The following is a 116,578-nucleotide window of genomic DNA, read 5'->3' as shown; positions in this document are numbered from 1 at the left end:
AACACAGCTGACACTTGCTTTACGTCTTCTCATTGTTCAAGGTTAGATAGGCTCAAATTTTAAGGACAATTCTATACGTGCTGATAGCCAAGCTCCCTAACCTGTGCACAGTACGAACTCAATGGCATCATTATCATTTTATTGTTCACTGTTCTGCACCAGTGGCCTTACTCTCATCTTGAAACAGAAAGGAGAGAATAGTGATAATGTTTGGAGACTGCCCATGAGATAGTAACAGCACTCCGTTAAGCATGTCCCCTCACACCATGATATCGCGGTCTACACAAAAGGCCAACATGCACCCTAGGGAAGCTATTCATGGAATAGGTTCAAACGGTATTTTATTTTTTATGTATTGTTTGTTGGTTTATTGTCTCTCTCCTCCCCCAAGAATGTAGCCCAACAGGAGCAGAAAATTAGTCTGCATCCCCAGTGCCTAGGGAAGCACCATCTCATGGGTCGTGGTCTCTAAATGTATGTTAAATGAATGAGTTAACAAATGAACACTAACATAATTGAGGCTCTGTTCTATTCTTAGAACTGACTATTTTCCTCAGGTATGGAGTCTTTCTTCCAACTGAACAAATTTGATTGCCCACTCTGTGCTTGGCTTCGTTTTTCTCACTTTTATGCTTATAAATCTTATTCCTCTTCATTCACAAAGCCCTTCGACCTGGTCCACACCCATGGCCCACACTGCCTCAAGCCTGGCTCAAGATGTTCTTCCTATGGAAGCCCGTGCTGAAATTCTCCAATTCCTCTCTGGCCTTTATCTGTGAATATCTCCTCTTACATAATATTTTCTCAACATCTCGATTTACACTCATTTTGTATTTGCTTTGTAAGTTCTTCACACATTTGTGTTTTGTATACTCACTTGGACTATTTTCTAAAGGGAAAAGAATCTTTCTTTTTTCTTTTCATCTTTTCTCTCTACTTTCACTTCTAGTCAACAATAGCAAAAGCCGTTCTCAGTGGTCACTGGAAACAAGTCATTGACTAGCCGACAAGCACCGAGTCCTTCAGACAGCACAGCTAGGTGGTGAAGTTAAACCTGTGGCATTGCCCGGAGCCCTTCTCGCTGACATCACTGTGGTGATGGGGGGATTGCACGGCTCTGGGACTAGTAGTGAGATACAGGGACTTTCACCTATTTAAATCACTGCTTTAACTCTAACCCTGTTTGAAATTTGGGCTTCAGTACGTGAGATATCACAGACTCCTTAGAGAACTGAGTTCATCTATGGAAAGTCGGGTTTTTTTGGTTTTGGGGTTTGTTTTTTTAATGTCCTTTTAACTATTATCCAGAAGAAAGTTATCTAGGACTCTTAACTGTTTAGTATCCCTAATGACAGCAGGGCAGAAATGGTGGGGAAACTCTTACAACATGGAACAACCCCCAACTACAACAAGCTGTCTCCAACCTTTTACTGAAGGCTTGGGATGAAGTGATCAGTGTACAGCTGCACTAAGGTGTCAGACAGACAATCAAAGGAGCACCATTGGAACGGACCTAGAGACATCAAGATGCAATGAGAAGGGCAAGGGGAGAGCTATTTATCTGTATCTCAAATTTAAAATGACCAGGGCTGAATCCCAACCAAAGGTTGGCAACAGTCTGTTGCTGGCTTTTATTTAAAATTATTTAAATAAAGCACAACCAGGAATCTGAGGGAAGGTCAAATAATATTTGACATTCTTTAAAACCTATTCACAGGGGCCTCACTTCGTCTAGAGAAATTAATTGACCCTTTCTAAATAATAGTTTGCCAATCTTGTTCTGGGGAAGCTCACTAGTGAGATTTATGTATTCTCCATAAGTAGCTGATTTACAAAATAATTGGGGCAATAATATTAGCTTTTCATTTAAAGCACTGATTAGCCTTGCTTAGGGTCAGGAACACATTTGCCAAAGGGATGGATTCTCTCTCCAGAGGAATGCATGCCCACTCAAAATTTTGCATGAAATTTTAGGATTCTCTGAAAATTCTTGAACCCTCTGAAGCCCTTGCATGTACTCCAGGTAAAGAACAACTAAATTAAGGATTTCTAAATGCTAAATGGATTATTCAGATATCAATAATTACTAGTTTACTTTACAGATGGGCTGAGTAAAATCCTAGGTTTAGATAGTGGAAAAAGGGAAAGTTTGTGATCAGATAAGTTTTAGAATATCTTTGGTAATAATAAAAATGGTAATAATAATAATGGCTATAAATTATCAAGTGCTTGCTTTGTTTCAAGCACCCTGCAAAGCATTTTGCACACACTGCCTTGCTTTAAATCCTCACTGCAATTATAGATTCATTGTGCAGAAGTGGAAACTTGGGCTTTGAGAGGTTAAAAGACCCACCCAATGTCACAGAACTCATAAGTAGCATCTGGACAGAGCATGGAGCACCTTCACTTTTAAGGTCTTTCTGAGGCTGCAGGAAAACAATCCACAGTCTGTTGCCCTGAAAAGAAAACGCTCTGATCTTGCTCTTAACAGCCAGCTCTTGACGACAATAACTGCCAAAAATAAAAAATAGCTTCCAGCTATTTTTTTAAAGATTCAAGCACCTCAATCTTTATCTTTGGCTCCCTGCAATAAGGCTTTGTGTTGCTTAGGGTGGTCTGAGGTATTCCAAGCTTGCCTTCATTGTGTGCTTTTTGTCTTGGAGTCTAAACATTACAGTCTAAAATATAGGATCAATGTGCCAGCTGGCGCCTGACTGAAATGGTCGGGAGGTTGGGATGATTTTGCAAGGTATGATGCAGGGTTGAACACGAGTAGGTGACACCTCTCTGCCTCGGATCCTCTAAACTACCACGATCCATGCTCATACCATACTGTTGATAAGTTTGTGAGCCCCTCAGAGCTTTCCTTGAAACATGGGAGCTCCCACAGCACGGGACCAAGGTCCTCCTTTTCCCGCAACAAGGGTGAATATAACTTTGGTCTCTATGAATTGTTTGGTTGGCTTACTTCCAATTACATCCAAGTCCGTTTACCCCACTCACCCTCACATTCTGTCTTGGGCATAACAAACCTGAAACCATCTCCATGTGTCCTAACCAGGGCTGGCCTTAAGAGTCCCGGAGTGGACAGTTACTTCCATGGTGCAAGAAAGGGTTGTGTGTCCATAAATATCGCACGGCCCTCAGCACCTGTCACATCAGTGTAATTCTGTTATATCAGTGAGAGATTCTGTCCTTTAGGGCATATTGCTCCATCCTCCAGTGTCACTTTTAAAATGCCATTAGCACCATACTGGCCCCAAGTGTAGAACCAAGACCTCTTGGAATAGTTACTAGGGGTGGCATGGGGCAGGGAAGATGGCAGAGGATCTAGAACTGAGTCAAATGGGAGGTGATAAGAAAGGATAAGAAAAGGGCAAAACAGTAAAATTTGGTTTCCTTCATAGTTTATATAAGGCCAGCCCAAATCCAAACCCTGAGGTTCTGAAGGAGGTGCTGGTTCTGCTGTGTAGAATGGGGGACCCCGACACGCTGAGGAAGTTTTATTTTACCTTAAAACTGCTACAGTTCTTGAATGATGAGCTCAACTACGGGAGGTCCCAGAGAGAATCATCAGGATTTGTGCTGTCAGAGGAATTGCAATTGTTAAAGGGCATTTTCATTTTTCTGTTGTTTTGAGAAAATATAGTTATTAGATACAAAACAATGCTTTTTCTAATTTTTCTGCACTTTGTAATGTATAATGTTAAAGATATATTGAAATCAATATAAAGTTTATATTGTTTTAACTTTGGTTTTAGTTGGCGCCTATACACTTTTATTTTTTCAAAATGTTGTAGCACAAAGTGGCAAATCAGATAAATGGCTCCATTAGGCTGATTTCAGCAACAGAGCAAGTAATCCCCAAGAGATTTCAAAGAGAGAGAATACTCTCTGTCAGATTTGGGTTCCATTCTGCAGACATGGTAGCTTTTACTTATAAGTAATAAGTTACAGCAATTCCCTTTTCATGGTATTTGCCTTTTCTATTAGACAGAAATCCTATGGATGATGGGGAGAACTACATCAATTCAAACAGCATCTTTCTTAACAGCACAACTTATTCCACCGATGAGTTTAAAATACATACACACACATGCAAAATCCTAGTCCAGAAAATGAATACTACTTTTATGTTGCCTCAAAGAGATGCAACTTGATATTTTAGAAAATATATTAAAAACAAAATGGACATATTGGTCTCTAGACACCAAGTGTGATATCTGGTGTGTGATAAGAATTCACTAAGTATTTGCTGAATGAAGGAATAAATCAATGATCAAATATACACTACTCTTAAAATTAGTAAAAGAGTAGATTAACCTTGTGTTTTCTATCTAGGTCATATAAATGTTTTTGTCAAGTTCACTTCCAATTTTGGGGCTTCACTAACTAAGTCTTAATTTCTATGTAAATACACTAATGATAAAACCTGTCATACTAATTTTGCTTATCTCTAGTTTCATATCACAAAATTAGACATTTTTATTCTCTACTATTGATGTCCAAGTCAAAATCAATTATGACAGAGATGAGGGAAGATTCATGTTAGCTTTGGAAATGACTCTCACACAGTGTAGGAAGGAGCTTTAGGTTCATAAGTATGTGGATTTCTAGGGGAATATAAACTTATAGAATAGAAAAGAATAGAGCAAGCATGGCCCATGAAAAGGCAACTTATTAATAGATGTATCCTTATCATAAGCTAGTATGATCATATGATCTTCAAAAAGCCCTACCCTCTGTCTATAATTCTACATCTAGGAATCTATCTCATAGAAATAATCAGAGATGTGGAAAAAGATTGGTATGTGAAAATGTTCATCTCAGCCATATTTAAACTGCCAGAATATTAGAAACAATATAAGCTGTCCAACAAAAGGGAATTTTTATAAAACATTATTGCATAACTGAGCAATGGAACACTATACAGTTATTAAAATTCATATCATCGAAGATTATTTAATGTCAAGGATAATGTGTCATGTGTGAGAATTATGTTCATTTAATCAGATATGACCAGCCACTTTAAAGGAACTAAAGTTGACTTTATGGAGCCAAAGCTTACAAGGCCTTCTAAAAAACTGGCCTGGCACTTGGTTCACTGGCTGAGTCTTATAGGTGGTGAGATAGGTCACTTTCTTGCACAAGGCCAGGGACCATGGCAACACTGAGAAGACAGGAAATTGCCCAAATTTATACCAAAGCAGATGAAATCTGGTGGAGAGAGTTCCTTGGCTTAAAGAGAAGCAGAGATCTGAAAGACTGATCTATTTACCTGAGTCATGCATGCAAAGGCTTCATTACCTAAGTTATTGTATCTGCATAAGACCAAAAGTTTATTTTTCACTAATTAATGAGCGGCAGCTCCTGAGAATGTGAGGCCAGTTACAGACAATACAATAGCTACATTTGGTTTACGCAACTGAGTTGTAGGGTGAGTAAAAATGTTTTGACTACATTAATTTGCTACAATAACAATAAAAATTGAATATCTTTAGAACGTAATAAAAATATTGTTCAGATACATACATACACACATACACAAACACATACATACATATACATATATTCTCTCTCTAAAAATATTTGTTCCTGGGCATGGTATATTTCTTTCGACATGGCAAAATTTCCTATCTGATACTCAAGTCAAATATTTTTTCATCTGAAATTCGCTCAAACAATAATGAGCCATTGCGTTTCTCATATCTTATTTTGAAATCATATACAGGTCATTGGTTTCCTTCTTCTGGAGACAGCTGAGTGTAGTAGTTGAACCTTCATTCAAAATCCTGCCCTCCTGGATTAGCTGCCTCATTGGCTGTGTCTGACGTGTTGCTAGCAGTCAATAAACATTACCTGTTATTATTCTGTGATTGAACTCCTCTGGAATGGGGAAGTAGAATTCTAGGGCTTGTCTGGCAGTTTTAGCTCTATTCCTCACCCTTGAATAGGCCCTCTGACACCTTCATTGTTTCTTTCTCCTTCCTTTTCTCCAGAATCACCAGATTTCAGAGTTAAAGACCATCAGGTAGCCCCACCTGTAAATTCCATTTACAATATGCCCAGCAAGTAATCGCCCAGCCTCAGCTTGAATACCAAAGTGACAGGGAGCTTCCTATATCCCCAAACGACCCTTCATCTTTGGCCAGCTTTACCAATTAGAAAAAACATTTAAGTGGAATCCATCTCCTCAAACCGTTATTCCATGATCCCAGTTCTATTCCTCAGAGCTACACTGAGAAAACGTTCCTCTGCCACATGAGAGCCCTTTAAACATCTCCCAGGAAGGCTGTCAGGTCTCCACTGAGCCTTCTTCTCCCAAGGCTGGACAACTGTTCTTTCTCTGATGTGGGTTTACCTCCCTGCACCATCTTGATTGCTTTCCTGTAAACACACTCATTTATCCATCTCTTTTAAAAATGGCTCTGAATCGTAGGTTCTGAAGACAGCACAATAGCTGCAGTCAAACCAACACAACATTAAGTAGGCGTGACCACCTCCCTTTTTCTAGACACTATAGTTCTGTTAATTTAACCCAAGCTCAGATGAATTTTGGGGCTATCAAGTTACACATGTGATTAGGACCCCTGTTGCCCCAAATTCTACAAGTCATATTTTTTCCCACATTATTGCTGTGCAATTCTGTGCAGGACTCTTTATTTAATCCTATTACATTTCTCTTTTCCTTTTTTTTTTTTTAGATTTGACCTTTATTTCAGTCTGCTAAGATCTAATGCACTTTCTATCCTTCCAAGTATTGCTCTATTTGCAGATCTATTTGCGTGTCTTCTTTACATCCATCTGCTCCACTGCTAATGATAAATGTTGGACAGAAATTGGCACAGGACAGAGGCCTTAAGGTTGACACTGATCTATTGTTTAGCACCCTTCAAGAAAAGCTGTTTATCCAGGGACAAATCCTCCCAAAGGCATCACCATCTAGTATTAATGTCTCCTTTTTGATAACAAGACCATCATCAAGAGGTACTGTTGAATACCTTGTGGAAATACAGACTCGTAGTATCTACTACATCCCCGTTCTCTACTAATCGAAAAAACAACAGAGGAGAGTTGACTCACCAATTCTCAGGGATTTTTTTTTTTTTCCCAAGGATTTTCTGGCCATCCTATTGGTTCATTCAAAAATATGTATTTAGTGTCTGCTATATGCTAGACACAAGACATTAGGATTCATGCCCTTAGGGCATTTGTGGCCTTTAAATAATGTATTCTAGACTTTTGCCCAGAAGCAACATCAATTTCTCTCCTCCCTTCCAAGGTTTAGTACAGAGTCAAGCACATAGCAGGTCCTCAGTAAATATTTGTTATATTGAATTTAATAATTATTGTAATACCTATTGAGTGCATACCTGTGACATACATTAAGCTAAATACATGAAATAGATTATGCCATTTAATTTCTACAACATACTTTCTCCCCATTTTATAGATGAGGAAACTGAGGCACAGAGTGGTTAGGTAATTTGCCCCAACCCCACACATCTAGTGAGTGGTGGAGATGTGGATATAGACCTAGTCGTCTGATATGGAGACCACACAGGCTTAACCACTGTACCAATGACCCAGCTACTCTGATGGAGTCAATGAAAAGAAGATCTCATTTTGTAACCTGAAAATTCATAAGCCTCAGAAAATGTTTTCTGAAAGAGTTTAAGCAAGCAACTAGCAAACCTATCTAACAACTCTAGTGGAAATATAAAGATTTTAGACAAATTTTCATTCAAATAAAAGCTATTCCCATAAAAACAATGGAAGCGTAAAATTACAATATTTTATGACAATAATTTAATGCTCTCAGCACAAAGCAGTGTTAGGGCTTTCTTATCACATCACCAGTATTTTATAGTAATCAAATCATTTTAGATGTAGAAGGTTCCTTAGAAGTTATCTATTCATTGAAGAAGCAGATGGTGATAGCATCAGATAAATTTTAAGGACCTTCTAACCTCAAGATTCTATGATTCCACTTGCAGAAGCAAATTTCCTGTTCTATTGAGTTCCTTTTTCCATCTGACTGGTTCAAGGGAATTTTTCCGTCTAAACATAAAGCATCCATCTATTGCAACTAAGTGATGGAAATCTTTGATAGAGATTTGTTTTAATTATTCACAAAAATCATTTAATTTTTTTCTCAGAAACCAGGATGAGCTAAGACCTTTCTGGGATTCCATAGTATATATAAGGATACTTTCTATAAGCATATTCATTCTTGATCTATTTTTCTCATGATATTATTTTTTATTATGCTTAATAACTATGCAATTGAGTTAATAATCTATAAACAAACAAAACAACCCTGGCTTTATTTTGTAACTAAAAGGGCCCTAGATAGGCAAACCCACAGGTGATCAATCAGTAAGAAAGTAATAAGAAGCTACCACAATATGTATTTCCATCTGTTTAAAATATTCTCAATACTAAACTACTCAATAAGCTAGCTGGTGAGGTATTTCATAATCTCAGATCAAATATTTCATAATCTCACCTTTTGGAATGATTGTCTTGTCATTCTTATCCAGGGCCTTGCCTTCCTAAACCAGAGGAAGTGACTTGGAGCCAATGTGTTCCTCTGTGTATCTAAAATTAAGTACTCAGTTGGTGGTTAAATTAAGATCTGACCTTGTACAACTGAAACATAAGCGGTTCCTGGCACACAGTCAAGTATTACCCATGACTTCTCTAGACTTTCATCAAAAGAAACACAAGGCCACAGAGGTATAAGATTATCTGTGTCCTGATTGTCCTGATTTCATGAAAGACCTTTCATGAAAATAAATGATCTGCCAACCCAGCTGTGATGAGTGTTCCTGCTGAAGGAACAAAGCAAAACCACTTAAATAGAATTAAAAAATATTTTTAAATGAATTGTTCAAGAGACAAATCTGAGCCTCTGCACCTGCAGATCCAAATCCACTTGTAATAAATTTTAACACACACTATTTCTCATTCTTCTTCTTTCAGACTCATGTCAAATCTCATTCAATACAGTCTTCTTCTTGTACGAATTGACTGTCTTTTGTTTGATTTGCATTTCATAGCTGCCAGTCTGATACATAGATGGGGTACGACATTCAGTGACACCTAATCTGATCAAGAATTTTTAGGTCAAGTTGCAGAATATATACAGTGTAAAAAAAGTGAGCAGCTGATGTAAAGCAAGCAGAAAATCAGGATTTTAATTGGGGAGGGTTGTTTGTTTTCTATTAAAAAAACCCAATAAAGTTCGGTGTCTTACTGATTTTCTAATTAAAATAACCTGTCGAGTTTGTTTTGACATGGTTATCCCTGGATTAACTTGGGCCGCTGTCAGCATTCACAAAGCCATCTGGCTTTTATCCCTACCGCTGCACTAAAACAACTCTTCTTAAGGGTCTCAGTGACCTCCTAGTGCCTGAGGTTGATTGACACTTTTCGTTTCCTATTTCACAGGCCCTGGGTTGGATTTACTGTCATTGACACCCCCCTTTTCCTGAACTCTCCACTCCCTGGGCTTCATGGAGCACTATATGCTTTTGTTTTTCTTCTCATCTCTCTGATCCATTGTTTGTACTCGGTGTTAATGAATAAACATATGGATTGCAGCGAATTTACCAGTTTTATTTTAAAATTTGGAAAACCATAAATGTGAGATCAGAGGTTCTAACTCTTGTTTGTGATAAAAGAGGCTATGTTTCAGTCATCCTTGGAGCAAACTCTGAGAAATATTTTGTATTTATTCCACTATTAACCACGTCTTGAAATAGTCAAGGTTGAGGGTTAGAACATTGTCTGTGTTCTATAATTATTAATCTAATTTGGAATTTTTCAATAAAGAATTCTTATAAAAAGCAACTAACATTGTGAAACTTTAATTTTTACACAATACTTTTTTTAACTTACAATATTAAAAATTCATATGATAGGTTATAGTATAATGCAATTTATGGGTAAATCTATACCTGACATTTTAACATGGGGTTTGGCATGTTTCAGGGACATTTCTGCTCTTATATAAATCAGTTTATGCCTGTTTTATCCATTTATATAACAGTTATTATAGATTTACCTGTATCATACAATATTTAAAATAATAGAAAGGACAAAAAAGAGAGACTGTGTGGTAAATAAATGAAAACATGTTAGAAGACATAGACCTATGAACAAGTCTTGCCTTACCACTTACTGTAACTGTCACCTTAGCTTTCCTATTTGAATTTTCTGAGACTCAATTTATTCATCTGTAATATGGGAGTGATAATAATAACAACAATAATGAAAATAATACTAACACAATGACCATGGCACCTACCATTTTTATGAGGTCTATTCCTCAAGTAGTTCATCTTGTATACACACCCAATAAAGTGTGCCTTGAATAGTTCAAATATTTAAAAGAATTATCTGATCATAATGCTAATAATCGCTTCCACATTTACCTGTTTGGGAAGTTGTCTTTTCCTGCTGAAAATGGAAACAATGTGAATCAGGTTTTTGAACAGTGTACCTCTGGTTTTTCTGGTGAGGGTGAGTTTCGGGGGGGTGATCAAGCCGTGAAGGACTATTGAAACTCCCGTCGTTCTGAGGAAGGTACATGTTATGATACATGTCCTTCATCTATATATAGCAAGAAATGCATGTCCTGTTTCAAGATGATAATTATAGCAACTGATATGAAGAGTCTTAGGTAGAAATGGTTAGAACACAGTGTTAGAGAAACTTCCCTGGAGCCACTCATTTTTATTTTGGGAACAAGGGATTTGGGTAGCATTGTACGTGAACTTTCAGGGAGCAATGTGGTCTCCTGGCCTTATGGCACCTGCTGCTACTATACTCCTCACTTACCCACAGGTACTCTGCGTTTCTGAAAATGCGTGTGGGGCTGGCAGGCCTTTGTGAATTAAATATACAGCTCTTGCTATGATTAGCCATGCAATCACATCCACACACCCCCCAAAGCCGTTGACCATATTTCCTTCCCATCCAGCCCATTCTTTATAAAAGCCTTATCAGAATTACAGCTTTCTCTTCGCCTTCTGGGCAAAATGGTGTTGTTCAAACACCTTGAAGCATCCTTCTTTTTTTTGTCCCACTGTTTTATAGTTTGGTAAGCAATACCCATGTACACCTCACTTAGCTTCATTTTTACTTTGATATATTTCAGATTTTCTCCTCCTCCTTCCTCCCTTTCTGCACTCGTTCATTATTTTGGCCTTGGGGGCTGTGATTAAAAAAATGGACATTTTATTTGCATTGTGTATAAAAGAGAGTAGAAAAATGTGAGAAAAGAAAAGAAATCCTTTATTTTAGTATGCTGCCAGTGCTTTGATAATTGCTTGCTTGCTTTTGCTGTGCCTTGCACTGTTTTTTCAGCCTGAGAGTCAAATAAGTGAACGTGTGAGTCAAATGTGTTAGCACCGCACTCCATCAGGAGAGCTGAGGTTACCGGCCCCTGGAAGAATCTGCCTTGTTGACATCACTCTGGTCATTTTGTTTCCATGCAGCAGCACAAAGGAGGGTCGTTTTTAGTAAAGTAGCGCTGTACTCACATTACACCCATGATGAGCAAAACGGAGTATTCTGCGCTGGACTCAGTTACACTTACCACTTTATCACCAGCGTCTGGGAAAGTGCTTGCCACGTTGGAAGCACGCATAGAATATGTGCTAAGTCTTTTGCTGAACACTGGTGACTTGCTCACATGGGGTAGCAGTTACTTCCTGTCTAATTTAACTAAAGGTTAATTCAATTAAAACTGAGTCATAGTGAATTTTAAGAAAGCAGGTTGATCTTTCTTTTTTTTTCTTTTTTAGAGCAAAGCTCTCAATTTTCACTACTGTGAGAGACATTTTAAGTGCATCTAAGAGAAAGAACTCTGGATTAAAAGAAGGCAGGGAATCTGTATTTTAGTCTTAAATCTGTCCATATCTTTGTGAATTAAGGCAAATCATTTAAATGTCTGTGCCTCGGTTTCTGCCTGTGTAAAAATACTGTTCTTGTTATTTCACATCTTTATGAGAATAAAATAAGAGCATAATTATGGACTGCTTTGAAAAAAATAGTAATCACTATACAGACACACGATTTATTAATAGTATCATGCTTCTGGGACATAAAATGGACATTAAGGAAACTATCCCATTTGGTCGTCAAGTCTATCCATGCACATATTTTAGTTTATGCAGAATGTGGTGCTAGCCCACTTCAAGGTGTGCATGTCAACACGGGTGGGACACACAGCTCTAGTCCTTAAGAAGTTTACCATTGTGTAGAGAACAAATAAGTAGAAAAGGAGTCAGAATTTGATAAGAAAGATAAGAGCCTAAGTAGGCTGTGGAGGAGAGAGTCGGAGAACAAAGACACACACACACACACACACACACACACACCTGAGTTTTAAAAAGAAAAAATGGTTTTACATTAATGGATCATCAAAGTACTTTGACAGTTTTTCTTTTTCTTCTGGTCTTTTATAATTCTGACCTCTTACATATCCCGAATTGATAGTGCTGAGGCAAGAAGACTTTCACTATTCTTAGTACCTTATTTAATATAAACTAAACATAATCATAATCAAGACTCTATAATAGAGCTTTATATTGGCAACCAAAGTAAAATTTGAATTATTGAAAATTCAGTATTGTATTCTGTTCTTTTTGAAAAAGTTGATCTTTTCATGTGTACCTGTTATGTTTCAAGTTTTTAAGTTGCTAATGCATGACAGTCCATCAATCAATGTTTGATTTTGAAAAAGATAATTTTAACATTGTTATAGAAAAATTATATGAATTTAATGAGAAAACTTATGCTAAAATTCAAATTTCCATGTAAATCTAACTTTTCTACCATTAAAAAATCCTGCTCATGGGCCGGCCTCGTGGCTTAGCGGTTAAGTGCTCGCGCTCCACTGCTGGCGGCCCGGGTTCAGATCCTGAGTGCACACCAAGGCACCGCTTCTCCGGCCATGCTGAGGCCGCATCCCACATACAGCAACTAGAAGGATCTGCAGCTATGACATACAACTGGGGCTTTGGGGGAAAAAATAAAAAAATCCTGCTCTTGCCCCTCTTGCATTTAGATCTTTATTTTCTACATTTCAAATTTGACCCACCACCTTGTGTATGTTAGAACAATTTCAATATAAAAGGTAAAATTAGTGATTCTTTCAGGAAACTAGAAAAATGTGATTATTCCTGTTGGACTTAGATTTATCTCTAGTAAATAGTGTCAGTACTGAGCCAAAATACTCTGGATTTTCCAAATGATATTTCTACTAAATATTTGGCTTCGTTGTGGCCTGACTTGAGGATATATTATGTAATTACCATACAAATAAGGCAAATTTTTCACATTTCTTTCACGTGTGCCATAATATCTAAAGTACTAAAATCAAGTTGAGTTTTGAGATTTTGTTAAGGTGTTTTTATACAGCTTGGAATGTCTGGGTAATAACTCAGTTTTGAATCTCTGGACCATCCAGTCTCAGTGTAAGTGAATAATTTCAAGGGGACTCTGAGTGGGATACAATAGTGAACCCAATCACTGGCTATAGAGCATCTTACAAAGTCCAAAATGGTAGGACCCAGAGAAGTAGACGAATGTGGGATTCTCGCCAATGTGATATTTGACAAATATTTATCGAGCATGTACCATTTCAAGTATTGCCCTAGGCCAATGACCTACCAGGTCCCTTTCCTGGAGGAATTTACATTTAAATTAGTGAAGGGAATGTTAAATAAAATAAATTGCGGGAAATTCTACAAAGAAAGAAAATAAGCATGACAATAGTTGGTAGCAGTTATATCACACATGAATCGCCACCAGTAATGGCTCAATTGGGACTCAATCCTAGTGCTTCCTAAAATAGGATTTAGGGAATAGGGAGAAGGAGTTTCCTTTCTTGTTTGAATAAATTTGTATCTGTAACCATTTAACAAGGTTAAACAGTTTATTTTTCAGAATGTTTAATCTGTAAAAGTGAATTTCTAAGAGGGGGAATTGGTACACAATTCAAATGCAAGATTATTTGAGTTTTTTGTATAGATAATTAAATCTCATAACTAAAAAATGCAGTCAGAGAAGTGCTAACACATTCATATATCTGTCCATTCCTTCCCTAGTACCATACTATTTTATTATTACAGTTTCATAGAACGATGTGATATTTAAGAGTGCAAATTCTCCCTCATAATTTTTCTTTTAAAAATATTTTTGTTATTTCACACATAATCTCTTTCAGATGACTTCTAGACTCATCTAGTCAAAATGGAATTGTGATTGGGAATACACTAAGACTAGATTCTTTTGGGAAGAATTGAAGTCTTAAATATTTAGTTTCCCCACCCGGGAAAATGGTATGTTTCAATTTATTCAAAATTTTTCTTTTGAATTTACATAAAGTATCATAATTTTTTATTTGTCTCGAATATTTCTTAAGTATTTGTTCCTCAATATTTGTGATTTTTATTTCTTTGTGAATAGAATTGTTTTTCCTTAGTATATTTGAATTGGTTGTTTTTGGCGTATAAAAAGTTTACCCTCTTTGTATATTTATTTTGATTCAGCTGCCATTCAGAACTCTCATTTGTTCTAATGATTTTAGGTTGATTGTCTTGCATTCTCTACTTTTTGTACACAGTGCCAGCATGCTGAGTGGTTGAAAACATGAGAAATATATTAGACTAGCTTGTTAGGAGGAAAAAAAGAGATTCTACTAGGAAACATTTGGAACAAATAATTAGTGTGTAGACACTAACTCTAAGAATGATTTCTATAGAGTAGTGGTTCTCAGGCTTGGCTCCCATTGGTATCACCTGGACAGCCTGAGCAAACACTGATGCCGAGGCGCCTCCCCAGATATTCTGATCTAATTCCTGGGCATTGGGACACTCAAAACTCTGCAGGTGATTCTAATGTGTTGCCAGGCTCAGGAACCATATCTACAGAGTGATCTAAAATAATGAATTCGCTGTCATGCAAAAATCTCTTTTATTCTTAATTGTTAATTTTGCTCTTTGACTTATCTAATTCTTGATTTTAAAGCAAATTTTTTTTTCAATATGTACTCATTCTTACTTAGTTTCAAAATCATTCACTTATTCAACAAGTATTTTCTAAGCACTGTTCCAGACATGCTGTTCTGGGTATTCAGGATATAGCAATGAATACGACATATCACCATCTGACATGCAGGGATTTTTCTCTGTTTGAAGGTAAAATCTACAGCAGTTGTCTTGGATTTGATGTTGGGTTTGTAAGAAGGGAGACCAGAATGGAGCCTAAGCAATCGGAAGGATCGAGTTGCTGTTAACTGAGATGGGAAAGTTCCAGAAGGAGCAGATTTAGAGAGGAAGAATAGGAGCTCAGCTTGGATCACGTAAATCTTGAAATACCTGTTTAAGTCTAAGAGGAAAGGTTACCTAGGCAGAATGTGAGTCCAAGTTTAAGGGGGAAGTCTGAGCTGTAGAAATAAATTAGTGCTAGTTAAAGCCATGAGGTTAGATGAGCTCACCAAACTAGTACATGTAGATATAAAAATAACGACATTCAAGCGATGAGCCCTGGGGCTAACCAAAGCTACAAGACAGAATGCAAGCTAAGGGAAGAAAAATATTTGCAGCAGGAGGGACTGATCTACTCTACCAAATTCTGCTGCTAGGTCCAGTAAGATGAGGACTAACAACTGACCATTGGACTTGGCAACTTTCAGGTTTGTTTTTTTTTTTTTTTTTTTTTTTGCTGGGAAAGACTCCCTCTGAGCTAATATCTGTTGTCAATCTTCCTCTCTTTTTTTTTCTCCCCATTACCCCAGTGCATAGTTGTATATTCTAGTTGTAAGCTCTTCTAGTTCTTCTATGTGAGCCTCCACCACAGCATGCCTACTGACAGATGAGAGATGTGGTACCGTGCCCAGGAACCCAACCTGGGCCACCAAAGCGGAGCACACCGAACTTTAACCAGTAGGCAATCAGGGCTGGCTTCTTTTCTTTTTTTTTTTCATACCAACAACTGCTTTAGAATAAAAAGCATGTCATATAACAGAAATTTAAGAAGTATTTAAAATTATTCTATTATAATTCTTTAGAAAATCACCGACACAGGGTGAGCAAATGGTTAAGGTGGAGGGCAGGACTGTGACATGAGAAGACTTCGGAGCTGCTGAGAATTTTGCTGCACTTCATGGTCCTCAGTTCAGCTTCTCCTTAGAGCCCACTCTCCCATGATATTTCCTCGTATACCTAAGATCATCTGAGACGCTTGCAAATGAGTCACTCTCTTACCTCTCTGGAGCCTCCCTTTTTCAGCTGAAATATTGAAATCAAGCCTGGAATTTTCTGAGCTCTGATTTCCCTTTCAATTTCAAGAATCTATAATGCTATCATTTTAGTCCTTACTTGTAAAGTTTCAGATTCTGCTAAAATATTCTGTTTACGATGCTTGTCATTTCTGTGCCTTCTTTCTGAATTAGATTTTAAAAGAGTCTTATAGATTAATCCGTAAATAGGATTTACACTGGCTTATTTCACTGTCCTACATTATCATTTCTGAGCAACCTAGACGAGGTGTATTCCCCTCTGAGTAGTACTACACTCATTTAGTTGCTAGCATGAATTTATTAGTTACTATGTGCCAGGTACAATGATCATATTAAACAAGTCCATTCTTACTCTCAATTGATGGGGGAGATGAAGAGATGGCCAAAAGAAGGTGATGCTTGGCTCCCAGGAGGGAACAAAGAATGTGTCACAGAGAAGATAAAGGCTTGAGATGAGACTTGAAGGATGAGAAGGACTTTTTGGGATACTCTAAAAGGGACAGGCATTCCAGGCAGAGAAAATGCACATAAGTCTGAGGGAAAATGGCGTATGTGGGGGGACTTACGAGCACTCACTATAGCTGGCCGCGGAACGCACTGAGGAGCCTGCAGTAAACGAGCAGGGCATTTAGGCAGACGTCAGAACATGGAGGGCATTAACGTACTGCACTAGGAAAGTCGGGGTTTTATTTTATGTCTTCCTCTAGGGCAGCGGAGGTAAGAAAGGACTTTCTCCCTGGGGTGAACTAGGGTGAGTGGTATTATTCAGCAGAATCTCTAAAGGCCATGCGTATAGTCTGAACACTTTGAACACACATTCCCTTTGGACATTCTAATATACCCACCTCCCACCCTCTCCCATCCTCCCTTCCACAAAGACATAACCTTCAAACGCTGTGGAATGACTGTGTCCCTCAAATGTTCTCCGTCTGAGAACAACTACGGGAGGCAAGAGGAAGCCGCGGGAGCATTTTAGGCAAGAAAATGTCATGATCTGATTTATCAATTTCTCCTCCTTCTCATTTTGCAGATATTTTACCATTAAAAGTGAGATGTAGGGGCCGGCCCGGTGGCGCAAGCGGTTGAGTGCGCGCGCTCCGCTGCGGCGGCCCGGGGTTCACTGGTTCGGATCCCGGGCGCGCACCGACGCACTGCTTGGCAAGCCATGCTGTGGCGGCGTCCCATGTAAAGTGGAGGAAGATGGGCACGGATGTTGGCCCAGGGCCGTCTTCCTCAGCAAAAAAAGAGGAGGATCGGCGGATTTTAGCACAGGGCTGATCTCCTCACAAAAAAAAAAAAAAAAAAAAAAAAAAAAGTGAGATGTAGGTTTTGTGCCAAATTAATAGTAGGTGGTCTGTTCACAAATGGATATGGAGCACAGGAGCACAATTCCCGCCCCAGCACTGACCAGAATGCATGGCTGGAGCAGTCAAAAGGCTCTTTATAGTTTGTTAATCCATTTGCTTTACCTAAAAAGTTCACTCATATTGTTTTAAATGGTTTGTGGAAATCTTTTTAAAAATACTCTTGAGGTCTCATATTTTTTCCTCAAAACTTGTCAGACTAGGAGTGACAAAAAGGGAGAAAATATGCAAACATATATGGTATATTCACAACTGGACTTAAATAACAGTAAAAGAAAATTTTCATTTTACAAAGTAATTTATTAAATAATTTCTTAAGTAGCAAGTTATCCTCCTAATTTGATGTACACAAGTTCCACTAAAAGACTTCTCAGAAAGCTATCTTTTGTGCAGCGAAGTTCACCAGTTCTTTAGAACTAGAAAAATCAAAAAAGATGAGGATAGAAATAATAAAAATATAGCCTTAGGACTTCAGTTGGGCAGGATCCTCTTCCTCTGGTATGGAGACTATGTGTCTGGAGAATAAGTTTTTTCTAACTACAAGGTTGAATTATCATGTCTTGTCTCCACTCTCACATTCTAACGTGGCCAAAGGGGGTCATATAGTAAAGTGAGGCTGTTATTTGGTAAATTCACTTTTGAGGATGTTCTGGTTTTGAATTCAAAGTGTTAGGAAGTTAACAGAGTTTCTCCATGGTGGCTAACAGACCTTTGATAGCCTTCTCCTATCTAGTAAGAATAATTTCCTTGGAGCAGTGTTTAAGCATATTCTGTAACACTCATGCTCTGAGAGAGAAGAAACCTCCTCCTCTCACAAAGAGCTAAGGGAAGCCTGTGGGAGACAGACACCACCTGGCTGTGGATTGATGGATACCAGCTGGCTCTTATTGGTAAATAAAGGCAATGTCTAAAAGGAGGTCAATTCCACCAGAACAAGCGGAAGCTGTGCCTCCGTGAAAGACAGCGCCATCTGGTGGGAGGAGAGTCACACAGGAACGGGCGCCTATTGGTCTGCTTTTCAATTCGATATTTGGAACACTTAAGCGTACATTGTGAATGCATCAGTCTTCTGTCATAACAAATTTGACCAGATGGTCTCTGACTGAGCCTCAACACTGTGTTTTAGACTAGTTTGCCACCTAAGTTTAATGATGGCCAGTATTTACAGAGTTCTTGTTATAACCAAGCATTATGCTAAGTTCTTTCCTCAGGGCTTCTGTGGACAGTTGCGAGGGTTGTGCTCTACACCAGGATGCTTGGGTGAAGCGGGGGGGACTGACACCCATCTTCATCTCCACTTGCTGAGATGAGTACCCTGGTGAAGGGTTGTATCCACCTGGACAGAGGGTCGAAATTTTCTAAACTGCACTAAGATGATGTATAATGCAGTCCTGGTCCTCTATATGCATTAACTCACATTTAATCCTCACAACATTCCTGCAAAGTAGGTGTCATATTATCAAGGTCATTTTTCAAGGAGGAAGTAAGGCTTAGGGGGTTAAGTAAATTGCCCAAGTTCACATAGTTAGTGAGGGACAGAGCTAGGGTTTTAACCCAGACAGGCTCAACCATGCTAGAGGTCTCCCAGAAGTGCGAATGTGCGGGTGTGTGTGCATGTGCACAGGTGCTTACATGTAGAATCTCCATTCCTATGCTGGAGCAGGAGCTGTTGTGCAGTTTCTTCCCACTACAGAGTAGCCCCTGCTCAAATGGCCCAAAGCAGAGGCAAGCTCAGAGCTGCCCCTGCGGCTGGCAAGTTTAATTGTGATGGCTGTTCCACTCAATGATTCAAGCAACTCAACAAGTAGCCAAATCAAAACCTTACCAAGCACTGCATTAGAGAACCTGGGGTTGCCATGCACCTCAAGACTTCACCTGCTACCTTAGCTACACTTATTTGCTCTCTGAACAGGCTATGCATATTCTTCCCTCTGTGTCTTATTCACACTGTCACCTGTCTCAAATGCCCTTCATTGCCACTTCCCATTTCTGCCTGTAGAAGTCCTTCTGCACCTTTAAGACCCAGCTTAAATCTTCCTTCTCCACCTCTATGAAGTTTTCCTAATCTTGTCATAGCCTACTTCTTTTTCTCCTTTATTTTCGGATTATATATTTTTTGTTCATGTACATTTTCTTGTGATTATTCACGTACATTTCTTACATCAGGTTTTTGTTTGTAACCTCTGAGGACATAGGGTGTAACACGCGGGATTCGCACAATGTAGGCGTTCAATCAATGTGAACTGAATTGCAGGCCTGGGGACCTAAACAACAGCAAGAGAAACTCGCAGCTACAGCATATTTAATGTTCTCACTTAAACTAAATGTCTAAATAGGAATTTCATAATACAGGAGAAGACAAGCTGGGAGTCTTAAGGCAAATCCACAATGCATTCTATAACGTAATAGATTTGTTTTTAATAAAGACCTAGTGAATAATTTAATTAGTGTGATTTGCCATAATTAACTCAGCTCCCAGGAGCTGACTACGTTATAGATTTGCAAATCCCTTGGTACCAAATCCCTTGCAAACTACTTCTGAGTTAATTTTTAACTTTCATTTTGGCTACGATTATCTATTAAGTCCTCAGGATAAAGTCAGGCAGAAATTAAGTAGAAGGAAAAAAAAAGAAAAGCCATTTGGGATATTTCTAGGAATATTTATAATTTATTTTGCATAGAAGTGAATGGGTAATAAAAAAGAATTCAGAGAACGTAACTATTAACCTCTGCAGTGAGTATCTAGCAATGTAGAAATTTAACAATAGATATTCATTTAAAAAAAATTTAAGATCCTTCTTCTTCAATCGTAACTAAGATTTATCTAAGATTTTTCCCATTTTAGCTCTGAAATTATTAAGGATTACATGTTGTTACTATGGAACCAATGTATTCAAATATAATTGGTAAAATAAATATGACCCACATTTTTATATATTAGATAACATTTACTATTAATTGTTACTTGATTCTTACCTTTGTATATAAAATAACTTGCATATAAGTTGTGTTTTCATAGATTTGTATTAATTAAGGAAAACAAAACTGGATATTTCAGGCAGGAAATAGGAGAAATAAGACTTCATAAAGTTTACAGATGGCAATGATTCAGTGGTCTGAATCTCTGCAAGAGGGAGGATAGACTATAGGACATAAAATTCTAACCATGTACACACAGATTTCACTAAGAAAGAAGGCGGTGAGGCATTGAATGAGATTACTATGGATCACAGCAATCTCTCTCATGAGCTCGGATATTTAAAGGGCACATACAAAGGGTGGCACAGGTCCCTACAGTACAGGTAAATATAAAGACTGGTAATAATAATGTTAGTAAAGCTAAAGCCTCAAATTAACTGAGCCTGCACAAATGAATGAATGAATGAATGAACAAGTACTAAAAATACACAGACAACTTTTTAAAGAAAGTTCTTTGAAGAGAAAGAGAAGTAGAAGCAGGAAAGAGGGGATGTTCATAGTTTAGGTGAATGGCAAATATTAAAATCACAGGTATCTAGATCAAAGCAAGTTACTTCCTAGAGACTGAAAAACGTCCAGTTCTGATCACAGAAATACTGCTGGTAAAGTCTGAGCAAGATGGAGAATAAAAGAGGCATCAGGAGTCTTTGGATGGGGAAATGTTGTCTTGTTTTTTTTAACTGATGCCAAATATAAGCAGGTAGTTTGTGAGCAGTTAGGATAGAACTAGATTATCCAGTATGGTTGTGAATAACTTTTACCATTTGAACCTTATTTTACTATTCATATATCCTTTTATTCATTCAATATTTTAAAAGTAATTTCCAAGTGCAAGGTACTATTCTTGGTATTTTTTTTTTTTCACAATGAACACTAGTGTAATAAATAGACATCGTGATTTCTACAATGCCTTGCAACCTAGCAACCCGGGGATAAGATAAAGAAACATAGCTGAAGAACAGTTAGTGGGTTTAAGACTGAATAACCATACCCAAAGAAAATCTTAATAAAGGGTTGATGTCAATTTGTATCATTCAAGAAGTTCAGCATTGGGCTGGCCCCGTGGCTTAGCGGTTAAGTGTGTGCGCTCCGCTGCTGGCGGCCCGGGTTCGGATCCCGGGCACGCACCGACGCACCGCTTCTCGGGCCATGCTGAGGCCACGTCCCACATACAGCAACTACAAGGATGTGCAGCTATGACATACAACACCTACTGGGGCTTTGGGGGAAAAAAAAAAATAAATAAAAATTATAAAAAAAAAAAAGAAGTTCAGCATGTTTATTAACATTTTAAATCAATTGCTATGAGCATTGAATTTTGGGCTTTTCAAAACCTGGGAAGGAGAGAATTATTACAGAAAGAATTAAAGTTGACTTACAATGATAAATAAAATGACAAAATTGCATGAATTAAAATGGATCTGAATTAAAAAGTGGAGCTAAAATAAAAGTGCATACCATTGTGATGGGTTCACATATCTTAAGTGAACCAAAAACTGGGTCTTAAGTTTTCTAATAACTGTTAAGGAAAGGAAAACCAGATCATTTGTAGAAATATTTAATGTAAAACATAGTGCTTGGTTCTAGAAGAGTGACAGTTCTTCTCAGTATCAAAAGAATAGTGAAAAACATCCCCACAAATAACATAGAACACAAGTGCTAACTTTTTTTCTTTAATCAAAATAGAGAGTCATCTCAATATGCTGAAAAAATGGGGAAAATCCAACAATGGAATTTAAGAAGGATATATTAAAGCCTTACATTTAAGTTCAAAATATTAGTCATGCAGGTCTATGAAGCAAAGATCTGGCTTAGTAGCTAATTATATGAAAAAGACAGAGACTTCCGTTGTTGAATTAATATGAGCTAGTTATGCAATAGCTATTATTACAACTACAACTACAATCTTATAGGATATTAATAAAACAATAGTTTCATATCAAAATAGATAATAGGAAGTTTTTTGGTTTGGACATGCATATATAAGTTTGTTTTTTTCTCTTTCTCTTTCTGGAAAATTGTGTGAAAGCAACAAGGAGGATGACAAAAAACAAAGCAAACAGACTCCATTTTCCACAAAACTAGACTAATATAATCAGTAGACTCCACAAAAAATGTAAGAGCTGCCAGAAGCGTAAAGATTGGAGAGAAATCTTTACAGGATGATGTAAAAAGGAGTACAGAGTGGTGGGAAGGCTGATGGCAGTAGATCTTAAAAATATCAGCAAATATATACTTTCTAAAGGTGAAGAATTCACATCAGAGTGAGTTCTATAGAAAAATCTATTACCTTTGATTGTAACAATCTATGCAGGAACCAAAGAGAGCAAGGTCGTGGCACAAACCCTCTTGGATCTGATTTGGTTCAGAGAAACAAAGGAAGGGAACTACACAAAGAATCGCATAGATGAGTCGTAGCTGCAGGAGGCAGACTCTTTATTATCTCCTGGACGTAGTTGGCCCAGGAAAATCCAACTTATTTAAAATTGATTAATAAACATGGAAGTCTTATAGCATAGATATAAAAGTATAATTAAAGACATAGAAAAAAATAGCAAAACTTTCCAACATGAATTACACTCATCTGGAAAATGTTGCCATTGAGCAAATGAAGACTGTAGTCCTATATTTTGTCAATAAATAAAACAACAACACAACTTCATCTATGAAGGAAGACTACAAGGTAGCAATGCAAGAACTAAGTGAAGAGATGAAAATAGAATAGGAGAAGATGAAATAAAAGCTGACAGAATTCAGGAAAGCAGCAGAAGAGAAAAAAAAACAAGCTGTCACAAAAATGAAGATCAAATTTGAAGGATTTCTCAACAGAGAATAGACCCTGAAGAGGACACAGTATGAAGCATAGTGGATAAAAATGAGAAAAGAAAACAAAATGGAATGAAAATAAAGAAGGCATTAAAAAGGATAATAGAGTATATATCTATATGTCTATATATTTTTATCTACATATAAAACAGTCAAATAAGGTCCAACAAATGCATAACTGAAGACCCTAAAAAATAAAGTTAAAAAAATAGAAGTAAGCAACAATCGAAAGATACAAATAAAGAAAAATTTCCTGAAATAAAAGAAGATTTAAATCTAAACAGCTACAGGGCACACTGTGTTCCAGGGGAAAATGACCTAAAAAGGCAGTACAGAGACATAACCTAGTAATATCACTGGATTTTAAAGATAAAGAAAGAAAACTATGCTGCCAGGGTAAAAAAATCAAATCATTTATAAGGGGAATATTGATCTGACATAATAGTTCTCCAAAGCAACACCCACAAGAAACTCAAGGAAAGAAAATGTGAGCCAATAATTTTATATCTAGCCAAACTGTCTTTCAAGGATGAACCTGTAAGACTCAAGATATATTGTTCCCATGAGATCTTCTTAAAGAGACTGCTAGAGGAGTACTTCAGTCAAACAATAAATAGCTGAAGTAACTATGACAAATGAATTAGCAGAGAAAATTGAAAAGTATTTACTGTAGAATTAATAATAAAAGAAATGTAGGAATTAGGGTTACAGAACAGAATGTGGATGTTATATGCCCAGACAACGTAGACATGATACGACTAACTTAAATTTGGGACAGAAGGAAAAGAAGAGAAGTGGTATTGATTGCCTCATCTGCTGTAGGTGGGAGTACAACAATGAAAGGTAAATCTGACATACCAAATAATGGAAGTATAAAAATGCTTAACATGAAGGTAAACACTAAGAAAGGTAATCTTTGTTACTAAAATTGGGTGGGAGAGGAAAGGCAAAGGAGGAGGAGAAGAAGAAGGAAGATGATAATTTTATCAATTTTTTTCCTAGTAGGAAACTAACAGATACTGTCTAGGAAAATTGGAAACCAAGAGGGTCATGTAATATTATAAATACAGAGTTAACCACTAAATTAAAAAATAGAAGCCTTCTTAAATATCTGAAGGACTACATAAAAAATAAGAACAGGTTGTATGGGAAAAGATATTTTTAAAAACTATAAAAACCAGAGCAAATACATCTGTCATATCATTAAATATGAATAAGCCTAACATTAATTAAGAAAAAAGATCAATTTGACATATTCACGGTAGATTCTTACCTTTCTTTCCATATTTTTCTCCCTTACATGTCTTAAATAGAGCCCAAGGGAGCTGGAAGTTAATAGAGCGGGATGTAAATCCAATAAAGTCTTCAAAACTGAAATAGAAAAATAAAATAAAAAGTGTACTGTGGAGGAAAATGAGACTGGAAATACTTAAATACATTATGAACTGCTTGTTACTGGATAAGAAATGAATCCATTCTTCAAGAAAAGCAAGATCTTTTGAACAACGTACAGTGGGTTAAGGAATTAACTGCATAGCTGTGAGAATAAATTGCTAGAGTGAGTAGAGATTGCTAAAAAAAATAAAATAAAAATTAAATAGTACAGCCTCAGGCCATTAGGTCCAAAGATGAAAATACACATGTGACGAATAGAGAGAGGAGCTTATGCACAGTCTCCTGAATACTTCCTCAGTGTCTTCTTGACTCTTTTCCTCTGGTCATCTTTTTTTTTTTTTTTTTTTGTGAGGAAGATCAGCCCTGAGCTAACATCCATGCCAATCCTCCTCTTTTAGCTCAGGAAGACCGGCTCTGAGCTAACATCTATTGCCAATCCTCCTCCTTTTTTCCCCAAAACCCCAGTAGATAGTTGTATGTCATAGTTGCACATCCTTCTAGTTGCTGGATGTGGGACGCGGCCTCAGCATGGCTGGAGAAGCAGTGCGTCAGTGCGCGCCGGGGATCCGAACCCGGGCCACCAGTAGTGCAGCACACGCACTTAACCGCTATAAGCCACGGGGCTAGCCCTCTTCTGGTCATCCTTAAGTCTGGAATACTAGAGGTAAAAACAAAACATTGGTGGTACAAAAGAAAAGTTTATGGTTCTCAAACCCAAGTTTCTTCTAGGTCTTATAATTTCTGATGATTCTCTCAATGCTTTAACAATCTATCAGTTGATTTAGGTGTAATCGTTAGGTCCATCTACTTTATGGCTAGCTCTATAGAAAGTGCTGGGGGAAAGTACAAGAAGAAAAAATCATGTTTTCTGCTCTCAAAATCAGCACAGAGGAAGCAGAAATTAAACTATTTTCAAGCTATGTGGTACTAACTTAGAGTGCAAAGGAAATCAGAGAAATGAGAAGTGGATGAGCTCAAGTTAGTGGTATGTTGGTATTTTTTTTTATTTGATTGTTTTACTGAGGTATAATTGACAAAATTGTATATATTTAAAGTGTACAATGTAATGATTTGATAAATGTATATATTGTAAAATGATTATCTCAATCAGGTTAGTTAACATATCCGTTACTCGTTACCTCATATAGTTACCTTTTTGTCTGTGTGTGGTGAGAAAAGCCTATATAAATGGCAAATAAACACAAAAAGATGTTCAACATCAATAAGCCATTAGGGAAATGAAAACCATAATAAGACATCACTACACACGTCAGAATGACTAAAATTTAAAAAAAATAGTGACAACACTAAACGCTGGCAATTATAATGAAAACTGGATCATTCACGCATTGCTGGTAGGAATGTAAAATGATACAGCCACTGTGGAAAACAGTTCGATAGTTTCTTAAACACTTAAACATGAAACTACCATATGAAAACTTAAATATGAAGCTACCATATGACCCATCAATTGCACAAGTGGGCATTTATACCAGAGAAATGAAAACTTATGTTCACTTAAAAATCTGAAAACATGAATATTCTTAGTAGCTTTGTTTGTAATAGTCAAAACCTGGAAACAACTCAGATGTTCTTCAATGGGTGAATGGTTAAGCAAACTGTGGTACATCCATAACATGGAATACTACTCTGCAGTAAAAAGGAATGAACTATTGATACATACAACAATCTGGATGAATCTCTGTAGAATTATGCTGAGTGAAAAAAGTGAATCCCAAATGGTTACATACCGTATGATTTCAGTTATAGAACATTTTCAAAATGGAGAACAGATTAGTTGTTGCCAGGGGTTAAAGGTGGAGTGAATGAGAGGAAGTGGGAGTACCTATAATAAGGCAACATGAGAGATTCTTACAATAAGAGAAGTGTCCTGTATCTTGACTGTATAAATGTCAATATACTGTATAAATGTCAATATCCTGACCAAAATCAAAAAATACTTAATCCTCAATAACACTCAAAACCATTGAGGCTTCCTATATACGGGTATGGTAAACTGCTCCCAATCTCGTTTGGCCTCAATAACCATGGCATGTATTCACCTGCTGTGCAATTGGAGGCTCTCAAATATTTTTGTTTTAATGGGAAATTTATAATAATTTTTATTTATTACTTAAAAATATAAATTGAAACAAATATCACTACAACTTATATTGACCTGAATGCCCTGGAACACAGTCTTGAGCAGTTAGGGGTTCCTGAACTGCCTGTCAGGAAATGATGACCTAGTCCAACCATCATGAGCTTTACAGATGGAGATACTGGCCAAGATCCAGATAAGTTGAAGCCGTGAAGCTGGTAAATTGCAGAGCTATATTCCTGCTTGGAGTTCTTTTCATTTCATAGTGATTTTAAAGAAAAGGCCATATGGATGGGGTATACATACTAGAAGAAGGAATATATAAATTTCCATGGGAATGGGAAATAGGCAAGGCTGAAGAAGTGAAGATATATAAGCCTACTTGACGCTCCCAAATTAAGAATAGGGAGGAAGGGGCTGCCCAGTGGCATAGAGGTTAATTTCAGCAGGCTCCACTTTGGCAGCCCCCGCCCGGTTCCCCGGTGTGGACCTACACCACTCATCAAGCCATGCTGTGGTAGCAACCCACATACAAAATAGAGGAAGATTGGCCACAGATAGCTCAGGGCGAATCTTCCTCAGCAAAAAAAAAATAGGGAGGAAGAAATCACTTGGTATCTCCCTGGCAGTGTGTCCCTTGCAGAACTAATAGCTGGTTAATTGAAGGTCTCTTTAGGGCCAATTTGCTCAAGGTGAGTCGGTTCAAGCCTAGGGGCAGAGGTGAGCAGGCATACCTGCTGGAGTAAGCGAGGACATTGGAAGTTAGTTTCTTACTATGGTCAGCTTTCCCTGCTCATACCTAGAATATCCCAGAAATAAAGGCTGGTCAGGGAGGCATCACGTGACAGCTGACACGAGTATCGTACCAGCAGCAGCCCCTGTAGCCCTCTGTGCAAGGGACAATCGGGGAATTGTCAGGATGGTGAGGTGGTCTGAAGAAAAGTGCTGCTGCCCACTTAAGAACTATGGCAATAGCTGTAAGCTTTCAGCATTGTTGACAAGGATCTAAACATACCCCATCATAAAGCACTTTTCCTTAAACAAAAATATAATGATAGCAATCATCACTTGCTTCTAATTTCAAATTGTCTAAGTTACCCGCAGTAAGGCATTTCCATCACACTCTAGTTCTCTTTTGCATCCTCCTTCTTATAATTTACCAGAAAAATCAATTATGTTGGTATGCTTGCCTCTCAGTTTTCTTCAAGGGTCTTCCCGCCATGTCCCCTACAACCATCACAGCTACACCGTGCTTTTAGGATATTATGTGAATTCTATTTAGCTTCCCCTTTCCCCCTTGTTTACTGGCCCTGAGCTACCATGGGTGTGCTGTTCCACTTTGCGCTCAGCTGGACTTTTTATAACTGTGTCCACCTTTCTTCAGGCTGTTCTCTTCCCTGTTCCTTTTCCTTCCTGTAGGTGCTAACAGTGACATACTGACTCTCTCCTTCCTTCTTGCTTCTACTGCCCCTTAAGTCGGTCTCATACATCCTCCAGCTGTTAAAAATGCATGCAATGGCATTTTAATGTCATATAGGGCCACATAATCAAGGCCTCCTTATCCTGCTGTTTACTACTGGTCGTAATGACTTTTTAAATGGCAGGTTGGCTCTTTTGGGGTCCTAGCCATTCCTGGACTAGATTTTTTTCCTGCTGTCTACAAGCATCTGAGATATTTTAGACCAAATTCCTTTATGTTGTACTGTTTATCATGTTTCTTACCAAATGAATCTGCCAGAACATGTAAAAGAAATAAAGTTCTTCTCCATCCCCTCAATGGTATAGGGTGCCAAGATTGCCATTACATCTATCTCTTTATCACCACCTCCTGGAGAACTGACTGCATGGCTTATGAAGTCATCTTAACTGGCTTTGTATGGAAAACAGAGGCAATTTTGGGTATTTTATAATATCTCTGTATTACAGGATTACATTGTAATGGAGAAAGGGCAAATTGCCTGAGTGTATAAGATCCCTGAGATTATTTTTTACTACATTATATATTACATATTATATATTGTATAATATCATGTATTGTAAATAAAGGAGCTCTTGGGGAATTAGAGCTATGTTGACCATGAAATTTAGATAAAAAGCTTCCACGATTAAAGTATTCACTCAGCTTTTCAAAGCATATGGATTTATATGTAGGACCCTAACAGAATATTTAAAGAAACATTTGAAATGTATAAATTAAAAGACATTTAAAAAATTCTTCTGGGATACCTTTGTAATAACTTCTATAGTTTTTTTTGGTTTTTATTTTGTTTGCTCTTTGTTTTTTGAGGAAATTGGCCCTAAGCTAACATCTGTTGCCAATCTTGCTCTTTTTTTCCTTTTTTCTCCCCAAAGCCCCAGTAGATAGTTGTATGTCATAGTTGTACATCCTTCTAGTTGCTCTGTGTGGGACACTGCTTCAGCATGGCTTTATGTGCAGTAGGTCGGTCTGCGTCCAGGATCCGAACCGGCGAACCCTGGGCTGCCGATGTGGAGTGCCGTGAAATTAAACACTACACCACCGGGCCAGCCCCAACTTCTATAGTTTTAATCAGAATTTTTGGAGCCTTCTGCCAATTTTTCTTTCTCTTTTGTCATTGCTCTAGTTGTTCACGTCCATTTCTCCTTCTGTCCATCCCTAGTATAAGCATCTTTTTAAATTTATTCTTTCATTACTCTCTTTTATTACTGAGAGTCTTGCCCTGTGCTCCCAGTAAAACATGACTTTTTCCCAGTTTGCTTTCCTCTGTGGGAATCTTCAGAGTAAGTGAGCTTTGCTGCATTTGAAGGTGGGAGGAAAAAGCAGCTGGAACAACCTGGCAGTCTTTTGCTTTATAATTACAAAAAAAGGTCCCCTCTGGTCAATTGTCTTTGGTCTTGACATTACCCAAAGACCCTAGGCTCCCATGTGTCTTGATAGAGTGAACCCCATCCTTGGGAAGATAACAAATGGGATATCTGTGGGTTTTGGCAGCTGCTTTAACCCAAAAATCTTTGTTTCACTCTGTGTGAGGGTGTTAAATATTGGGTTCCATGACCTCCAATCGTCTTAAAAAAATTCATTTTTTAGTTTTGCTATTTTATTTGTCTAGTCCATAATTTGCCTAATATTTGTTTAAACTTTAAACTTTTGAAACTCATTTTTTCTTAAAAAAAATTCTTCTGAATGAATGTTTACCTGCCTTGTTGCTAAAGCTAGAACTCCAGGAGTCAGTCTTTCATGTTATCCTTTCCTTCACCTCTCACATCCCATCTAGCTGTAGATCTTGTCAGTTTATTTTCGAGTTATACAATGAATCCACCCACTTCCACTGCCAACAGTCTCGTTCAAGCCATTATCATTCTTGCCCAGATTACTGCCATGGTCTCCCAACCATTTCTCTCTACTGTTCTTTCCCTGCTCCAGTCCATTCTCCCAATATCAACGGGGGCAGTCTTTAAAAAGTGTAAATCAGATCATATCATGCCATATTTAAGACACTCTCATTGCAGTTTTTTCAACTCAGTCCCTGCCACCTCACTATTTGCTGTCACAGCACTTGCCCTCCTCAAACTTTTATGCCCTTACTCTTCCCTCTGCCTGGAACACTCTTTTTTTTTTTTTTTTTTTTTAATTTATTTATTTACTTTTTTTGTGTGTGTGAGGAAGATCAGCCCTGAGCTAACATCCATGCTAATCCTCCTCTTTTTGCTGAGGAAGACTGGCTCTGAGCTAACATCTATTGCCAATCCTCCTCCTTTTTTTTTTTCCCCAAAGCCCCAGTACCTAGTTGTATGTCATAGTTGCACATCCCCCCAGTTGCTGCATGTGGGACGCGGCCTCAGCATGGCCGGAGAAGCGGCACGTCAGTGCACGCCCGGGATCCAAACCCGGCCGCCAGTAGCGGAGCGCGCGCACTTAACCGCCAAACTACGGGGCGGCCCAGGAACACTCTTTAGCTAGTTTTTGTGTGATTGGATCCTTCTCTTCTTTCATGTCTCAGAATAAATGTCACCTTCTCAGAAAGTTTTTCCTGCACTCTTAACTAGGTACCCATCTATCACAGCATACTGTTCATTCTCTTTTGAAAATAATTACATTAGGTAATTTTATTTTTTAATTGGTTTACTTGTTTACTGTGTATCCAGCCACTAGAACAAAGCTCCTTGATGAACGAGACCTGTCAGTCTGGTTCACTGAGAGATCCCTAGTACCTATTGCAGTTTCTGATACAAAGTAAGCAACCGATATGCATTTATTTAACGAAAGATTATTTTAGTTGTTCCGCTGTTTATCCAGTTTTTAAAAATGATTGTATGTTTCGTCTCACATTTCTGACGTTCCTTGTCTACTTTAACTATTGTCCCATTTTATCTTGTCTATTTTATTTCACTTGATTTGTCATTTTACACCAATGAGACTACTTAAAAATACAATATCTACAATTTATGATACCTTTTCACCATTTTCAACTTTTTTCTTATGCCTAATTTTATCTTTTTTATTCTAAGTTCTGTCAAGGTATTCATTTTTTTAAAAAATTACCATTTTATTACCATTTTATTGGTATATTCTTATTACTGCTTATTTAAATAAATGCTTATTTATTTTAATATCATAAAATAAATTTCATCTTCTTAAACAAACTTCCTGCCTTTCAGCACTTCTTTCCTTTCTTGCTTTTAAATGGGGAACAGCAGCATTTGGTACACAGAAGTGGAGCTAGACATGCCTGCATTGGCAAGGGAGAGGTGGCTAGAAATCTTTATTATTCGATCCTCCCGTAGGTTCTATTTTCACTAGAGATACCTGTGTTTAACCTCAATGCCAAACTTAATCCAAATCTGGGTGGGAGTGTTGGATATCCCCAATTTCACACATTAGATAATACTCATGCATGGAAGCTCATAGCCACTAAGATAAAACTGGGTCATGTCTTTTGTCTGAGTTACAGCCCAATTTAGAATAAGGTTCTAAAAACCACTGTATTAGAAACATACATCATCCTGCTATGGACACTTTTTAGAAGTATCCACAGCATAGACAAAGAAGACAGAAAAAAATCCGATTCTTTTGAACATTCCTGATCTGAATGGAGGCACAAGAAATGGAGAATATCCAAACTATTAGAATTTTTTTTTTGGTGATGAAGATTGGCTCTAAGCTAACATCTGTTGCCAATCCTTCTCTTTTTGCTGAGGAAGATTAGCCCTGAACTAACACCTGTGCCCATCTTCCTCTATTTTGCATGTGGGATGCTGCCCCACAGCCTGGCTTGATGAGTGAGCGGTGTGTATGTCCGTACTTGGGATTTGAACCTGCAAACCCTGGGCTGCTGAAGCACAGCGCACGAACCCAACCACTGTGCCACTGGGCCGGCCCCCAAACTATTAGAATTTTAATATGTCAGTCTGTGCTGAGAACTAATTTGAACAAAATGATTTGCTTTGTTGCCAAGTTTGGGAGAGGAAAGAATATTCCCTGAGTGGAGATTATTTTCACCTCTGCTCTCTAATCATGAAAACTAAGGTGAAACTGGCCAAGGCAGTACTAGTCCCCTCTGGATTTTCAGGAATGAGCCCCTCATGCCCTGAAAATTGAAATATTTTCTTCCTTTTCAATTGTTTGGTCTCATGCCTCCCTCAGGTAATAGCTCCCTCAGCATAGCTCCTGGACATTCCAAGGAAACATTTTAACTGCCTAACTTTGGTAAGATCCAGCCCTTCACGAAAGAGCCGGTGTCATTAAGAAGCAGTGTAGGAGGTCCTAACTCTTGCAGTTACTTAATTTTGAAGAAACAAGATCTCCCTTATTGGATAGGCTGAATGTCCTGCAGAGCGAAGTGTGTAAAACATGAGATCCAGACTTTAGCTCTAAGTCAACTGGCCTGCTAACTTTATTTACAGAAGAACTTTCCAACATCTGTCTCCTTCCTGAGAGGATTCGAACATTTACCCCTCCGGGAACTCTCTCCTAACTGAGACTATGGGGCATCCGATGCCCTTACTATTCACATTAAGACATTCCCCAATCCCCTTCTGATATCACAGATGCCAAGGTTGATTTCCCTTTGTAGCTAATTCTACTGTCACCAGCCATAGAATACCACTATCAAGCCCCCTCCATACCCAACCCGCACTTCTGCAAAGGGGTTGGCTCAGAAAACCAACACATTTTCCCACCACATAGGACTGGTTAGCTATGTAGTACCTTAGCCAGGATCAGCTAGGTCTGTCTAGCCACGGTGTCTTTAGCAAGTATGGTACGGCAGAAGCCTGAACCAAAGTTACAACACGTGAAAACACATGCATCTTTTATAATCCCATGATTCTACATTCCAGAACACACCTCACAATGATGAAAATTCTTAGACTCTGGAGCAACAAGGAACAAAGACTGTGACCTCATAAACTTCCATTCATCTAAATTCCAGTGACTATTTCAGCATTATGTGGTTTGAAAAATAAGGACATTCCCTCCCAATCCTAATGTGGTTTCCTGAATCTAATCTAGTGTGTCAAAAAACATACGTCACCTTTGTAGGAGCTAATGGATGCATCAGACAGTTTGTTCCAGATCAATAGTTTCTTTATATTTATGTATGTGTGTCCATCCATGAACATGTGTGTTATGTGTATCTTTAAAATGCCATTAAGACATGCATATTTGTTAATATAGATTTCCGCTGTCCTGAATTGTAATTGAGGATGATTTAAATACTAGAAGTTGGAAATTATGACGGAAGTTATGGTAAAGCCTAATTCTTAGGTAATCTGAACTGGAAAGATTAAATCCCCACGGCTCATGTTTCTAGGGACAGCCATCCTGATGGAAGAGAGGAGCATATGATCAAACTACCTTATTACTCAGTGTTAGTCTATAGAGTTGCTGTAACAAAATACCACAAACTGAGTGGCTTAAACAGCATAAAAAATATTAGCTCATCTGTCTGGAGGTTAGAAGTCTGAGAACAAGGTGTCAGCAGAGTTGGTTTTTGCTGAAGGCTAAGAGAGAGAATCTTTTCCATGCCTCTCCCCTAACTTCCAGTGGTTTTCTGGCAATCTTTGGTGTTTCTTGGCTTGTAGAAGCATCATCCTGATCTCTGCCTTCATCTTTGCCTGGCGTTCTCTTGTGTGTATCTCTCCGTGTCCACATGTCCCCTTTTAATAAGGACACCAGTCATATTGGACAAGGGCCCACTCTAATGACCTCATGTCAACTAATTACATCTGCAATGACCCTATTTCCATATAAGGTCAGATTCTGAGGTACAGTGGGTTAGGACTTCAACACATGAATTTTGGAGGGGACACAATTCAACCCGTAACACTCAGTTATAGGTTTTGCATATCTTCAACTAACTATTGTAAAATTATTCCCCAAAGTGAATATATCAATTCACTCCTACCAGCAGCATATGAATGTTCCTGTTGCTCCACGTCCTTGCTAAGTTTGATATTTTTTGATAAGTCCTTAATTTTTGTCCATAAGATGGCAGTAAAATTATAATTATTTTGCATTTCCTTTATTAGGGAGGTTGAGTCCTTTTCATGTTCATTGACCATTCATGTTTCCTCTTCTGTCAATTGCATATTCATTTCCTTTGCCTATTTTTCTGTTGTATTCACTAAAAATATATTTGTTCAGTGCCTATTATGTACCACGCACTATTTTAGGCACTTGAGATGTGGTAGGAAGGAAAAAATTTCCATCCACCTATGGCTTATATTCTAGAAAGGATGACACATAAAAACAATATAAGTAAGATAATTAGATAGCATATAAGAAGGTGATACAGGCTATGAAGAAAACAGAAGCAGAGAAGAGGGTAAGGAGTGTCCTCGTGGTGATTTGCAATTTTAAATCTCATGGCCAGGACAGGCCACACTGAGAGGGTAATATTTGCAGAAAGACTTGAAAGAGGTGAGAGAGCTAGCCATGTGCCCATCTGGTGGAAGGATTTTCCAGGAAAAGGGTTAGAAGAGCAGCTCCCTGAGCAGGGAGAGGGGAGCAGGAGGTTAGGTCTGAGAGGTGAGGAGCAGAAGGGCAATCTGGTGCAGAGCTTTATAGGCAGGTATAAGGACTTTGGCTTTTACACCTTGAGTGAAAAATTGCGTAAGAATTTTGAGCAAAATACTTTCTAAAAGGATTATTCTAGCTACTGGGTTGAGAATAATAATAGCAAAATAAAAAATTAATAACAAGCACTTATGTTGTGCCATGTCCTATGCACCCAGCCAGGCACTTTACATATATTAACCCATTTAATATATTCTCGAGAGAGAGGCAAGAATGGCAGCAGGGAGACCTGTTCTGGTTATTAGTTCTTTTCTTACTGATCTATAGAAGTTCTTTATATATTCTAGTCACCACCTATCTTTTATATGTAGTGGCAAATATCTTCTCCCATTCTGCGGGTTGTTTTACTATTTAAGTTATGCCTTTTGCTATTCTATATGCATATATAGAATATATATTCCTTTGTACTTGTGTTCTCTCAATTTGTTCTGCTTTTCTTCCAATTGGCTTTTTAGCAAATGCCTTCTTTAACTCCAGTCACCCACAATTTTTGCCTAGTTATTTCCTTTTTCCCACTGCATCTGGCACAAACCTCCTTTAGCACATTTACCAAATTTCTTATTAACGCATGTCTTCATCATTGTTCTGTGAATTCCAGCATGTGAGATCCTGCCTTACAAATTATGTCCCAGTAACTAACACACAATGGGTGCTCATTGAATGTTTGTAGAAGTAAGTGGGGTGGTCTGGTATCACTTGACCTCGGAAAATGAGAAAATGGAGGATGTGAGGGAGTGAAATGGAAAAGAGTTGCAATGAGAAATGGCCTTTCACTGCATACTGCTTTGGCGCATAAGACCGAGAATACTGATCCTGGTGCTAGGAATTAACCTTTGCAACTAAGAGATCACTTAGATGTCATGATAGCTCCATGACCACCCTTACTTTACTAGACTACCCAGTGGAAGAGAGCTTGAGGAATTCGCCCACGGTTGAGGAGAGTACAAGTTCCCAGAGCGACTATGTCGGGGGTTTTTGGTAGCTTAGAGTTTTTCCCTCAACCTTGGTGCAAGCCGTCAGCGCAACACGGGCAGGAACCCAGACGTAAGACACCCAGCACAAGCCTTTTCCCCAGAGCCGGGTTTAGACGCTCGTGTACTCATTGCGCATGCGTCAATTTCCCCTCAGGAATGGGCGGGGCAGAGCTTTTGCCCCGGTAGAGATCCTGAGGGGGAGGAGCCAGGCTGTTTCCAAGGCGACGGCGCGGCGGCCTCGGTGGTGGATTGAGCGGGTCTGGGCGAGGTTCCCAGAGGGCCGCGCGTTCTCGGCTGGTCGGCGCTGTCATGGCGGGCGTGCTGAAGAAGGTGAGGCGAATGGAGGTCATTGATGGAGTTCAGACTGTGGGGGTAGAGTGGGCCTGCGGGTGGTGGCCGTATCTGCGCGGGCTTGGCGGTGCTTTTTGGGGACTCGTTTTGCTCTGCCCTTAGGGGTGACCAGTTTAGTGGCTCCGCTCGGAGAGGCAGAAAAACGCTCCGAAGAAGCGGCATTGAGAGACGGGCAGCTGGGTTTAGGCCGGTGTTAGCCCGGGGAGTGGTGGTTTTGCCCTTCTTAGCGTCGGGCCGCGCGGAATTGTAGTCAGCAGCATGAATCGTGTTTTGTTTTTGCACAGACCACTGGCCTTGTGGGATTGGCTGTATGTGAGAGTCCGCACGAGGTATGTACCTCTTTTCTTTCTTCATTACTGAGTTCCCAAGGAAGACCAGAAGCCTACCACCGTTTGTTGAAAGGTTAACGGAATGTGGGTATTTCAAGCCCAAAATTACAACTCAGCGTGAGCTCGCGAGACAGCGGTATTTACTTCGTTGATCTGGTGCCGCTCTTTTTTTTTTTGGCCGTCGTCTTTCTTAAACCACTTTTCTCTTTGACTTTTTCCATGGCATTCTCGTGGCTTCCCTTTTACTTTTGTGAGTACCTTCCCAAATCCATATCTCCATTTTCTTCCTTCCCCCGCTTTCTGCCTAGGAGCCTTAGATCCATACCGAAGATATCGCTCTAGCGATTGCCTCCTTTTGTCATCAGTTTTCCCTTTCTGGTAGGTCTTTCCCATCAGTATTCAGACATATTTCCATCTGAAAAGCCGCGCAAAATCTCCCTCGATCCTTCTCTTCCCTCCAATAATGACACCATTTCTGTCCTTTCCTTTATAGATAACTCAAAAGAGTTATCTGTACTTAAATGTCTCCTGTTTCTCTTATTTCCCTTTGAAGGCACTACAGTCAGGCTTGGTCAGAACTGCTCTTTCTTTTCAAAGTCACCATGCTGCTAAATCCAATGATCAGTTAACGCTTCTCAGCTTAATTGACCCGGTAGCAGCATTTGACACATTTGGCACTGTCTCCGTCAAGCACTTTGGTTGCTGTGCTTCATGACACCTCAGTCTCCTTGTTTTTTTCCCCTACTTTTTTGCCTTCTCCTCTTCTAGTTATTGCTCGTATCCCCACTTCCAAATTTTGGAGTTCTGGGACTTAGTTCTTGGACCTTTTCTCTATTTATATTTGCTCTCTCTTGGTGTCTGGACCCAGTGTAATGGTTTTAAATACTGACAGCTCTTGGATTTCCATATCAAACACTGACCTCTCCCTTTATGCAAATCTTCTATCTTTCATTGCTTAGTGGACATCTCCACTTAGATGTCAGACAGGTAACCCAAACTTAACATGTCCAAAAGTGCGTTCCTGATCTCCCTGAAACCTGCTCTTCTCTCAGGCTTGCTCATCTCAGTGAATGGCAGTTCCATTCTTCTAGTCACTCAAGTCAGAAACCTTGAAATCGTCTTTAATTCCTTTCTTTCTCTCACACCCCACATTTGGTACTTCGGTAAACCGTCTGGGTTCTACCTTCAAATTATAGCCAGATTTTGACCCCTTCTGACCACCTCCTTTGCTGCTACCACCTTCTCAGCCACCATCCTCACTGCTGTGGATAATTGCATTTGCTTCCTAACTGCCTCTTCCAGCTTGTCACTGCCTCAGTTTGGTCTTTTTTCAACAAACTAGAGTCAGTCTGCTAAAATGTGAGTCAGGTCATGTCACTGCTTTCCTCAAAACCCTCTGATGGCTTCCCATTTCACTCTAAATAAAAGAGTCCATACAGTGGCCTTCCAGATCACTGATAGACTTGTATTCTACTGAGTTATCTTGTTTGTTGTCTCTACCAGAATGTAGGTTTTCATGAAGGTAGAGATTTTTTTATTCTTTTGTTCCCTGCTAGAACTATGACTAGCACATAGTATGTGCTCAGTGAGTAATGTTTGTTGAGTGAATGTCTTGTACCCCTTATAAGTTCATAATGACTTTAGACTCATTATTGTCTAAAACTGAATTCATGGTTTTCCTTTTCTAATCTTCCACTGTGGATTCTGTTTTTCTTGATGGTATCAGAGTCTTTCTACTCCCCAGGCTGGGAATTTGGACGTCATAGTTGATACTTCTCTTCCCCTTGTATCTTCATGTTCATTCCAGTAACGAGTTCTCTTGATCCTTTTCTACAACGGCTCCCTGGTCTAACCTCTCTTTCCTTTTCCTACTGTTATTACCATGGTTTAGTCTCTTGCTTTTGTTTATAGGATTGCAACAACCTTGTTACTGGCCTTTCTGCCTGTCTCTCCTTCATCCAGTTCTTTTAACTCACTACTACCAGGTTAATTTTCCTGAAACACAGATCTAATCATACAGTTTCCCTAATTCTTTTAATTGCCCACAGAATAAAGCCCAAACGCTTTAACTTGGCATGCAAAACCACTTATAATCTGACTCACTTTTTCTCCAACCTTGTCTCCTAAGCATTTCCTCTGTCCTGTATTCTAGCCACGTGCTGTCCAGTAAAAATATACTGTGAGTAACAAATGTAAGCCATGTTTATAATTTTAAATTTTCTAGGAGTCACATTTTAATAAAGAAAAAGGTAAAAGCTAATAATTTATTTTACCTAACATATCCAAAATATTACATCTCAATATGTAATCAATATAAAAAATTAATGATATTTTATAGTCTTTTCATACTAAATTTTCAAAATTCAGTGTGTATTTACCCTTATAGCACATCTCAGTTCAGACTAGCCACATTCAAGTGCTCAATAGCCATATTTGGCTAGTGGCTGCTGTATTGGACAGCATCGTTGAAGGAAAATAGAACTGTGTACTGATTACTTTATGTTCTCTGTGTTTTCTGTCATTCAATCCTAGGTATGTATTCTATGTGTAAAATTGCCTTTTACATCTTTAAGTGTCCAAGTTCTGCCATCCCTCCAGGTCTGTCTCAGATGCTGCCTCTTTTATGAATCCTTCTCTTCTATTTGCTGAAGTGACTCCTCCTTCCCTTATAGAATAATAATGCTAACATTTATTGAACTTTACTGTGTGCCAGGTACTGTTCTAAGCTGTATTCACTCTGTGAAGCAGATTATTATTAACATCTCCATTTTAGAACCCAAGTCTCTTACTAGGCCTTTCTATTGTCATATGCTTTGCTGAAATTAAGAAGAAATGAGGCTATAAAACCCAACACAATTTGGATTAGGTGTTATCTGACAAGCTCTGCATTAGTATAGTAAAATATCCTCTGTTATGGAACATCATATTCAAATATATAAATAATGTCTAAATAGGTAGACTGCTTTTTAAAAATTTTTTTATTGATTTCATAGTAGTGTATAACTACTATACTTGCGAGATTCCAGTTGTACATTATTATTTTACATTATTATTTGTCAGTCACCATATAAATGTGCCCCCTCACGCCTTGTGCCCACCCCCCAATTCCCTTCCCCCTGGTAACCACCAAACTATTCTCTCTGGCTGTGTGTTAGTTTATATGCCACATATGAGAGAGGTCATGCAGTGTTTGTCTTCTCTGTCTGGCTTAAAATAGGTAGACTACTTTTTAAGAAAAATGATTCTTAGAGGCCCTCAAAGTTAGTTTGCTTATTCATATATATTGTGAATATATATATGAATGAAACTAGGTATTAGTGCTTATGGATTTTATACAATTAAAACAAATTTCAAATTAAATACAAAGAGATAATAAAAAATTCTGCATTACATATGCGTATTTATGATTATACTTACTGAACTGTTGTGAGTAGGATCTGCCATAACAACTTCTAACCATGTGACTTTACTGCTGACTGCTGTATTGAACTTGAAGTTCAGTGTGCTTCAGTATATGCTGTGCGGTGACTCAATTCTCTTGCTGCTTTTCTCTATTGAGCCTTTGGTGAAACCTTCATTCACATGGTACCAACTCAATCATAAGCATAAGCACTGAAGTATTATAAGTACATTCAGTTAAATTTGATCATACTGATAATCTACTGCTTATATAATATATATTTTATTTCTACAGACATTCAGACAAGAAAAATTGAAAAACAAAATCAGAATTTACGGTGCCTAGGACCTCAGTTTGAGAAATACTGTTAGTAAATTATTTGATTTCCAAAAAAGATTGTTAGCAATAAGTTAAAATGCAGTTTTAGTTTTGCTTGTTATCGTTACCTTTGACTTACATACAACTTTTGTTGTACATACGACATATGAAAAGTTTCCATATTTATACTCATATTTTTCCTAAGTTATAGGCAATAATTAGGGCATAGACATGAAGAAATGGCAGCAAGGAAGAGTGAAATGCTTTTTTAAAAAACAGATGTGAGTCTTTTTTTAAAATATGAGACTTTTTAAAGTGTTCATTAAATCTTTGGTGATATTTTAAACTGGAAATTTGTATGATTTGTCTTTTCAGAGGTTAAGAATATTGTACACAAAGATTCTTGATGTTCTTGAACAAATCCCTAAAAATGCAGCATATAGAAAGTATACGGAACAGATTACAAATGAGAAGCTGGGTGTGGTTAAAGCGGTAAGTAGATGACTTGATTTTGTTTTCTTTGATTTATGGTATCCAACGAAAGATGTAACAAAGAGAAATTCAGTTGCTTATTTTTTTGCATATTCTTTACCCTTTCCTCTGTTATTTCTATTCTCCTACCTTCCAAGCTTTTCTACTATCCTTTCTCCCTTTCATTCAGGAAACTTCTGTTTACTGAGTGCTTTCTATGTGCAAGGCACTATTAAATACTGGAGTGAAAGAATAAGATCAAGTCCCTTCCCTAGGTTGATATTGTAGCTTTCTTTTACTTCTCTTCCCTATCCAGTTCTTTATTGATCTTTTACTTATTTATAGATACATCAATCTTCATCTCTTTTCTCTAGTTTCAGAGTAGAGAAGAATGAAAGCAAAACAAACAAAAAATGTTTGTTGTGTTTAAAGAAAACTGTCAGAAATAACTATTTTAAAAGGTGCTTTGTTGCAAAAAGAAGAGGACCAAGTTATTGAGCATTGTTATGGACTAAATGTTTGTGTCCCCCTAAAATTTATATGTTGAAGCCCTAAAGTGTGGCTGGAATCTCTACAGAAGTAGTTCAAGTTAATGAGGTCATAAGAGTGGTGCCCTGATCCAATAGGATTAGTGTCCATATAAGAAGAGACACCAGAGAGCTCATGCTCTCTCTGCCGTGTGAGGACACAGAAAGTGGCTGTCTGCAAGCCAGAAAGAGAGCTCTCACCAGAAACCGATCCTACCAGACCTTGATCATGGACGCCCAGTCACCAGAACTGTGAGAAAATACATTTTTGCTGTTTAAGCCACCCAGTCTGTGGTATTTTGTTATGGCAGGCCAAGCAAACTAATAGACTTTACAGCTTCTAATGCAAAGGCCCTAGACAGGGACACCGTAGACTGTTTCTCATCTTTTTATACCAAGCTCTATTGCACTACTGTTAAATTCTCACACTAGCAGTTATTTCATGACTTTTATAATTATCCAAAATAGTGTTCATAAACTCCAAAAGTAATTCACATACATGTAGTAAGTGGTCCTAATATATTTGTCTTATTATTAGCTTACCAAATGTTGTAGTCCAAAGAGAATTCTTATCTTCTCCTTAGGTATACAGCAAAACAATGCAATTTGATTTGAAACTTTTATGCTTAGCTTGGTAATTCTGGAAATAATTTACAGATTAAAGTCTCTAAAGGGGAAGTTAACGTTTTTTTATTTCATGTTTTCCTTAAGGAAGATGGGCTTATGCATTTTTTTCCCATCGCAGAGTCAGAAATTTCCCTTTTTCTTTTCATGAGGTGAATGTCTTCAGCTCTGTCTTTGATTTTTTCTCTGCTTTCCTTTTCCATAACCTTGTTCCCCTTCAATCATTTCTTTTCTCTTTTTAGCCTCCCATTTTATTATCAACTTTCACCTAGCCTCAAAAATGTATTTAGCTTGTTCTTACCTTAAAACGAAAACAGTATCCTTACATTTTCCTTTACTTTTGCCCTATTTTTCTCTTTACTAGCCAGTGTCAACTGAAGAATCGTTTACTGTCATTACTTTCATTTATTGGTTCTAAAATCCTTTTCTCTGACCTGGGCTATCTCAATTGCCTTATAACTAATTGGTCTGTGTATAGTTCCATCGTACTTCATTATATGCCCCACGCTGCCAATAGAGTGAGTTTTTTAAATACATAAATCTGATCATGGTATCTTCCTGCTTAACAACCTTACTATGATTTCCTGTTCAGTGTTTCTCAAAGGCTGAGTTTAAGGATCTATGCTGGGCTGGTTGTGTGAAACTTACCTAGCTACCTTTATCTGCATGATTTTGATGTACAGCAATAATAGTTGTATTGCTGATTCCTGTTTTTAGTAAAATTATCAGAGACTTTTAACCCCCCATAGAGCCACACAAAAAGTTCTTCAGTGAATATTGTTAGGATTATAAAGTATTTATTTACTAAGCCTAAAATGGAAATAAAAGTAAATATTTTTTAGATTATACTAGGGAGATAGTAATAGCATATTGGTGAAAAGCATTGGTTTGTAGCTTGTCTAAAATTTTCATCTCAGCTTTAATACTTACTTGCTGAGTGACTATTGGCCTATTGCCCATTTTCTCTGTCTCAATTTCCTCATCCATAACTTGTGTATAATAATACCTACCTTGAACACTTACTGTTAGGACTAAATAAAGTGATATTTGTACAGTGCTTAACACAGTTGCAAGCATGTAATGAGCGTTCAGTACATGGTACCTTATTAAGCTTAATGTCACACCATTGATAAATAAAAGTCGCATTATTGCCTCACCTTCAGTAAGACAGATTTTGAATTGTTTTTCTAACACAGGCTTTTCCTGAGTTGAAAATATTGTTGAGCATTCCTTGCCTTCTTTACCTTCACCCTCCTGGGTCTCTTGTAACAGTGACCAGCTTCCCTGTTTTGTTTTTGATTTTTGGCTTCATAGCTCAGTTAATTCTGAGTTAAACAATCTTTCTCAAACATGTTAATCTGCTTTTTTTCCCTTTCTTTTCCAACAACTTTTTATTTAAGAAACACTGAATGCCTGTTATATGCCATATATGGCTCTAGGCATGGAAGCTAGTGCCCACATGGCAATAAACAAAACAGATAAAAATCTCCGCCTTCTGGGATATTACATATTAATGATGGGAGGCAAAGAAAGAAAGAAAATAACTAAGTGAATGTAGAAGTACGTCACATAGTGTAGGCTTACCTCATTTTATTGCGCTTTGCTTTATTGCACTTCACAGATACTGCAGTTTTTACAAGTTGAAGGTTTGTGGCAACCCTGCGTCACGCAAGTCTATCGGTGCCGTTTTTCCAACAGCATTTGCTCACTTCATGTCTCTCTGTCATGTTTTGGTAATTCTCGCAATATTTCGGACTTTTTCATTATTATTGTTTGTTATGATCTGTGATCAGTGATCTTTGATGTTACTATTGTAATTGTTTTGGGTTGCCACGAACCACGCCCATATGTGATGGTAAACTGAATTGCGAAATCTTGTATGTGTTCTGACTGCTCCACCAACTGGCCATTCCCCTCTCTCTCCTTCTCCTCAGGCCTCTCTATTTGAGACACAACGATATTGAAATTAGACCAATTAATAATCCTACAATGGCTTCTTAAGTGTTCAAGTGAAAGGAAGAGTCACATGTCTCTTACTTTAAATCAAAAGCTGGAAATGATTAAGCTTAGTGAGGAAGGCATGTCAAAAGCCAAGATAGCCCGAAAGCTAGGCCTCTTCTGCCAAACAGTTAGCAAAGTCATGAATGCAAAGGAAAAATTCTTAAAGAAAATTAAAAGTGCTGCTTGAGAACACATGAATGATAAGAAATCAAAACAGCCTTATTGCTGATACGGAGAAAGTTTAGTGGTCTGGATAGATGATCAAACTAGCCACAACATTCTCTTAAGCCAAAGCCTAAGCCAGAGGAAGGCCCTAACTCCGTTCAATTCTGTGAAGGCTGAGAGAGGTGAGGAAGCTGCAGAAGAAAAGTTTGAAGCCAGCAGAGCTTGGTTCATGAGGATTAAGGAAAGAAGTCTTCTCCATAACATAAGTGCAAAGTGAAGCAGCAAGTGCTGATGTAGAAGCTGCACAAGTTATCCAGAAGATCTAACTACGATAGTTAATGAAGGAGGCTACCCTAAACAGCAGGTTTCCCATGTACACAAAACAGCCTTATGTTGGAAGGAGATGCCATCTAGGACTTGCATAGCTAGAGAGGAGAAGTCACTGCCTGGCTTCAAAGCTTCAAAGGACAGGCTGATTCTTCTTAGGGCCTAATGCAGCTGGTGACTTTAAGTTGAAGCCAGTGCTCATTTACCATTATGAAAATCCTGGGGCCCTTAAGAATTATGCTAAATCTACTCTGCCTGTGCTCTAGAAATGTGACAACAAAGCCTGGATGACAGCACATCTATTTACAGTGTGGTTTACTGAATATTTTAAACCCACTATTGAGATCTGCTGCTCAGAAAAAAAGATTTTCAAACTATTACAGTTCATTGACAATGTACCTGGTCACCCAAGAGCTCTGATGGAGATGTACAACAAGATTAATGTTGTTTTCATGCCTGCTAACACAACATCCATTCTGCAGCATATGGATCAAGGATTAATTTTGACTTTCAAGTCTTATTATTTAAGAAATACATTTTGTATGGCTGTACTGCCATAGATAGTGATGGCTCTGATGGATCTGGGCAAAGTAAATTGAAAACCTTATGGAAAGGATTCACCATTCTAGATGCTGTTAAGAACATACATGATTCATGAGAAGAGATCAAAATATCAGCATTAACAGGAGTTTGGAAGAAGTTGATCCCAGCCCTCATAAATAACTTTGAGGGGTTCAAGCCTTCAGTGGAGGAGGTAACTGCAGATGAGGTAGAAATAGCAAGAGAATTAGAATTAGAAGTGGAACCTGAAGATGTGACTGAATTGCTGCAGTCTCATGATAAAACTTGAACGTTGCTTCTTATGGATGAGCAAAGAAAGTGGTTTCTTGAGGTAGAATCTACGCCGGTTGAAGATGCTGTGAAGACTGATGAAATGACAACAATGGATTTAGAATATTACATAAACTTAGTTGATAAAGCAGCGGCAGGGTTTGAGAGGATTAAATTTTCAAAGAAGTTCTACTGTGGGTAAAATACGTATCAAACGGCATTGCATGCTACAGAGAAATTGTGAAAGGAAGAGTCAATCGATGTGACAAACTTCATTGTTGTCTTATTTTAAGAATTGCCACAGCTACCCCAGCCTTCAGCAGCCTCCTCCCGATCGGGTAGCAGCCCTCAACATCAAGGCAAGACCCTCCAGCAGCAAAAAGATTATGACTTGCTGAAGGCTCAGATGATGAGTGACATTTTTTAACAATAAAGTATTTTTAAATTAAGGTATATACATTGTTTAGATATAATGCTATTGCATGCTTAATAGACTACAATATAGTGTAAACATAACTTTTATGTGTACTGGAAAACCAAAAATTTGGGCGACTCACTTTATTGCAATATTTGCTTTATTGTGGTGGTCTGGAACAGAATCCACAGTATCTCTGAGGTATGCCTGTATGTTAGAAGATAGTAAGTGCAGTGAAGGGGAAAAAAAGGATAAATTATATGTACTAGGTGATGATGGATGTTACAATATATATTAGTTTCCTATGGCTGCTGTAACAAATTACCACAAACTTGGTGGCTTAAAACAATAGAAATTGATTTTCTTACATTTCTGGAAGCCAGAAGTCTAAAATCAGTATCAGAGGCCCAAATCAAGAACGTTCCCTTTGGATGCTCTAGGGTAAAATCCGTTCCTTGCCTCTTCCAGCTCTGGTGGCTTTTGGCATTCCTTGCCTTGTGGCCGCGTCACTCTAATCTCTGCCTCTGCGGTCACATTACTTTGTCCTCTTTTATGTGTAATTTCCTCTGCCTCTGTCTTATAAGGACACCTGTAATTGTATTTAGGGCCCACTCGGGTAATCTAAGATAATTTCCCCATCTCAAGACTCTTAATCACATCTACAAAGTATTTGCCTTGTAAGGTACATTCATAGGTTCCAGGGAGTAGTTCATGTACATCTTGTGGGACATTATTCAGCCTACCACAATATAAATTGTCGTCAGAGTGGTCCTCACTAAGAAGATGATATATTAGCAAAGACTCGGATGGAAGTGAAGGAACAAGCCATACAGATATCCTGGGTCAACCAGCGGATGCTCTGAGGCAGGAACATGCCAATTCCTGTAGAAAATATCTTTGTTTTTTTCCTCCCTCTTTTCATTGCAATTATGGGCCAGAAAAACCACTGTATTATTTAAACCTTATTTACATACGCATGTGTGTGTATAGGACATCTGGCTCTCAAAAAGTTCGGTCTACTAGAAAGTAAATAAATATATGTCATTGAATGTTATAGGTGCTATATTAGCATTTCTTTTTTAAAAACCTTTTATTGAAGAATAATGTACATAAAGAAACGTGCAGTAATCATAAATGTAAAGCCTGATGAATTTTCACAAAGTAGTCTCACCTATGTTAACACCAAATCCAAAAAGAGGACATTTCCAGAATGCCAAAATCCTCGCTTGTTCTCCAAGATACTATCCTGAAGATAACTCCGCTTCTGACCTCTAACACCACAGAATCATTTTGCTTGGTTTTGAACTTTCTATAAATGGAATCGTCAGTATGTATTCTTTTGTGTCTGGTTTCTTTTGCTTAATATTGTTTGAGAAAATCATCTATGTTATTTTGTATAGTTGTAGTTTGTTCATTCTCATTGCTATATAGTATTCTATTATATCCAAATACTATAATTTATTCATTCTATTATATATAGTCATTTGGATTGTTTCTAGTTTGGGGCTATAATTTGTGCTGCTGTGAGCATTCTTGGACATGTCATTTGGTTAATGTATTGTGCATTTCTGTGTGGTGTATACCTAGGAGTGGAATTCTGAGTCATTGGGTAGCATTTATTTTTAATGCTAATGCTCTCAGAGGAAATAGAGGAAATACTAAGAAAATAAAGTGGTATTTTTAAAATCCATATTTTAGAAAGTCTGAATTAGGCATCATATTTCTTACCCTTAATGAACATATCAGTAAGCATTTAACACTTTAAATATCAAGATAGAAAAGCAATAAAGTAGTAGAGAGATGAAATGAGTTTCCACCGAATATTTGGTAAAAATTAGTAAGGGTATGATAAAAGAAAGATTAATTATGTTTGTTATATTAAGTGCTTTTTTTATATGTGAGTTTTTAAAATATATGATATTGAAACATTCAGATGTTCTGTTCCTTTGTTTAAATATTTTTGTATTTTTTTCCCTTAAATTATAGGAACCAGATGTTCAAAAATTAGAAGACAAACTTCAGGGTGGCCAAATAGAAGAGGTGATTCTTCAGGTAAAGAAAAAGTTGAATATTTAGATGTTTGACTTTAAATGTTCAGAGGCACAAAACTGACATTCCAGAAAGAAAGGAAAACTAAATTTATTTATTTATATCAACTCATCAAATATAAGACTAATCACGTACAGGAAATACTTCTAACATGTGTATGTCAGTTAAATATTTATCATTGATTATAACTTGAATTTATGAGACTTCTGTTGCAAGTGTGGAGTTTGATACTCTTTGAATTTAATCAGCATGTTATTGTTAACCTTACCTTAGTTCAAATTAGTAACACAATATTACTGTTATTTGAATAATTTCATCTTTTCAGATACAAATACTTTTAAGTTTTAAAGGTGTGATATATTTTTGTATGGAAAAATATAGATCTTTTGAATCACAAAATTAAAATATACTTTAATTTTTGTTTTTGACTGTTGGATTAACACATGTATGCTGGTAAGAATGCTACAATATTTAATTAAATCAGGGGAAATGATGCCTTTTAAAAAATTAGTTGTGCATTTTTTCCCCAATTACTAGTAAGATTAAACTTATAAAATATTTTTGTATTTCGTGTTTTATAAATTATATCATTAATATTTCACTCAAACTAAAAGCAAGCATCATTTGTTTTTAGTGATTTTCTCATATATTTCTTTTGAGTGTTTTTTAAAATAAAAGAAATATTAACCTTAAACTTTTGCCATATTGTCTGTACATTTCTTTTTAGTCTGTTCTTTGTCTTTTGACTTCAATTGAATATTTTCTCCTATATGTAGAGGTTTTTAAAATTTTTCTTTGGTCTAAGCACCCTCACTCTGAGTTCGTCACCTCCCCCACCCCCCAGCCCCCCATATTATAGATTTAGGATGTCTTCCTTTATAAGGGTCTGATAAATTCTCAATTCTGTTTCATTTAATTTTTACATTTTTTTGTGTTTTTTAAAAATGTCACCATTTCTTCTTAAGTTTTCTTGCCTTTTATCAAAGGACAAATAAAAGGAGATATTGGGTAGTACTGGAGATGATAGGGAGGTATGTCGCCAACAGACATCATATAAGCATTCAAAAGACTTGTTCGGTGCCTCTGTTAAAAGAGGACTAGGGCATTCAGACAGCTTTCTGTGCCTGTAGACTGTTTTAGGCATTCAAGGGCCTATTTTTCTGTCCTTTGTATTCATTGGCTAGATTGACCTTGGTACTAGGTGTGGTGTTATGGGAACTCGCTGCAAACTTCTTGTTGTCCTCTTCCTGTTCCTCTTTCTTTTCTACCTGATTTCACTTTGATCATGACTTTAGTTGATAAAGTAATCTATCATGCAATTATAGTCTTAGGGTGCATGAAGTGTTTTTAAGTTAGCTGTGCAGTTCTCCACATTTTCATGGGTGATATTAAGGTTAAATTAATTTTAATGTTTTATTTAATGCATTATATCTAAAATATTATCATTGAAACATATAATCAACATAAAAAATTGAGATATTTCACATTCTTTTTTTATACTAAGTGTTTAAATTATGGTGTGTATTTTATACTTGCAGCACATCTGAATTTGAACTAGCTAGGTGTCAAGTGCTCACTCAGTAGGCACATGTAGGTGGTGGCAGCCATATTGAACAGTCCATTTCTAGAGGGATCTTATGAGAGAAATGAGGAAAGGATAGAGTGTTAGACGCCAGAGAAGAGGGAGGGTGTCGGCAACAGGAGCCACGTGTAGCTGGGTCCAGCTCCCTGAAATAGGGCTGACCTCAATCATGTTCAGGTCTACGCACCCTCCCCATGCTGTACAGTACTTTGGGGGCATAGAGAAAGCATGAACGTTCAAGAGACCCAGGCCAAAGGGCAGTCAGGGAAACAGCCACCCTAAGGGATATTTTTTTTGTTTGTTTTTCGGTGAGGAAGATTGGCCCTGAGCTAACATCTGTTGCCACTCTTCCTCTTTTTGCTGAGGAAGATTGGCTCTGAGCTAACATCGGTGCCCATCTTCCTCTATTTTGTATGTGGGATACTACCACAGCAGGGCTTGATGAGCGGTGCGTCAGTCTGCGCCCGGGATTCGAACTTGTGAATCCTGGGCTGCCAAAGTGGAGTGTGCGAACTTAACCATTACACCACTGGGCCGGCCCCCCAAGGGATATTTTTAATCAGTATTTATCCTATTTTCTCATTTCAGCACTAGTAAATACCTCTGCCCCCAGATTTCCATTAATCTACTCTTTAATTTGTTGTTTGTATACATTTTAGACTGTTGCTGCTAAACATAGATTGGCTGTTCTTCACCACTGGCATAAATGAGGCATTGTCTTTTAACTATAGAATTATAGCCTCTGATAGAATCTAAGCACTTATTCTGTGTTTGAATTTTTTCTGTGATGTCCTGATAAGTGTTCAACAGTGTTCTTCTTGTAAGTTGGCCAGAGTTGTCATAAGTCTTTTTGTTGTAGGAAAAATGTGAAATAAAAAGATACCTAAAATATATTTGCTAAATATGTTATAAATTGTGTTTGAAAGGAAAAATTAAATGTAACATTATCTGATTAAGGAAGCTAATTCAATCAGTAAATATTTTTTGTGCACCATTGTATTCTCTTACATTCCATAGATCACTGTTTTACAAATTGTAGGTCTCAAGTGATTATGGGTCATGAAATCAGTTAGATGGGTTGTGACTAGCATATTTTAAAAAATACAATGGAAAATAGAGTGTATTACAGCAAGCAAAGGTAATGATATTTTTAGTTGTTTTAGTTATATGTATGTATTGTCGATCCTTTAGTAAAATGTATTTTCTTTTTACTGTGGGCCGTGGTAAAATAAAGTTAGAAAGCCATTGACATAGATTAAGAGACATACTTCTGATCCTCAAAGAATTTATAGTCTAACGGTGAAACAGACGATTATGATTGATAAGTCATCAACTAAACTTTTGAACAATCTAACAGCAAATTTTGTGTGTGTGTGTGTGTGTGTGTGTGTGTGAGGAAGATCAGCCCTTAGCTAACATCCATGTCAATCCTCCTCTTTTTTTTTTTTGTGCTGAGGAGGACTGGCCCTGGGCTAACATCCGTGCCTATCTTCCTCCACTTTATATGGGACGCCGCCACAGCATGGCCTAACAAGCGGTGAATTGGCGCGCGCTCGGGATCCGGACCCGGGCTGCCAGCAGCGGAGCGCGCGCGCTTAACCGCTATGCCACGGGACCGGCCCCCTCTAATAGCAAATTTTAATCAAATAGAAGAAATCAAAAGCCATCCTTTCTTACTCATGATTGTCTAGTTGTGAAAATTAAGGTAATTGAATGATGTTCAACATTTGATAGTGAAACAGCCTATTATTAGGTATTAATATGAAAGTAGTAGCTGTAATAGTTATATTTCAGTTATTAGCTATGATAAATTATCTATTAAGCAATATAATCAAATTATCTTTTTAAAAAATTTTATTAACAGGCTGAAAATGAACTAAGTCTGGCGAGAAAAATGGTACAGTGGAAACCATGGGAGCCTTTAGTGGAGGAACCTCCTGTCAACCAGTGGAAATGGCCAATATAATCAGCATTAAATGACTTGTGTGTTGATGGGCAACTGATGTAATTAAATGTTCTATTAAAAATATTAATGTATATTAAAAACATTAAAAATGTTTCCATATTATTGACATAATCAAGAAAACTGATACAGAACATATTTAGGAGACTTGTTCAAATTGATGATTATGGTAATAGGGCCTTGTGAATCACTTTTTGATTTATAAAGCATCCATTCAAATTATTTCAAAGGTGATATTTTTTTAAACAGAGGTTGTGGGAAGATTTGAAAGTTAGTTGGAAAAATTCCTATAGATTTTCAATGCAGAGGCCGTATTTGAAAGGTGAAGTATTTTTAGTAGTATTTCAAACACATAATTTTTTTTATTCTGAAAAAAACAGAAAAGCTACTTAATTATTATTGTTGTTTAAACAAATTTATAGGTTACTGTTTGAAGTGAAATAGTAAAAATCATCAAATTAGAATTCATTATACACTTGAGGAAATTGATTTGGTATTTGAAAGAAAGATTTCTTATTTATAGTGGTAGTTGGAAAAACTTTTTCTTTTGTCTCATTTAAGGAAGTTAGCTTTCTGGCCCTAGCCTTTAGTTTTCTTGATCAACCAAACTACATTAGGATAGAGATGGAATTTCTATAAAAGAAGAGAGATTAAGAGTTCTTAAAGTTTATCCAGCATATGGCTAGGCTTATATTCAAAATATCTTGGTCAGATGGTTGTATCTTCAAAGTAGAATCACTAAGTAGTTTTCACTAAATTTCCAGCATGAGTGCAGCTGGGTATCAAAGAAGAGAAATGCTGTTCAAAGAAAGAAGCAGTTGGCAAGCTTATGGTTAAACAAAAAAAATTACTTTTCATATGTCCTCACCTTTTCTTTCTAGCCCCCTACCATTTTTAAATACTTATATTTGATATTTATCTTCAAAGATAACCCTTTTGTTTTTGTGTATATATATATATATGTGTGCATGTGCGTGTGTGTTTTGCTATCTCTTGTGGCAAAGCAGAATCTTTCAGAATTTTCAGAATAGGAAAAAAAATTGTATTTTTCTTTTTTCCAATGTATTTCTACCCTTATAGAGCTGTAAATTGAATGCTAAATAAATGTTAAATTGAAGCGGATTGAGTTACTTTTTAGCAGTCAAACTGCAAGAGAAAGCTTCTATGGGGAAGTGGGAAAAGCATCAGAGGGGGAGTCAGAAGTCCAGGGGCTCTCATTCCCATGGTTCTAGTGCCATCAGGAACTCAGTGACTAAGTGGAGGGAATTGTCAACCTCTCAGAGTGGCTGTTTCCTTCCCTGTGAAAGAAGTCGAATTTATGATTTATAACTTCCTTTTCAGTTCTAAAGATTTGCTTCAATCTATAATACACTACATTTATTGAGGTCAAAATATATGATCCTAAGGCATGTTTGCATAGATGCTTTCAAGCTAATTTTCTAACCATTTTTTCAGGTCCTTTGGGCACATAAAAATGGAAAGATGGCTTGATGTGCTTTTGTCATACTTTCAGCCCCACTTTCTCCCATGATTCTTCGGCGTCTTATCTATTACACCAAAAGAAGTCATGTGGCTGTTAATAAAAGAGGACCTTATTGATGTTTGCATTAGAAATGCTAGTTGTAGAATAGTAGTAGTAGTCATAGTAATAATATAATAATAGCTAATGTTAATGTTTGTCAGGCACTGTTCTAAGTACCTGACTAATTTCACTCCTTAAGTCTGCACTACAACTCTTAAGAGTAACATCTTGCAAATTATCTCTCTTTTTCCAGATAAGGAAACCAGAATCCAGTGTGAGTAGTGCTCCTCTGCAATTGTGCAGCATGGGGACCCTGGAGAAACTGAGGCAAAGAGATGGTGTAATAACATACCCAAGGTCACATAGGCAGTAAGATGTGGAGCTACATTTTGAACCTAGACAGTCTTGCCCCCGAACTCATGCCCCTGATTATATTCTTTCTGAATATGCTTAGGATGCTGTCACTCCTGCCTGAACTGTATGGGCTGCACCTAAAGAACCTAGATCGTGCCTTCTTGATTTTTTCTGTCAAAGTACCTGTAAAGAACAAATGTGAACAGAAGTAGTATATAGGATTTCATTTTGTGCAAAAATCCTCATATGGGTCACAGGCAGGTAATGTTAATGGGGTAGGTATCTAAAAGGCATTGCGATGTGGTCCAGCATTCTTTTACGTTTACTGCCATTCCTACTGCCCGTACAACCTTACACCTGATTGTTTTTACTCCTTCAAATGTTTTCACTCCTTCAAATGTTTTCCTGTTGTGTCCTGTAAACTTCCAGATTAAGCTTCCCTGATCACTTTGCAGATGATTCTTCTATTTAAAGATCTTCAGTGTTGCTGAATGGCTTCTAGACTAATTTGAGTAATTTTCAGAATGGCTCATTTCAATTCTTCCTAGGCTCTTCATTTGTTTCATTCAACTTAATCACTGTATTCCAAAAGAAAAGAAAAGAAACTGAAAGAAACTTCAAAAGAAAAAGAAGCTAATCAATTTGAGCTTTGCAAACAAGAAAATGGCCCCAAATTTGATGCCCTCTTTCTCCTGTCTGTGGACTGAGTGCAGAATATTGAAATTTATGGGCATTCTTTTAGAATGAAAATGGCTTATATCTAGGATAACCCTATAATTTTTCATTCAACCTGTAATGATTTTGAGAGTGAAAGGTATTAATAATTTCATAAGGATAACAGGTATAAACCATGACTGTCCTAGGCAAAAGAAGTAGTCTGTCATCTGAATAGAATATGATGCAGCAGTGGCAGCCATCATGTGCCACCAGGCCTCAGGTTTCATTGTGTCCTTTCCTTCTCCATTATTCCACCCCCACCTTTCCCTCAGCATTGGAGGATGGAAGAAAAGGAGCTTACTTTTGTCTTATTTCCTTTTCTAATCTTAAAGAGCAGTAAAAGTGAAGCTAATGGAGCTTTTTGTTGTTACAATGCAAAGCAGATTTATTTGCGCACACAACAATGAGGATTAGGATACTAGATAAAAAGGAAAGCGGTCTTCTGTCAAATGGAGAAGATCAGGAATCTTAAGCAGCTGGCTTTGGGACCACTGCGATGGGAAGACTTGCTGTGTTGCTTTCAGAAGTTAAGTCTCTTTACCTGATGCTTCAGCAGGCTTTTCAAACAGGCCTTCCCGCTAGGCCAGCTCTTCTAAGTCCTTTGACAGCCAAGACGATATTCCAGATCGTCTATGTTCTGTTTATTTAGGAACTCTCCCATAAAGTCTGAGAGATCAGTTTCACTATTCTCAGAAGCCAAGATCTTGAGGTCTTGCAGGACCTTGCTTACGTGTTCTCCTACTGCAGAGAGGACTTCAGAGCTTGTGTGCCATTTCCCCAGTTATCTATATCAGGCCTCTTAATCACCAGAAGGCAGATGCTACCCTCACGTTTTCTCTTTCAAAAGGAGAAAATCAGCAATATTCTATATAAGAAAATTCCCACATATAGGCTAATAGCCTTTTTTTCTTCCCAGCCTCCATGGTTATATAAACAGAAGTTGAAGAAACCTCCTGTGCAAGTGTGTTCAGGGGTCTAGGGTAAAGTAGAGTCACTGAACCAATTCACTGAACATACCATGAGTAATTTGCATCTGAGAGCAGAATTTCCTTTAAAATTCAGTACTCAATGGGATTGCAGCCTATGCTACAATAACAGTAATACTTTTGGGGAAAAAAGTAAATGAGAAGATAGAAGTCTAGTTTAGAGGAGGATGAAGTTTATTTTAAATAGAATTTACAAGAAATCAAACTGGGAATGTGATATGGGATTAGAGTTATTGACGGGGACTAAAGAAATTTATTTGAAAGTCTTTATTTAGAGGTAATAAACCAAAACTCTAGTTAGTGAGGGAATGTAGTGAATTAGCATAGACTACCCCTAAATCCCAAAGTCTTAACAAAAGTTTGTTTCTTATTCATATTACATGTCTAATCAGGGTTGGCAGTGCTCAGAAGAGTCACACAAGGGATCCTGGCTGCGGATGGTGCCATCTCAACACATGCTTCCATAGAGATAGGAGCCGGGGAAAGGGAACATGGCAAATCACACATAGAAACGAAAAAGAAACAGAAAACCGAGGTTAAAAAATTTTTTTGAATGTGCTATAGAACTCATAAATTTAGCTGCCATGCATGGCTAATAATGAATTTTCAAAGTGATCTTTAGGTTTATATTAGCAACTAGTTTTTGGAGTGTGCTTAAATGTAATTTATGGTGGATTAGCTTCTTTCTGTATATGACTCTGTAAATGAAAAGCATTGCAGAGATTCTTTTTTGGAATTTCTCATGATCTTTCTTTTTTTTTTTTCAGGTGAACCTTTTAGGCATTTCTAAAGATAAACATTACTATTTTATGATAATATTTCATTTTACTCTCTTTTCTCTATAACAGGAGAGTTGATTCTATTTCTCAGGGTAAAACAGGTCCACAATTCCCTATCTAAATTCCAAACTCCAAAAATGTTTGCAAAGGGAAGTTTTTTCATAACTCATTTGGAAGCAAAATCTGACCTGAATTGACATAAGGCTACTTGTGGTCTTTATCCCACTTAATGTGAATATGGATATATTTTGCCACAGAAGTATTAATGTGTTTGATTCTGGACAACTTCTCCAGATCCACTGAAGGTGTTACAGAATATATAGTATATGCCCATATTACCTTTCAAAAATCTGAAAAATTCTGAATTTCAAACACATCTGTCCCTTAAGGTTTCAGAAAAGAGACTATGGTTCTGTATTTCCAGTCTCTTAACGATCTCACAGAGGTATTGTAAAACAAATTTAATCCATATAGATAATTCCAAAGCATAATTTTCAAGTCTTTGGTTTTCTACATTATTCTTCTAATTTTTTTCTAATTCATTCATTTATATCAAAATACATTTTAGCCTGAGGTAACAATGGGAAATATTTTGAAATGCTTGATTTCATAAAGCCACTAGGTGGCATCTTTGTAAAAATAAAAGCACATTAAAAGAAATGTTTATTATATAAATAAATGCTGAGATAAATAAAGGTAGATGTTTCATGAGAAATAAAGATAAGTCATTTTGGTCAATAAATCCTGAGAAAATGCATAAGTTTATCATGAAAAGTAAAATGGAAAATGATATTTTAAAATTACTTTTTTACTTTCAGAACTGAGAGTCTTTTTCCTATTGGTTGTTTTCAGCTTGCATTTACATTGATTTTGTAGAACGAAACAACTATATATTTGTGTGTGTAAACGTATGCATATGTGATTTGGATGTGTTAATAACCTTTCCAACCTGCATAGACTACCTGGGAAGCCTACCAATTAAGTTAGGCTCATATTGTAAGACTAAGTTGTACAAGATCATCTCCATAGCAAACTATAAATAAAATGTGAACATATAGTGGGTATCAAGTCACATTTAATGCTGGGAAGTACTTGAAGTTCTCTACCACTGGGTTTCTTCCCTCCATCTCCTGCCTCTATGCCTAAATCTAGTTTTTTTACAGTCCCTACTACGGATGACAGTGAATGATAAATTTTAAAGAGGAAACCCAGAAAAGTAAGTGTTTAAAACCAATGGAATTCTCATTACTAGTAAAATTTAAGATACATTATGATTTTGGAGATGGGAGTGGGGGAGTGTTTGGAAGAACTTGTCTGTAAACCTCCAATCACACCTGGCTCACCCGTGAAAGACTAACCCTAGTGGTTATCTGTATTCCCTTTTTCCCCCTTTTCTCTGTTCTCCATGAATATATGGATTCATGAAGTCATTTAAATGCATTTGCTTTTTAAAAAAACCATTATTAAAGCCAATTTTATCTGAGAACATTAAAAATTTTACATTGTTCTAGTAAGAAATGTCTTTTAAAATGGAATGAAAACTGAAAAAATGACATTGGACATTAGGAAGTTATTGGGGAGATGAGAATGCAATTTCAGGGGAAAGGTATAAAGGAGTGAAGACATTGAACGTTATGAAGGAGGAATGGACCCGTATTATACATAACAAAAATTTTAATTTTATTACTTAATCTTACATCCTTTTTAAATATCAAAGGGTGTTAAATTAAACACAGTAGCATAGAATGGTGGTTTAAAATCGAGGGCCTGGAGTCAGACTGCTTGGGTTTAATCCTGGCTACCCCACTAAACGAGAGTTTCCTCATTTGTAAAATGGGGCTAATCACAGTTCTTCCTTAATAAGATCACTGTAAGGATTAAATTAGAAATATAAGTTAAGTGCTTAGTAACAAATAATAATAAATGTTAGCTATTATTATGAAGCCACAAAAAGTGTGCTACTACATTTACAATAGGAACATAATTGATTCTTTCCCCTAATAATATGTGCGTCTTTAAAAATCTTCTCAGTTTAAAGAATTTATAGTGATATAAAAATATCTTTATAATTCAGTGATTAACAAAAGCTTTGCTTCTCGTGATTTAAAGAGGAGTTATTTAACAGCTCCTGTCTGCCTTTTCTCTTTGGCTGCCAGGAAGCTAAGAGCCAAGTTCTAAATTTAGCAAAAGCAAGTAGGCACCTACTGTTGTACAACTGGGTTCTCCTTTGTCAAGGTCTTAACTCTTACTTCGTATTCACATTTTCTCTAATCCTGACTTTTTATAGCTACAAGCGCAAACTGCTATCAGTGTTTGGTTTGGAGAACCGTACCCTGTTACGAATGTAAAAGGGATCTTGGTAAGTGGTTAGCTACCGATTCACTTGCCAATCGAGGTAAGAGGCAGGTACTACCTTCTCCGCCACCTCTCCCCGCCCTCCTCTGCCTCATTTCTTCGCCCCGCCCTCCTCTGTCTCCTTTCTTCTCCCCGCCCTCGCCCCCCGGCTCCGCCCCTCCCCTCCGCCGTGCTCCTTTTCAGCGCGGGCCCCGCCCCTTCTCGCGGCCGCTGTGCCGGGTTGGGAGGAGGTGGCGTCAGGGCCGTTGCTAGGATACGGCCGGCAACAGAGAATCCGGCGAGTGGGACGCTGCTTCCTAAGAGCCGGAGAAACCGCTTCGACCCGAGTAGCTGCGTTTCTTAGTCAGGTAGGAGGACAGGTTCTGGCTGCCCTCTCCTGGCCCGAGGCTTAGACCGGCCTTGAGCCAGTGACTGCGGCGCTAGACTCCGAGGACTCCGTGCGGGGCGCTGATCCCCTGGGCTCTGGGGACTGCTTGACCGCTCGAGAGTGTTCCACCTTTACTTTAAAAAAACCGTGCAAAGCATCCCATCTTTCTTGGTTCCTTTTCTGTCTCCTTTTCTCTGATTTGGGATTCAGAAGCCACAGCATCAAGCTAGGAGGTGTACCTGGAGGACCGCTCACTCCGAATGCTTATCACAGTAATAGTGCAGAAGCAAGACCATCTGTGTGTGTAACCCAGATCTGGCATTAGAAAACCTTTAGCCATCCATGGTGAGCATTTTCAGTCTTGAGTAAACAGAGGGCTTTCCGACCTTCTTCACTGGCATTCTCACTCCTCTCCACCCACGGTCTTCGCTGTGCCTCTTAAAAAACTTAGCAGGTCTATTTGGTAGAAGGCAAAACTGGATCCCCGTCTTACTACTTACACTAGATATCTAGAACATTCTAGATATAGCAATGAAATTATGCATGGTAGGTGAAAGGGGGACTTTTTTTGTATGCAATCATAATAGAGACTTTTTTCTTTTTAAACAATTTTTTTAAGATTAAAACATTTAAGTTTGGATAGACAATACATAAAAAGAAAAAGTTACCGGGGCCGGCCCGGTGGCGCAAGCGGTTAAGTGCGCGCGCTCCGCTGCGGCGGCCCGGGGTTTGCTGGTTCGGATCCCGGGCGCGCACCGACGCACTGCTTGGTAGGCCATGCTGTGGCGGCGTCCCATATAAAGTGGAGGAAGATGGGCACCGATGTTAGCCCAGGGCCGTCTTCCTCAGCAAAAAAAAGAGGAGGATTGGCGGATGTTAGCTCAGGGCTGATCTCCTCACAAAAAAAAAAAAAAAAAAAAAAGAAAAAGTTACCTTCTAGAGGTATTCTATGCGTGTACAAATACGTAGTTGTACCTGTAACATTGCACATACTGGTCTGTGCTTTTGTTGGAGGAGGTCATCCAGAGGACGTGACTGCTGGTTCACCCATGAACTGGGTGGGGCAGTGGGAGGCTCCTTACCCCCTCCCTTGTCCTGGGAATGTGGGTACCTTCTACCCACTGTTCCTGTACTAGGATGGGCTTCAAGGACTGAGCCTTGAGAGAGTAATGTGTTATTGAGACCATCTGAACTGTATATGTGGCTGAACCCAGTTAAGGCCTCTGTATAAACTCAAGATTCTGGTGGGTGGGTGCAGAGATCTATTGTCTCGCAGCTGTGGAAGACAAGCCTCATAGTAAGTCCCCTTGCTTAGTAAACCTGCCACCTACGAGTCTAGAGTGGTTTGCCTCTTTCTTCAGACTCTCCTTGCCCTCCATGTACAGGGTGCAGTTTCAGATTTCACCCAAGGAACTCTAAAGGTTGTGAACCAACAACTTTGCTTTTTCACTTAATTGAATCATGCCTTTAGAATTGGCTTCTTCACTTAGCATAATTGATTTGAGATTCATCTATGTTGTTATGTGTATCAATAGTTTATTCCTTTCTATTGGTGAGTAGTATTCCATTTTATAAATGTAAAAATAGTATGTGTATCTGATGCTGGCCCTGATATCTGTTCCCCTACGTTAAACCCGGCATATATGGGGTTAAAACCCAAAACACCCATCCCCTTCCCTGCTTCTCTAGTTACATTCATATGTAAATATTGGTTTCTTTAAGCTTTGTATCCACCCCACCCCACCCCACACACACTACCACAGTAAGTAGAAGTTACAAATTGTTAAAAGCCCAGGTGGCCTCACTCTGGGCTCACACTGAAGTTTTGGCTAATTATGGGTTCTTGAGGTTTGTTACAGGGAAACTGATATCCAGAGTATATCAAGAAGCTGAAGCTTCCCAGACCCCAGGTGGTCAGCTTCCGGGTGCCAGAATCCATCACCCATCATGGAGGCAGACAACCAAGGACACCCACCTCTGGATTCCCTTATCTTGCCATCCTCCCCACTGCAAGCAGCCTCACAAGGCCAAATGTAGGCTGGAGGGAGAGTACCAACCAGCAAGGCCACAGGCTCCTGCTCCCTACAAGCTGCTGCATTCCTCACAACCTTTAAAAACCCTTGTGTCCCAACTTTCGAGGAGATGAATTTGAGGGCTGACTCTGGCTGACTCTGGCCTCCCTGCTGATGTCACCCAAAATAAACCCCTTTCCTTGCCGTAAGCCTGGCGTTCCAGGTTTTGTTTGGCTCTCTTGTGTGGCTGGTAAAAAAAACCTGTGTTTGCGTTCAGTAACATATCCATTCCTCAACTAAGAAACATTTGTGTTGTTTCCAGTCTTGAGTGATTAAGAACAAAGCCTTTATAAGCCTCTGTGTACAGGTTTTCTGTGAATGTAGTTTTTCATGCCACTTGGGTAAAGGACACAGATTGCTGGGTCATATGATAATGTATGACCCATTTTATGTAAACATACATAAAATAATGTATGTTTAATTTTATAAGAAAACAATTATCCCAATGTTGTACCAATTTTCATTTCCACTATCAGGGTATAAGAGCTCCACTTGTCTTCACGCTCACCAGCACTTGGTATTGTTGGCCTAAAAAAAATATTTTAACTATTCTTATAGGTGTGTAGCGGACTCTCGTTGTGATTTGAAGTTGCGTTCTCTAATGACTAATGATATTGAGCGTCGTTTCATGTGCTTGTTCTCAGGGCCGGGACTAGAGTGAGGCAATTGAGGCAAGCAGGTCCAGAATTTCAGGAGGCATTTCTTCTCAGGTGCAAGTCCAAGTGTAGAGCAGTACGGGGGCTGCCTTTGCCTCCACCTAGTCCTGGCACTGCTTATTTGCCTTCTGTTTATATTCTTTGGTGACATGTCTGTTTAAATCCTTTACTCATTTTTTTTCTTATTATTGAGTTTTGAGAGTTTCCTGTATATTCTGGATACAATCTTTTATCAGATATGAGTTTTGCAAAAAAGTTATCTCCCAGTCTATGGTTTGTCTTTTTATTCTTCTAGTTGTGTTTTTTGAATAGCAGAAGTTCTTGATGTTATTACTGTTGCTGTTTTAAAAGATGCTACCCAGACCATTTTGAGGAAATGATGACCCACCAGAGAGAAACAAAAACTACCTCAGACTCTTCAAAAAGCGCAGATGAGTATGTTGCTAGGAGTTAGGGCTTCCTTATGATACTTTCTTTCTAATCAGGCCATTAAGCTCTGTTATGGGAGAAAAAGAACCAAAAGGAAGATTTTTTTGTGGGTGAGAGCCTAAAGAGATTCCTTGAACTTTTTAAAAATTCAATTTTTGTTCTTTTTTTTCGCATTTCACTTTTTTTCTCTTTATTGTTTTGGAATTTTAAAACTTTCAGTTCTTTTATTGGTTGTACTTGAAATTTAACTATTCATATTTAGCAAAGTCTAGGGTTAAGAATATCATATCCCTCAATTTTGTAAACATTATAAGGATTTGAGAATAGTTTATTCTTATCTTTCTCTTCCCAATTACATATTATTATTGTTTAACATTTCAGTTTTCTACTACTATTTTGTGTTGACACTATTTGTTTGGGTTTACCCATGTGTTTCTGATTTGTTTGCCTTTCCTTTGTGCACTCGAGACTTCCACTGGGCCCATTTCCTCCCTCTTCAAGTATATCCTTTAGAGCAGATATCTTAGTGGTAACTTATTTTAAATGTTTCTGTTTTCTTTCTTGAAAGATAATCTTGCTGGGTGCACAATTCTAAGTTGATAGTTGTCTTCTTTTAATTAGTCGATTTTTGCCTCGGCTTCTATGTTTCTGATGAGAAATCTGCAGTAATTTTAGTTTTCTTTGTATTAATGTCAGCAAATTAATATGATTCAAAACAGTAGGTGATATGTCCTTTATCACAGTTTGCTTTCCAGACCTTCTCTTTGTTATTCTGTAATTTAATTACAATGTGGATGGCTATGAATTATTTTTATTTATCCGTTAGGTATATATTTATGTTGTGTTTCCTGGATCTCTGGATCCATATTTTTCTTAGTTTTGAAAACTTCTCAGCCATTACCTTTTAAAATATTTCCTCTCTTCCATCTTTCTGTTTTCTTCTGGGATTCCAATTTGACACATGCTAGATCAGGGACTGGCAGACTTTTTCTGAAAAGGGCTTCACAGGCCACATACAGTCTCTATTGCATATTCTTTGTTGTTTTTTATTTTAACAATACAAAATCATTCTTAGCTCACAGCAAAGATATATCCTTAGCAGAAAAATATGCTAGACTTTCTTTTTCTGTTTTTCATGTCTCTTAATCTCTCATATTTTTCATATCCTTATCTCTTTGCAGCATTCTATATAAAATCTTTTTATCTTCCAGTTAATCTTCAACTCTAATGCTATATTCATTGAATTCAGCAAGTATATATTTTTATTCCAGATATTCCTTTTTTTTTTTGAAATTTGTCATCTAGTAGCCAGAGAACTTCACTGACTGAGGTTAACTTTTTTCTCCATAAGGATTTGTGCTTGGAGTGGAAGTCCCAAACACAGCTTTCCCACCTCACTACTGTTCCAAATTTTAATCTTCCCCGTTGTTGCCACAGAAATGGACCTTAAGGCCACTTCCTCTATCCCCGCTTCCTGGCTGCCAGCTGCTATAGGTACTGGCTCCTTAATGCTCTGATCTAGCTCCTACCTCTGCAGCTTGGCTCTGGGCTGCCCTAGCCCACCTGGCCCAAGCTCCTGGATGCTGTCACACCATCTCCCAAGCCAAAGATCTTGCTGTAGCTCAGACCCTAGTCACCTCCAAGATCAACCCATGTTTGTTTGTTGATGTGTTTGTTCTGTGGGGCAGAGGTCAGTGGGGACCTCTGCTACAATTTGTGAGAGCAAAGCTGCTACAAAGAGTGTGTCCTATCTAGGATACAGTTGCTGCTGAGTTGGTAAGTTCCTTGGAGCTTCTAACCAGTTGTAATGCCAGAGGGATAAATCCCGTGTTAGTTTTGTATTTAGAAAAAAAGTTATTCAAAAAGTCCTTCTTTCACAAGGCATTGTTCATTGAATAAGGAAGAGATGAAAATATATTTTAAAATATTTTTCAAAATATTTTTCAGAGAAGATTAATCTCAAATTTGTTGTGTTCTGAGGTTATCTTTTTGGTACATATTTTTACTTTCTGTGGTGTTTTTATTAAAAATTCACCAATGTTTTACCTGATACCATTTCTAGGATAATTAATATTTTAAAAAATAATGAGCAACATTGTAGTATATTATGAATGTAACTGTAAACCAGCAATGAATTTGATATTTGGTGTAGAAATTTTTATGTGTAGTAAATGTATTTATTTTTTTCAGTTCAGGAAAATGTCTGATCAGGAGGAGGAAGAATTTAGTGCTCAGAATGTTGTTGATGCATCAGAAGAAAGTGAAGATGCTTTTGAGACTATCAATATTCCAGTTTCCTCAGAAGAGCATCCAGAGTCAAATCAAACTGGAGACCATGAATCTGAATTAGAACCATCTGGTGTTGAGGAACGGAGTGGCCAGAGCTCTTCAAGCCTGGAACTAAGGGATAAAGAACAGGCCTCGGAAGAGGTTATGTCACCCGAACTTGTTTCATATTCTCCAAGTCATGAAAAGCCGTATCTAATTAATTCTGATAGTGCAATGCAGTCCGCCAAACAGTATTCAAATGATGGTTCTCTGACATTTCTGGATAAAATAAAGGCTATAAAGGAATCTCTGAAAACATCAATGAAAGATTCTTTAGCAACAGGTATTACCTAGGGAAGACAGGATATTTCTTTTCCTCTTTTTTCGTTGTGTGTGAGGAAGACTGACCCCTGAGCTAACATCTGTTGGCAATCTTCCTCTTTTTGCTCGAGGAAGATTGTCCCTGAGCTAACATCTGTCTGTGCCAGTCCTCCTCTATTTCGTATGTGGGTCGCCACTACAGCATGGCTTGACGAGTGGTGCGTCGGTCTGTGCCTGGGTTCTGAACCCACAAACCCTGGGCCGCCAAAGCAGAGCACGTGAACTTAACCATTACACCGCCGAGTTGGCCCCTTCTTTTCCTCATTTTGAAGAATGAGTGCTTTTTCTTGTTTGTTTTTGCTCGAAGATTTATTTTATGTTTGATATTACTTTCCCTTATCCTCTAAACTTCTGTAGCTACACCACTTGAATCTCTTAATTATCTGTGCAGCTTCTCTATTCTGCAGTATCTATTCTCCCTAAATAAATGAACATCATTAAATTTTAAGTTGGTATTTATCTGTTTTTCCCAAATAAAGTAGCTTTTAAAATGTTTAGGGACCTTGGAAAACAGTAGACAAATTCTTGAGTATAATTGTAACTCTTTTGCATGCCACTTTGGAACTCATTTTACATAGCTAGCAAGAGGTGGCATGGGAACTTGATTCCAGATTTTCTATTTTCATATCCAGTGCTCATTCCATATATCTTATTGCTTTTACGTATTTCCATATTTCTGCTTAGTGTTAACCTTATATTTAACTTCAGAAAAATCATTGTTGTCTTTCATTATTGGTTAATTTTAAAGACATAATGTCGATGGCATGTAGGAGTTATTACTTCATTGTTGGTAACAAAGCAGAGGGGAACAGCAACAAAGTGGTTTCACAGAGAACCATTTGACTTGCGTGGTTAGCTGACTGCTCCGTCTCCCTGTTGTCCATCAGTTTTGAGAGAGTGTCCATCCACAGAGTAGAGAACGTGAGCCATCATTTAACAGCAATAACAGAAGCTTAGTTTGGCTAGTAAAATGTAGCTTTTGAATCCAGTGGGGTAGCTTACCCTTGTGTGGTGTGTCCATACAAGTTAAAGAATAAAAAGGAGGAAGGAGAAGAAATTAATCAAGCCCAATTATACCTAACTGAAGCTGTTATCTTCCAATTTCATGATTCAGTGTAAATTTGGGCTCTATTTTTTCGTATTTCTGTGATTCCCTGATATTGTAGCTTATAACAAACACTTGGTGATTTAAAAAAGTTGTCTTGGGCCTCTACTTCCTGAGGCACACAAATTCCGTAATGCATCTCCCCTTCCCAAAGCTTAGGAAGTCACTGCTATGAAAATTTTAAAATATATTAATTATAGAATTTTGAATGCATAAAACAACTAAAATAGCCTTCTGATAATTTAACATCTGTGAAAGTGTTCTCCTTGTTGATAGAGAACTGTGAAAACAAGTTTTAACAAACTCAAAGAACCCTTAGCATCGAGTGCCTAGTTCAATTTCATCATGGGATTATTGATAAATGTCTCATTTAGCTTTATGAAAACTGTCATGTCAGGCATCTAGAAATATACAAAACATTTTTGGCCCACAGTGTACACTCTATATTCCATCTTACTTATTACATTTTCTCCTTTAAAATTTAAAATCTGTAGATGTAAAAGAAAAAAGTTTACCCCCTAATAATTAGTTTTTAAATACTATATTTCCTTCATATAATTTATGAATAGATAACCGTTTTATAGTAACAGTTTTTCTTTATTTTTAACATTTTGAGGGTCTTGATTTCTATTTTGTAGAGTGGGAAGTGAGCCACATAATGTCCATTTTTGTGAAAAGTAGATTTTTAGGTAGTTATTCCAGATATTGGTAATAAACAGTGATTTTCTGTTTTGCATTTTGACAACTATAGACATAAATCAATTATGGGAAGAAGCATGGACTTAGTAGTAGATATCTTTTATAGTTGCAAGGTCAAAGAAAACTTTCTTTGAAAATTTCCGTATTAGTTTTTCTTAACTTCATGAATACACACTGATTTACTGACGTGTGATGCCAATATGTAATCAAAGCATGCACATTTCTAAGTTTAGGGACACCCTCTGGTCTCAGGGTGTCCCTTTCCAACACTCACTACACAAAAATGCTTAGTTTTCTGAGATGTTTCCTATGTAACATCTTAGTAATATATACCAGATATTGGGAATCTTTAAAAGCAATTTAGTTTTATTTCCTAATTCTTGTACTGTTCTGAGTGAGGAGGTAAACCGAACCTGTGCTGATCCTCATAGCAGGGAATGGAAGAGAGATCTGAACTTGGGGCTGGAGTTCGGAAAGCAAGTGTTGACCATTGATGCTAATTCTTGAGATTCTAGACTGATTTTCAAAGCAAAAGTTTGCAACTGAATATTGGTTGCTTCTCATAGAAAATGGACAGTATCTCTTATCGTGGAGGCGCAGTGGGGGAACGTGGCAGAAGCAACCTGCATGCTGTGTGGTTAAAAATTGTCCCATGATTCTCCATCTGCTTGTGGACTGGGTTGCTGACTCTTGCTTTTGACTACGATTCTTTCTTTTCTCTTTTATCTACAGTAAAAGTTGTACTTCTTCCTGTGGGCCAGGAAATTGTAATGCCTTTTAAAATTGACACCATTTTTAAATACCTCAAGGATCATTTTTCATCCTTATTAAGTGTCCCACCTGATGTATTGCAGATAAGATGTTCAGGTAAGCTTGAAGGTTAATAAAACGTATCGAGGCTTCTTTAGTTTTGACGTTTAAATTATCAAGATCTTTGACTTGTTCAACTATCTTTTTTATGTTGTTGTAAAATTCAAATGTTTAATTTGTTTTCAAAACTTAACTATATTAATGAAAATAAATTATATTTAGACCACCTTCAATATTTGAACATCTTCATACAACTATAACAGTGCTTTCAAAAGACATTTTGTAAAAGATATTAACTTTACAATTAAAACATGTTTTAAAAATGGTGGAACATTAAAGAACATTAAATTAGTCTGAACTATATCTCATAATGCTGAGAGGTATGCTGTTCTTTGTCGAATTAACTATGTTTGTATTCAAAATAACACAGCTTTTAACTAAAGACAATTGTTTCTTGTCCATTTCAACATATTTAGTGTTTGAACATTATATTGTGGTTTTGCATTCATTCCTTGCATAAAAATGTGCCCTGATATTTTTATTGAGGACGTACTTTGTTCTTAATACATTGCTAAGAATTGAAGATGTAAAAAAACGTGAAACAAATCTCTATTCTCAAGTTATTTACAGACTAGTAAGGAAGAAGATGCATGCAATAGTTACCACATAGTGTGTAAATGTTTTAATGGAGATATGCACAAAAAGCTATGAGAACAGGGAGGAGGGACACTGGGAGATTCTAGAAAGCTTCATTTAATAAAAGTGATAATACTTGTGCTAAGTGCCAAAGAGACGAGAAAAGCTGGGACTTTTGGAAAGTGGTAAGAAGTTTAGAGTGGCTGGAAGTAGATTATATGTGGGGAGTGGAAGGAAATGAGGTTGAAAAAAATAAATGATGAATGAGCATGTATAGAATACGAAAAGGACTGAAAATCGTTTGTCTATCAGTCTTGTGTATGTCAAGGTCAATTCTCATTCCATGATGTTCAAGTTTATTTATATTTTGTGGGCAGTATTGAGCAGCCCGCTTTATATTAGCCTTGTGTCATGAGAGGGTGCAGTCTTTGTAACTGTGATAGAGTTAACCAGACTAACATAGCTAAATAAATGTTTCTGTAGAATATGTCTGCACAGATCCTAATGTTTTAGTATAAAAAATTTTGATATTAACTTATCAAAATGCCACAAAAAGTTTCCAGGGAAATAAGAACATTTTTTGTGGGAAAATCCTAAGTGCTTAAAAAGGAGTAAGCCATACCTATCAAGTGCTTCCTCTTTGCCAAATCAGAGAAGTACAATTTCAAAATTATTTTTAGAAAACTATTATAATGAATCTACTCTAATAGTAAGATGCTTTCAAATAACTGATTATTAAAGCTTGGTTGGGGAAACAAAGCTAAAATTTAAATAATTATTAGTAATAATAATGATCATGTTGATGATGATAGTCAATTATTGAGCACTTACTATGTGCTACTCATTCTACAAAATGTTCTGCTTACATTATCACAATCTGCACAAGAACCCTTTGAGGTGGGTATTATGATTATTAACTCCTTTTTGAGAGAAGGAAACTAAAGCTTGGAGAACTTGTGAAAATTCACAGGTAATAAGTGGCAGAATCTGAACTTAAATATAGTTCAAAACTGGAGAAGAGAGAGCGCTTTGAGACTGGAGTAGCTGGCCAGTGGTACCTAAGAATCTCTCTGTTCTTTGCACTTCGTGACCCCTCTTCTTTATGTGTAATTACCAGGCATCACCACTGGGTAACAGGCTTGATTCTATGTCAACCACCCTTTAAGATAGGTGTTTTCTTCTAGTACTAGAACTGGAGTTCAAGTTTGGCGGGACTAAGCCTACTATAAAAACAAGTAGAGAAATGACCAGGGCTCTGGGAGTCTGTATTAGTTTCCTATGGCCGTTGTAACAATTAACCAAAAGCTTAGTAACTTAAAACAACACATTATGTCTCTTACAGTTCTGAAGACCAGAAATCCTAAATCAATTTCACTCAGATAAAGTCAAAAGATCAGCAGGGCCATTCTCCCCCTGGAGGTTCTGGGGAGAATCTGCTTCCTTCTCTTTTCCAGCTTCTAGAGTTGTATTCCTTGCATTCATTGACTCATGGTCTCTATCCTCCATCTTCAAAGCCAGTAGCACTGCATCTTCAAATCTCTATCTGCTTCTGTTATATCATCTTCTCCTCTGCAGTCAAATCTCCCTCTTCCTTCCTGTTATAAGGTGCTCGTGCTTACATGTAGGGCCCACCTGGATAATCCAGGATAATCTCTCCTTCTCTAAATCCTTAATTTAATAAAATCTGCAGTCATTTTTGCCATATAAGATAACATTCATAGCTTCTGGGGATTAGGACATGGATATATTTTGGGGCCATTATTCAAACTATCATGAAACCCATATAACATTCATGTTAGTTTTTTAAATTAAGAATTTAGGTTGTGAAATTGAAACGCAAAGATCTTTGAATGTGCTTTCTTGAACATAGCTAAAATAGACTAGTGGCATCTGATATATTTCTAAGAATGAGTATAACAAAACCTTTGCTTTGTTCAAATTTCTAATTATAGTTTAGGAAGACCGTACATTGGAAGATTGATATAGATTCTATCAATAAAGTTTCCATGATACAAAACAGCACTGAATAACGTTATACATATTTTTGTATGCCTTAAAATAGAGAAATAAAATGAGTCAATTTATAGAATAAACCAATGTGGGGGAGGGTAGAAGTTGAAGCAATACAACATGAAAATAAGGTGATGTACACTTTTTCCAGCATAAAACTGAGACTTTACTCCACCTTGGCATGAATTAATTTATATGAATTTTTGATTATAGAAACAAAAAGGAAGAGATTCTTTGGAATTCTGAGTAGATACTTTTCTGCACTGGAGAGAGGGTTGGGTATTAAAATAATCAGAGTTTCTTTGATATGGATATGTCTTGTACTTACATATAACACGTTGTGATTTTTTAGAGAGTCAATGTTTAGAATATGATTTTGCCCATATTATAGAATATGTTTTTTTTATTTTTAAATGTTTATAGAGTTGCATGGTTAATATATATTTACATTTCTGATGAGTTGAGAATTGTAGCTTTGCTTTGCTTATAATGCTGAATTCTTGCTCAAGAGTACCCCCTTAATTTTTCCCATGGTGGAGTTTTCTGTACTAACATAACAGCAGGAGGAGGATACCATCAATACTCTATTTGATGATTAAACAATATGTGTTCATGTAAGCACCTTTGATGTTTTCTATCCCCTTGAAATGAGTACATATATTCATTTCTTTGTCATAACACTTCTTATAATTTTATCTCTTTTAGGAATGATTCTTAAAAATAATGAGACTCTACTACAACATGGAGTGAAGGCACAGGATATTGTACAAGTGGAAATCTTTTCTACACATCCAGATCGATATCCAATCAAAAGAATAGATGGATTAAATGACGTCTCTCAAATCATAACTGTCAGAGTGCAAACTGGTTAGTTATTTGATATTTTTTAGATAAAGTATTTTAGAGTTCCTTTGTAGTTGAACTTTCATTCAGTCTTGGTTTTATCTCCTCAGGCATTGATCAGTACCAGGAGGTAGCTGTTGAGATTATAAAATCTGACTTTCACAAACCATATCTTGGTGGATTCAGACATAAAATAACAGGAATAGAATATCATAATGCTGGAACACAAACTGTACCTAAAAAGATTCTTGAAAAACATAATGTATTGTGTAGGGATACACAGGTAATATTTTTATTTTTCCATGTAGCTTTTTGAAGCTACAGAATCAACACATGCTGTACTGTATACATCTCTAAAATTGAAGTCTTCTAAAAAATTATATGACAATTAAAATAATTAAATTAAGAAAATTAACTTAAATATGTAGGGAAATATGCTCTTTACTCACTTATATATGTATGTAGTGGACATTTATTTAAACCTTTTTGTTTTTATTTTAGACAGTTTTTCAGAGACAAAAGTTCCAACAAACTACAAATACAACATCCACACAGATGACTAAAATTGGTGTATATGTATCAAATATGACTGATAAGCTAGTAATACCAGGAAAATATTTTTCAGCAGAAGAATACCATGCTCAAAGATTAGAGGCGGTAAGATAACTTTTATTATGGGTAAATACTAAAAATTAAATGTATGAGCCAATTGTTCTGTGAGTCTGTGTATGTTTCCCTGAGCCGTACTAGCTTGCAAAAGAACTCACATGAGTCTTGTTAAAGAAAAAATTATTTTTAACACTTGTTAAAGATGATAAGGCAGAATTTATTTAAGAGGAGCCACTACAATGGAGTTTTATAGTAGGGAAGGGAGATCGGGCTCAACTCAGAATACAACAAGGAAAAGTGGGAATTTATAGCCAAGGAGCAGGGTAGTGGTCAGTGGATGGGAAATTATTAAGAGAAAACATCAGAGTAAGGGAGGATTCTGGCTAAATCAACCTAACAGGATTTTTGCTGAAGGCAAGCCAGCGTCATGAGGCATTAACTTGGGGGTGGCGGAAGATAAGGAACCTGATCAAATATTGAAGGTGATCAGATCTCAAGGGTGGGGATTCTGGTTAAACTGACCTAGCAGGATTCTTGCTAAAACTAGAAAATGCAGAGATGAACACAGAAGCCCAAAAGTAGAGGCCTAGCTGAAAAACAGCTCAGAGGAGGCTGATTAGAGTTTGGTTAAGGAGAGAATCTTTATCAATGTGAGTAACGTTGCACTGGTAGTAAAAGCAGTCTTTGTCTCCAATCTCCTCCCAGTATAAGGAAGCAGAATCCTAAATGCTCCTAATCCTTCCCTTTTCCTTAGGGAATCCTGGGGGTTTTGTATGTTACCTTTGGCCCTTATTAGCTTTGTCTCCTGTGTCCCTTGGCCTTAATCGTTGTGACAGTATAATCACCAAGGGAGCTTTCCAGACTAATTGAAACCAAAAGGGTATTAAAGTCTCTTTTCTCTGATATTAATATAGCCACTCTAACTCTTTTATGTTATTGTTTGCATGGTCTATCTTTTTCGTCCTTTTACTTTGAACCTATTTGAGTCTTTGAATCTACAGTTTATCTCTTGTAGACAAACGGCATATAATTGGATCTTGTCTTTTTACCCAGTCTGACAATCTCTGCCTTTTTATTTATTTATTTATTTATTTATTGCTGAGGAAGATTGTCCCTGAGCTAACATCTGTGTAGGTCCATGCCCGGGATCCGAACCTGTGAACCCTGGGCTGCTGGAGCAGAGCACATGAACTTAACCACTATGCCACCAGGCCAGCCCTGTGGGTTGTCTTTTTTATTATAACTTTGTTGTTTTTTAAAATTATTTTTTGAGTTATTTCCTAAGTGTTTGCTCTAAGTGTAATCTAGGGATTAGAAAATTTATAACAATATACTTCAATTGATAACAATTTATCTCAGTTTATAACAATACACTTCACATTAATACTAACTGAAACCCAATAAAATATTGAAACTTTGCTCCAGTAGAACTTCAATTTTATCCCTTCTCCTTTGTGCTATCATTGTCATACAAATTTGTACATTCTTTGTATGTCCTAAGCCCTCCAATTCCTTTTATAGTTATTGTTTTATGCAATTGTCTTTTATTTTATTTTATTTTTTTTATAATTTTATTTATTTTTCCCCCCAAAGCCCCAGTAGATAGTTGTATGTCATAGTTGCACATCCTTCTAGTTGCTGTATGTGGGACGCGGCCCCAGCATGGCCAGAGAAGGGGTGCGTCGGTGTGCGCCCGGGATCCGAACCCGGGCCGCCAGCAGCGGAGTGCGCGCACTTAACGGCTAAGCCACGGGGCCGGCCCACAATTGTCTTTTAAATAAGAGTAGAAAAGAGGAAAATATATTTATACAGTCTTTTATATTTACCTACATAATTACCTTTTCTAGTGCTGTTTATTTCTTCATTTGGGTTCAAATTAACATCTAACATCATTTTCTTTCAGTCTAAAGAACTCCATTTAGTATTTCTTGCATTTGCTTGTTTGCTTGATGGTGTCCTGAAGGTCTCTGAGTTTCTGTGCATTTACCTTCTTTTTTCTTCTTTTCTTCAGAGTGGATAATTTCTAATGATCTATCATCAAGTTCATTATTTTTTCTTTTGCCAGTTCAAATCTGCTGTTAAGCGTGTCTAGTGAGTTTTCATTTCAGTGTTTGTACTATTAAATCTCAAAATTTCCATTTGGTTCTTTTTTTGTAATTTCTCTTTATTGATATTCTCCAGTTGATGAATCATTGTCATCTTACTTTCTTTTAACTCTTAACTTTTAACTCTTCCTTAAGTGCTTTGAACATGTTTATAACAGCTGCTTTGAAGTCTTTGTGGTTAAGTCCAACATCTGAGACCCCTCAAAGGCAGTTTCTATTGACTATTTTTTTATCCTAAATTGGTCATACTGTCTTCTTTCTTTGTACATCTCATGATTTTTTTGGTTGTTGGTGTAAACTGGACATTTTAGATAGTATATTGTAGCATCTCTTTATCCTATCCTTTGCAAGAACTCTTTATCCTGTCCCTGTTCATTCCAAGGACTGGCATCATATCTGTTTTATGTTTGTTTGTTTGTTTAGTGACTTGCCTGGATTAATTAATTAGAGCAGTGGTTCTCAACTGGGAGTGATTTTGCCCCCCCAGGGGACATTGCATTGTCAGGAGACATTTTTGATTGTGACAACTTGGCAGGGTGCTATTGTCATCAGGTGGGTAGAGGACCGGGATGCTGCCAAACATCCTATAATGCAGAGGAACTCCTACGCCCACCACAACAAAGAATTATCTGGTCCAAAATAGCAATAGTGCTATTGCTGAGAAACCCTGCTTTAGAGTCTGTCTCTATCACAGTATGTAGCCCCTGATGCCTCTGCTCATTTTTTGTTATTGTTGTAGGTCTGTTATTATTTGTAGGTCTGGCTTCCTAAGGGTTGCCCCTTGTTTAGCGAAGGTTAATGGTCAGACAGTGATTGATCAGAGGTTGTGCTCAAATTCTTTGAGCTAGTAAAGCTGCCACTCTTTGCTAGTGGACCCACGTGTGGATTGGAGGGTGCATGCAAAGATCAGGCAAGTTCCGTTGATGTTTGTTCTGGCTTTTACTTTCTTCCACACTTTATTGCATTTCTTCTGCACGAGGCATCACGTTCATTCTGGGATATGTAGATATGTAGGGCCTTCTGCACTCCCTCCTGAATATGTATACATCCTTCTACATGTGTTCAGCTTTCAGACTACCAGGGATATTTCAGAAGTTATAATGGCCCACTATGGCTATCTTATTTTCCTGATCTTCCTGATTAATTTCTGGCTAGTCTGCCAGTCTCTTGCTTGCTTCAGAACACAACCTCAGGTTATCTGAGCTGCTAGCCTTCCCTTTTTGCCACTGAGATTACCACTTTTGTGACATTGCTCAGGGGTATGGAGTTTTTCCTTGCTTTACTCCAAATCACTTCAGCCCCCTGAAAGTGGATGCAGATGAAGCTGGGGGGAGAGGAGATGAGAGCAGCCCTATGTTGAAATGCCACAGACTCTCACTGTTCCTGCTTGAGGTTTAGTAATTTTTCTTCAGTAAACCCTTCTTTATTTGATGTGTGCCTTTGGTCAATTTCCAGAGTCCTAGAATGGTTATTATTTTTTTAAAACAATTTTGTCCAGTTTTATCATTCCTTTTTAGAGAGAGCATTTGCTGAGTCCTTCACTCCTCCATTCTGGAAGTCCTGCCCCCAGGGCCATATAGAATTTTTAGTGACTTATTTTGACATGATAGAATTCATGATAGAAATAAAATATATTTTAAATATCCATAAAATATACTTTAAATATATTTTAAAATATTAACCTCCTCTTGGATCCTTATCAGAAATGCATGTGTATACACATGTGCACACACACATACACAAATTCCTAAGATATTTGCAATCTGTAATCATTTATATATATGGTCCAATCACTGTTGTCTTCTTGTACATTTTCCTGAAGGAGCTTGGCAGATGTCTGAACTTGCATAGAATTGGGCCTGTAGGCAACCTGTTAGGCAAGATGGACACTCTTAATTTGAGAAGGTCTGCTCTGTCCATTTGCTGTGTGGTCTTTGGAGAGTCTGTCAGACACTGCAGCTGATGCAGGCTTTAGGGTTCTGGTGAAGGTAGGCTGGATTGATTGCTCCCTGGCAATGCAGTTTGGGAGGCCTGAGAATGCAAAGGCTTCCTTCTGTGCCCCAGCTCGTTTGTCACCAGATCACTAGTATAAAAACTACCATACTTTTCACCACTTGCAAGTTCACTCTCAAGGTTGGGATTTAGTAATTTTCCTATAGGCTGAGGAACTTACCTCCATAAGGAAGCAAAGAAATTACAACCCATTCAACAGGACTCATTTAATTGGAAGGAGGGAGACCAACCAGGACAATTTGCCTGGCTTTTATTAAGGCTGAAGTTGAAACAGAACTCTGATAAAAAATAATATTCTCATACGTTATCATATTGGCATATTTCCTTTCAGTCATTTTCCACATGTATGAAACACCATTGAGAGCACACTGTGTATCAAATTATGTATCTTGAATTCTTTACCGAATAGCTTCTGGACTGGATTGGTAAATTTAAAGAATACCTATTGAAATTTTTCCTAGTACCCTGAATTGATCAAGTGAATTGCATACGTTTAACATTAGGCATTTGAAAGTGGAAAAGAAGTCAGTTCATTAGGTTTTGTGAAGAAAGAAGTAGTATTGTCTAGCAATCCTCATTCTCCACTGCTGAGTCTTCCTGGCAGATTCAGATTCGGTGTTAGTGGTCCTCCTGAATTCTGACTCTGCCTTGCTGGGTCCCTAGCTCAGGGCATTATTTGAACAGAAGCAGCCATTGACGGTGACCAGGACTCAAGCCTTTTAGGCTAGTGCACCTCAAGTACAAGTATGTGACAAGGTAAGAAATTTGTGCCAGAATATGTCAACGCAATGCTTTTTTCATTGCACAAGTCTTGCTGTGAGAAAAAAGTCAGCTAAATTAAACGATGTGTTTGATTTACATTCTGGTGCAGAGTTCTTAAGGACCGTTGTAGCCTGGTAACAAGGTAAGGTGTTGTTTGTGGGCCAGCAGTAGAATTGTGGACCACATTTTGAGTAGCATTATGAGAATTTTAAACAGGTTCCTCAGTGCTCTGATTGTCCAATGCTGAAGGCTGTTAAATCAGGAGAGGATGCTCATTGCTCTTTCATTTCTTTCTTTCTGAAGAGAAAAGAAAAGAGAATCTAATTATTAGGGCCAAAGTTTGACCAATATTAAAAATACTAAAATTCTTCTGTTGAATTCTTACTGGCAACACAAAATTGTCCAATACATCATACATTTTAAACAAAAACTTACTTAATATCTAACCCTAAACATAGTCAATATGATATTTTACTTCTAGTTTTCCAAATGGCATTGATCATAAAAAAATATTTTGTAGACAATCCCTCACTCAGTTTTTTCTTTTTCTTACTTTCCATTGGGAGATAATCATACATAGAACTTCAAAGAAATTTCTGGTACACCTAACATTATATCTCAAGCACTTATCTACCATTTATTATTTATTATAAATATTTTCATGGCTGTATATTATTCTACAATGTAAGCACCATAATTTAACTACCCTCTTTTGTTGGACATATAGACATGTTTTCATCAAAATCTTAATGCTGTATAAATTGTCTTGTGCCTTTAAAAAATTCATTGAGGAAGAATAATAAATAAATAAATAATACTCAGAGAAGGTATTAGAAGTTGAATTACTAGGGCAAAAATGATGACTTTTTTTAAGTCCTAGGATATTACAAAAGTATTTTTCAGAAATATATCAAATTATACACTATAAACCATTTATAAGATTCCATTCCACCCTGACTGCACCAATTGTACACATTATTTTTTAAATTTTTTGTCTTATAGATGTTGTGTATATTTTGATATTTTCTCTCAACCTATCATTTATACCTTAACTTGGTTTATAATGTCTTTCATTGTAGTCAAATCTATTAATATTCCACTTTATAGTTTTTGCATTTTATATATTGTTATAGAAGGCTGTACCACCCTGCATTCATAAAGATAACTTTCTTTTATAGCTTGTGTGTGTTTAGGACTTTATCTAGATGTTTTTTAATGATATGAAGAACAGTTATAATTTTATTTTTTTCCAAATATAATGTCAATTGCTCCATGTTTGTTCTCTCCACACTAATTTAATGTATGCTAAGTTTTCATTTATACATGCATCTGTTTCTGATTTCTCCATTCTCTCATTAATGTCTGTGTCTCTTTCTCTGTCAGTAATATGTTGTTTTAATTACTACTGGTTTATAATATATTTTGAGACCTGGCACATTAGGTTCTACCTCATTGTTCTTCCTTTTTAAGACTGTCTTAGCAATTAATGTACATTTTTCTTCCATATGAATTTTAGAGTCAGTTTTCAATTTTCATGAAAAATTAGAGATTTTGATCAGGAATACATTGATGAGTTAGGGAAAAATTGACACCTTTACTCTACTAAATATTGTGATTTAACTAAACATGATGTATGGAGCACATACATTTTGTCTCTGCTCCCTCCTAGCATCGCTTTGCTGTGAGTAAAAAAGACCTGAACACGATGATTTTGTTTTTTGCACAAGAAAGCTGGAGCTAGACTGTTGTTCCAGTCCAATCAACCTAAGTAAGACCTTGAGAGACAAACTTGTGGTTCAGCGGAGTCAAGTCTATTGACTCGTTGCACGAAAGAAGACTGTACACTGGGAGAACCACAGGGCTAACTCTGTAGCTGAGTTTATTAGTGCCTGTTGTTCCAGCCTGAAGAAGTTTTACATTTCAGTCCAAACTAATTTTCACCAAACAAAAGAAAAGATAGAGTTTTTAGAGATTTTTGAGGAAGAGTGAAGTTTCGCTGAAATTTCGGTGAAGCAGTGTCTTGGTTGTCTTAGTGCAAAACAAGGCATGTGTAAATGGGTCAACATCAGGTCTGGACTGAGAAGTCGAGCAGAGTCCTGTTCTTTTGAGAACAAAGTTAAGAGAGATGTGGAATATTGCTTCTTCTCTGAAGACCAGCATGTTGGTTGTAAATGAAGGCTGTTTTTCTCTGTCAAAGTGACATAGACCCTCCAGGCAAGAGTGGGATGTTTCATTCTTAGTGATGTAATTTATAACAGCAAAGTTTCTGATAGATTATGATTTTAGAGAACAAAGTTTCTCAGTGAGTAAGAAAATAATCGTCACTCAAAGAGGGGGGTTGTTATGACGTTTTATAGCTGCAGAGTGTCCTTGGGAGAAATATTATTTCCTGTTAACTTTGTAGCTGACTTTATTGGCACCTGTTATTCCAGACTGAAAGATTTTTATTTTCTCAGTCCAAACTAATTTTTACTTTCTTACTGTACAGGACTTGGATGGTGGCTCTGTTTTTGTCATCTGGAAACTAAACTCCTTTTACCTTTCCCCTCTATTATCTTATCATCAGCTTGTTACCATATGATGATAAAATGGTGAATTAACCTTCAGCACGTCTGCATTCTCTTCAGGAAGAAGGGACAAGTCAAGGAAGCATATCCCACGTATGCCACCTTCAAGAGTTTTGCCTCCCACTCAGTGACTTCCACTTATGTCTCATTGGCCTGAACTGTGTCACGTGACTGTCCCTGCTGCGAGTGTGTGATAAACACATTTTTAAACTTTCATATTGTTGCTCCTGAATAAGATTGAGATTTTCTTAGTAAGGAAGTAGGGGAGAATGGCTATTAGGTGGCGAAATGGAAGTCTCTACAATGCTTTCCAAACTCCGATAAATTGATATTAAAGGATAACAAAAGTATAAACATACAGGAAAAAAGAATACATGAGAAGAGAGAAGAGAAAATGTCAGTAGGTTTTTTTAAAGTTGTAAAGCAGATGGAAAAGTGTTAACTTGACTTACTGGAGCAGAGGGAGTGAAACTCTAAATGCCGGCCAAGGGGGATGGCATCAAGAACCAAATTGATTCGCCCCATAGAATCTTGGAAAGTGAATGGAGGTTCTGTGGGAGATGCAAGTGAGGTGTGAGCTGTAAACAGAGAGATTGGTTAAAAGCCACCATAAGGAGTAAACTTCCATTTAATAAGTTTTTCTTTTATTTTCATTGATTCCTTTCTAGTTTCATGTTTATTTTATTCTTGAGCTTCTTGAGTTCAATGCTTAGTATGTATTTGAAATCTTTCTTGTTTTAAGCAAGATTATATTATGTGTGACTACTGATATTTTTGTATTCATTCCTGCCATCTCATTTTATTTTTTATTTATTATTAATTTTTGTTTTTTATTCTTTTAATAAACTTTCCTTCTTTTTTGTTGGTTTAACTAAACTTTTCAATTTTTTGTTCTTTCATAGTTCAGAAGTAGGTACTTTATTTCTGTTTTTCTAGTGGTTACTCATAAAAATTTTTAATGCACCTAAATTTTTTATACCAAATGCATATTTAATCAGGCTCTATATTTTTTCCATGATCAAGTCAAGGACCTTAGCAGGCTTTTCTTTTCTTCATTTCCTTCTCTGCCACCCTCATTCCTCCTATCCAGTGAGGATTTGATCTGGAATTACAATTATATACATATAATTTATTATATATTTATAATTTACTATATAATAACTTCAGATTGTTGTTTTTATATATTTACATTGATACAATATATATGAATTTTTCAAATAAGATGTATTTAGCTTAATAACTTTTTTGGAAGTTTTTGCTCACTTCTTTAATTTTTTTCCCTTTAATTTATTGTTCTTGCTGGAACACACTCTCTAGTAATTCTTTCAGAGATTATGTATGGAAGGTAAATCATCTAAGTCCTATTGAATGAACCTCATTCTTGGATCTTAGTTTGAGTGGGTGTAGAAGGTTAGATTCAAACTTATTTTCAAAATTATTTTCCTTTATATCTTTGAAGCTGTATTTGATTACAAGACTGATGTCAATTGGATTCTCAGTTCTTTGTTTCCTCTTTCTGGAAACTTTCAGGATTTTCACTTTATCCTTAGTAATCTTAGTGTGATGTGCTTGAGACTTGGTGATGGACCCTTTCCATCCGAGAGCTCATGTCTTTCTTTAGTTTTGGGAAATGTTCTTCTATTATATTTTAAGTAATTTCTCTAATCAACTTTCTTCATTCTGTCTGGAACTTGTATCAGACGTATTTTGGAATGCCTGCATTTATCTTCCACATCTCTTAATTTTCCTTCATTCTTCCAAATTTTTATGACTTTTTACTCTGCATTCTCGCCCATGAGTTTCTTGCTTACTAATTCCCTCTTAGGCTCTGCACATTCTGCAGATCAGCTTATGATAAACTACTAGTTCTCGGCCAATATCCATTCTTCCCATTGTAGTAAAGGCACATGGCTGTGCCTCTGAAGACCACATTTCATAACCTCTTTTATATATTGGTGAACCAGGTAACAAAGCCTGGAAATGAAATGTGAGGGGAAATGATGTATCACTTCTGGATATTGCTCTTAAAGTGACTGGGTTGCAATTCTTTTGTTCTTCTCCCCTTTTCTACTGGCTGGAAGATGATGAGAAGTGGCCCAGCCACCTAGGACACACAAGTAGAAAGCCATTTGTTGAATATGGCAAGAGCTTCCTACCAGCCCTAAACTGCTTGCCAGTCCCTGGATTGTGATGTGAGAAGGGAAAAACTTCTCTGTTGTTTACGCGACTGTTTTAGTGTCTTTAATAAGTTTAACAAGTTTAATAGCACCCAAGCTAAGCACAGTCTACTGATTTTTTTACGTTTCAAAAATAAAAATTTTGTTACTCTTTTGTTGGTTCTTTTATATTGGTTCAATAGGCTTTCCTTTCTCTCTGAAAATGTTAACTCTGTCTGGTCTGATCTTGTTTTTTGTTTTGCTTTACCCTAGCAGAGTGGTTCTAAACTTTAGCATTCATCAGAAGAAACACCTAGAGAACTTGTAAATATACAGAATCCATCCATGCCCCACCCCAGAATTTCTGACTCAATAGCTCTGGGGTGGGGCCTGAGAATTTGCCTTTCTAATAATTTTCCACATGATGCCAATTGCTAGTCTGGTCATCATGCTTTGAGAACCACTGTTCCAGTAACTCTGTTTCACACAAATGTAAATTCTTCTTTGTTGAATGAGGAGCCTTTTATTTTGTTGACTCTTCTCAAATGTTTAGTTACTCTTGGATGTGTGCTCAGAGTATTTGAAATTCCTGAAGTTCAACGTGCTACGGCATGTTTGTTACTATAGCCTTACCCCAGTGCTTTTAGGAGATGGGCAATACTTGCTTCTAGGAGAGAGCTGGTTTTCTGGAGAGCGGGCTTCTATTCATCCTGGATGTCACCAGCCTTCTGGGACACTAACTTCTCTTGCCTAGAGGCAAATACCTCTGAGGCTCTTTACCTAAATTGTTTTAGAAGAGCCTGTCTCTTGTAGTTTTGGAGCTGTCATCTTGTTAGTTGTCCTAAGGCCCCTTCTGCTCACAGGACCCACCAGTTTGGGGCTTGAAGCAGTCTTAGAGTCATTTTGGTATTTCCTAGCTTGCCTCCCAGTGCATGATTAGGCTATAGATTCCTTCTTCATTTATCCCACCTGTCTCCTTTCTTGAGGGGATTCTTCTAAGTTTCTATTCCTTTGGAGGACTCCTTCAGTATTAGTCCATGTCTTTATTGATTTCTGCTTATACAATTTTCTGTAGTTATCAGGGATTGGGATGAGGGAAAGGGATGTGCCGGCATATTCTCTGTCCTCAATCTTGATCCAGCCTCTCCACACTTTATTTTTATTTATGAGTTTAGTAAATAAAAATACAAACTCTCTCAGCTATATTGCATGCTTTTTGAGGATCTAGTACTACACTGCACCCTCAGACATATTTGTATTTCTCACAATTTAATAAATGCTTGCTTGCATAAGGCTCCCTTTCATCTAACCTGCCTTTGGCTGTTTTTGCACATAACCTACCTGCTGTGTGTTTAGAAAATACAATTTTGTTTTAAACATGAGCCTAAGCTAAGGACAATTAACATAAACTAGAGATAATCAATATTCATAGCAATAATATTATTTATTGAGGACTTGCAATGTACCAGGCTTGAGCGAAGCACTTTATGCATACTCTTCTTATCACTGTTTTACAGATGAGGGTACTAAAGCACAGAGATGGCAAATACCTTACCCCAAATCAAACAACTAGTGAGGAGCAGACGGAAGATTTAAACTCCAAAGCCTGTGCTTTTAAGCATTGTATTGACTGCCTCCTGTGAAGGTGTATTTGCTAGATTTCAGAGTCAAACAGCCGATGTGCATTATCCATGACTTTTATGTTATAATGTATGTGAGAACATCTGGCATGGAGCTAAAACTAGACTCTTGGTATTTTTTAGTAGTTATTGAATTGGAATAGAAATAATCATTGTTGCCTTTTGTTATTGTCTGATAAAGTTGAGTTGACGAGAGACAATTGTTATTTCCTGTTAATTTAACTATAGGTACTAGTGCTGCAGACTTACTACAGACAATGGCATGCTAAAATCGTGGTAAAGAATTTAAGAAGACAGAAAATGTTAAGGTTGAAGTGGGAAGCACAGGAAGAACTAAGGAAGATGAGAGAAAAAGAAGAATGGATGAAATTGGACTATTACCGGAGGCATAATCCTCAAACAAAAGAAGATTTTGAACTACTTTATAATGCACTAGAACGTAAGTTTGAAATAGGCTTTGCATAAAATATTCATTTTATAATTTTTTTTTTAATTTTATTTATTTATTTTTTCCCCCAAAGCCCCAGTTGATAGTTGTATGTCATAGCTGCACATCCTTCTAGTTGCTGTATGTGGGATGCGGCCTCAGCATGGCCAGAGAGGTGGTGTGTCGGTGTGCGTCCGGATCCGAACCCTGGCCGCCAGCAGCAGAGCGCAAGCACTTAACCTCTAAGCCATGGGGCCGGCCCATAAATTTTATTAGTAGGAAAAACAGGTTTACAAAAGACAAAAGGAAGACCTGATTATTTTAGGAAGATGTCTTGGGAATCTGGACCAGAGAATTTAAAAAGATGAATAGTCTCTTGCAATTGGGACAAGAACTAAGGCTGAAATGAAAGTGGAAATGCTTTTATATTAACACTGGGTAAATAAAATGTGCATACTGCTCTGTAAATTATGCAGTTTTAGTGTATTATCTCATTTGATTCTCATCTCTGTGAGATAAAGAGAGAAAGTATTGTCCAATCTGGTTCTCTGATCGTCTTGGGAATTGGTGAATTGAGTTGAACTGTCGCAAGTCCCTCAGTCCAGCATCTTGGCTCTGCTTCTACTCTTTAGAGGAGGTGCTTGGCTATACCTTTTAATTCCCCTCCATTAATGAGACTATACAAATGTATATTCTCTACACATTTGACTTTTACGCCTCACCTCACTTCTTCCGCAAGATGTGAGCTGATCATTGACACAAAAGATTCAGTTACTTGAACAAGCTCAACACTCCCTACTCAGGGCAATAGATACACTGTTCTTGAAGCATTTTCCCATTGCCCACCTTCCAATCTCAGCTTAAATGTCACCTACTCAAAGGCTTTTGTGACTGACAATACAACTTGTCATCTCATGGTTCTCATTGCACCCTGAACTTTTCATTTATATCACCACAATTTGTACATCTTTTGTTTAACCTTAATTCTCACCACTGGATTGTAAGCTCCATGAGACAGTGATTTATTTATTTTTGATGATCTCTCTTTTTCTGTGCTTAGCTCACATCCCAAAAAATATTGGTAGAATGAATGAGTGAATGAATGAAGGAGAAACTCAAGGATGTAGTAATGCAGCCATCTCTAGCTTCTGCTTTCCCAGGAGTACCTGCTAAAGTGAAAGTAACCGGAGCAGAAGAGTTATTTATTACCTTAGTGCCAGAAAGTGGAGAAGTTGGGCTCTTGTGATGACACAGAAGAATTTTAAAAATTAAAAATAGCTTCAATTTTTTTTTTTTAGTTGAACAGGGTTTTTTATCCACAGAAATAACAGTCTCTGACTTCTCTATGATTATTCATAACATGAACTTTAAGAAAATTTTCTTACTATAACCTTGTTTTTTTATTGCTATTTGTTTGTGGATGTTATTGTGTGTTCTGTTACTCAAGTCACTGTTTCCTGTCTAACTGAATACGATTTTAGGTGTTGGATATTGGGTCTATTTAAATAGCAGTATGATGATGTGCTGTTTCCTGAAGATGATACAATTAACTAGCAGCATTAATAAATTTGTCTCTTTGGTAACATGCAAAGTTTAGCGGCTTTGGGAATGTGGCAGCGTTAGAGATAACAGTTAAGCCTGCTCCCTAGGCTTGTACGTCTGCTTCCCTTTTCTCCTAATTGTTGACCTCTGCAAATACGTTCTGTTTTACCTTAAATTTCACTTCTATTTCCATTTTCTCTGTCAGATGAAAACAAAGGTTATTTCTAAGTGTCAATAGTTAAACAGAGAACACTGTTAGCAAGGTGTCTGTGAGAGATCTTATTGATGAGTACAAAACTAAAAAGTTATTGTAGAACTCTATTCAAATAATATTGCAAATTCATATATGAATAAACCAAAGGATACCATTGTTATTTTGCACAGGTAACTCTGCAAAATAATAGAAAACAAGCTGAATGAGGTTCTACATTTCCTACTTATTAGTGGTATTAACTTGGACAAGTTACTTTTCCTAAGCCTCAGTTTCTTCATCTATAAAAGGACTTAACAATTTATCACCTTATAAAGTGAAAAAGACAAAATATTAGTTATAAAAGTACTACAAAGGGCCGGCCCGGTGGTGCAAGCGGTTAAGTGCGCACGCTCCGCTGCGGTGGCCCGGGGTTCGCTGGTTCGGATCCCGGGCGCGCACTGACGCACTGCTTGGTAAGCCATGCTGTGGCAGCGTCCCATATAAAGTGGAGGAAGATGGGCACCGATGTTAGCCCAGGGCCATCTTCCTCAGCAAAAAAAAAAAAAAAAAGAGGAGGATTGGCAGATGTTAGCTCAGGGCTGATCTCCTCACAAAAAAAAAAAAAAAAAAAAAAGTACTACAAAGACATGCATATATAAGTTACTGTTATATGGTAAATAATTTTATACAAATTTTCTATATTAAAGTAGAACAGATATATTTTATATGTCTACACATAATTTGTATGGAAGAAAATGAAAATGAAATTTCTTACATGAAAAAGACATCTCTCAGTTTTCTTCCAGCCCTAAATTAGTAAATTAACACTTTCAGAATAATAATTTTTTTTTTTTTTTTTTTTTTTAGATTTTATTTATTTTTTTCCCCCCAAAGCCCCAGTAGATAGTTGTGTGTCATAGCTGCACATCCTTCTAGTTGCTGTATGTGGGACGCGGCCTCAGCATGGCCAGAGAAGCAGCGCGTCGGTGCGAGCCCGGGATCCGAACCCGGGTCGCCAGCAGTGGAGCGCGCTCACTTAACCACTAAGCCACGGGGCCGGCCCCAGAATAATAATTTTTAAGTTCTGTTTTGTTGCAGTTAACATTTCTGATTGACAAGCTCAATAATTTGTATTGCTCTTCTATTTAATGTAGGTTTCATTCCATATTCTTAATTCCAGTCTTTGAAACTGCTGCCCTCTTGTGGTTCTTAGTGACAATCTCATAGTTTGAATTACAACTCCTAATAGAAAGTTTTTTTCCTCCAGATAATCTGTCCCTCAATAATAAAAGCAAAATGGTATCAATTTGAGAAAATGAATTTAACTACATGAGATAATATAATGTATCAGAGCCAATGCTATCTCTAGGCGGCAATGTTTGACATTTATGTCTTTTTTTTTTTTCTTATAGCAATATGTTGAGAGTGACTTCTTTCATTAATCTGAATTGTCACTCTCATCTCAGACTTAGCATAAGGATCATCATCTTTAGGAAAACTCTCTTGACAGCACAGATTGAGCTCAGAGCCTCTTTTCCTTGCTCTGTGATGTTCTGTACACACCACTCTCTTAACAGTCCACTTTTGTACCTTTGGCACCTGATAGCACCTTGCTCATTATGTCAAGTAAATGTTGGTTGAATTGCCTCTTCTAACCGTTTGCTTTGTTTTGACTTGTGTTAACTGTGTTTTCTGACTCTTTTCTAATTATTACCTCTTGTTCTAAAGGTACCCTCACTTCTAGCTTCTGGAGACTACCTGGGCCCAGTCCATTGATGTATCTGGCACTGGGCTTTCAATCTGAATCTTTCTTGGTTCTCTCCATTCAGGCTTCCAGTCTGTGATGAGAATTTTGAAGAGCAGTGGCATATAAACTGCCAGTGGTGGACAAAACGTTGTGTCTTCTGATATTTCTTGTTTGGAAATTGCAAGTTTAGAGCTCAGAAATTTTAGAATGTGTCTGGAGTTTAGACACTAGTCCTATCCTTTCATTTTATAGTTAAACTTCAGACCCTGGAAATTAGGTGATTTGTCCAAAAAGATAAGTTAAGGAGATAAATGAATGTATTCTTTCAAATGAACCAATTCCTTTAATATCTTTTTCTTTAAAATATTGGTGGTTATTGACATCTGTTATGGGCTGAATTTTGTTCCCCCAAAATTCATATGTTTAAGCCTAACCCCTGGTACCTTGGAATGTGACTGTGTTTAGAAATACAGCCTTTAAAGAAGTAATTAAGAAAAAGTGAGGTCAAATGGGTGGGCCCTAATCCAGTATGACTGGTGTCCTTATTAAGAAGAGGAGATTAGGACACAGACACGCACAGAGAGATCATGTGAAGATACCAGAGGAAGATGGACATCTACAAGGCCAGGAGAGAGGCCCTCAGAAGAAATTAACCCTGCCATCACCTTGATCTTGAACTTCTATCCTCCAGGATAGAAGGACATAAATTTCTGTTGTTTAAGCCATCCAGTCTGTGGTGCTTAGTTATGGCAGCCCTAGCAAACTAACACAGCATCCCCAATTTTTTTTTATTTGTCTTTATCATCATCCCTGGGGAATATGTATTTTATGAAAGGGGGCAGAATCTCTCTTGTTTTCCTCAATGTCTTTTCTGTATAGTTCTGGAAACTGTCAAATCAGATATAAAATCAGTTTCGTCTAGTTGCTCCTGATCCCCGTGTTTGCTAGGAATTGCAATTATAGAAGATACTCTGCAAATTCAAAACCAAGGTCACTACATGTGAAAGGCACAGTAAACAAGGATGACTACAAAATGTGGCACAAGAGTGTTTTTAGGAATACTTCCGAAAATCCAAAAACCTGGAACGAACTAAAAGCTTATAATAAATGTCAAAGACTAAAGTGACTTTTTGAAGTATTTGTTCAAATAAAGAATAGTAGGTCACTGTTTCAGCCTCTGTTTTGCTTCTGTTTTCTATGAAGAACATAGAACAAACATGGCTTAAACGAGATCTGGTTCCCAGTCCAGCTGTATATACCAGGGTAGCAAAGTAATTTTCAAGAACACTCTCAGTTGTCTTTAAATAATAATGGAGAAGGGGAGAAGTGCACAGAAGACACGGCTTTCCAGAGAAGGCTTGTGATTAACTGTCACAAACATTACAGCTTTTTATAACCACCCTCCCACACACCTTTCACAGGTACTTGATTTGAATTTGGAGTTTATTTATGCAAAATTCTTTCAAATTTACCTTACTCTAATTTTTGTTGCCTTCCATGCATTTTGATATGTAGTATTGTTTTCTTTCCTTAGTTGTTGACAGTCATACTTTTTACTTCTTGTTTGATTAAAATGTTATTTTTGATAGTATTTCTTACAGTTCCAAGCAGTTGGGAATTTTTAAGCTTTTGCTATTAATTCTAGTTTAATTATACTGTGGTCAAAAAATGCAGCTTTCAACATTTCTGATTTGGTGAATTTATGTTTCCTTTCATTCCTACTCCTGGAATTTTTATATAAATGCTTCATAGATCTTTGAAAATAAGGCGTGTTTTTAGCATTTGGCGTTCAGAGCTTGATGTGTATTAAGTAATTTAAATTTGTTAATCATATTGTTCAAGTTTTTTTATGCTTTTAGTATTTCTTTACTTGACTCTGTTCTAGATTGACTCATTTGTATTTTCTTTATGTTTGTATAATATAAAATATACTCACTGCAGCAGGGTTTATAGCTGATAGAGGTTTTTCTTTACATAGTTTGATGGGATGTGATTTTGTGTATAGACGTTCATGAGACGCATACCTTTCGTCATAAAATTATCTTCTACTCCAAGGACTGAATTTTGAGTGTTTTCCCGCCTATTTTTGATATATTAATGTTGCTGCTTCTGCTTTCTTTTTTGTTCATATTTGTCAACCTTTTATATTTAACCTTTAACCTTTGATGTCGCTTTAAGTGTGCCTCCTGAAAACATCATGTCGTTAGATTTTTAAAAATCATTCTATTTCATTTTCAGTAGAAAAATTTAACCATTTCGTATTTTAAAATATAGCTATTATACTTGATTTTGCTTCTCTCGTCTTGCTCTTTCCTTTCTGTTTTTAATTTTTTTCTTTTTCTGCATAAACAGTTATGATTATTACTATTTTCTGCAGCAATTTGACATACAGGCATTCTTCTTTTGTTCCTTCATAAAATTTTTCAAAGACTTTCTTAAAACATGGTATACTATCAAATGGATTCATAGCTTACCCTTTTCTCAAGCTCTGAGTCATTGAATTAAGGTTTACTGCCTCTTCCTGCTCCAGCGTCCGCTTTCTGAGATGGCACAGCAGCAGTTGGGGGATGACATTTGTGTCTCTTTGGTGGGTTCTCCCAGCAGTGCCTGCGCCATAGCGTACGGAAACTCCCCTAAGGTTTCCGGCTTATGGGTCACACCCCTCTCTGATTTCCAGTACTGATTCAGGTCTCTCCTTCTCCTCCCGCATTTTATATTTCTTGTATCACTTCAATAGGAATTTCGGAGAGGGGAGTTAGCAGCCTGTGTGTAAACCTCCATCTTGTCAGAAATCTGGTATGCCACATTTTAAAGAGGTGGTAAACTCTAGAGGAGCTTGACCTGGATGGAGCATGAAATTATGTCAAAGGATGTGCAATTTAAGAAAGGGAAGTGTTTGTGTCTGGAAAAGAGAAAACCTAAGTGGAATGTGACAGCTACCCTCAGATACTCAAAGGGATGCATGTTGTTCAAAGAGCTTGATTCTGTTTTGCCTCACAGACTAGTACTAGGACCAGAGTGGGCAAATTAACCTTGTTCAAGCTGCTGAGAGGAGGATACTGTCTTAAATGGCGGAGGGGTGTTGAACTATTTAATTTCTAAAGTTCTTTCCAACACTATGCTTCTGTTAATGTAAATACATTTGACATTTTTGAAATGTGGGATATAAAACAGTTTTCTTTCCCAAATTTTGTGTCTATAAAAATTGAATGGAACACTTGTTAAAACGCATATATCTGAGCCCAGAAATTTTGACTTATTTAAATTTGGGGTAGGACCTAGTAATCCATATTTTCTGATGTAGGTTAATTTTGATAATTAAAATACTGTTCCTTAGCATTGTATGTTTTGGTTTTAGGATGTGTTTCATGCAACATATTTTTGTTGATACTAAAGTGATAGTAACCAACACTTTAAAATATTATTTGAACATAATTCATTGGTTGGAGTAAAGAGTATAGTAAATGCAATTACTTTATAACATTTGTTGCTATAACTTAGGGTTTTGTAAAGAAATTGAAAATGGTAACTAAGTGCCAGTAATGAAGGAAACAATTGAAGTCAACAATTCTACATAAAACTGTATCAGTTCGGGTCCTGGGGGAAGCAGACTCCAAGATGGAGTTAGAGTGAAAGATAAAGGGGAGAGAGAGCAGGGAAGGGCAAGGAAAGTCTTCAGATTGAGGTGGGGTTTCACACCAGAGAAAGTTGAGAGAGGGAAGGAGAGAGTGAAAGATGGAGAGCCTCAAACCCACACAGGTGTGAGGAAGTCTAAGGCAGCCCAATGGTCAGCTCTGATGCAACAATTGACCACAGAAGAGACCACTGTTGGGTGGACATTGTTGGGGACAGGCCTTGATTCCCCCACAGTTCTCAGTCATTGATTGGGAGCTTTGTGGGGAGTGTGGCCTCTGCTCCAACATGGCGGCCCATCCAAAGTGCGGTAGCTGGAACTGTCAGCTAGCTACCTGTACTCCTTCCAACAGGTACTCTCTGGAAGGGAGATCTGAGCAGTACACATTCATGACTGCCACAAACCCAAGCCATATTTTTTTCAATACTGAAGAATGCGCATGCTTAGGGGCATAATTTGACATCATCTGTATTGATTTCTTTTGGCTTCTGTTTGACTACTTTTATTGCTTTAAATCTCTCAGCTTCTATTTCATCCTATATTTTTTCTTATATCAAATGTACAATATGAGTGATTCTATTCATGTATAATTTTATTTAAATTGATACAAAAATAAAATATTGCTTGTCAGAGTGTGATGGTAAAAAATGCTCTGTAAAGATGCGGGATTTTAAAAACTCAAGAGTCTTTCATGCTATTTCTCCAGTCTGGCATCGAGAGGAACTTGCACGCATTAACCAGTCTTTCACTGGAGCTGAAAGGAAGGCTGCTTTGTGTGAACTTCTGGAAAAAGAGATCCAGATAATTTCTTCCATTGGGAGACATAGATACATTGCTTATATGGCGAACCAAGAAGCATCAATACAAGCTTTTTTGGATAAGGTCAGTGAAGTAACAATTATTTACATATGAATGTATCCTGAGTTTAAAAATGTAATGAACTAAAGAAGAGACTTACATTTTAAGAATTTGCATGAATTTTGCATAGCATTTTGGTGACGTATTTCTTTAAATTCTATTTATTTTTTTTCTTTCTTCTGATACAGCTTTAGATTTTAACTGTAGCCTAGAATAACGACTGACAAGTAACATGAAATTAACATGTTCTTAACAAGAGAGATTTGACCACGGCGGGAAAAATAGAGACACTTTCCTTGTGACTCTGTTTAGATTTAAGCTGGCTATAGAACTTAGATGAATTGCGCACCCTGATAAAATGGAGTATTGAAGGCACAAAATGTCTGGGTTTAGAGTGCCCCCATAGTAAGCAACCTGGGGAAAATAGCTACAGGCTAGTGTTTTTGCTTTTGCTCACCAGGTCATTAACTGATCGGAAATTTCTAAGCAAAGGGATGTATGATTATTGAAAACCGTGAAAACATACAATTAAGGGAAAAACTAAAGTAATTACCTTTTCGTGGTGAAACTGCCTGCTTGATATTGAATAGCCTGTTTCCATAGTGACCAATTTCCTTTTATAAACCTGATCTTTCCAAACAATTAAAAGCCAGTCCAGCCACAAGAAGAAAAGAGATGGAGTTCAAGATATTCGCCTTTAGTGATTCTAGTTGTATGATTCTTGTTATTTGAGAACATTCGTTCTTACAAACCATATTTTTTTGATACTTCAAATGCCCTCCTCTTATCTTACTTACTTCCTGTTTGATCTCAGTTTTTCCTGTGGCTTTAACTACCTGCATTCTGGGACTCCCTATAGTTTCAGGCCAGATCTCTCTTGGGAGCTTCCAAATCACGTATATAATTGCTTACTGTCATTGCTCTTTGGATGTCCCTAGAGTTCACCTCAAGTTGACACGTCAACTTCTAAGTCATATCATCTCACCATTCCTTCACCCCTTCCCTGCCTACTGATCCTATTCTGTAGCACTCACATAATTTATCTCCATGAATGTTTCATCATCTATTCAGTTGCTTCAGGCAGAAACCTGGGCATTATTCTTGACATCCCATCCAGTCACCAACTTGTTTGTTCTATTACTTTAATAATCTCCTCAATTCTTTACTTCTTTATCTCCAAACCCACTGCCACTGCTTGTAGGGAAATGGCTCTGCCATGGCACCCTGATGACTTTGCACGTATTCAAATAGGTCATGTAGGCCAAGACTTGAACCGCAGCTAATCCAAGTCTTGGTGGAATGCCTTGTGATCCTGCTGGAACACAAAAGCGTGGGCAGCTTCTGAAGAGATGCTATGGGGCAGCTCCTCTCTCTTGCCTCGCTATCCCCCTGTCGTGAGACAGGTCTTGTCTTGTGTGTGTGAGCTTGACACAGATTTAATTGAATCTGAATTTCCTCCCCATTTGGATTACTTTATGTCTCCAAATGAGGCTCTTGGCCTCCAGTCTCACTTCTCATTTCCCTCCTTCATTGTCCATACTGCTGCCATCATGGCCTCATTAAAAACAACTCTGCCCCTGCCTCTGCTCGCTGCCCTCAGGGAACAAGGATTTTCATAATCGATTCTCAGCACACCTTACCCATCCTGTGGTTGTCTCACTGTTGTCTCTCCTCACACGCTACAGCCACACTGCTCCAGCCATGGTCAATTACTTGCGCATCGTCAGAAAGACCACGTGCTCTTAATGTTTTTGCATTTGGTGTTGCCTCTACATGGAACTTCCTTTCCTTCCTTCCTCAGTAGCCACCCTTCAAAACAAGCTCAGATGCCCCTTCTTCCAGAAAAGATCTGCTAATCCTCCTACGTTAGCCTGTACTGTATGCTTTCATGAGACTTTGATTCACCTCTCTTTTAGTACATAGTGGTCAATTTTTATTATATCTATTTACATCTCTGAATCCTTCCTAGATGCTGAGCTTCTTAAGGCAAGAGCTATCTTTTATCTCTGTATCCTCTTATCCTAGCACAGTGCTTATCACAGATATCAATCAATGCTTGTGCAGGAAGACAGGGAAGAAAAATAAGTGGCAGAAATAATTATTGTGTAATTTTATATTTCAGGCATTAACAAGAAATTATGCAATGTAGATACTGTCATTTCAAATTCTTGAGTATATTCATTCTAGGAAAGATGCGTCTACTGTATGGAAGCCGTAATATTCATACTTCTCCAGAGTCATATTGCGAACTCAATTTATTTCTTTAGCAAGTTGCTTTATCATGAATCCAGCTTCACCACTGCGAGCTGTGTTCCTTATATGTCTGCTTGTTAACCTTACCAAAGAGGACAACGTGGAGCCAGGGCACAAGGGAGTGTGAAGGAGCTGGAGGCCTCTCAGGTGCCAATGGACAGGGAAGATGGGTGGCGCCCACCCTTCCTTATTTGAGGCTGCACCTTCTACAGGATTTCCCACTTGTACTTTCTCTGCTGCTTTGTTTCCTATAAACTATTTTAAATTCTTGTTGTAAATACTTATACACTGTCTGTTCTTCTTTATGCCTTTACACCCTCCCACCAGGCCTCATGTCTAGCATTATCTCTAAACACTTTTTGAATTATAAAGAGTCCAAAAGTCGATCAAGTCCCAACATATAATAATGACTGTGGAGCCAGTTGACAACCATTACTCTTTCTCATGAAGTATAGCATCCTAAGAAGGCTTTAAATCTTACCCAAAAAAGATGAGGTGGGGAAATTTTGTTCGCAAGAATTCCTATGAGGAAGGAAGATCTTTTTTTTTTATTTTTGGGTTTTGTAAATACTTTGATAAGTTATTGGGGTAGAATCTGAGACCCTGAAGGATCCTGAGTGTAGGAAGAATTGCTCTGTGCCAGGAAAATGAAGGTTTATGGGTGTTGTCAGGAGAGAAAGAGAGTAGAGTGAAGAGACAATTGGAAGGCAATGGGGCACAATGTGGCTTCTTGTGACTTCCTTAGTTAGATTACTAAATAAAAGAAATATTAAGTGCAAGATTATTATTATTATTATTTTTTGTAAGAGGAGAGGGAACAAGGGAAATGATTAGGCATTAATGTCCAGACTGACTCAGGGCAGCACACAAGGTGTAAGACCAGAAGATTTCAATAGAAATCTTCATTGGAAGAGTCTTCATCCTTCAATGGAAGGTTGGAAAAACTTAGCCACAAGAATTTGTAGAAATCAAAGAAAATGAGCCAGCCCTGATGGTCTAGTGGTTAAAGTTTGGTGCTTACTGCTTTGGCAGCCTGGATTCATTTTCCGGTCGTGGAACCACACCACTTGTCTGTCAGTTGCATGCTGTCGCAGCAGCTCACATAGAAGAACTAGAACAACTTAGGATATACAACCATGCACTGGGGCTTTGGGGAGGAAAAAAAAAACAGGAAAATGGGCAACAGATGTTAGCTCAGGGCAAATTTTTACCTGCAAAAAAAATAAATAAAAAGAAAGAAATCAAAGGAAAGGCTTTTTATGGGTCATAGGTCTTAGAACTGGACTTCTAAACTCACAGTCACCCCAGCTGATAAACCAGTTAATCTCACCAATCCCTAGGCTAAGATTTAGAGGAAATAGGAAATTTAGCTGATACAAGGGAATTTTGCTGCATTTTTGACCAAAGTGTTGTATAGGGCAAGAAAAACAACCACCAAATGGAACAACTATACTTGAGGTCAATCCCCAGTCTGTTACATAGCCTAATTAGTCCAGCCTTTAAAAATATTGAATAATAGTGACTTTTTGGCCTGCTTTAACCTGTTATAGTAAATTATAAAATCTTTGTTACTCTAATACAAAATCATTTTAATCTTTTTGTACGTGATACCATACTAAACATCATAGAAAACGATTAAGATAGATTTTATAGTTGGTCTTTTGTTGTAGATACTTATACAATGTCAATTCCTCTTTATGCCTGTCCATCTTCCCTCCACACCCCCCACGCCTAGCATTGTCTCTCATATTCAGGAGGACTCAGTGTTGATTTCATAAGACTTGAAGTAACTTATCATTCTACAGTTTTTCTGATTGCTAAGAAAGAATAGATTATAATTTAATCCCTGAAGCTAGACAAGATCAGAGTTTTTTCAAATGTCAACACTAACAACCAGAGCTGTAATGCAGATTTTAAGATCCACATTTAGCACCATAACATATAGATATGGAAAGAGAATATTTTCTTTTTGTCATCTGGAAATGACTTTGGAGAATAAAATTTTGTGTTTTGGTTTTAGTTTAACTTCGTTGAATCTAAAAATTATGTGGTTTATTGAACTAATATTTTATTTTTCTTTCTTATCCTGAACACAGAATTTCTCTGAGTAGTGAATGATATGATTTTAAATTAGTCCAATCAAGGCATTGAACTGATCAGTTATTAAGGACTCTATACTAAGTCTTCATTCTCCATAAAGGGCTTAATCTCAAGATTTTTTAAAGCATTAGTTAAATAAATTGTAATTTTAACACATCAAACATTGACCTCCACAGGTTATCAAATGTTAAAAACTCACAAGTTGACAGAGGTGAAGAAATTCAGGTCAAGAAATCTGAATAAAAAGTCATCAGCCAGTTTCTGATATACCTGGAGTGCTCTTTACCCAAACGAGGGAAAGAAACCATTTGAATTTCCGCAAGAGGTTTTCCCTAGGGTCAAGGCCATTTATTTGATTCTCTTTGATTCGTACACCACTTCTCACAATCACAAGCTAAAAAACTGCAATCCAGTTAGATGCGTCATTTGAATGTTTTTTCCCCCTCCCCCATACTCAGGGGGCCAACAGCTAATGGGATAGAAAAATGCAGCCGACTCTTGCCTCTCTCTGAGCTCCACACTACACAGGGGTGTCCTCTGTGGACGAACAAAACCTGTTCGCTGTGTAAAAGAAAAGTGGATCACTACCCAGTAGCTTTTGGGGGGTTAGGGTCTTTCTTAATTTGTGTCCTTACGGACTTCACTGTTAATTTAGGAGGAAGAAAAGACCTCCTCTCACGTACAGTGATTTCTTTTCTTTTGTGGAAGCCTGCTGCTCTCAAGGTTTTTGTTATCTCTCCACCTTCCCTTCAGTGAAATGTGTCTTCCTGCTGTTCTTCTGTTCTCTCCTCCAGGGTCTGCGCTGTCTCATTGGTTGGCAGCTAAATGGAATTTATTACGCTCCTGTTTTCTGAAGCAATTTAAGAACATGATTGTTGTACGTCTCTTATTATAGCCCAGGCATTCGAAGGAAAAAGGAAATAGGAAAGAGAAGTAAGCAAAGTTGACATTTTCCTGCATCAGAGTAAAAAAACACCTTAAGGCTTGAAATCAAAGAAGCCTAGACTTGAAGACCAAGTTATCAGTGTTGGTAGAAATAATATCCAAGTATAAAAAAGCTTTGCCAAATAGATTTTTTGTATTTTCTCAGTGCCAACACTAGGGAACTTGAACTTCAAATCTAGGATTCCTTGATTCTATCACTCAGTTCCGTTTAATCCAGCTAACTCCTAGTTATTCTTCAGGTTTCATCTTAGATGCTATTTTATTTTCACCAGTTAAATGCTTCATTGTGACTTGTAGTTACCTATTTACTTGCAATCATCAAGCATAATCACTCTTTCTTTTAATTACTTTTTTTCTTATCTTTACATTCCATTAGATTTGAGAGTTCTTGAAATCATGATAGTATTTTATCTACTCGGTACCTAGTACCCTGACTGATATATAGTAAACACAATAAATATTTGTTGACTGAATCAGTGAGTACTGTAGACCCTGTGAGATATGCAGAACTACATGAGAAACTTATTTCTTATAATCTTTTGGGAGAAATAGAATTAACAAACATAAAATAGTTATAGAATAATTTGGATTCAAATTTCATTGTCCTGAATGATTGAAATAGAAACACTGCATATTTTGTGTGTGTTTGTGTGTTTATAAGTAAAATAGGATTTCAGATACTAGTGATTTCATTGGTTCAAACCATAATAGTTAGGAATCTTTATGGAAAAGGTAAGGTTGGAGTTAAAAATTGAAGGACGAGAAGGTTTTGGATGTTGAATATATTTGGAAAAATCCAAGATATTGCCATATCATACTATATTAGATGGGGCTAAAGACTTGGAGGGAAGGTAGAGTTAAATCAATCTATCAGCTGAAAAAAATACAATGAAGTAGGTGAACTAGGCATTTCATTAAAAGGTTATATTATACTTGGATTGTTACAAATGAAATAAGTTACCAGCTTGCAGAGCAAAAGGTATTGTCCACATTACTAGAAGAAAAGAAATTGCATTTAATAGAACCACCCTGAGGAAAATTGCTTGCAAAGATTAAGACATTAGTTCGACTTTAGAATATTGCAATATGAAACTTAGCCTAAGAATGCTTATTCCTTAAAACTTTTAAAAAGAGCTTTGAAACAAGCATTAAACATCAAAGCACTCTGAGGCCTACCCCAAACAAGGCTGTATCCATTTAAAACAATATTTTTTTTATTTCTGAGTGATAATAATTAAATGATAAAATATTTTATTGAGCTATTTCCCTCTTATAATCCTTAATAAATCTTAATGCTATCAGACAGCTAATTAACAATAATTATATGTTTTATATATATTTATATAATATATATAATATATAATTATATATATTAAATATATATTTATATATATATAAAAACAATTATTTAATATTAGATTTATGCTCTAAAACTATAAATTAATTATAGGGCTACAGCTTCTCATTTGCTGGATTAAAACTATAACTGAGAATCTGATTCTGATGAAGTTTCTGATGAAGATTCCTAGCTCTGAACAACATTCATTGGCTTTGATCAGAAAATGTTGCCATTGCTTTGAAAATATATCAAATATAGTTGTTTTTATAATTTTATTTATTTATTTTTTCCCCCCAAAGCCCCAGTAGATAGCTGTATGTCATAGATGCACATCCTTCTAGTTGCTGTATGTGGGACGTGGCCTCAGCATGGCCAGAGAAGCGGTGCATCAGTGTGCGCCTGGGATCCGAACCCGGGCCACCAACAGCAGAGTGTGCGCATCGGTGTGCACCTGGGATCCGAACCCGGGCCACCAGCAGCAGAGTGTGCGCATCGGTGTGCACCTGGGATCCGAACCCGGGCCACCAGCAGCAGAGCGCGCGCACTTAACCGCTAAGCCACGGGGCCGGGCCACCAGCAGCAGAACGAGCGCACTTAACCGCTAAGCCACGGGGCCGGGCCACCAGCAGCAGAACGAGCGCACTTAACCGCTAAGCCACGGGGCCGGCCCTGATTTTAAAAGGTAACTTTGTCGGGGTTGGCCCAGTGGCATAGCTGTTAAGTGCGCGCGCTCCGCTGCGGTGGCCAGGGGTTCGCGGGTTCGGATCCCGGGCGTGCACCGTCACACTGCTTGTCAAGCCGTGCTGTGGCGGCATCCCATATAAAGTAGAGGAAGATGGGCATGGATGTTAGCCCAAGGCCAGTCTTCCTCAGCAAAAAGAGGAGCATTGGCAACAGATGTATGTTAGCTAATCTTCCTCACAAAAAATAAAATAAAAAAATAAAAATAAAAAAATAAAAGGTAGGGCCGGCCCTGTGGCTTAGCGGTTAAGTGCGCGCGCTCAGCTGCTGGCGGCCCGGGTTCGGATCCCAGGCGCACACCAACGCACCGCTTCTCCGGCCACGCTGAGGCTGCGTCCCACATGCAGCAACTGGAAGGATGTGCAGCTATGACATACAACTATCTACTGGGGCTTTGGGGGGAAAAATAAATAAATAAAATCTTTAAAAAAAATAAAAGGTAACTTTGTCGTTCCCAGTGTAATTTAGCTAATATGAAACATAAAAAAATTAAAGGTAAATTGACACTATGACTAAAAATTCCTCATAATACTGTCATAGTAAATACAGCCTTATGTTATTTCTCTGTTTGGCTGGTCTATATTCCTGATGATTTGTTCCAATACGTGAGCTTCTATCTAAACTTTAAATTATATCAAATCTAAGATTTAAATGGTTACAAGTGTGGCATAAATTGGACTACGGGTCTCCACTCAGCCTACAAAAACATCCAACATTTGAACAGTTAATAGTCATGAGAACACAGCCTTGGTTCTAATAGATTATAATCAGAGAAAGAAACCGAGCAGCTTTATACCGTAAAGTAGAAGGGCAGATAGACAGTGAGTTTTCACTGTGAAATTTCTGGGTGAATGCATCTTAAAGTTAGGGTAGGAGGGAACAGAAGCAGTGGCAAACACAGATTTAGTCGTCATTAAAGATTGTACTGGTGTCCCGAGTCTGCAGAGGACTCACTCCACCTCCTGTCTCTGGTCTCTGAAGTACTCAGAGTACTTAGCCTGGGAGTACTCAGACGAGCTTCAGCGCAAGTGAACCCCATTTTTTTTCTTTAATTGAGGTAACATTGGTTTATAACATTCTATAGGTTGCAGGTGTACAACATTATAATTTGACATCTGTATATACCTATCCATTTTTAACCCTCAGTTCAGCAGGTGGGCTGGGTTGGGAGGTACCAAGCCTGAATTGGAAATAGAAAGTGAGAATCTTACCCATTATCAGAGAGGCAGGGACCATAGCACTGCTAAGATAGCTAAATGTAGCTGTTTCACTGTGGACATCTGTTTTGTGAAGAACTGTGAGCTTGTTGTAGATTTGTCTTTACAGGAGACAAAACTATATCTCACAGAGTTTCTTTTTGCTATATCTTTAGGTCTAACACATTATGGATTGTAACAATTGCTCTACAAAGGTTGTCTTCAATTGGCAAGGCATGATCAAGACAGATTTATACAACTCAATATAATTGAATCAAGCAGATAATTTTTTTTAACATTCTAAATAGCATGCTTTTTGCCAGGGGGTGATGAGTTATTCCATATACCCATCAAACCATTCAGCATACTAGTTAGTACAGATTAACAGCAAATTCTAAATCCTGTAGAAGTGTTTGCACTTCTACACACTGAACAACTCTCTCATATTTTTTTTCTAAAATGTTTTACTTTCCCACGTTCTACAAATTATTCAATGAATTTTCTTAAGTTTTAGTGATACTTTTATTCATAAAGCACATGATATTAAGGTTAACTTTTAGTAGAAGGAACAAAATTATTTTTTAGCCTTTCATTAACTGATAATTATAAACATAATATTATTTTTAAGTGTTCAGCTCCAAAGACATGGAGAACATTTGATGGCAAAATAGTTGAGATGGATACACAGTTCACCATCAGAGCCAGAGAACTGCAAAACATCTATAAATGCATTATGCTGAAAAATCTCTCTCAAGATGAGAGGCTGGATGTGCTCTTAACACTTAAACATACTGTGAAGGTACGTTAACTTTCTCTTAGTTTTGGAGTATCACTATCAATAAAAAAATTGAATACTAAAATAAGCAAGGTTTTTTGTGTTAAGTAATTATAAAGATAATAATGTTTGTATGTATGAATTTTATTTTGTTAACAACTATTGTTTTGGTATAATTTTGGGAGGATGTGGTTTATGCATTAATATTTATCTAAAAGTTCTCAAACTGTATAATATGACACATAATAAATGTAAACATAGCACAATAAATATTCTAAATGTAAATATATCCCCTCTATGCAATGGATGCAAATATATAGCATGGCATTAATACTCAACTCAGTTCAATAAAACAGCAACTATTGTCTATATATTTTGACATGTTTCAATGAAAATTTTATTTTTAGCAGTTTTAAAGCAGCATCTGTGTAAATACTTTTGTTTTTTTTTTTCTCTTCAATTATTGATTTTCTGTGTTTTTAGTCCTGCTTTTAATGAAAATGAAGTGGGTGTCACAGGTCAGGTTCCCAAGAAACAGCCTCTGAGATGGGGATTCGTGTGCAGGAAGCTTCTTGGAGAGTGCTCTCAGGAGGAACTCCTGTGAGGAAATAGACAGCAGGATTGGTCAGGTGGAGAAATTAAACTCTCAGCAGTGACTCCAGCCAATCTCACAGGGAGCTCTGAAACTGGGGAGGCCCTTCTGAGTTGTGCCGAATCAAGGCGAGGGGCCAAGAGTTTTTACTCCCACATTGACCATTTATTGGATGTGGGCTGCCCCTAGGAAGGAGAGGTGACTTAGGATGAGGCATCTCTCTTTACCAGAAAGCAGTTCTCAGAAAGGGACTCAGTTGAGAGTGTCAGCCAACAGTGTGCGGGGGTGGGAGAATGAGTTCCTCTGGTCTGGACACAGCATACACAACACATACCGCTGCTTGGACCCACTGGCTTCATGTTGTAAGTTGTGAGAGCAGCTGCTCCAGATTTGGGTAGGCCCTTTTTCCCTGGGGAAAATTGCAAGAGCAGGGTTGATGAGATAGCTATAGCCCCCTATTGTTGCCATTGTCGTTAAGGCCACAGCAGATACTCATTGTCTCTTTCCTCTAGTATCCATTTAGATTTCCTCACCCTCAACTAGCACCTTGACTGATCTAGGTGGCCTACCTGTTGTGGTGACCCACACCTTGAGAGGTCTAGACTGCAGGTCACTGTGCTCTTCTCAGGCTGAAGCTGGTAGACTTCCATTTACTGTCAAAACTGGGCAAGAATATACCAAGAAATGCCCTGGACCTGGGTGCCAAACATGTTCTTCCCTGTCTCCATTGAGTAGTAACAGCACTACTCTCTTTCAAAGATCAAGGTTAATTACCTCTACAGGCATGACACTTTCCTTGCCCCCCAGGTCTTTTGGCCTAAAGAGCCCAGGCATTAGTTGTAGCTTAGAGTTTAATAGGACTCTTGCTGTGTCCTCTACTAGAAACATTTTCCCTCCAGGAATTAGGACCTCTAAACTTGAGAGCCCAGAGTTGCAGGGACAGGAAGCAAAAGTTTCCCAAGTAGTAAATGGATCCGTTTCTACTTTCATCCCCTTGGTTTCCAGAGTAAGGTAGTTTCAGGAGCTTCCACTTGTTCTTCCGTGTCACGTTAGCTCTTACCCCACAGATCAAGAAATGTGCTAACTACCAAGTATTCCATTCCAATGATATATTCAAGGACCAGGAAAATGAACACTGGATGGGTCTGTGGACCCATTGTGAGCTGGACCTGGGTCAGGACTCCATTTATGTTTTGTTCCCATGTACCCACATACCAGCAATTTTCAGCCAAGATGGCTTTCTTCAGCTAAGGGAAATCCAGAGAGAGGCTCAGGTGAGAGTTGTCAGCTGCCAGCCTATCAGCAGCTGGGAGACTGAATGCTTCAGTTCTGAAGTGGGGGTAATGCGAGCAGCACATCACAGCATTCGCTGTAATGGATATGTTTTCTATATTCCTAATTAAAGGGGAAAACCCAAGTGTCATTAGGACCATTGCTATAGCTCTTGTGTTTTATAGCTCAAATTGAAGGTAATATTGGGCATATGTCATTGTCAATATAAATAAATGGGCAATTCAGCTAAAAATATTTGGCTTCTGAAAAATGATTTTGAGTTCTCTAACTTTATAAGACACTCACCAGATGCCACCTTCAGTTTAAGGCATAGATATGTAAGTTGTTTCTGAATTATCACTCCTAAGAACTATTTTAAAGTTTGTACATAGGCAATGGATTGGATAACTCTGCATGGTCAATCTCTTTTGGTCATCAATCTGACCCAAATTGCCAGAGTGTATGTGTATAGATATTCAAATGATAATCATGGTTCACTACAAATAACAGCTGAAAAAATGTCAGCCATATTCAGATCCATCTAGGTGAGCCATGTGATGACAACCTATTAATTTCACAAGTATAACCCTTAGATACCTCATGTGGGCTCTCTGCCTCGTAATTGCAAAGAACTCTCATTCTGTTGAGAAGAAACAAGACCAAGACACAAAATTTTTAAGACACGTTAAGTAGAGTAAATGGTTCTTGTTGGGAGATAAATCTTCATAGGTCTCTCGCATTTCTGCCCATCTTGAGAGCAGAGGCATTGACTGCCTTTGAAAAGGGCTATCTTTTCAAAGATGTCTGTGTAGTGACTAGGCTTGGAAGATAGAAATAGATAGGAAGATAGGGAGAAGCAGTAGATCCAGAGGTAGGAAATAAGCTTGATAGCTGTAGAGGGCAGTAAAAATATCAGATTGGAAAAAAGAGAGTGCAGGTAGGGAATACAATAGAAATGCTCTTGCCTGACATAATTAGGGCCATTAGCTGGTTAATTAAAAAGCCAAAAGATGGCTCATAAAAGATAAATTATGCATATCTTAAACAATATATTTAACCTAATATATTCACATGTACATTTATTTAACAATGTTTTGATGGAGTATTAAGGCCTTTAAGCATGACTCAAATTCTGGCTCTATTCATTTATGACTGTGCAACCTTAGGTAAGTTATTTAATATTTCTGAAAATCAGTTTCACCATTTGTAAAATTAGTTGCTTTGAGGATATAAATATATATGTGTATATATATGTACATATATATGTGTATATAAAATATAAATTAAAAAATATAATCTCTGTGTCTCAGTGCTTACAAACAGGGAGCCCTCAATAAATAATAGGTATTATTTTGATGACAATTACTAATATAGACTAGTGAATCTTAAACCTGAGTACACATTAGAATTATCTAGAGAACTTGAGAGAGAGAGAAAGAGACAGAGACAGACAGACAGACAGACAGGCATGAAGAGAGAGAGAATATGAGAATAAATGAATAGGAATGTTTTCTAGGCCCCATTTCAGAGCAGTTAAATTAGATCCTCAAGTGTGAGGGCAATGTTAAAATCTTTTAAAATCTCCCTCAGGTCCTTCTAATGTGCCTTCAGGGTCAAGGACCTTTGATGCACTCTTGAATTAGCTATAAAGAATATGTATTAAAAAGTACAGAAGAGCATTATTTTAGTTACTGGCTTTACCTTCTGGCTCTTTCCTTCAAACTTTATGTTTCTTGTGGTCTTTTCTTGGGCAGTTGGAGCAATTTCTATTTTGCTGCTTATAAATCCTTCTATCTTAATCACTTAACTCTTCTCTGGGGCTTTCTTATTCAAACACACTCATTTCTATTATTTTATTAAAAATTATTGTGAATTATATAAACATGCAGAAAATATGTATAAAATATATATGTAAGTTTAGTAAATATAAAGCCACCAACCATGTAACTACCCTCTGGTCCCAAAACAGGATATTGCCAACATTGCTAGCATCCCACTTTCTCTTCTTGATGGCGATTCACCCTCTCATCCCCTAGAAGTAACTACCATACTGACTTTCATAGTAGTCATTTCCTTGATTTTTCTTCATAGTGTGCCACCTCTGTATACATCTCTAAATAATATGGTTTAGTGTTGCTTATTTTTGGATTTTATTTCAATGGAATAATACTGTATGTACTATTTTGTGCCTTGCTTCTTTTGCTCAACATTAATTTGTAAGATTTAAGCTTCTTATTGTATATAGCTGTAGTTCATTCATTTCCACACATTAGATAGTATTCCTTACGTATGAATAAGCCATCACTTATTTATGTAATCAACTTATTTATGGATATTTGGTTATTTCTAATTTTGGGCTACTGTGAACAATGACTCTACATGCAGATTTCTCTAAAGCACTTAAGAATAGAATTGCTGGGTTGTAGACTATGCATATCTTAAACTCTACTAGATAATTAAGTCAATTTTTTTTCCCAAATTAGTTGTACCAATTTATACTCCTATCAGCAATGTTCATTTATTCTGGAATCTAGTTTTCAGTTTGTTTGGGTGGTAATTTAAAAAACTAAGTAATTTTTAAAATTCTATACTGAATATTTTTGTATTTTGTATAGGAACATGAATGTAAACTGACTCAGGAAATTTTACAATTGATTGACAGAGAGGTTGACCTTATGATGAGAGGAGTCAAACATCATAACCTTGAAGGACTCAGAAAAAGAATTGCAACACTCTTTTTTCAATACATTAAAACACCTCTGTTTAATCCAGAAGTTGCAAGACACCTTAAGGTACTCTACTTTTTTTTCCCTGTATTCCTTTCTCAAAATTCTAAGATATGCTATAGTAAATTGCAGTTTATTCAAATTTTGTGTTAACGTTTTACTTGGTGTCCGTGTGGAAGACCATCTTACTGGTGAAATCTCCTTTGAATGATTATTTTTTTATGTTGATAAATTAAATTTATTCACTTAATAAATTTCTGTGTCTGTGTTTCCAAGCCTGAATTCTTTTCTAATCTCTCAACCAAATTTTCAGTTGAATATTGCACTACGTTGAATGTATCGTGATCTCTCACACCTTCATGCTTTTGCACGTAGTGTTGCGTCCACCAGGAATGCTGTCCCCCACTTCACCCAGCCAACTCCTACTCATTTCCTAAGACTCAGTTCACATGTTCCCTCCTTCATGAGGCTGCAGAGAGAGTTAAACTTTTCATTCTGAGATTCTACATGTGCATTGTTTATATTCCTTTATAATACTTATCATATGGTTATAATTATTACTGAACAGATCCATGTAGATATCCTGAGAGAACTTGAAATGTAACATGTATTTGAATTAAACTACCTTCTCCAACTCCAACATGCCTAGGCTTCTGTGGAGATTTTCTCTCTAAAGCCAAGATAAGTGCCTTATTGCCTTCTCACTGTGCAAAACTTTCTAAACCACTTTTAATAAAGTTTTAGGGGAGGGAGGTTACTAGAGAATTCTAAATAGTATTTTATTCCAATGATTATTTTTAGAATTATATCTTATTTAAGAGGCTGACTAAACATCCATTTTGCTTTTCTGACGTAAACAAAATCTCAATATTTAGTCAAAACTTTTAGAAAAATAAAAATTGTTTAATTGTTATTTTTTCTTTTTTAATGAACTTTTAAAACTTAATTGTATTGTAAGAGAATATTAAAATATGCAAGTCTAAGAGAAAAGTTGCCGATTGTATTATTTCTTATTCAAATCAATATTTCCTTTGTCTGAGCTACCCTCTAGTCCTTCTCTATGGACTTATTCAGTTTTTATATGTTTGCAGTAAATAATAGAATTTCATATTCTACATGTTCAGGTAACATTATTCCATCTTATTCACTTTTTAAATTTACTTTTTGTGAAATTCACCATTTTTGGTGAGTTTTGATAAATGCAGAGAGTCATGTAACCAACAGCACAATCAAGATAAAAGTATTCTTATCGCCTCCCCCAAATTCCCTCATGCTGCTGCTTTGTAATCAGCCCTTCCTCTGGCTCCCTCACTTTTGGCAAATACTGATCTGCATTTTATTTCTATAGTTTTACTTAACCCAGAATGTCATAAAATGAAGTCATACTCTATGTACTCTTTTGAGACTGGCTGCCTTCGTTTAGCATATTGCATTTGAGATTCACCCATGTATTTGAGTGTTTCAGCAGTTTGTTGTTATAGCTGAGTAATATTTTTATTGTCTGGATGTACCAGAGTTTATCTATCTATTCACAGTTGTAGGACATTGAGTTGTTTAGAGTTTTGGGCTTTTGTAAATAAAGTACTACAAACACTCGATTGTGAGTTTTTGTGTAAATTGATTGTTTGGGGTTAAAGACCTTGGAAGTGGGATTGTTGAGTTGTATGGTAAATGCTTACTTACCTTTGCAAGACACTGCCAAACTTTTTTCCCAAACTGACTGTACCATGTTGTGCAATTCATGAGAGTTCCAGTTGCTCTGCATCCTTGTCAGCACTTGGTATTGTTAGTTTTTATTTTAATTTTGGAATTCTAATAGGTGTGTAGTAGTATCCTTTTATATTTTAATCTGTATTTTCCTAATTAATAGTATTAAACCTCTTTGCCATCCATGTATCTTTTTGGTGAAGTGCTGCACTTATCTTTTGCTACCACACCTTCTGCCCCCTCTCCCCCCCCCCCCCTTTTTTAGTTGGGCTGTTTATTTTCTCATTATTGAGTTTTGAGAATTCTTTTTTTTTTTTTTTTGGTGAGGAAGATTGTCCCTGAGCTAACATCTGTTGCCAATCCTCTTCTTTTTGCTGAGGAAGATTGGCCCTGGGCTAACATCCATGCCCATCTTCCTCTGCTTTATATGTGGGATGCCTGCCACAGCATGGCTTGATGAGCAGTGCACAGATCTGCACCTAGGATCCAAACCCATGAATCCCGGGCTGCCGAAGCAGAGTGTGAACTTAACCACTATGCCACCAGGTCAGCCCTGAGAATTCTTTATATATTTTGCATGTAAGTCCTTTGTAAGATATATGATTTGTAAATATTTTCTCTCAGTCTGTGGCTTGTCTTTTCATTCTCTTAATAGTATCTTTTATAGAGCAGAAGTTTTTGATTTTGAAGTTGAATTTATCCACTTTCCAATTTATTTTGAAGTTGAATTTATCCATTTTTAAAATGGATCATACTTTTGGTGCTTTTTTTTTTTTTAATTTAAGAAATCTTTTCGGAAGAATTAATATTGTTAAAATGTCCATAGTACCGAAAGCAATCTACAGATTTAATGCAATCTCTATCAAAATTGCAATCGCCTTTTTCACAGAAATAGAAAAAACAATCCTAAAATTTGTATGGAACCACAAAAGACCTTGAGTAGCCAAAGCAATCTTGAGAAAGAAGAACAAAGCTGGAGGAATCATGCTTCCTTGATTTCAAACTATACTATAAAGCTATGGTAATCAAAACGGTATAGTACTGGCATAAAAACAGACACATAGATCAATGGAACAGAGTAAAGAGTCCAGAAATGAACCCATGCATACATGGTCAGCTAATATTTGACAAAGGAGCTGAGGACACACAAAGGGGAAAGGGTAGTCTCTTCAATAAATGGTGTTGGGAAAACTGGATAGCCATTGGCAAAAAAATAAAGTTGGACCCCTATCTCACACTGCATGCAAAAATAAAAATGGATTGAAGATTTACATGTAAGACCTGAAACTGTAAAACTACAAAACTGTAAAACTACTAGGAAAAAAACAGAGAAAAAGCTTCTTGATATTGACCTTGGCAATGATCTTTTGGTCACGATACCAAAAGCAAAAATAGACAAATAGGGTTACATCAAACTGAAAAGCTTCTGCACAGCAAAGAAAACAGTCAACAACATGAAAGACAATATAAGGAATGGGAGAAAATATTCGCAAACCATATGTCTGATGAATTAATATCTAAAAAAATGTAAGGAACTCATATAACTTAATAGCAAAATAATTTTAACCCAATTTAAAAATGGGCAAAGGGCCTGAATAAACATTTTCCCAAAGAAGACATACAGATGGCCAACATGTACGTGAAAAAGTGGTCAATATCACTAATCATCAGGAAAATGCAAATCAAAACCACAATGAGATACCTCACAAATGTCAGAATGGCTATTATTAAAAAGACAAAAGATAGCAAGTGTTGGTGAGGGTGCAGAGAAAAGGAAATCCTTGTGCACTGTTGGTGGAAATGTAAATTGGTACAGCTATTATGGAAAACAGTGTGGAGGTTCCTCAAAAAATTAAAAATAGAATTACCATATGATGAAAAATTTCAAATTTTGAAAACTGATCATGAGCCAATCCAAATTTATTGTTGAGATGAATGAAATAAGAACACTAGATTGAGTGGGCTTTTATTTATATGTGAATCTAGTTATTACCTGTAAAAATAATTAATATAGCATAGCACCAAAAATCTAAATTCTTAAAAATAAGTACCAAAGCACTTGCAGGGTGTTCCTACTATTTTGCAACCCAAAGCCTCTACCTACTAATTTTCTTTCAGTCAATTAATTTTCTAGGTGATTTTACCACATATATCTAAAGGTTGATGAATAATAGAGAATTATAATATTTTGTCAGGGTAAATGAATACTGCTTGAAGTTTATATTTTGTGTAGAATAGGAAGTTAAGGGAAAAATATGACTTTAAAATTTAACCAACTTTGAATCTCATTCTAAGATAAGTTAGCCCTCAGTGGGTTAGTATTTGTTCTGTTGGTTAGCTTCTCTTGCTTAGTATTTGGCCTGGCTTTTATACCTTTCTAATTCTTTTTTACTAATTAGGCCCCTCAAGACCCACTGAAGTTTTATAAGAAGATTTACTTTTGCCACAGTTGCCAGCTGTATTTGCCTTCTACAGCGTTTGCTGTATCGTCCACTTCACACCGCATATACCGGTGTCGTCACTGCGTTAATCTTGACAATGAGACTCGACAGCGAGAATCATTTTTGAAGTACAAATGTTTACTTCAACGGCTCTACTATTCAGAAACTGATTATGAAGATGACTCTAAAATTGCTTTTCTGATGCAGGTATGATCAGTCAGGGTTGCCAATCAAGGATGAAATTTGTCCGCTGATTTTACAAAAAAGATTCCTGCTTTCCTACTCAAATCTTTTAAAATAATGGTTCTTTTTTCTATGCTTATACTTTGTGAAGCTTGCCCCTCTGGCACTTCTAGGTTTATCTATGCAGACCTTGTGGTAAAAAGTCACTTCAAAAGTTTTAGCTAATGTGGTTTAAATAAAAAAAGTTTTTAAATAATTATTTCATTCCCCCCCTTTTCCCTTTTCTCATTAAAACAACAGTCTTTTTAATAACATTACGTGAATTGCTCATTCTTTATTAAATTTCAATCTCCTCATTTGTAAAATGGGAATAAAATGACTGACAATAACCCTGAGGATAAGATGATACTTACTAGTAAATTTTGAAAAAAAACAAATACCATATAAATGTAAGGTAAAATTAGCATACTGGAAGAAATATCTACAGCTTACTCCAGGTTAAAGATGCGGTCATGACTGTGAGACTGATAATGTAGTTTGGGCAGAATGAACAGAGACTTGGTGAAAACTAAGGAGCTAAGTGCCACTGAAAACCTCATGAATGTTTCTCTTTGAAAAATGTACTCAATATAATTTAATTATTTCCTCAAGTAATATAATAATCTTAAAGAAATGTTATGTTTATAAGAAAACATTATTTTTCAAACTTGTTTTGACATGCAGCTACAAGATATTCAGTACCTGACAGAGAACATCTGGGCATCCCAGTCAGTCCTCAGTGCCTGGACCGATCTCAATGATCTGGTCATGGTCAGGTGGGATAAATCCTTGGAGTGGTCCCCCTGGAACTGCATTCTTCTCACCAAAGATGAAGCTGCTGTTCATCTCAAGCTAACAAGTATTGAAGAGGTAAGAAAGTGAAACTTTACCTGGGAAATTAATCATTGGAATTATTAGAGATAACTTGACTACCTTAGAGATAACTTGACTACCTTTTAATACATTCCATGCATAATTTAAATTCTTCCATTGGATTAACAGAGAATCCATGGATAACAGTAACAAGGTATGTGGATAGTATGTATGGCGGAGATTAAAATTAAAAGGAAGCTAAGGCACATAATAGGTAAAGGTAAGAGATCTGAAGGTCTTCCATGTACCTAAAACATGACACCACTCTCTCCTAATAATAGCAAGTTCAAGCATGTTAGTTCCACAGTACGTTCCATGAGGGGAGGGATTTTGTTTAGCTTATTCATGTCTATATCTCTAATACCTACAACATTTCTTGCACAGACTAGGGGTTTAACACGTACTTGTTGAATGAATAAATGTATATTACTGCCAGATAGGTATTTTGGAACCTAGAATCTGCCCTTTGATTAATTATCATGAGTCTGCCTAATAACACACGAAATTCTCAAATAAATTTTGTGCTCTAAATGGTAATCATACTGATGGGATATATTTCTGAGGCTCCATTTCTCATTTGCTTCCAAATAACTAGGAGTGGGGAAAAAACTGCAAAAATTAAATACCATTTAATTTCAGTAACTTACAAGATGCAATCTGTAAAACATTTTTTTGTGTGTGTGAGGAAGATTAGCCCTGAGCTAACATCTGATGCCAACCAATCCTTCTCTTTTTGCTGAGGAAGATTGGCCCTGGACTAACATCCGTGCTCACCTTCCTCTATTTTATGTGGGACACTGCCACAGCATGGCTTGACAAGTGGTGTGTTGGTCCACACCTGGGTCTGAACCTGTGAACCCTGGGCCACCGAAGCGGGGCGTGCGCACTTAACTGCTACACCACCGGGCTGGCCCCTGTAAAACATTTTGATGAATAGAATTGGGGGGTCCCTGGTGGGTTCCCAGAGAGCTCCATTTACACTAAGCAAGCCCAGGATCCCAAGAGCTGATACTGATTCTCTGCCTTCTATTGATTAAATTGCTGTACCTTTAATTCCATGCAAGATGTCAGTTAAGAGAAAATAAAGAAATGGCTTCAAATATAATAGTCTTTTGAATAGTGCTATTCCCTGCCTGTGTTTTTATTGGGGAGGGAGAAGGTGTAAAGTGGAGAAACTAGTTAAATTTTTAGCTTTTTTTGAACAATTTTCCAGTAGAAGCCAGGCTAAGAAAAATTCCACTCTAGGGATTGCAAGAAAGGGCAGCAAGAAATTGAAGCTGTGTTAAATATTATATTTAGTAAACTAAGCTGCCTCATAAATATTTCATCACTGGAAGCCTAGCCAATACTAACAATATCATTTCGTCTAGGACCCATAGTGGGACTGAAGTTCATTCCCAAAGCTGATATTCCACTGCTTCTTCAATTAATTCATGCAACTCCCTTTGTGTATTTCCTCAGATTGCTGCAGTATCAAATTAAATGTTCTATGGGGCCGGCCCGTGGCTTAGCGGTTAAGTGCGTGCGCTCCACTACTGGCGGCCCAGGTTCGGATCCCGGGCGCGCACCGACACACCGCTTGTCCGGCCATGCTGAGGCCGTGTCCCACATACAGCAACTGGAAGGATGTGCAGCTATAACATACAACTATCTACTGGGGCTTTGGGGGAAAAAATAAATAAATAAAAATTATAACAAAAATAAAAATAAAAAAAATAAATGTTCTATTCACATGCATTCCTGATTTCAGGATGCCAATTTTACTGAATCTCTGTAAACAGAGCTAAGGTTCTCGACCAGAGAAACTAAAACAAAATGGCCTTTTTTTGGTTTTGAGCTGGTGTCATCCTTTAAGTATTAATATTTGGCCTCATTAAAGAAGAGTTTATGTCTTGCGGCAAGTTAAATAAAGCATTTCCAGAATTTCCTTAATGCACAGAGATATTTGCTTTCTCAGTTAGTAAAAACATACTCAAAAATTAAAATAATCTTGACTCCCTGCAATATAGGAAAACCTGGAAAAAGACTTCTGTTCTCTGAACTGTAAATGAGGCAGATCAATTTCTCACGGTGTGCACATTGGCCAAAGGAGGAACAATAGTGGATTTAAAGTCAGGGGACCTCACTCAGCGTTTCCCCATTTTGGTCACTAACAATCTGCAGGATATTAAGACCTGCCCTCTTTGCTTCATAAATTTTTATAAAGGTTAGCTGAAAACATGGAATAAGTATAGAGGATCGGAGCAGCCCTGGCTTTGAATTCTGGCTTAATCACTCATGAGCTGGGAGAAGGTGGGCAAGTTTGTTAATGTCTCAGTGCCCCGGTTTTCTCGTCTATAAAAAGGGGATAATAGATACTGGATATCTTTCCATATTATATTATTCTGTAAGAGTTGCTTGTTGTTCCTTTGATTGTATGTACCATAATATGCTTATCTCATCTTTAATGATTGCTTTTGGGTTCTATAAAGGCACTTTGAAAACCTGTCAAGTCCTATGCATGTATAATTGAATGTTGCACAACAGAAATATGTTAGTTTTTCTTCAATGAAATGTGGGCTAACAAGTGGTGGAACAAAGTTAGATTAGTGCAAAGGATGAGTATTTTGATCTGGTAAATTTGTCTATAGAGAGGAAACTTTAAAATAAGTCCAGGATACTCCTGCATAATCCTTTCTGCAAGGATATCACATCTTTTGACTCCTTTTCTCCAGGGCTTTCTTGACTTCTGGTTTGACACTATGAGGCATCTTCAATGAGAGGATGTTTTACTTTTAGAAAACAACTTTTAGGAGGAGGTTGGAAAGAAGGGTCGATTAAGATTGATAAACAGAATAGATGGTATTTATTAATTCAACCAGAATTCACTTTTGAATGTGCCAAATATTATGCTAAGTGCTTGGAGAAAGACAAGGAAATGTAATGAACACCGTTTTTCATTGTTTCAGTTGTATTCAAGTTCAGCTGCAAATAACAGACTAAGCAGCTTATAATGACTTGATCAATTGTGGGTTTAGTTTCCTTGTATAACAAGAAGTCCAGAAGTTGGCAGTCTGGGGCCAGTATGTGGCTCCACAGTGCCCTCACAAACCCAGGCCCTCTAACTTTTCCCTCAGCCGTATTTAACCTTTGGCTTTCATTCTCATGCTTGTGGACTCTTAGGGATAAAATGGCTGCTTTATCTCCTGCATTATATCCACCTCCCAGGTATGGCAAAAGCCTGAATGTGCTTGACAGATGAGTCTTCTCACTATCAAAAAGCTTTCCTATAAGCTTTATCAGTTATCTGTGTGTATGTATGTATAATGGCCAGAAACTTGTCACATGGCCACCCCTAGCTAAAATAAAGGCTAGGCAAGCTGAGTATGTCACAAAATACAAAATCTGGCCCCTATACAAAATCAGGCTTCTAAATATGAATAGAAGAGAGAATGAGTATTGGGTTGACAACTAGCAGTCTGCCACTGTCATTAGAAAATAGATTATCTTGTAATGTGGCAATGCTACATAACAGATAACGTCCCAAATACCGTTACACCTGTGGAGAGACAAGAAGTCTAAAAATTAATTAAGAACAAATAAAAATGGAAAGGCATGAAGACTTAATAAAGGCAGGAAGGTTATTTTCTGTTTAGAAGACAGAAGAGGAAACAGTGCAGGGCCTCATAAGGTGGGAATCTAAGGTAGTAGAAAGAGAAATTTACATTGTCACAACACCAATGTGATCTTTATCTTGAACTCTGGAGAAATGGAGGGAAGGACCAATTTTAGGGAAAAAAAAATTCAGATTGGTAATTGTATGCAGTGTTGAAATAGATTTAAAGAGAGAACCAAGGTGACGAGTACATTCATTCAAAAATATCGATTGAGTGTCTACCTTATGGTGCCAAGAGACACGTATATGAAAAAGACTCGGTTTGAGCCTTCAAGGAGTTTTCCTTATCATGGAAGAGACCCTCAAGCAGATAGTGAAATTCAAGGCAGAATGAACTAAACATTGCAATTAAAATACATAAAAGTGCTTGCAAGTACGGAAGAGGAGGGGATTAGTTTAGACTCAGAGAGGTCACAGGGAGAATCAGGAAAGGCTTCTGGGTTCAAGTGTCATAGGAGCTGAGCCCTGAAGGATGATAGACAAAGTAGGAAAAATGCATGTGGGAAAGAACTGATGAGCAGAGGCGTTGAGGCATGAAAGTGTTTTTACTTGGCAAGAGATATGTGACATTTAATAGAATTTTGTTTTCTTTTCTTTTCAGGGATATGAACCCTTGTTTATTCACAAGATCAAACACAAACATATCCTGGCTAAGAACTATTTTTCTCAAATTCCAGTGCTGGCTTCATTTATACCTGATGGTGAAATAGATGAGATCAGAAAGAAATATCACTCAGAAACAACACCTAAGATTATAGAACTCCAGACGCCTAGTCCTTAGAAGACCCAGGAGCATTTGTTTGATGATCAGCATTTTTATTCACTGCTAATAGAGTAATACAGAGGTCACACAATATGGAATTAGAATTTTATCTTTTTATTAATTTTAATTATTTTTCATAATATCATAAGTATATGAAGACAAAACATCTCTATATAAATGATTTATTATTAAACCATTAGTGTTAAATTGAAATATAATTTTGTTATTGAAATTAATATTTTAAAGGAAAGAGAACACTTTATTTTTACATATTTTCACATTAAAATTTTTTAAAATTTCAAGTGCGTTATACTTAAAATCAATAGACAAACAAAAGCCAGGCTTAACTTTCAGCCCAAGAAATTTATTTTAGATAAAATGTAGTTATAGGAGACTAGTCAGTATATGGATGGGAGGAAACATTATGGAATTCTCTTTCTTGAAAATCTTTACAGGCGGGATAAAAGATGCTGTGTTTTAATATAGGGATTTGAATCTTCACTTTTTATCTTCTACTTTCACCTTCTATCCTTCTCAAATCCCAATAAAACAACTGAAACTATTTATAAACAAATAAAAAAAAAGTGCATTCTATGCTGGAAAACAGGGTAAATAGTGGAACTGTCTTTTGTCCTATGGGAGAAAAGCTCCCAGTAGGGCAATGATGAAACTGTAGGGAGAACAAACTTGGTCAGGTAAACTATAACAATCTCTTTCCCCAAAAAACCAAAGGAATAACCTTGACCACATGCATGTCAGGGATCTACAGTGATGAACAAGGGTGTATGAGTCAGTCAATAGGAAATAGATGGCACATTCAAAACAGGAAAATTCAAGGAGAGTTTATTTACAAAGGGAGTTATCAAGTGTGGGCTGTGTTTTGGAAACTAAAAGAAGAGAGCAGGAACCCACGGCTGGTGTCAGATAAGCTGTCTCTACTCCAGTCTTAAATGAACCTGGGGAGGGAAAGGTCTGGGAACCCCGAAAGGGAGTGTAAAGAAGATAACTGAGAGGATGAGTGACCAACTGTCACGGCAACAGCCAGCCCTAAGTGATCTCATGAACTAGAGAAATAAATTCTCTGGTCTCACACTTCTTCCTGCCTCCAGTCTCCTGCTTGGGTTTCCCACTGGTAGAAATTTCCAAAAGGAAAGCAGAAGAAATAGAAGTCTATTGACATAATTTATACAGCCTCAGGACAAAGAGTGGAGGAGATAAGGGGGAAAGTGGATCTGGATGGCTAAATAGAAGATATCCATCTAGGAAGAATTAAAAGTGAAGATCTGTAATTCAAGTAGCACTATTTCACACACACACACACACACACAATGTAATTTTTTATATATATATATATATATACACATATATAGAGAGAGATATGTATATCTATATACATATCTCTATATATAGAGAAAGAGAGACAGATACAGATACATATATAATTTTTCCCCTAATTCCAAGCAGCAATTAATGAGGCTGTTCTCTCACGTATAGTGATCAAGGAATTCAATCTAAATATTAATATTTTACATAAATATTTGCCAACATTTTAACAACTTATTTTCTAGGACGTCTACAATTTTTTCTTAGCAAAAGCATGGCACATGGAGATTGCTTTTAAGGAACTAAACATTGAGGAGGAAAGTGCTATAAGCTGCTGTTATTTTCAAGTTTTCATGGACAATTCAGATGTTCTGGGAACTCTAAACAATAAATTATAGATGGGAATTGATTGGGGACCATTCTGATCAATGATAACAATTTAACACAGACAGAAGTGGGTTTACACTGGAATGTAAATGACCAGATTTTAACAAGACAGTTCAGGAGAATCTCCTAGTCCAGAGAAGGAAGGGCTGGGGAGGCAGGCAGTCAGGGGGAAATAGTCAGAGAGGGGCAAATAAAGGACTTTGAGAATTCCTCTCTTGCCCTAGGGGTGGATCAACTGACTAGGTAGCATTTCCTTATAGTAATGGAAGACTTGTGGAATACAACTGAGAGGGGCGGGCAAACCAGAGCGGTTGAATCATACATGAAAAGGGGCAGTACCTTAATTCAGGGCTGGGAGAATAACCACAAAGGGGGAAAAATAGGTCAACAGCAGAGAGACTTTCCCTAATAAACTATTCTGGTAAACTCTTTTCCATCCCACCAGAACTACAGTTCTCAATTTACACAGGTATCCAAAAATCCATAGCAGAAGGGGCTGGAGGAGGTGTCATGCTAGAGAGCAGTCAGTAGGGGAACAGTCAGGTTGCTACCTACTGGAATCTTAACTCCAGGATGCTGGAAGTCAGCAACTAGGTAGGCAGGTAAGTTCCCCTCCCTTCATAGTGTCTGCGGTCCTCTAGTTTATGACCTGATGAACTTACC

At 37.3% G+C, this 116,578-nt stretch overlaps 2 protein-coding genes across 2 annotated transcripts; both read left to right on the top strand.

Moving 5' to 3' along the window:
- Positions 1-36,283: 36,283 nt before the first annotated feature.
- NDUFA5 (NADH:ubiquinone oxidoreductase subunit A5) lies at positions 36,284-52,485 on the top strand. The gene is made up of 5 exons (XM_058529161.1): positions 36,284-36,340; positions 36,646-36,690; positions 40,784-40,900; positions 47,756-47,821; positions 51,265-52,485. The coding sequence occupies exons 1-5, from the start codon at positions 36,320-36,322 to the stop codon at positions 51,364-51,366; spliced, it is 351 nt and encodes a 116-aa protein (XP_058385144.1). The 5' UTR covers positions 36,284-36,319; the 3' UTR covers positions 51,367-52,485.
- A 5,846-nt stretch (positions 52,486-58,331) lies between these two features.
- Positions 58,332-114,388, top strand: IQUB (IQ motif and ubiquitin domain containing). Its single transcript, XM_058529154.1, has 13 exons — positions 58,332-58,423; positions 63,791-64,211; positions 66,786-66,920; positions 70,215-70,376; positions 70,463-70,635; positions 70,854-71,009; positions 82,433-82,643; positions 90,454-90,629; positions 99,808-99,978; positions 104,434-104,610; positions 108,651-108,899; positions 109,599-109,784; positions 114,044-114,388. The coding sequence occupies exons 2-13, from the start codon at positions 63,800-63,802 to the stop codon at positions 114,221-114,223; spliced, it is 2,388 nt and encodes a 795-aa protein (XP_058385137.1). The 5' UTR covers positions 58,332-58,423; positions 63,791-63,799; the 3' UTR covers positions 114,224-114,388.
- Positions 114,389-116,578: the final 2,190 nt, after the last annotated feature.

The sequence above is a fragment of the Diceros bicornis genome, chromosome 3 (assembly GCF_020826845.1).
Source record: "Diceros bicornis minor isolate mBicDic1 chromosome 3, mDicBic1.mat.cur, whole genome shotgun sequence".
NCBI classification, from domain to species: domain Eukaryota; kingdom Metazoa; phylum Chordata; class Mammalia; order Perissodactyla; family Rhinocerotidae; genus Diceros; species Diceros bicornis.
This window is presented reverse-complemented; position numbering and strand designations above follow the sequence as displayed.

Bases quoted from the DNA above. Each gene is read 5' to 3' on its own strand.
- NDUFA5 (XM_058529161.1), top strand. From the start codon at position 36,320: ATGGCGGGCGTGCTGAAGAAG. The intron at 36,691-40,783 runs GTATGTACCTCT...TTGTCTTTTCAG, and splicing joins TATGTGAGAGTCCGCACGAG to AGGTTAAGAATATTGTACAC. The intron at 47,822-51,264 runs GTAAAGAAAAAG...TTTTATTAACAG, and splicing joins TAGAAGAGGTGATTCTTCAG to GCTGAAAATGAACTAAGTCT.
- IQUB (XM_058529154.1), top strand. From the start codon at position 63,800: ATGTCTGATCAGGAGGAGGAAGAATTTAGTGCTCAGAATGTTGTTGAT. The intron at 70,636-70,853 runs GTAATATTTTTA...TTTTTATTTTAG, and splicing joins TATTGTGTAGGGATACACAG to ACAGTTTTTCAGAGACAAAA. The intron at 108,900-109,598 runs GTATGATCAGTC...TTTGACATGCAG, and splicing joins AAATTGCTTTTCTGATGCAG to CTACAAGATATTCAGTACCT.